At 43.8% G+C, this 144,179-nt stretch overlaps 2 protein-coding genes across 10 annotated transcripts in view; one reads left to right on the forward strand and one right to left on the reverse strand.

Annotated features, from left to right (window-relative positions):
• Positions 1 to 3,906: 3,906 nt before the first annotated feature.
• GOLIM4 (golgi integral membrane protein 4) lies at positions 3,907 to 64,949 on the reverse strand. Of its 2 annotated transcripts, XM_083739473.1 has the most exons (16): positions 63,902 to 64,949; positions 34,384 to 34,458; positions 32,903 to 32,952; positions 31,971 to 32,024; positions 31,003 to 31,153; positions 30,707 to 30,789; positions 29,686 to 29,769; positions 24,202 to 24,369; positions 20,617 to 20,976; positions 17,127 to 17,365; positions 15,173 to 15,249; positions 14,718 to 14,836; positions 12,198 to 12,365; positions 10,472 to 10,540; positions 8,815 to 8,895; positions 3,907 to 7,479 (listed from the first exon to the last, which is right to left on the reverse strand). In XM_083739473.1, the coding sequence occupies exons 1-16, from the start codon at positions 64,086 to 64,088 to the stop codon at positions 7,315 to 7,317; spliced, it is 2,130 nt and encodes a 709-aa protein (XP_083595599.1). In that variant the 5' UTR covers positions 64,089 to 64,949; the 3' UTR covers positions 3,907 to 7,314. The 2 variants fall into 2 exon arrangements, with proteins under 2 accessions (XP_083595599.1, XP_083595600.1); XM_083739474.1 differs by lacking the exon at positions 29,686 to 29,769 and having other exon boundaries at positions 63,902 to 64,925.
• Positions 64,950 to 90,669: 25,720 nt separating this feature from the next.
• LOC310844723 (uncharacterized protein) overlaps positions 90,670 to 144,179 on the forward strand; it is a 226,560-nt gene continuing 173,050 nt past the window's right edge. For all 8 annotated transcript variants that reach the window (XR_014564272.1, XM_083739122.1, XM_083739127.1 and 5 more), the window contains exons 1-4: positions 90,670 to 91,076; positions 105,527 to 105,661; positions 106,644 to 106,756; positions 108,570 to 108,665. Coding sequence is in view for 7 of the 8 variants with exons in the window: in XM_083739122.1 (XP_083595248.1) it covers positions 90,991 to 91,076; positions 105,527 to 105,661; positions 106,644 to 106,756; positions 108,570 to 108,665 (430 nt within the window). In the remaining variant the exon portion in view is untranslated. The remainder of the gene's footprint in view (positions 91,077 to 105,526; positions 105,662 to 106,643; positions 106,757 to 108,569; positions 108,666 to 144,179) is intronic.

The following is a 144,179-nucleotide window of genomic DNA, read 5'->3' on the forward strand; positions in this document are numbered from 1 at the left end:
GAAGCAGACTCACCAGCCCCCCAACCAGAAATGTGCACAGCCTGTTGTGTTTTCGCTATTCTTAATTAATCACCCTAAGGTCCCAGGGCAGGTTAGAACAACTAAAACACAATGTTTAAAACAACTTACAATTCCGGAAATAAGGTGGAGCCTAGAGAGATACACCTCAAGTGTCAAAAGCCAGGGTAAAGGGGTGTCTTCAGAAATCACCTAAAGATAGCGATAGTCACTGGCACCCACAAGGATGGCCTTTCAGTTGTTCCTTGTTCATTGGCCATGTTGGCTGGGTCTGATGGGAGTTGTGAGTCTAACATTTGAAGGACCACTGGTTACTCAACCCTAGGAGACACCACAAGCAATGGAAGTTCATATAGCTCCTCCAGTTCTTGCCTGTCTCCAGCTGAAGTGAGCAGAGCTCACTCACTGCATGAAAGGCAATGTATGAGTTGATTGGGATGGGAAACTTTATCTGGACAATGTGCCCATTCTTTATTTTCCCATCCCAATTTGGGCCCAATGTGACAGGTGGGAGGGCCTGATCACCTGTCAACCACTTGACATACTGCAGGTGAGGCTGCACTTTGAAGCCCTTGCTATATCCTACAGCAGGCACCCCCAAACTCGGGCCCTCCAGATGTTTTGGGACTACAACTCCCATCATCCCTAGCTAACAGGACCAGTGGTCAGGGATGATGGGAGTTGTAGTCCCAAAACATCTGGAGGGCCCGAGTTTGGGGATGCCTGTCCTACAGCTTTAAAGCACAGCACAGGCTCCTTGAAAGCCATGTGCAGGCATCCCTACAGTTCTTTAGACCTCCAAAAACCACAGGTTCATAGGACAGTGTGAGGTTGTTTGCAAAAGGGCTTTCAAATGGCCCTGTCCAGCTTCAGCTGTGCACACCTGTTCCCAAGTGAGCAAGATTCAAACGGTCAGTCACTGATGGTAAAGGTAAAGGGACCCCTGACCATTAGGTCCAGTCATGGCCGACTCTGGGGTTGCGGCGTTTATCTCGCTCTAGTGGCCAAGGGAGCCAGCATACAGCTTCCGGGTCATGTGGCCAACATGACTAAGCTGCTTCTGGCAAAACCAGAGCAGCGCACGGAAATGCCGTTTACCTTCCCGCCAGAGCAGTACCTATTTATCTACTTGCACTTTGACATGCTTTCGAACTGCTAGGTTAGCAGGAGCAGGGACTGAGCAACGGGAGCATACCCCGTCGTGGGGATTTGAACCGCCGACCTGTGCTTGCCAGTTTCCAGCAGGGGAACTAGCATGTCCAGTCAAAGCAGAATCAAACCTGACCTGCCACCCACCAGCTGACATTGGAATGACATCAGCTGATTGGCAGGTGGACATGGATTTTTGAAAATGTCCTTGCAGGCCACATTTGAACCCCCAGGCAGGCCAGGACTGGCCCATGGCTAAGGGGGTCCCCACCCCTGAAGTAGATCAATGCACTTGTTTCCGTTGGACCCTGCATAACAGCTGTTAAGATGCCTTTCTGCTGTGCTTTCCATTCTCAGCAGCTGGAAATATTTATATTTAATACAAAGCAAACTAGTGCCTCTTTTATATTCCAGGATTCAACTAAAGCTCAACGTTGACATTTAAATTCCAATAAAAATGTAAGCATGTGTTTTGGCTTGATGTGGCAGGCACATTCATTTCTTATTTTGTTTATATGTATAAAAAAATGGCTGGTGATGACTGAGAAATTAATGAATAAGTGAAAAATTGAGCCAACCCAAAATATTGAATTTCTTCCAGGAAAACTATCAGAAGTAATATTATTATGTCATGCATATTAAGAGAAATGTTTTCTCTTGCTGCAGTTCAGCAGCTTTGGGTGTATGGGTCTTGACATTCTGTAAGTATTTCAATTGTTAAACTACAAATGCACCTGCTTATAAATAGCAAACAAATGTGCACTTTCAGAATTTGAAAACCCTCATGAAGGTCACTTAAGAAAATCGATAGAGTGCTGTGAAGCAGTATTAAAATTTAAAACATACTGTCTTCTGTTCAAATATGTTATTGGTTATTTTGAGTCAGTATATATGGGGGTAGGAGGTGGGGAGAAGACTTCATAGTCTCTTTGACCGCCTTCACCTCCACACAAGCAAATCCTTTCCTGTCATGGCATTCTGTTCCCATTTGTCTCCCAATTTTAGGACTCCATCCCTCAAACTCTAAATTCCCCATCCCTCTGCAGTACACAGCTCTTCATCTCAGAAGTTCATAGGCTTTCCCTGCTCTGTCTTCCCACCTACATACTTCAGCATCCTTCTCCTCAGCTATCAAGCTTCCTTCAAAAAAGTGCAGGCCAGGGAGCACCAGTAACTTCTATGGCACCCATAAAAGTTCTCAGCAGACATGCCCTCAACAAGCCCACAAAGCCCAGGAACCTGTGCTTCCTGCTCAGTTCCTGTCGGCATTGGCTTGGCCTTGCCTACACTGAACCACCCCTTTAAACTCATTCATTTTTCACTGGGTGCAGCCGAAAGCTTCTCTGCAAGCAAATGTGGTGTTGTGCCAGGCCTTCACAGCAGCCATCTTGTCACTGTCACACATTGCACTATTTCAAGAGCATGAATGTGGCAAGGGTTTTCCCTCACCGTACCTCAACATTTTGGGGGCCCTGCACCCCCTCAGCCACACTCCTATACCTATGTCCTCTTCCCACACAAATTTACTTGCTTTTCCACTAATAGCATCTGCACAGATACTTTTCTTATTATTATTACCAGCACCTTGCTCCTTAGCAATTTAGATATGCCTAAGCCAGGCATGTCCAAAGAAAGTTCAGCCTGGGGGCCAGTCAATTTAATCCGGCCCCTGCAGCAGTTTATTTCCTGGGTTAAAATTCTGCAGAAAGCTCAACAATGTCAATCCTAAAAAAAGCTCAACTTAAAAAATAATCAACCACTTTGGTTGGCCCTCACGCATGTTCACTTCATCAAATCTGGCCCTCTTTAAAAAAGTTTGGACACCCCTAGTGAGCATTCTGGTGACATCATTTGTCTTAGAAAAGCTTGGAAGAACCTAAAGACATGAAGGAAGTCAATGTACTATGATTATAAGGTCAGTAAAACATGGCATATGAGTCAAGACTGATAGGGTTGGGTTTGATTAGCATGAAGTAGAAAAGAAGGAAACCTGTAACAGACTTCAAAATGCAAGGACACTTGTCTATCCTGACTGTAGGATGTCCCATTGGTTTTACCATAAGATGTATTTCTCCTTGAGTGCAAGGATGTCTCCAAGGCCACCACATATCACTCAGGCACAAGCCAGGCAACTCCAGTGCACCCTTGAGCAAAGGGAAGATTCTCCAACTCTGGGCTAGGTTCTCTTCCTTTCTCCTATCTTACTTCAGAGGCCTATTCAGAACTGAGGCAGCAACAGGAACACAAACAACTTTCTCAGAAGCTTCAGTTTTCGGCCTTCAAATGATAGGAGCCTAAACCCACTTGGAGATATCCAACACTCAAGAGAGAAACACATAAACATCACTGGATATGGTCCTTCCATCCCAAGGTAGGAACAGACTGAAGCTTCCTCTGAGGTTCTGTGAAATTTGTTCTAGAAGACTGAGCTGTTTTTTTACCTTCTTTGACAAAGGGCTTGCTATAATTAAAATGCACCAACTGAAGTCGGTTTAATAAAATATAATTTTCTCGACTATCAGCACAACATTATGTTTTTTCTCTTCCCACCAAATAAAATACTTTGCTTTTGTGTCAGAGCAGATGCATTCAAGATGATCCATGTGTGAACATTTCTGACTAAAGACGAAACAGGAAATATTTAATATTTGCAAGCATTCCTTACCTGCAGTTTTATCCATTCATTCTCAGAACAGCTGTGAAACAGCAAAAAGAGCACCAGACTAACATAGTGGTTACTTTTGATTCTAACTTTTATTGATGACCCTAAAATATGCCTCAGAATAATTAAATACTGCCCCATGGCATTAAAAATACACACAAATGTATCAAAATATTTGTATTCCGAAGATTATGTACATATCATACACTTTACAGTCATTTATATAAACAGGAATCTCTTTTCTCCGTGTGATAAATCTTTTTTGTAACATTTAGAAAACCTCAAATCTGCACACACACACAGTCCTATGAAATGTTAAGAGTACCCCTACTCTTAAATATATATATAAAGGAAATAGTTCAAAGCATCTACAAAAGCAAAATTAATAATTAGGTTAGTACAAAAATGAATTATATTACATTCATATAAAAAAGTTAAAATAGTAGCCTAGGGTCATATATATGCAATTTCTTAAAAGATGGGAGGAAGTGTTGGAGCCAGCCCAAGACCTTTTGCTTCCAAAATGTGAAGCATAAGATGGTGCCTCTATCCCAATCCATGTGCAGAAGCTAACCGGCCTGGCCGCAGGACATCATCTTCTGCCACATCTGTGGGTGGCAGGTTAGCTCAGCGGCCAAAGGGCAGGTCATGTGGCACACACAATTCTGTCCTCCAATACCTTATCCCATTCCCTGCTCACTAGTATCCCTAGGAACAGAAGCGCATGAAGGATGGGTGGTGCAGCATATTCATGGATATAAGCTCTGCAACTCAGCTACGATCTTACAAGCCCACGATCACAGAACTTGCCACGTGTCCTCAAACAAAGCAGCAGTCACACATTGTGTCACCTGCAGAAATCACAGCTATGCACTACACCAGCATCGCCGAGGTCCTAATTTCTGGCTAGGCCATTGTGAACTGTTGCCTGTTAACCTGGCCCACGCCCGTGATGCTAAGCGTACAAGATTGCAGGTGGGTAGGCAGAAGGAAACAGGTGAGTCATTCTCTTGGCCCATGTGGTCACCGTTAAAATTGTAGGAGAAATAATAATATTAGTGGGAGAATAAGAAGCAACAGAGTTGGTGGTCCAGTGATTCAGGTATGGTGGGGCTAGTCTGTCACTGCTATCAATTCCCAGTGTCTGACATTTAACAATGAGGACTTGATTTTTAAACCTTTTGAAGCCAACGTACCATCACATTAAAAAATACAAATAAAATACATCATGGGGATATGCAGCATATATGGTCTGATTGCGGTCCCCAGTTTGAACCCTTAGAGGGATTATGCAGGATAGGACTTGTGTGGCTAAAGATGTGTATCCTCCACCATGCCAGGAAAGAACCGCCCATTTTATTTCTGCCAGGTGAAGCCTTTCCGCTTGTCTGGAAAGCAGCACATAATTAGGGAGGTGAGGAATATGGAACTTGTAAGCAGTCCAGTGTACCACATTTTGTACCACACACTTTTCTAACATTAAATAGAGCTACTGATCCAAGTATCAACAGATCAACATACCATCCAATTACTCTTTTTCACATTCTTTTCATTCTTCTGTCAAACATGATAAATTTTATTTGAGGTTAGAGGAAACCATCATCTCCACCCACTTATGATAGGAAAGGTCTGGTTTCAAATCTCATGTTAGCCATATATTCAGTATATGCCTTAATGCTATCCAGTCTTTTACAACGGCTAAGCGACCAGAGGGCAAAAAGAAGAAGAAGAAGAAGAAGAAGAAGAAGAAGAAGAGGAGGAGGAGGAGGAGGAGGAGGAGGAGGAGGAGGAGGAGGAGGAGGAGGAGGAGGAGGAGTTTGGGCTTGATATCCCGCCTTTCACTCCCCTTAAGGAGTCTCAAAGAGGCTAACAATCTCCTTTCCTTTCCTCTCCCACAACAAACACTCTGTGTGGTGAGTGAGGCTGAGAGACTTCAGAGAAGTGTGACTAGCCCAAGGTCTCCCAGCAGCTGCATGTGGAGGAATGGGGAAGCGAATCCGGTTCGCCAGATTACGAGTCCACCGCTCTTAACCACTACACCACACTGGCTCTCTGGCAAGCCACCAGTCTCCAGCCTTCTTATGCATTTATCTGACCTCCTGCCTTCCTTACTGACATCATGACTAAGATTCAACATCATAACTAAGTGGAAGCCCAGAGAAGGGGAGCTTTTATGCACAAGAGGAGAATGGCTTCAATCACCCCCTGGATAACCTCCAGCCAGCTGTCTTCTTTAAACATTAGGATACATCCATTTGGAAATATGGGGACAGTATTGCTGGTTTACCTTAGAAGGGTTGTGGTAAGGATTACTGAGATAATACAGGTATATGTGAAATACTCCTTTAGCCCTTAAGAAAGGCACTTTACAAATAAAAACAAATCCCACACAACTTTTTGAGAGGTGCACAATGCTAAAGAAAAAGAAATTGTAACTGTGACTTCAAAATGTGTGTATCATATGATAAATAAACCAAATGGGGGCAATCTATATCTATCTTCTTTTGATCTAGAAGGGATTTGAGTGGTGGTAGAGTCATACCCCAAATATGTTTACTCAGAAGTAAGTTTCATTGTTTTCCTTGGGGCTTATTGCGAGATTGCAGCCTGGGATAGGGCAATAAGGCTAAGGGCAGATCTATCTCCACCAGCACATGACAACAATGTTGGGGTCAGGTGTACAATGGCCAAGTCTACATGCGCATAATATTTGAAGCGGTAAGAAGAAACCCTTTGATCCATCTATGCTTTATGGCCTGTGGTAACACACTTGTGTGAGTTAGGTACTGCATATATATGGGTAAGACCAAATGTCTGCATTGAGCTAATCCAATCAATTGCACCTCTATAGGAAGCAGAGCAACAAGAGGGTGTGAAACATGAGTCCCATATGAGTGTCACATGCAAAGGGATTCAAACGCTGCCATTTTTGGCACACTCACAACTGCCAAGTGATATTCACTTAGATGCTGCAGATACTGTGCTGGCCAAATTCATTCAGATCAAAATGAATACACAGAGGTGCTCGAATGTGCTGTCCTGTAGAGACCTGGATGTAAAATCCAGCATCTCAGAGAGATATGGGTGCAACCCTGCAGCCGGCTGTTTCTCAAACTCCAAGAGATTAGGCACTAATGTTCGGTCCCCCCTAACCCCCAGAAATACACATGAAAGCTAAAGTCTGGTCATGGTTTGGACAATGCCAAACAGATTTAAGTTGAAACTGATCCTCAAACTTCTAGAAAAGAAACAGTATAAAAATAAAGAGGAAAAATAAGGGGGTTGCCACCTCACCTATTTGTTTTTGTCACTTAAAATCTTGTACAAAAGGAATGCTAACCTAAAATATTGCATTTGTATAAAACCACAAAGACCTCTAAGAGAAAATTTTTAAATTATGTATACATATAAAAAGGCCTTCTCTAGCAACTAAAATTTTTCTTATTTTTTTCCAAGCAGATGCCATTTTGCAGCTCAACCAAGAATCACATTTCCCCTCGTCTATGAGCCTTTGCTGCCACAGCGCCACCTTCCTCTTCTTCCTCTTCCTCCTCTTCCTCCTCGTAGTTCTCATCACGGCCTTCTTTACGATTATTTTCCTCTTGGACTTCTTGCTCTTGTTCTGCACCTTCACTCATTTTTTCTTCAGCCTGGCAGCATGAGAAAATAATAACCCCAGAACAAAGATAACAAAAGAGAAAACTATTCAGCTTTTTGGAAAACACGTATTTGATGATAAAACTCTGCAGCATCTACTAAGGTGAAATATTTCTTAACACACACACACACACACACACACACACACACACCAGTCATAGCACAGAACAAAACAGAATTATTGTGCTACTGCAGGCTGTTGAAATTCTATGATTACTAAAGCCTTGAACCGAACTATCCTCTGCTGGGGGAGATCAAGTTGTGACAAACAGCTGGAACAACATATTGTGCTCTTTTAAGACTCCCTTCAACCCTATTGCTATAAACTCTTCTAAAAAGAATACCAATAATTACACTTGGGGTTTGGGCCAATTAACCTGTCCAACATTGCCAACTGATCACATATTGTTTGACAAAGGTCAAATAGTCCAGGGAAACAAGAATGCCCTGGTGTTCTTTCTATTGCATCACGGAGGCTGTTCAATAGCAACTGCAAGAGCACAAGCTGCTTGCTCCTCAGCCTGGAGTAGTCAGGGTCTAGGGCTGCGTACAAACAACCTACTTGCAGCACAAAACATGTTGCTTTTCCTCAATCCAGAATCAATCGTGCTCACCCTCAAAATGCTGCTAGATTGATTCCAGATCCTGCTGTCCACAAAGTTGGGTGTGATTACTTGATATGCCTTTTGAAAAGCCTCCTCTTCTCTTGACTAGGTAATCCATGCCTTCTCCTCCCTGCACATGCCCCAGGTGAATTGGCGAAGGAAGTGGCGATTGCAATCTTGGCATATGCTTCCCCACACTGACACTGGGCAGGTGAATGCTCCCATTGCTGGGAGTGCCTATATCTGTTTTCAGATGAACACACTGTGGAGTAATGTGGAATTACCGTATTTTTTGCTCTATAAGACTCACTTTTTCCCTCCTAAAAAGTAAGGGGAAATGTGTGTGCGTCATATGGAGCAAATGTAGGCTGCGCAGCTATCCCAGAAGCCAGAACAGCAAGAGGGATTGCTGCTTTCACTGCGCAGCGATCCCTCTTGCTGTTCTGGCTTCCGAGATTCAGAATATTTTTTTTCTTGTTTTCCTCCTCCAAAAACTAGGTGTGTCTTGTGGTCTGGTGCATCTTATAGAGCGAAAAATACGGTAACCTGTGATGAGCTTTCCTTTCTGGAATGAAACCAGTTTGTCCTTTTTCTTATTTTATACATAGCCCAGTAGTGTTATGCAGACATCTCTGACCTGGATATTCAAGGAGCAGGAAACACACAAAGCCTCCCTTAATCACCCATTTTATCAAGCGTCCCCCATCTACGCAGTGTGCCTACATTTTCATCATTTTCGCCGTATGGCTCCTCGCCGTTGTGATCCAGCTCCCTCTTCTTCTCCTCGGTCAGATCTCCCTGGGCCTGAAAAAAGACACAAATGCCCAGTTGGAGGGGAAGGAAGAACCCATTTGAAGCCACCTGAAGTTTTGTGGCCATTCATTCATTGCATTTATATCCTCTTTGTCTCTCTGTCTGTCTGTCTGTCTGTCTGTCTGCCTCTCTCTCTCTCTCTCTCTCTCTCTCTCTCACTCTCAGGAACTCAAGGTATTGAGAACAGGTGGTTTTTATACACAAACAATTCAGTCCAACATGACTACACAACCTCTTTGAATAATTAGTTTAATCCCCACAACAACAACAACCCTGTAAGGTAGGTTAGGCTGCTGAGAGGCAATGACGGGCCCAAGGTCACCCAATGAGTTTCATGGTTGAGTGGGGATTTGAACCCTCTTCTCCCAGGTCCCAGTTCGGCACTCTAACCACTAGGCCACACTGAAGACATACCTTTGCAATGCATAATAGAGGAAGAAAACATTCAATAAATACATATGCATATAGGAGGGCCCAAAGTGCCTTGACCTGCAGAAAAAGGGGGATTTTCTCCTCCTATCTCCTAGAATATGCTTTGGTTCATTTCCCAGCAGCAAGAACTCAATTGTACTCAATATATTCCATTTTCTTTCTCCCTTATCCTACAGGGAAGGGCTGCAGTTGAATGTACAGCAAATCTCTTTCCTTTAAACCGTTTTTAATATGGTGTTTTTTTATTTTAAAAAATGCTGTAACCAGCCTTGGGACCGTATGGTAAAGAACGGATAAGGAACTTAAATAGTAATAATACAGATATATGCTGACAATTAAGAGAGCTGTTGCTTTGGCTCTTGTCGATGTTACCATACTTTTCCATTTTAGCATGCCTCCATGTATAAAATGCCCCCTCAAATTTAAGAAAATGGGGGGAGATGGCACAGAGTTGTTCAGCTTTTGGGGGGGATTACTAAGGGTTGTTGGGCTTTTTTTAGGGGGATTGCCGAAAATCGCCTCCCGTCTGTCCCATCGCCAGCAGAAGCTGCCAATCGCCCAACCAACTGCCAGAGCGTCAGCCAATCAACACCACACATTGACGCAGCAACCAATAACACACACAATAGCCGCTGACAGCCATGGCAACAACCAATCAAACATCCACCCTATGCATTAACCATGTATAAGACGACCCCCACTTTTTAGCATGATTTTTTAAAGAAGGAGGAGAAGAGGAGGAGGAGGAGGAGTTTGGATTTGATATCCCGCTTTATCACTATCCGAGGGAGTCTCAAAGCAGCTAACAATCTCCTTTCCCTTCCTCCCCCACAACGAACACTCTGTGAGGTGAGTGGGGCTGAGAGATATCAAAGAAGTGTGACTAGCCCAAGGCCACCCAGCAGCTGCATGTGGAGGAGCAGAGATGCGAACCCAGTTCACCAGATTACGAATCTACCACTCTTATCCACTACACCACACTGGAAAAAAACATGGATTTATACACGGAAAAGTATGGTACTTATCACCTTTTTAGCACATTCTTCCTCCAAAGCACTTGTGATGCATACATTCTGCTCCCCCGCCAAGCAATAATCCTCACAACCAGAGAAGTGTGTGTCCTCAGGTTCCTTACCTCTTCTTCTCCCTCTTCCTGGTACTGCTCATCCACATTGTCTTCTTGCTGATCAGGGTTACCCACCATCTGCAGACAAACACATTCCATAGCTAATATCTCTAAAAACTATGCACTGACTTACTTATTCCAGGGCATCCAGGAGAGGCATAACTACAAAAAAAGAAGGATGCAACATGGCAACGATTTGATTTCCAATGCTCACCTTTCACAAGGGGGTCTGTGCAGGTATAGCTTTGTTTCGTCTTTTAGCAGCAATTAATGTTCCTCTACCGGAGTTTATAGTTAAGAAACCAACCATAGTCAAAGCTAGCCACAGTTTTATTACAACCAGGGCTTAGTCACCCTGGACTCCTTTTGGGGAGGAAGAGCATGGTATAAATCTAACAAATTAAAATAGATTTGTGCAACATAAACCCGATATTTCTACATTAGCGTGCACTCAAAGGAGCTTATGCATTTTGCAATCAGTGAGCAAAAGTGACCAATAATGGATGCAATAATGGAATACTGAAAGGTATAGTTTTTGTAAGATATGCAGGGATTTATGACGTGTAAAATGAACCATAGAAAGAGAAGATTGATATCTTAAGGATGTAAAATTAGTATTTTAAGTTGTAAAACAACAGAAAACTTAATAAAATTATATATATACAATGCAAAAAAGTGACTACATTAAAAGGGAGCCTGGAAGAGGCAGAAATTACCATTTAAAAGCAGTAGTAAAAAAAGACATGCTTGCAGCATAACCCTATATATGAGACGTAAAATCGGCCGTGTTCAATGGGGCTTATTCTAAACTATGCTTTTAGCATTCTTTTGAAAATGGTCAATGAAAGGTTTAAAGCACATAAAAAAATCCTGGTTACAAGAGAACCCATTGCCACAATAAAGACTGGTGTCAATGCAACACTTCACTGTGGTTAACAGGAAGAGGGGAGCAATTCTGGAGCTTATTCTTGAACATTTAAGCTTAATAGGACACTACCCAGAAACCTGACATATGCTGCCCTGAGTAGGATCATGAAAGGTAAAGGTACCCCTAACCATTAGGTCCAGTCACAGGCGACTCTGAGGTTTGGGCGCTCATCTCGCTCTATAGGCCGAGGGAGCTGGCGTTTGACCGCAGACAGCTTCCGGGTCATGTGGCTAGCATGACTAAGCCGCTTCTGGCGAACCAGAGCAGCGCACGAAAACGCCATTTACCTTCCCGCCAGAGTGGTACCTATTTATCTACTTGCACTTGATGTGCTTTCAAACTGCTAGGTGGGCAGGAGCTGGGATCGAACAACGGGAGCTTACTCCGTCACGGGGATTTGAACTGCCAACCTTCTGATTGGCAATCCCTAGGCTCTGTGGTTTAGACCACAGCAACACCCGCGTCCCAGGTTCATGAAAGAGAGGTGTAAATAAATGAAACAAATCAGCTGCGGCAAAGTTCATTTTAGGAAATTCTCCTTGTTGCAATTTGAAGGAAGGTGTGGCAGAATGCAAATCAGACCAACCCCATGGAAACCTAATGTAATGGGAAACTCACTTTTGTCTAGAAAAAGACCCTCAGTGACCAGCAAACAGGTCTGAATATCCATGCGCTGCAATGCATTGTGTGTGAGGTGAAATGCCTATTTGCAATGGCTATTTCATACATGCAGGACATCCCTTGAAGCTGCAGCCTTTGTTTGAAACAGGGCCTCCACTTGATAGCTATGGCCTTTTGTATACTGACCACTAAATGTTCTTCCATTTCAGGGTTCCCTTGTTTTGGGTTATTTGGCTTCAGTTGCTTATTCTCATCAGGCAGGTTCTCTTCCCTCTCCTGCTCTGCTTCCTCAAACTCATCTTCCCCTTGATTGTTGGGGTCATCAGCTGGGTTGACATCATCCCCGGCTGTCTTCTGCATTTCAAGAGAATTTGAGTAAAGAATAAAGTGCATTTCACGACAACGTCGCCTTAGGTCCATATCCAACACATCACTCAGATCTGCTTTAGATTTTCAAGAGCAAGCAAAGTTACAATCTATGGGTTGTACTCAATGAAGCCCTATTCAGAGTAGACTCACTGAAATTAAGTCATTCCCATTAACGTCAACGGGTCTACTCTGAGTAGCATTGGCACTAGATACTACCTTACATTTCTGATTTTTTATTTTTTATTTATTTGTTGAATTTATATACACGGGAGTCTCAGAGCCATTCACCACAAGGAGACATACACCCAGATGCAAATCTCCAGCGGCTGCAAATTAAAAAGTCTGGTGGGCACCCAGCCAACTCTCAGCTATTGAACTGAGTGTATGGGATGGCAGCTTAGAGACCCAAAGGCCGTAGGATCAGGGCCAGACTTCTTGATCCTTAAAGTAGCCCTGTGATGTAGGTCAAACCAGGAGAGAAAGTGACTTGCCCTAGTAGGTTTAATAAAGACTTGCAAAAAAAGACCAACTAAGTCAGTTCTTGGTATGAGCTTTCGTGTGCATGCACACTTCTTCAGATACACAGTGAAGTGTGCATGCACATGAAAGCTCATACCAAGAACTGACTTAGTTGGTCTTTAAGATGCTACTGGAAGGAATTTTTTTTTTTTTTTTTTTACTATGGCAGACCAACACGGCTACCTATCTGTAACAAAGACTTGCAAGTTAGTACACCCAGGGTAATTCTTTACAGCATCCACTCCCAGTCAAGGGGCACCACTATAAGAGGAGCAAGTAGGCAGGTGCTCACTGTGTTAAAACTGACAGGGCCATAGTGATCTGAGCACATCTCTTCCTACTTCCAAGCTTGATCCATCAAGCCTGTGTAGCATAGCAGCTAAGAAAGCCCAAGAGAGACTCCATCTCCTCAGAGTATTGCGAAAGAATGATGTCAATCAGCATTTGAGGATCTCCTTCTACTGGTCAACAATAGAAAGTGTCCTTTCATACTGCATAACGGTGTGGTACACTGGTTTGACATCAACTGATAGGAAGTGACTACAGAGGGTGGTGAATACAGCACAAGATATTATGGGCTGTCCCGTGAATCCGCTGGATGAAATAGCAGAAGAATGTTGCCTCAGGAGAGTGAGGAAAATTCTTCGGGACTATTCACACCCTGTCTGGCACTTTCTTGATCTCCTGCCCTCAGGCAGAAGATATAGAAGCATCATTAGTCGCACCAACAGGGTAAAGAACAGCTTCTATCCGTTGGCTGTTAGGCTCCTGAATGAAAAGATAACAACAGGGAAACTGACTTTCGGGTTTGGTGGGTGTGCGTCAGTAAACGAGGGGAAATAAAACTAAGAGAGCTGAGTGGGGGGTGCTTGGTCAATCTCACTGTATACAAGTTGTACAAGTGACAATAAAGTATTTCCATATTTCATTTTCAATGTTCAGCTGCAAACCAGGATCCCCTTGGAGACAATCTCACCCCTGCCATGAACTTAAGAAACTGCCTTATAAACAAGCCACCCTCTCTCACCTCAACCTTCGCTATGTGGAGAGAATAATTGCCTGTCTTGCCAAGATCAGCTGGCTTTATTGCTCTGTGTGTATATGTGTGTGTGTGTGTGTGTGTGAGAGAGAGAGAGAGAGAGAGAGAGATGCTTGACTGCAGTCTAAATTGAGCTATTAAATGGCTTTTGTTTTAAATTTGTTGCAAATCACATTGAAGTAGCATTTGCTGAGAAAGGCAAGATATAGAACCTAAGATAAAGGCATATGTGTGTAAAACAAAACATGAAACACTTTGAAGACATGGAAGTGCTATATAAATGCTAGCTGTTATTATTCACCCTCCCTATACCCCTACCTTCCTTGAATTCTGAAGAAACTGATTTACTATTTCAAGATACGGCAAGATTCTTGGCCTACTTTTTTGTTCTCTGATGTTACCACACCTTATTTATTTATTTGGTTTTTTGCTTTTAAGACAGGACCACCAGCCTCAGAGCCTGGCCACCATCGTAGTTTTCCCAAAATGCAATGCTCCAAACATTTTGTGGAACTGTTGTTTTTCTTTAAAAAAAATGGCTGCCACAAAATACCTGGGAAAACCTAAGATGGTGGCCCCAGTCAGTGTCACCGACAATCCCAGGCAGTACCTCTAGGCCAAAAAAGCCTTGCTTCTGCCTCTGTTACAAGAAAAAGCACCTCCAGCATGGTGCTTGACACACAATTACTGATTTAGCTAGATTCATGTCTATTGATGTCTGTTATAGAATTGCCCCACAGTGCAATTTTAAAATATCAATGTATGCTATTCCTACTCACCGGTTCTTCATTCTGCTCGCTCTCTGCTCGGTGGTCCAGTTCATGATCCTGTTGTCCGTTTGCATTATTGTGGTCTTCTTCCTCCGCTTCATCTGGGTGCTGGTTCTGCCGATCGTAATCTGATCAAAGGCAATTCAGATCATTCATTCAGCGCTCCTTCCATTCAAAAATGCCGCGTAAGCGGAACACGGTATTTGTAAGCCACGAAAGGAACAGCTTCCATGTGCAATTCAAGACATATGAAAGTTGGATAATGTGGACAGAGAAAATTTCGGCACAACAAGATAGAGATGAATGAGCCTCTCCCCTTCTCCACTGGCCATGAAATCCAGAAATAAGCCAATCTATGCTTTACCTGCTTTAAATATGGCCAACCCATTGATTGCATTTTCAGCTACACACATCTTATTTCAAAGACAGTGTTAAAGACAAGGGTTGGAGAGAACGTCACTTACTTTCTTCTTCTTCCTGGGCACCTTGTTCTTCTCCTTGCACAATATCTTGATCCAGGTTGTCGTAATGGGATTGGTGGCTGGAGAAACATTATACAAAGGGGTTAATTTGGATTCACAAGGGGATTTTTATTGTTGTTAAAACTGGGGTGGAGAACCTATCGCCCTCCAGAGGCTGCTGGACTACAACTCCCATCAGCCCCTGCCAGCATGGCCAGGGATGATGATGATGATGATGATAATAATAATAATAATAATAATTTATTATTTATACCCCGCCCATCTGGCAGGAATTCCCCAGCCACTCTGGGCGGCTTCCAATAAATCACTAAAATACAATAACCTATTAAACATTAAAAGCTTCCCTAAACAGGGCTGCCTTCAGATGCCTTCTAAAAGTTTGGTAGTTATTTTTCTCTTTGACATCTGGTGGGAGGGTGTTCCACAGGGGGGGTGCCACTACCGAGAAGGCCCTCTGCCTGGTTCCCTGTAACTTGGCTTCTCACAGCGAGGGAACCGCCAGAAGGCCCTCAGAGCTGGACCTCAGTGTCCGGGCAGAACGATGGAGGTAGAGACGCTCCTTCAGGTATACTGATGATGGGCAATGGGGGTCCAGCAACAACTCAGGGGCACACATCCTTGTGAGAAAAGATGGAAGACCAATGCTTGCCATTTGCTCCTTTGTTGGGGTTTGGGCCAGCTAGGCACCTCTTTGTATTACAGAATGTGTTGGTGAGGAAGGTAGCTTTCCCCCATTGTGGGCTGCACCTCCCACTTTACATATTTTGCCACAGCAACACAATGCACCCATGCAGAAGTACAGGGCCATTACTAGCTGCACTGTGAGTGTGAGATGGCAAGAGAGGGTGCTCTTTCATGAGTGGGAAGAATAACCCAACCCAGGACACCAAGTGAGTGCGCCCCCCCCCCCCAGAACACACACACCTGTTCCCAGAATCCTCTGCAAAGTGCAGGGTTTCCATGAGGGGAACTGTGATAATGAATGCAGACTGGAGAGATGCATGTATGCAAAACCTTTTGCTCTGAATGGCTGAAATGTTGTTCACTGTACAAATGCTAATAATAATAATAATAATAATAATAATAATAATAATATAATTTATTTATACCCCACCCATCTGGCTGAGTTTCTCCAGCCACTCTTGGCGGCTCCCAATCGAGTGTTAAAAACAATACAGCATTAAATATTAAAAACGTCCCTAAACAGGGCTGCCTTCAGATGTCTTTTAAAGATAGAATAGCTGCTTATTTCCTTCACATCTGAAGGGAGGGCATTCCACAGGACAAACACCACTACCGAGAAGGCCCTCTGTCTGGTTCCCTGTAACCTCACTTCTTGCAATGAGGGAATTACCAGAAGGCCCTCGGCACTGGATCTCAGTGTCTGGGCTAAACCATGGGGGTGGAGAAGCTCCTTCAGTTATACAGGACCCAGGCTGTTTAGGGCTTTAAAGGTCAGAACCACTATTCCACCTACTAGGCTTTCCCACCACTGGCATGAGGCCCCTGCAAGACTTCCCTAGAGGGAACGTGGCCCTGAGTCAGGAAAAAGAACCACTGATTTAAGGCAATATAATGCAGAAAGGATTCCTGACAGCAGACACTTGAAAAGCCAGTTTGTAGGTGCCCATGGCGAACGCCATTTTCTAAATGCTTGCTGACAGGACATGGCACAGGTCAAGGAATGGCCTGCATCTTTATCCTGCTCCACTGGCAGCAGTGGAGAAGTGGGTCAGCCTGCACCTCCTCATGGGTAGCATATCAGCAGCCTGACCCCCCACAAAGGCCCTGACCTCCCAGCAGGGTTTTGAAGAAAGTACCAGAAGCTTCCAGAAGGTTCTGGCAATTCTAGTCACTGTCAAAATCTGAGGCAACCTGAGCTAACCTCCTTTCTCAGAGGCCTACAGGAGCCAAAAGTGCGTTTTAGAAAGATAACCTTAGGCGGTGTTTAAATTGCTCTTCGCCCTGCTCTGCCTGCCTGCGCAGTGTCAGCTCTCGCTCCTGAAGCTGCTGCTGCCGTAGCAACTGCTCTTGTAGTCTCCCCTGGTGCAGAGACTCCTGGTGTTCTCTGAGGCGATTGGCCTCCTCCGCTCGCTGGACGGCCAGCCGCTGTTGTTCCAGCTGCTCCTCGTAGGCGGATTTGTATCGGGTTATCGTCTTCACCTTCGGTGGTTCCTGGTCCAAGACAAATAGCTTAAAGTAAAGACCTAAGTAAGAAAAGGCTTAAGTAAATAAAGGCAGAACGAACTGCAAGAGCCGTAGCTCAGTGGAAGAGCATAGGCTTTGAGTGCAGAAGGCCCAGGGTTCAATCCCCATCACCTCCATTTAAAAGAAACATGTAGCACAGGGGGCAGAAAAAACTTGTTGCAAGAGCCTGGAAGCCACTGCTAGTCGCTGCTGGGCTATACAGACTGAGGATCTGGTGCCAAATAAGGCCACTTCCCGAATTCTAATATCTTGCTAAGCACACCAGCTCCTGAACTGAAAGAACGTGTTCCACAGTTAGAATCACAAAATTGTAGAGTTGGAAGGGACCCCCCTCATCCAACTCCCTGCAATGCAGGAATCCATGACAGATGGCCATCCTACCTCTGCTTAAAAACCTCCAAGGAAGGATTGCTCATCATTTTCTGGGTCGTCGTGAGGATATAAAAAAAGGGGAAAGGGATTAACGCCTCCCTGAGGGGGAGAAAGGGAGAATGAAATATTGCAAACAGATTAAAACAGTAGCCTTTTGGCCACTGTTTTGGCCAGAACCCTCCTTTATCAATGAGATCAAAGCATTTCAAGCGTTCCACCACCACTTCTTCCCCAAATCCCAGAATCTCTTACTTCCATAGATGATAGGACTTAAAATAATGGAGGGAAATGACCGGTGGATGCCCAGTCAGAAAGAGGGCTTGAAAGAATACCTAACACTCTCTCTCTCTCTCTCTCTCTCTCTCTCACACACACACACACACACACACACGGGAAATTTGGGATGCTTTTAGCCAGGAAACCCTCTAAAGTTGGGCAGGAGCCCCAGGGGAAATACATTTCACGTAACGATTTGAGCATCAGCCAAGACTCTGGGCTGAGGGACACTCGTGAGTTCTAATGAAGCTTGAAATACAGGATGACTTTGTTAGTCAGATAAACACCAACAAGGTCCTGGGCTGAAACCAAAGGAACAAGCAGATTTTTGCACCCCTGAGACATGACCCAGAAGGCAGAGCCATCTCTCCGAGATTCTATTTACAGCTCTACACAAAACATGACCTGTATGCACTGTACCCTTGAGATGCTCAGTTCCTTGAGGCAGGTTGCATGCAGAATTAAAATGGCCTGTCAAAATATTAGGGCACATCTGGATGCAAGGAAGAGCGCTCTGGACTCACAAAGGTAAATGGCAAGAACAGATTCTGCCATCAAACGCAAATATACTGCCTGCAGATTAAATACAACTTGTAAAGGGCTCTTTTATTATATTGCCGCTTTTATTTTTAATGATGTTTCCAGCTGGGCTAAAAGGCTTAACAAATTTAATTGACAGGAAGTTGCCTTATAGAGAGCCAGACCAGCGGTCCACCTAGTTCAGTACTGTCTACATTACTGTCTTCAGCTGGTGGGTTAAGGTCCTGCTAGTGGGTCACAACCTGATCCAAGGTGGGTCACAGCAGGAGCACTGCCACCATGCAAACATATTGTAAAAGGTTGAGATTTGGGTCCCCTAAATGAAAAGGTTGAGAAATGGGTCCCCTAAATGCATGTTTTAAACAGCATCTTAAAAAGCAGAGACATCACCTTGCCAACAAAGGTTTGTATAGTTAAAGCTATGGTTTTCCCAGTGATGTATGGAAGTGAGAGCTGGACCATAAAGAAGGCTGATCGCCGAAGAATTGATGCTTTTGAATTATGGTGCTGGAGGAGACTCTTGAGAGTCCCATGGACTGCAAGAAGATTAAACATATCCATCTTAAGGAAATCAGCCCTGAGTGCTCACTGGAAGGACAGATCGTGAAGTGAGGCTCCAATACTTTGGCCACCTCATGAGAAGAGAAGACTCCCTGGAAAAGACCCAAGGTTGGGAAAGATGGAGGGCATAAGGAGAAGGGGATGACAGAGGACAAGATGGTTGGATAGTGTTCTTGAAGCTACCAGCATGAGTTTGACCAAACTGCGGGAGGTAGTGGAAGACAGGAGTACCTGGCGTGCTCTGGTCCATGGGGTGACGAAGAGTCAGACACAACTAAACGTCTAAACAACAAAATGCATGTTTGGGTTAAAAGTGCGTCCTGGGTCTGAAATGTTTGAAGATACCTGGCAGCAGATCTCCAAGGTTTCTGACAACGGTCACCCCTCTGGTGATGTCAGGAATTGAACCTGAGAGTTTCTGCATGCAAAACATGTTCTCTACCACTGAGCTATGGCCCTCCCTCCCAGTGAGAGAGTCACTGCAGTGCGCCTCACAGTGCATATGTATGTATGTGTATGCATGCATGCACACACTCATATAATACTCATATAATTCCTGGGCCAGGAAGCAACACAATGCTGGAAAGAAAAGAGTGTCCGATCTGCTTCATTGACATAACCAGGCCCAAAGTCCCTTCTGGCTCCTGCCCACGATTCCTGTTGCCTACACCACATATGGCTGCATGATGCAGGCTGCTTGCCCACGAATTAAAGCTGAATAAATGTTCCGGCTTCTGCCAGTAATGCAGCTGGATTTCAAATTGAGCACCAGCTAAGGTGACAGTCTAAACAAGGCAGAGGATGAAGAGAACAAACAGGGTGGGGTGCCTGCTATTTAAGCACACAAAAATGTGTTTCGAAAAAGGAATCTAGAAATTCGCTCTGGCTTCCAGTGTCCTGGGGCGATGAATGTGATTTCTTTTTTGAAAGGTTAATAGAGAGATCATGCAACAAGTTGCTCCCCCCCTTGCTTGCAAATTTTAGAAATGGGAAGACAACTAGTGTTACCAACTGCATCCGTCACACAGCACATCACATTCTGTAAGAATGCACTGCATGCACTGCATTTCAAAGTGGCACGATTCCCTTTCCAAAGTGTGGCAAGCGCTGCACACATCCAATTAATCAACAGGGTGACAGAGACAGCATCACACTGGCAGGCTCCATCCCTTGCCCTTTGCAAATTGCAGCACACCCCTCCGGTCATAGTGCCCCAGCCTCCATTCTGAAAGGGCTTGTTTGTGACTGGCAAAGCAAAACTAGCTAAATTGTTTCAAGCCCTCTCTCCCTGCTGCTTAAATTGCAATTCCAAACTGACTTACTGGGCAATGAGTCCTGATAGATTTAATGGGGCTTATTTCCTAGCTGGTGCGTTGAACAGTGCAACCCCGATGAACACAGAGGGGTGCTATTACTATGCAAAGCATGACAGTGCTCTTATTTATGTGTCTATTTCACCAACAGCTCACCTCTGAATGATGATGTTCGCCCAGGGTGTTGGCTTCTTCCTCATCAGCCTGCCCTTTCTCCTTCCATTCATGCTCCAAGTTGGCTTGGTCAAGATCCTCTGTCAAGCGTTCAGGCTGCCCAGCTTGCTCCATCTCTTCCTCCTCAAGTTCCTTCTTGTGCTCCTCTGCAACCTGTTCCACACGTTGCTCCTCGTCTTCTCCCGCCTCTTGCTTCTGCTGAATATTGAGCTCCCGCGGCGGGTGACCTTCATTGGCTTTTCTTTCAGGATGAAACGGCTCGGCTCTGCCTTCTCTTCCTTCCAAGTGGATTCCTCTGTTGGCTTCTTCTCCCCCCAGTGGCTGATCACCATTTAGCGTAATCTGCAACAGTGCAGAATATTAAACTTCAAATGGCAGTGTTTCAAAGACTCTGCTGCTGATTTATTTTATTTTTTACTATAGAGAGACTACTAGCCCGTCCCTCTAAGTGCTTATGAACCACTCAGGGCAGCTTGCAACAATTAAAAAGAAATGCAACATCATGAAACGCAACTAAAATACATTCAACACACAATGAAGCAAGATATGAAAACGTACAACAAAGGCAAGGAGCACAGAGGAAACATGAGCTTTAAAGTGGATACTTAGCAGTCTATCCACTTTGATATCCCACTACCCGAAGGAGTCTCAAAGCGTCAAACAATCTCCTTTCCCTTCCTCCCCCACAACAAACACTCTGTGAGGTGAGTGAGGCTGAGAGACTTCAGAGAAGTGTGACTGGCCCAAGGTCACCCAGCAGCTGCATGTGGAGGAGCGGGGAAGCGAACCCGGTTCACCAGATTACGAGACTACTGCTCTTAACCACTACACCACACTGGCGTAGAATAAAATCACAGAATCATAGAGTTGGAAGGGACCCTGAGGGTCATCCAGCCCAACCCCCTGCAATGCAGGAATCTCAACTAAAGCATCTTTATTTCTTAAATGTGATAGGCTAAGAATGGGGGATTTGTGGCATGGGCCACGGCTTCTTGCCTGCCTGGTTTGCTTCCCCAAAGCATGTGGCTGATCACTGGTGGTATAAATGCCAGACTGCACAGACCTAAATGTTCAGCAAAGCAGTTCTCCTCTCCTTAGAAGTGTGGGCATATATCCAAGGGAAGAGTTCACGCAACAGGCCTGCCTGTCGGCTGCCAAACACTCAGAGAAGTCAAAGCCTTCCTATCACCCCACCATCGCCCATGAGCACAACGTATTCCAGCGGAGGCAGCTCACACATTCAGTTGTGAATCAGAGCTGAGAGTCTTCAAGGGGATGGGACATCAGTTGGCAGGCACCCAGGTGTGAAATCAGCCCTAAGAAAAAAAGGATCTTATTTTGATTACGGAAATGCTCCAATTAGAGTTCAGCTGCCTGCGCAAATCCTTCACGTTTGAACTGCCTGCGGTTTCTGCTTCATATCAAGTCACCCTGTGATGGCAGCGTTTATGGAACCCGTGCCTCCCAACATGTATCGCCAAGAGCTCGGGTTGATGCTTAGTGTGTCATTTTTATATAAATAGATCAGAGACGGCCCGTCATTGTACTTGACTCTTTCTTTGTTTCATTATTTTTTAATGAGAATAATAACCGGATTTACCCCTTTTACATAAAAAAGTGCCGCATACAAACAAGATGACACCAGGGGGGTTAAGCTGCTTTCTTTTGCTCAAACTATAATGATGTGACATTTGGAAAGAGCAAAGATCTTCCATGCTTTATTAAGCGCAAGGATTCACAAAGGAGCCATTGCTCAACACACGTATGTGGCCATCCATATGCAAAGGCAGCAAAGGACGTAAACATTTGCTTGCAGGCTAATCTTAAGGGAGACAAGCCTTTGCCTACAATGAACACAGCACGGACGTGAATTACCAAGTGAAGCAGAACTGCCACACTACTTCCCTGGCAAGTGGGTCATTGTTGCTTACCAGAAGAAGGGAGAGTTGGTGGGAGGTTAGTGTGGTGCAAGCCCTGCTGCCTTGCCCCTCCCAGTAAGCAAATTTGATGAGGGGGCACTCATCAAATCTGCAGATGACACCAACCTGGGAGGGGGAGCTAATGCCACTGAAAACAGAATCAGGATTCAAGACGACCTTAACAGCTTGGAGAACTGAGCCAAAGCTAACAAAATGCCTTTCAATAGGGACAAATGTAAGGTTCTGCACATAGGAAGAGCCAGCTGCACAAATATAAGGTGGGGGACACCTGGCTTGCCAGTAGTGCATGTGAAAAGAGATCCAGGGGTCTTAACACGAGTCAACAGTTAATGCTGTTCTAGGGTGCATCAACAGAGGTCTAGTGTCCCAGTCAAGGGAAGCCGAAAAGTGCTGGGTGAAGGGGATGTAGCAGCCAAAACCATCTTCGTTTTCCCAGAATGCCACTGGGCCCAGCAGCACTGAACACCGTGAAGACTGCAGCAGCTATAGCTGCAGTGATTCTCTACAGAGCATCAGGACCTGAAAAAATTGTTTTCAAAAAGGGAGGCTGGCGTCAGCCACGGTGGACTCTCCAGAACTTATTTGCTGCAACATGCTGAGCATCAAGGCCAGGCCCGTGAGGGGCTCACAATTTTTATGCTGTTTTTATATTGCTCAGTATCGTTTTCTGTTTTTGAAGTATTCTGTGCAAGTCACCTTGAGTCTTTCGGGGATCCCTTGAAATCAAAAGTTCAGGATACCGAGAAATTAAGCATTCAAATCCCAGAAAGTCAGCTTCTGTGAGTCTGCTATGAACAGTTTAAACATATGAAACTAACAAATCTCCCCTCCTGTTGGATAAATACTATCTATCTAACCAATAAGATGCTTTTGCAACGTTAGACACAAATTTTGCTCAGCAACAGCCAATGGTACCACACAGGCCAAATTAGATCCACCGCCACCATTACTAAAAATGGAAATAGCAAAAAGGGCAATGTGGGAGCTGCTCCAGAGTTCTAGCCAGCCAGCCATGCCTTTTCCCCAATAATCTATTCCAATTCTCTTCTTCATCCCATCTTCCAATTGCTTGACATTCCCATTTTCGTGCAGGAATCTCCGGAAGCCAACAAATGGCCATATCTGCAGCCCATCACTTTGAATAGTCACAGCAAACCATGGTTTCTCAACTAAAGCATCCTTAACTGTGGTTTAGTGTGATGCCTAAATTGAGTTACTGTCTGTCGTTCTCAATTTCTCCCCTCCGGCTTGTAACGTGTAATACTGACCTTCCTTGATAGGTTATTGTAATAATTGCTGAGATAATACAGTGGCACCTCGGGTTACAGACGCTTCAGGTTACAGACTCCACTAACCCAGAAATAGTACCTCGGGTTAAGAACTTTGCTTCAGGATGAGAACAGAAATCCTGCAGCGGCGCAGCAGCAGCAGTGGGAGGCCCCATTAGCTAAAGTGGTATCTCAGGTTAAGAACAGTTTCAAGTTAAGAACGGACCTCCAGAACGAATTAAGTTCTTAACCTGAGGTACCACTGTATATGGAACCCTTTCTGAACACTGAAAAGCATACTATATAAATGTTAATCACCGCCATCAAGGAAGATGACTTGGCGAGTCAGCAAATATTACCTCCTTCTGCTCTTCCGCCATGTCAGGGCCATGTGCTTTGGCATCCCCTAGAGGGGAAGGCGCTGATGTCACCGGCAGGACAGGTTGCTGCTTAAAATTTTCTGGCTGCTGGAAGCTAGGCATCTTTTTGAGCGTCTCCTTCAGCTGTCTGTATTCCTCCACCTGGGACTAGAATTCAAATGCAACCATTAGATATCACTGTCAGATGAACCGCTTCTTATTAAAAACTGTAGGGAAGCTGGAGGGCTCCGAGGCAAGTTGGGTATTTTAACTAAACATGCACATCCGATCAAAAACGCCCATGTGCTAAAGCGAGATCTTTTCTATGTGCCAGAGTGCGCCAATTTAATACATTACAGCAGGCATGCAAAGTCTAGCGTAAAATCCCCACAGCCCAGAAACGGGGATTAGTTTTTCATGCCACGCAGAAGAGGAACAGAACTGTCAGAAGTGAATTATTACATTTCCTTTCAACCCGTTTTTGAGGGGGCTGGGGAGGGAAATCGCAAACGGGGGGAAAGTCCCATGAACTGAAAAGATACAACCGAAAGAGAACGACCGAATGAGTGTGTGTGGTGAACAATCACAAGCATCTCTTCAAACGCTTGCAAGAAAACTGGCTTCCCGTTCTTAATGGAATTGTCCAACATATGATGGAAATGAATTTATTCGGAACAAAGGTGTAGTGTTATTTCATGGGTGGTTCACTAAAACAAAATACACGGTGGACCAACACACTTTCCACATCAAGGCAGCATCACATGGCTGAAAGGCAAGAGATGTGATCCTACCCTTTCCAGCCTAAAAGCGATTTGGGGTGTTCGCTGCTGAAGCTTGCCACACATGGCTGCCCTATTCATAATTTTCTTCCCCATCAAGCAAGGGGAGCGGCACCATGCAGATGGGCCAGCTCTGCCTATGACCTGCCGGTTGAAGCCAATGGCCCATCTAATCCAGCATCCTATTGGCCGCAGAAAGCCAACCAAATGTAGGAACATGAAAACAGAAAACTGGGGCCAGGGGGTTTCAAGTTGGAGGCTGGAGACAGTCAACAATTTCAGAAGAGTTCAGCAGGTTAGTTTCTAGGTGAGAATGCAAGTTCTTTTCTTTGATCTCATGGTTGCCTTTAGAAAAACTTCACAAAAAAAGCCCATGAACCTAGAGGATTTTGGGGTAAGGGGTTAAGCCATAGAGAGCACAGTCTCCATCACACTGCTGGTTTCATCTCCGAAAAAGGACACCATACACATCCAAAGTGTTGTTCATTTTCCGGCGGAGCAACTCCATCCCTGTCAACAATAAGTTTGAAACACACTGGAAGCTCTCCCTCTCCCTCAGTGTGTACATCCAACACACACAACCCACCAAGTGGTGTTTGTAAACTCATCACGGTGCAACTCAAACCAATAACCTGGAGCATCCCCCAAACCCCAGCAGGGTTGCGCCCGCAATGCCAAACAACAAGGCTGAGGGTGCTCTCCAAAAGGTATACGAGTGCCCACTCAAAGGACCTCTTTAATATCTGCTCTGCCTTATGACGAAACAGAATTTCCCCCACTCAACCGGCGCAGAATCAGAAAAACCACCCTTCACCAAGGTCAGATCACTGGACCATCTACCCAGCGCTTTTCCAGGATCTTGGGCAGAGGTCTCTCTCCCACCCTTTGCATCACCTTCTCCTTTTAAAAACTGGAGACAAGTGGGATTGAACCTGGGACTTTGCATGTAAAGTCTGCAGTCTACCACTGAGATCTGGTGCTGCCTTGGAGTAAGTTTGAACGGCAAGAAGCCCCTTAGCAAACAACTGTCTCAAGTTCTTTGAGCTCCTAAAAAAACAGTAAGGTTTTCTTCCCCTGCTTAAGCATCCTGCCAAACCCCCCCCCCCCCACTCCCCGCTTTATCCTATGCAACTCAAAGCTCATCATCCATCCCCTGGGTAACTTTTAAAGTTGTATTGCTTCAATACACTTTGCGTGGGGCTGCCTTTGAAGACAGTCTGGAAACTGCAGCTAGTTTAGAGCCCTGTGCCTAGTTTGCTAAAACGTAGGTGCCAGGCAAAATAGGATGTTCCTTTACTATTAACGCAAGCACTTTTAAAATAAAAAAATTAAAACAGACTGATGTTCTTGTCTATATAATAATTTAATAATAATAATAATATTTTTTTTATTTATACCCCGCCCTCCCCAGCCAAGGCCGGGCTCAGAGCGGCTTACAAGCAATAATAAAAACAAGATGAATGATTACAACTTAAAAACAAAAATAAAATACAACATTAAAATAATGGAACATTAAAATATTAAAATGTAGCCTCATCGCAGGAGGAGAAGGAAAAGAAAGAAGGGGGGAAAAAGAGAGAGGGAGGGAATCAAATTGGCTCCAAGCCAAAGGCCAGGCGAAACAACTCTGTCTTACAGGCCCTGCGGAAAGAAATCAGATCCCGCAGGGCCCTGGTCTCATGAGGCAGAGCGTTCCACCAGGCCGGAGCCAGAGTTGAAAAGGCCCTGGCTCTGGTTGAAGCCAATCTAACTTCCTTAGGGCCTGGGACCACTAGGGTGTTGTTATTTATGGACCTTGAGGCTCTCCGTGGGGCATACCAGGAGAGGCGGTCCCGGAGGTACGAGGGTCCTAGGCCGTGAAGGGCTTTAAAGGTCAAAAGCAGCACCTTAAATCTGACCCTGTACTCCACCGGGAGCCAGTGCAGCTTGAAAAGCACTGGGTGAATATGCTCCCATGGCAGAGACCCCGTGAGGAGCCTCGCTGCAGCATTCTGTACCCGGTGGAGTTTCTGGGACAGCTTCAAGGGCAGCCCCGCATAGAGCGAATTACAGTAGTCAAGCCTGGAGATGACTGTCGCATGGATCACTGTGGCCAGGTCGGGGCGGGAAAGGTAAGGGACCAACTGCTTGATGCGGCGAAGGTGGAGGTGTTGTTAGTACCTGAGTTTATTTTAAACATGCTGTATTGGTTTGTACACTTTGTTTTATTATCATCACCACCATGAAATTGTACTCCCCCCACAGATGCTACTTTTGCTAGCCTCTCTGGGAAACACACCTCGATGCTGAAGGGGGGTATTAAACGATGCAAAGCCCTAGCCAAGCCATTAACATCATCCAGTGGTGAGGGCCAAGTTGCAATCTCTTGACTTCACTTCTCTCGCAGGGCTGCTCAAGGATAAACTGAGATAACCCTGAAGCTCCTTGGAGGGTGAAGGACACACGTCACGAGGAAATTAAAAACAGTATAGCCCAGCACTCGGAATACCATATGGAACCACGACAAATCACCTAGCCAATCACCTCCAGGGTTTTAGGCAGGGGTTCTTCCCAGCCTTACCTGGAGTTCCCAGGGACTGGGACCTTCTGCAAGCCAGGCATGTGTCCCAGCACTCGGCTACAGCCCTTTCCCTTCGCTGTGCCACAGGTCTCCCATAGAAGCTTTGCTAGGTGCTTACAAGACTCTGTCTGCAGGGAAAAGGGCTGTAGCTGAGTGCACTCGAACCCTGGTGAGGGCTCATCATCGAGCCTGCCTAGTGGCAGTGAAGGCAGAGCAGAAAAGAAGGCTTCCTTTGCTGCCTCCATTGCATCCTCATTGTGCCGTCTGGCAGAGCTTCTCCAGGTAGCGTGGGGCCTTTTACAGTCTGGGCCACAGGAGGTGGCAGAACCGACAGTAGCTCGCTGTGATTTGCTTGCAAAGCATTTTGAGGATAAAATCGCTTGCATCTGCTAGGACCTTTAAGGTAAAGGTAAAGGGACCCCTGACCATTAGGTCCAGTCGTGGCTGACTCTGGGGTTGGGGTGCTCATCTTGCTTTATTGGCCGAGGGAGCCGGCATACAGCTTCCGGGTCATGTGGCCAGCATGACTAAGCCGCTTCTGGCAAACCAGATCAGCGCACGGAAACGCCATTGACCTTCCCGCCGGAGAGGTACCTATTTATCTACTTGCACTTTGAAGTGGGCAGGAGCAGGGACCGAGCAACGGGAGCTCACCCCGTGGTGGGGATTCGAACTGCCAATCTTCTGATCGGCAAGCCCCAGGCTCTGTGGTTTAACCCACAGCACCACCCACATCCCACCGGGACCCTTACTCCGGTCCTATAAAGGTAAAGGTAGAAGACCCCTGGACGGTTAAGTCCAGTCAAAAAGGCGACTATGGGGTTGCAGTGCTCATCTCACTTTCAGGTTGAGGGAGTCAGTGTTTGTCCACAGACAGCTTTCCAGGTCATGTGACCAGCAGGACTAAACCACTTCTGGCACAACGGAACACTGTGACGGAAACCAGAGTGCACAGAAACACTGTTACCTCCTTGCTACAGCGGTACCTATTTATCTACTTGCACTGGTGTGCTTTCGTACTGCTAGGTTGGCAGGAGCTGGGGCAGAGCAACGGGAGCTCACCCTGTCATGCGGATTCAAACCGCTGACCTTCTGATCGACAAGCCCAAGAGGCTCAGTGGTATAGACCACAGCTCCACCCGCATCCCACAGAGACTATAATTCCTCTTATAACAGAGGAATGTGATGGAGTGTCCAGAGCGTAGCCTAGTCCTGTTATATTGGATGATTTTGTTGCATGTGTGGGTTATGGGTTATGGGTTTGCTTTGTTCTTAATATGTATTTTGTGCATTCATTTTGTATTTTTATGCCTTGACCCGCCTCAAAACCTTCAGACAAAGGGTGGTATACAAAGTGTATAAAACAATCATCATCATCATCATATCATCTCCTTTGCATGGGGAAGAGCTCAGGTTCAATCCCCAACAAATCTAAGCAGCAGTGCTAACACCACTGTCTCTGAAATCCTGGAGAGCCACTGCGGGTCACTGTAGACACAATACCGAGCCAGAGAGACCGGTGGTCTGACTCTGCTTCCTATGTTGCAAGTCCTTAGCACAAATTTGCATGAGCTAATTTATATGCACAGGTGCTGGCTTAGGTCTCTGAGCAAACTGAGATAGAAGGTGGCTGGGGTCTCGCCAGAACTGTACTCTGCAGAATATTCAGCAGCCCTGCAAACGAAGTCACTTTTTTAAAAGGGGGGTGGGAAGGTGCATATGATCCGGGGGGCAGTGCAAAAGCTCCAGGGGCTCAGGCCCCCCAAGCCACACCCTCACGGCCCCGCTGTATGGAAGTCGTAGCTTGTAGCCTTCTGGACAGGAAAGAAAGATGTGGTTTTTATCCATATATGCATGCATTCACTCGAGCCCATAATGGAGCTGTCAAGAAACAAAAACAATTTACTACACTATAATTTTGGCAGAGCAGAAATCCTTCGAAGCATGCATTTCTTACCCCGAGAGGGCAGCTGGTTGTTAACCGGAGATTCCCCCCACCCCACCAAAGGCGTGCATGCATAAAAGTTGTGGTCAGCAGAAATAAAAAAAGAGGGAAGAAATGTTAGGAAGGTTTTTTAAATAGACGAAAACAAAAACACCATTCATTAAGAGCAGAGTGGATGCAAAGCCATTTTCTTGGCTGACCTGCGCAGCTTCTAGCGCACTCTTGTGTTCTTCCAGCGTCACTACAAGCTGGTCATGTTGAGAGATTAAACTCTTATGCTGCAGCTACACAAAAGAAAACGCCACCATCAAGGTTGATCCCAAATGCACTTCATCAGACACCAAGAAATAATCTTAGGATTGCCAGCAGTTTAACTGATTCAGCACCTCCCTTTCAAACAAGTATTTTGTGTGTGTGTTTACATCTTACCAACACTTCAGTAAAGTTGCCTTTTTGTGCAGAAATAACTATGGGTTTTCCCCCTTTTATAGCCCCTGTGAATGGATTTGGTCTGCTGAATTTGGTTTCATCTAAAGCAGGACACTATGCAAATCTGCCATTATTGTTCCCGAGACAGAGAAAGAGGTGTTTGTTAGCGTTTGGAACCCATTTTGAATCAAGATGGCGGACTGAGTCATTCTGAACTGCCTTGGTTTTAACCAAATATGGCAGGAAACAAGCAAATTCATTACCCATTTATAAACCTCAGGATTATTATTATTTTTTTGTTTCTTAGAATTCCCGAGCAACACTGGGTACTTCTTCCTTGGTCTGCTACCTATTTTGGAAAGTTGTTTGCCGGTTTGCTGTGCATTTCAACACCACTTAAGCTACCACAAACAAACTTTACTTGGTGGTTCCTGAGATCAAGGAGCAAAGTTTTGTGCATGCTTGGATTCAAAATGGACAGTGTTCTGGATCAATTTAGTAGGCTGAATCTCTCAAAACTGCAGTAATTTCAACCACTGGTTTCAAGCTTGCTCTGATTCTTGGGTTTCTTAGAATTCCCAGGCAATGCCGGGTTCGAGGCTGCTAGAAAATAATTAAAAATTAATATCAGCACGTTTGTGCACGCATTTAAGAAAAACATACCCATTGCACCTTTCCTTCCATTAAACAAGAAAAGATCTATTTTCAACCATCATCTTATTTTCCCAGTTGCAAACAATGGGATTTTTCTCTCTCCCTGCTCCTCCTATCTTGGGAGGCCCAAGTTCTTACCTTCACATCTTGTAGCTGAGTATGAATATCTTGGTGGGCTTTCCTCAGCTGCTTGTTCTCTTCTCGCAGATTATACATGGATTCTATTAAAAATTCAGCGCAAACAAGAATTGATCCGACAGATTTATACACAGCAGAGAGAGACAGAGAGCATCCTAATTATTCACGAATTTAAATATTTGCAGTCAAGTCCTAATGGAAGCTGCGTTAATGCCAACACGGGTGACAATTCCAGGGAATGGCCCGGCCCCTCTTCCCCCTCCCCAAAATTTAAATCAAGTAACACAATGCTGTACCTTTCAGCTTGGAGAGCTCCTGCTCCTTCTCTTGCTGTAACTCCATATATTTTTCCTTATGATCATTGACCACTCTGTTGAAGTCATCTCCCTGCCTCCTGTGCTCCTCTTCCAGGTCTGCGTGCTGCTTCCTCAGTTCTTCATGCTGGCTCTGCAAAAAGGAGACATCACAAGACACATCACAAGGAATTATTTATCTGACCAGCTGACAATTTATGTATTTGGATGTTCAGAGCAACCTCATCCTGGGAACCCCATCCCAGGATGAGAGCATGTTTTAACATAGGCCTGTGGAATTTCAATACTGCCATGGAGTCGGTCTGGTTAAGATGAAAAACATGAGTAGCATTAACCTTGGGTTAGTTTTGGTGGGAGTGTTAACAATGCCTTGATTTGGACATAACACTGAACCATGGTTTACCCTTCCCTCTCCACAGGTTCATCCTTTTCAAGCTCCACAGTAAACCATGGTTAGTTTCAAACAGGAAGTGGATCTTTCCAATGTCCTCCTTGCAACCATACCATGAAGGAGAGGGGAAGGAGTAGCGTAATTGGCATAGCACTACATTATTATTTCTGCATTACGTGCAAACCAGGTCAGTGATTCAATCTGAATCTTGCCAATGTTGTAAAGTCCTTTGATGGGTCTGTTACCACATCAGATTGTAGGTGAGGCAGATCGCTGCTTCAGAGTGTTCCCCAAGTCAAACACTTCTCGGTGTTTAGAACAACAGAAGATTAAGGCAGCTGTTGGGGGGCACATGCTCCAAAACAGTTTAAAATTTTGCACACAATCACCGGGAAGCAAACATTCTGCAACCAAGGCCTTCTCATGACACCCAGAAGGTCTATTGGTGTCGGAGACATCCATTTCCCAAAAATGCCAACTAGGACTAGAAGCCAAATGTTGTCATCTTTTTCTAACTCCCCTGTTAAGACAGGATGCTTAAGAAGATGCAAGTATCTACCTTCAACATCTGGTGTTGCACATTCAGTGCTCCATATCTGCTATTGGAATCTTGCTGCAAAACAAAAAGAGTAATATATAGTTAGCTGACATACTCAGCAGCTTCCTGCATAGCTATAGTACCTCTCTGTAAATTATAATACTAGGAAACTCTGAACTTGCCCACGGATCTACTTATAGGGCTGTCCACGTATCAGGCATGCAGGGCACAGGACATCTTCAAGTTGCAGATTTCCCACGAACAACAGGCCAACTTTAACCCCCCAAGATGGAGATGAGGCAGAACACAGAAGAGTAGAGGAAGTTTATAGGTCCTTTTAGTTCACAACGGACTGTACTGACTGATAGTAGTTTCATGCCCAGCCCAACTTAGTGATCCCAGGGGTTGAACCCAAGACTTCCTGCAAGCAAAGCAGAGCCTCTGCCATTGAGCTACAAAGGTGTCAAACTCTGGAGTGGAAGCCGTAGCAAAGCCTCAGCAATTTTATTAGACATCCCGACATCACTCTCCACCTTCAGAACATGCAAGCTGCAATTCCCCTTTGTCTCCATGTCTGTAGGAAGGGAATCAAAAGCTCCCACTGTTTAACTTCAAGCATCCAAAAATCACCCCCTCCAAATTAAATTGGTCGGGGGGGGGGGGGGAATCACTTTTTCTGAACCAAGATACAGACCCAGCAAATCTACCAGGGGAAACCTCAGTAACCATTGGGTAGCCTTATCCTTTGTGAATTTGTTTAATAAGACTCCTTAAGCCTCGTAGGACAAGTCAACCTCCAAGTAATCCTACTTCTTGTGAATTATAATTATGTATGTTTTCCTTTTTCTTCATACCTTGGAACAGGTTAAATGTTAAGAGCATTCAGAACTCTATTATCAGTTCAGCTTATGCAATAAGAAGAAACATCTTGTTCATTACTTCTGCACACTTACCCTTCCTTTATTTAGTGTTTCTTGTGCTTCTAATTTATAAACAAGAAAGTCTAAAAAACAAAAAGGAAGAGAAAATGATGTTAAAAGGCTAAAGTCTATTTATATTTATAAGCTCCATCTATACAGCTATCAGGGCGGGATACGATGTGTTTAAACATTTAAAAGGCATACAATAAATCAACTGCAAAAACAATAAAACACATCCAAGAGACAAAGTCAAAACATCTCTGCATACAGGTGGTATCAGTCTAATCTGCTATATCCTTAATTAGGAAGATGACTTGCTAATTGGAAAGATGGCCTAAACAGGATGAACAACGAAACCATCTTGCTGTTTTGAGGAAGAAACCTTCTGCATCTCTCCCCCAGACAAAAGAAATGCAGAAAATCTCTTCAACAATACAGCAAGGTGAATTCATTGTTCATCTCCCTTTAGGCCATCCCTGATCAAGAAAGACAAATTCAAGAGTCCCTCTGGGTATCTCAGTCCAATGAAGGAGTTGTTCATTAATCATAGCATTGCATTATTTTAGTCAGTATAAGGATGTCCCATTCAGAGTAGCCCCACTAAAATTAGCAGACATTGCTAACCTAGGGCCATTAATGTCAATGGGTCTTCTCGTGAGCTGAATACAGCCTATTGCTATGGACTCTGCTGAGGCTGTTGGTTTACACATTCAGCTACTAGGAGAGTCTTCTTCAGGCATTTGTTGTGCACACGTAAAGAGGCACGTGTCTCCACAATTATGCTGCATGCATAGACACAAGCAGCACATAATCCATGTTAGTGGGAAGGTTTACTTGTCCTTAGGGTTTCCAATATGGAAATAGGAACCCTGATCAACCACAGACCCATTTTGACAAGTGGGCGGGGCCACTCACCTGTCAATCGCCTGACATCATGGGATGCCAAGCCTGAAACCCACCACTGGAATAAGGAAATACCAGGACTGACTTATTAAGCCTCAGAGATGCAGTGGTATCTCAGAAGCGCCAACATGACCCAGAAAGCACAGCCCTAGCCGAATGAGCAATGGTTATAATGGGATGCCAGGAGACACTGTTACCTGAATTATGCCATAATCTGCAAAGAGTGTTTGCCTATTGTTCTGAGTACTGGCCAGGAAATATATCCATAGGTATTAACTGTAGAAATATAAATGTGTTTTTGAGTGCAAGAATCAAAACTTTATTTTGGGGAAACACTCATATAGTCAGATGGAGTTTTGTTGCTGTTGTCCTTATCCACTAGATGGCAGTAAAAACTCATTAAGAAACTCCAGAGATTTGATCGCTCCGGAGCAAAATAGCCATTCTTATTTTCAAAAATGTTTGGCAAAGCATAACCTATTTTAAAAGAGTCTTGAAAACCGCGATGGCCCTGAATGCAACACAGTGTTCCTGTAATAACAATGCAAGTAGGAACAACATTTCTCCTGCTTCCTATCCTTTTTCTTTTTGTGAAAAGTAAAATCTTTTACCTTCTTTTGCTTTCTTATGTTCAAGCCTTTCTTTCTGCAAAGATTTCTCTAATCTTGACCGGTGCTCATATACAACTGAAAAAGGGGGGGGAAATCAATAAACTGGATGTAAATGAGGAGTAGTTCAACAGGTAACAAAATGTGTATGTGTGTATCCATTTTGAAAACATAATAAAAATAAAAAATGGAAATTACAGGTTGCATGCATCCATGTAGCCAAAAGCTTGCCAGTTGGTCTTTAATCGATGGAAGATGCTGTAGTTCCAAGGCAGAGCATCTGCTTAGCAGGTTAAATGTCTCGGGGTTCAATCCAAGGTTCATCTCCAGCTAGGGTTGGGCAAAACCTTTTGTCAGAAATCCTGGAGATCTGCTACCAATCTGCGTTAATAACACTGGGCTAGATGGACTAATGGTGTGACTCAGTGTAAGGCTATATTGGCTTGCCCGTGTATGCATATTTGCGTGCACATACAATATTTCTCCCCCTCTGAAGAATATTAGGGGGTGGGCAGGGGAAGGACTAGACCATGTGAAAAATGAACATAATATTTTAGCTGCAGTTCATTCATTTTCAGCTTTGTATACTTGTTATAAAAAGCGCACCTAGACATTCCATTGTTGCACCCATAACCTAGGTTTAAGGTGCCTTTAGCTCCTAGCTTTCATATCTCAGTTTCTAACACTGTTCAGAAGTTAGTTTCAGGTAGATCTTTCACACCACGTTCCTCACAGATGGAGAGAGTTCAGCTCCAAAGCCTCTTTCATAAATCACCTCCATAAACACATGGAAGCAGGAGTGAGATCATGCTGGTTGTAGCCCTGCTCCAAACATTGCCACCCCTTACTTTGTGTGCCCCATGCTCAGATGTGTGCATGAAGAGCAGGTGAGCTGAAAAGAGGCACCTATGCACACACACCTGTAGGTACGCAATGTATTATTAGTATTTTATTTATTCATGTTCCACTAATTTAAGATGGGTGTATTGTGGTGACTGCATTTTTAATGTGACTTGATAGGTTGGTCCTTTCCCCAGCCTGTCACTTTTCTTTGCTATTATACATCAATAAAAATAAGAAGTTGTTTTTTTAAAAAAATTGGTGGGGCTTACTCCCAGGTAAGCAGGGTTAGGAATGCAAATGTAGTCCACCTTTACAACCTGATAGCATTACAAGAACAAACCATATGTGTTAACCATTTGCATGAACTTCCTTTCTTTAGCTTTCCGGTGCATTTTGAACGCACATAATTGGGTCCCAAGGGTCATCTAGTCCAACCCCCTGTAATGTGGGGAATCTCAGTTAAAGCATCCATGGCAGATGGCCACCCAACCTCTGCTTAAAAGCCTCCAAGGATGGAGAGTCCACAACCTCCCGAGGGAGATTGTTTCACTGTCAGAACAGCTCATACCACCAGAAAGTTTTTTAGTATGTCTATTCGGAATCTGCTTTCCTGCCACTTGAAGCCACTGATTCGAGTCCTACCTCCCAGAGCAGGAAAAAACAAGCTTGTTCCATCCTCCATGTGACAGCCCTTCAAATATATGACAATGGCTATCATATCTCCCCTCAGTCTCCTCTTTTCCAGGCTAAACATACCCAGCTCCTTCAACCGTTCCTCATAAGGCTTGGCTTCTAGACCCTAGAAGGGCCAAAGCTGAGTGGCAGAACATCTGCCTTGCATACAGAAGGTCCCTAGATCATCTCCAGGTAGCACTGAGAAAGACCCAACTGCTGCCAGTCAGTGTAGACAATACCAAGTCTGTCTGTTTGCTTCTTCATTAAATTTCTTTCCCTACTTTCCACCAAGAAGCTCAAGGTCACAGCATGAATGACTTTTCCCCTCCTCATTCTGTCCTCACAGCAAGCCTGGGAGGCTAAGAGACAGTGAATTGACTCATGGTCACCCAAGGAGCTTCATGACACAGATTAGATTTGGACCCTGGTCTCCCAGATCCTAGTCAGACACCTTAACCATTACACCACACTGGAGTTCAATGGACAAATGATATGGTATAAGGCAACTTCCTATTTTCAAAAGACAGGATGAGGCCATTAGGGTGCAAAGACCTTTTTGCAATCCTCACGCAGATTACTGCCTGGTTTCAAAAGACGTAGCTTTTTTAAACTGTCTAAACTGAAAGATGCTGCAATCATTTAAAGATTCCAGATGTGTGTGTTTTAAAAACGCATATAATAGAAGCAGTTTTTCCTCCCCTTCTGCTTATATACATAGTGAAATGCGGGAGGGGAAAAGGATACGAAGGTCTGGCATTATAAACAGGGAAAAACCAGTTGGCAGCAGTCAATGGCGGCCCAAAGGGATGATAAACCTAATCACACATCAACACACAGTCAATACATGCCAAGCGAACTAGCAATAAATCAAGAAAAGTCAGAATTATCTTCAATCTGATTATGCATTCTTTCCACCCTTTAATTGGAGCATGGGCGAGGGGAGAAAAAGAACACAATGGAATTGAAAATTAAAAGCCTTTTTCTTCCCCCACCTCTCTGCCACCCCCCCCCCAGTAGATGTGACTTGATTGCAAATTATCATATTATGTGAATAATTCACTCAGCGATTCTTAAGTAAGGGGGATGGGGGGAGTCACAGAACACCCCAAGATGTCTGATTGCCTCCAAGTTAGACAGGTGTATGAAACCCTGGTGAGCCGCTGCTGCCAGTCCGTGTGGACAATACTGAGGTGGTTGGAACAATGGTCTGATACAGTACCAGGCAGCTTCCTAATACGGTCTTATCTGCTTGATGTAGGGTAATTCTGTGGTATGAGCAGGTGCAATCCTTGACATCTCCAGAGGGACTGCCCTCTGTCTAAAATTCCAAAATTCCCAGTTCATATAGAAGGGGAAGAAATGGAGGCAGTGAGAGATTTTACTTTCTTGGGCTCCATGATCACTGCAGATGGTGACAGCAGCCACGAAATTAAAAGACGCCTGCTTCTTGGGAGAAAAGCAATGACAAACCTAGACAGCATCTTAAAAAGCAGAGACATCACCTTGCCAACAAAGGTCCGTATAGTAAAAGCTATGGTTTTCCCAGTAGTGATGTATGGAAGTGAAAGCTGGACCATAAAGAAGGCTGATCGCAGAAGAATTCATGCTTTTGAATTATGGTGCTGGAGGAGACTCGTGAGAGTCCCATGGACTGCAAGAAGATCAAACCGTTCCATTCTGAAGGAAATCAGCCTTGAGTGCTCACTGGAAGGACAGATCCTGAAGCTGAGGCTCCAATACTTTGGCCACCTCATGAGAAGAGAAGACTCCCTGGAAAAGACCCTGATGTTGGGAAAGATGGAAGGCTCCAGGAGAAGGGGATGACAGAGGACGAGATGGTTGGATAGTGTTCTCGAAGCTACGAACATGAGTTTGACCAAACTGCGGGAGGCAGTGGAAGAGAGGAGTGCCTGGCGTGCTCTGGTCCATGGTCCAACTCATGAAGAGTCGGACACGACTAAATGACTAAACAACAACAAGGTAGATGGACCAATGGTCTGATTCAGTAGAGGCTGTGTTCCTTCAACAGCATATGGCCCAACTATCTGAAAGGCCACCTCGTTTCCTACTGGGGTTAAGGATAGCAAAGAAGGCCCTGTTGAAAGGCACCTAGTATTTTCCTTATATAGCTTCCATCGTATGTTGTAGATGCACCTCTTTACAGTTAAGCCTTTTGACAGTTAAGGGTGGTATCCAATGCAGAAGAACTTCCCCACTCCCCGTGATGGCTGTTCTCTGTCTCCAGTCAAAGGCAGTAATGTTTCTGAGTCCCAGTGGCTGGAGACTATGGCGGGTTTTTTCTTCTTCTCGTGCTCAGGTCCTGCCTGCAAGTTTCCTTGTGTCCTCTGTAAGAACAGAATACTGGACTAGATGGGCCATTGGCTCTTCTTATGTTCTCCCCCTGCAGCTTTCCCCAATCTATTGTAGAGTGCGGAAAACCACAAGATTTAGGAGTTGCTTGGAGAGAGGAGAAAAGGGGTGCTTAGCTGTGAAACTATAAATTCATGCACTAACAGAATGAGTTACTGCTTTGGATACAGCCTGTCAGGGAACTGCCATCAGAACAGAGACAGGAAGCAGAGGGGCAGTTGTGTTACAGGAAGCCTCCGAAAATCTTGCAAAGCAGTTCCTCTTCCGGGGAGGAGGAAAGCTCCACCTCCAGTGGGGAAGAGGTGAAAGGACCAGAGGATGCTGGTGGGCAAAGCTGACCAGGAGGGAAGCATGCCCCTTCTGTCGCCCACCCTGCGCAGAAGTCTAAAGCGCAAAGAGGGAAGGAAAAGGCCGGGTGTAACGAGACTTTTATGTTGGGGGAGGTCCAGGAAACAAGCACTCCCGGATTCTGCTAGCAATTGAGGCAGACATGAACTTTGGGGCTCTGCACTGTAAATAGTTTTGCAGCTAAATAAAACCTGTAAAAGACAGGTCAGAATCCTGCCTGCTTACTCGTGAGCAAACACCTTTGCAATCTGACACAACCCTAAGGCATTTTGTTTCACAGGACCCCCAAATTTTGTCGAATCTATACTGTTCTGGTTTGAGCTGCGATGGCTTTACTGCCTTATTTTTTTTATTACTGCATCTTTCATTGTTGTAACCTGCCCTGTGGTGAAGAACACAGGCGGCGCTGTGGTCTAAACCACTGAGCCTCTTGGGCTTGCCGATTGGAAGGTCGGCACTTCAAATCCCCGCAATGGTGGTGAGCTCCCGTTGCTCAGTCCCAGCTCCTGACAACCTAGCAATTCGAAAGCATGCCAGTGCAAGTAGATAAATAGGTACCGCTGTGGCAGGAAGGTAAACCCTGTTTCTGTGCGCTCTGGTTTCTGTCACAATGTTCCGTTGCACCAGAAGTGGTTTAGTCCTGCTGGCCACATGACCCAGAAAGCTGTCTGTGGACAAACGCCGGCTCTCTCAGCCTGAAAATCAAGATGGACACTTCAACCCATAGTCACCGTCGACTGGACTTAACCATCCAGGGGTCCTTTACCTTTACTTACAAATTACATGGGGATAAAGCGAAGGGTACTAGTCATGACGGGACGTGGGCAGCGCTGTGGTCTAAACCATTGAGCCTAGGGCTTGCCAGTCAGAATGCCGGCAGTTCGAATCCCAGCGACAGGGTGAGCTCCCGTTGCTCGGTCCCTGCTCCTGCCAACCTAGCAGTTCGAAAGCACGTTAAAGTGCAAGTAGATAAATAGGTACCACTCCAGCGGGAAGGTAAACGGTGTTTCCGTGCGCTGCTCTGGTTTGCCAGAAGCGGTTTGGTCATGCTGGCCACATGACCCGGAAGCTGTACGCTGGCACCCTCGGCCAGTAAAGCAAGATGAGCGCCGCAGAGTCATCCGCAACTGGACCTAACGGTCGGGGTACCTTTACCTTTACCTTTACTAGTCATAACAGCTGAATGCTACCTGCAGGATCAGAGGAAGCATGACTCTGAGTACAAGTTCCCTGGGAAACAAAAACAGGAGACAGACATTGTCCTCATGCCCTGCTTGTGGGTTTCCCATAAGCACTTAGCTGACCAATGTGCTGGATTTGACAGGCCTTTGGTCTGATCCAGCAAAGCTCTTATATTGTTCTTATGACCTGATGCAAAGAAAATGAGATGTGGTGTTCTGAACCATATTCCCCAATAATCACCCAGAGTTCGCATCCTCATTCTTCTTTGGTTCTCCCCATTGACTTCAGCAGAATTTAAGCAAGCTTAAATGTGCTGAACAGCAGCCTCCAATTTATTAAATTCCATCTCAGAGGGTGGTTTGTATTCATTTCACTTACACAACAGCCCTATCTTAACGTAGGACAGCTGCTCAGCTTGTCCTAAACCCATCAACCTGTTTCATCCTTACAAACTTAAATCAAAGAAATGCTGCTAAGAATGACCTGAACAGCTGGGTTTCCAAGTCTCTATACTCGGTTCAGCAAGAATCGGCACACTTTGCACAGTGTTAAAATGGTGCTGTTTCTGGAACGAAACAATTCTTCCATTCAGCATTCTACCTCCCAACTGTACTTCCCTCAACGTCCTGTGGAAATGTGCAAACAGACTATGGTGACACTTTTAAATTATTGATTGATTTTAACAGGAATTTTACCCTGAAGATTACAAAAGCAATTATTCCCTATGTGTAAATAATGAAAAGTTATTTTTAAAAAAAAATGAAACTACTATCTTATGTTTTAGCTTGGTTATAATAAGATCACAGAAAATTCCCCAAAGTTTTAATACACTTTTTGGAGATGCCTGGGCCTGGTCCTGCCCTCTGAAACCCAAAGCAGTAACAACTAATAATGATATGTAATAACAAGGCTGTTGTTGTTTAGTCGTTTAGTCGTGTCCGACTCTTCGTGACCCCATAGACCAGAGCACACCAGGCACTCCTGTCTTCAACTGCCTCCTGCAGTTTGGTCAAACTCATGCTGGTAGCTTCAAGAACACTGTCCAACCATCTCTAGCTCTGTCGTCCCCTTCTCCTTGTGCCCTCCATCTTTCCCAGCATGAGGGTCTTTTCCAGGGAGTCTTCTCTTCTCATGAGGTTGCCAAAGTATTGGAGCCTCAGCTTCACAATCTGTCCTTCCAGTGAGCACTCAGGGCTGATTTCCTTAAGAATGGATAGGTTTGATCTTCTTGCAGTCCATGGGACTCTCAAGAGTCTCCTCTTAATAAGGCTAGTTACTCCTAATAAGGCTAGTTACTCTCAATTGCCATAAGACTGCGGAATCAAAGGGAGGCATACTCTCTGACCTCTCCCACCAGCCAGGACATTAAGGGCACTGGGAGGCTGTACCTTGTCTCTTATAAAGAATACCATGCCAATGGGGAGTAAAACCTGGTCCCATCCATTGGCCAGTGCAGAAGAAGCTGCCCCAACGCTTGCTTTCCTCTTCCCTCCCTATTCCTTTTTCCTTTTGTATCGTGGCTATTAGATTGTGGGCCTGCAGGCAGGTACTCTCTTATCTTCTGATACGTATATAATGCTTAGATAATTTTAGGTGCTTTGTAAGTGTTTAACGGTCTGCATAGTGCTTACCAATAATGAAAAATATTAATAATTGGCAAATAATGCTGTGCATATATTGAAACATCTGGTTTAAATAATCTGGTGTAAATACCAGCAAAACATTGACCTTCTGACACCTGTAGTCCAATTCATCACCACAGCCATAGTTTCAGGGTGTTACAAAACTGTGAACTTCTAAACTCAAAAATGAAATCATCTTTTTATTACTCTTATTTTTAAAATTAGAAGAGAAAGAGAGAGGGAACTCTAATTAAACACGGGTGTTATTTTAATTAAGAATGAATTATTCCAAGTTTCAAGTGCATACTGGATTTGCCCCCCGGCTGTTTGTATGTACACTTAAAAAAAAAATAGGCCCACTGTATAAAAGCAGAATCTCTGTCCTCCCAAAATTTTCCACTTGGCATAAGAAGCTTCTGAAAACCAAGAGCTTATTCATCCCTTCTGCATTCTCTCATTTCCTTTCAATAAAGCAAGTACCTCAGTACAGAGGGCACTATTAGGAACTTGAATGTTGCAAATTCATATAATTAATGTCATTGGTATATTGGAAGCCTTAACTGGAGTGGGCGGACATTTATTCTTCCACTTCATTATTATAAAATGACAATCGAAAGGATGAGAAATGTTCAGAAAGGATAGGTCTTCTGAAGGCTAGGAAGGACATTTGCAGGGAGTAGAAACCTCTGATTGCCAGATCCTGGGGAAAAGCGATGGGTAAGAGGCTTTATGGGTAAGAGGCTGACATCTCTTTGCTTTTAAAGTTTATGGTTAAGAGGCTCACATCTGCTAGAGACAAAAAAACCCAATCCACTAGAGCAGGGGTCAGCAACCTTTTTCAGCTGTGAGCCGGTCTACCATCCCTCAGACCATGTGGTGGGCCAGACTATATTTTGGGGGAGGGAAATGAACGAATTCCTACGCCCCACAAATAACCCAGAGATGCATTTTGAATAAAAGAACACATTCTACTCATGTAAAAACACGCTGATTCCCAGACTGTTCACAGGCCGGATTGAGAAGGCAATTGGGCCACATCCGGCCCCCGGGCCTTAGGTTGCCTACCCCTGCACTAGAGACTCTCCAACCTGATGCTCTCATTGTCTTTTGGAATGTTAATGCCCATCATCCCTGGCCAACATCGGAGGGAACCAGTTTGGTTCAGAGGTGAGCCCTGCTGAGTCCAATGGGATTTACCAATTTAAAGTGTGTCTGGGGCTGCAGACCAAGCACTGCTTTCTCCTGCCTTAAACTTAAAACCGCAGCGAGTGCACAGATATGAAAATATATTTTATTCTGGCAAAACCAAGAACCATGGTGCAGATCTATAACAACAAAGGACACAATTTTGCCTTAGCAGTGTTGCTGTTGCTTTTAACATAAATAACTTTAAAGACAACTTTTTGGCTAGGACTCTGTTTCAAAAGTTACTCCGTCCTTGATGCGACAGCGGAATTGGTTTTCTAAGATGTTAGGGAGCTTATCTGATCCTAACGTTTTAGAATACTATAACCAAATATTATGGGATTCTAGTATTTTTCTTGGCTCAGCCCTCATCTCCAACGATTTCTGGCCAGAGAGAAAAAACCCAGGAGGGAGATGTGGTTACCAATATCTCAAAACTGTTAAAGCCACTTCCTCAAAGGAGTTTTGTTACACAAGGATTAAGACAGATACACTCAAGCAACAAATCTTATGTGGAAAAGCAGAACAGTCAAGGCCCTTGAATTTATATACGTTATGAAGACTCACACTTTCAGTGTCACACATTTTTGTTATGCACATTAACCACAACATAAACACACACGCACAAATTTAATGACCTGTGTGTGCTTCCCGCTGTTCAACACATTTAGAGTTATCTAGAAGTGCAAAGTTATCTAGAAGGGACGCGGGTGGCGCTGTGGGTTAAACCACAAAGCCTAGGACTTGCCGATCAGAAGGTCGGCGGTTCGAATCTCCGCGACGGGGTGAGCTCCCGTTGCTCGGCCCTTGCTCCTGCCAACCTAGCAGTTTGAAAGCACATCAAAAGTGCAAGTAGATAAATAGGTACCGCTCTGGCGGGAAGGTAAACGGTGTTTCCGTGTGCTGCTCTGGTTCGCCAGAAGCGGTTTAGTCATGCTGGCCACATGACCCGGAAGCTGTACGCGGCTCCCTCAGCCAGTAAAGAGAGATGAGCACCGCAACCCCAGAGTCGTCCGTGACTGGACCTAACGGTCAGAGGTCCCTTTACCTTTACCTTTAGAAGTGCAAAGCATAGGGTTTCCATGTATTTTGAGGCTCAAGACTTAAAGAGAGTGGGGGCTATGAGATAAATAGAGGTGCCCAGCAGATCAGAGGGTGGGAACCTGGTAGGAGCAGCTGTGCCAACTGCATCAGCCTGGAGTCAGATGAACATGGAAGGGGGCATTCAATAGCAAAACTTTCAAGCCAAGTAAAAAATACTCTTACCCCAGAGATTTAAGACATTCCCTTAGAGATCGAGGTGTATGTGGAGTGTAAAAAAAAAAAAAAAGAGGTGGAGATTTAGATCCGGTCAACAGATCAGATCCTTATTTCCCTACAGGCCAAATTTGACAGGTGGGCAGGGCCACCCACCTAAGAATCACCCAATGTTACAATGACAGCAGGTGGCCCATTTTTGCCCACAAGGTTTAAAATCAAAGGGTACAGATGAAGGCACTGTGCTTTGCAAGCACCGATGATCAGCTGTGTGCGGCTATTTGCAAGCCTCTCCAGTCCCCTGATTGACAGGGCTTGCAAAGGGTTGTGCAGGGGACTTTGCAGGTGCCAACAATCAGATGACATGGGGTGTCTGGAAACTGCAGCCCAGTCATGTGTTTATCTACCACACACCGGGCATCAAACGGGGGAGGCCTGGTGGGTCTGAAGACGCCCATGGGCTGGAGGTTCCCCATCCCCTGGCTTAAAATCCTGAAATGCACAGCAAACCCCAAGATGTGAGCAACTTAAGTATGCACACATTATCTGCTGCAAGAAGGTAGGAAGGGATGGATGGGAGAAAGCCACGTGACATGAGTCCAAGGCACAAAACGGATTCATCAGCTAAGGTACAGTTAAGGATTCCCCACTGGGATGCACCAGTTTCCCATTAATCCAAAGCACTGAATTTAGACAAGACCTCCTGGTCTGTGAATTATTTAACTGTGCATTACTAGAGCATACATTAGCAAGGTGCTTCGCAACATGATTTAAGAAGAGTTCTTTTCCTTCTCACCCAACAAGTCCAAACAAGCGTAGAAGCCATAAAACATCACTTCTCCACTTCCAACAACTCAGTAGGAGTATTTTATTTCCAAAATGAAAAGTGGAAACGTTTATTAGTCAGTTTCCACTTCCCAACCCAGGGAAAACGGCCTCACCAATTCTGAATCTCCATCCATGCATTGTTGTTTATTATTTGTCATTATTGCTAGGGTGGTCCCTAGCAATAGAATTGAAATAACATCACATTCAAGATATCAATTAGCACTTTGGGCATGTTATGTCAGCAAGTAATATCTACTACAGAGCCTTTTGTTTTACAGAGAATCAGAATGACCATCACAGAACAAAGCTGAGGTACTGCAGAGGCTAACAGACAATGCCAGAGATCAGGATCTTGCTTCTGCCACAAACTCGCAAGGGGGCCTTAGGCAAGCCAGTCTCTTTCTCTCTCAGGCTCAGTCAGCCCACCTGTCATATGGGGGACTATAATACACACTAACTTTACAATGTTATTGTAAGGATTACAAGAGGGTAATGTATGTGAAAGCACTCTGAATACTTAAAAGCACTATACAAGTGTCAAATATGATTACTACTTTCAAGCTGCTAATGGAAAGATGGTTCTGAGGAGCTGAACAATCATGCAAAGAATGGAAGATTTGCTGGTTTCAACACCAACTGCATCTACTGCTGCTGCTAAAAGTTCCATGGTGCTATCTATAGAGATGGCATGGTCAATTAACCGGTCTGACTGTGTCTATTTCAGGAAAAGAAATATTTTTGGCTAAGGGAGTTTTATAGATATATGTAGACTGTAGGGACTTACCCTTCACTGTAAAGCTATTTTTTCCATTTAGAGTCCTGACATTTAAGTAAATGACACTGCGATCCCATAGAAGTTGACTCCAAAGTAAGTCCACTTGAGTTCAATGGGATGTTGCTGCAATACTAAGCACATTTAGCAGAGGAGTAGTGGTTAAACAAACTCACCAAGGGAGTAGTGTTTCATACCACTTTAAACAGTTATGGCTTCCCCCAAAGAATCCTGGGAACTGTAGTTTAAGGGAGCTGAAAACTGTTAACAGACCCCTATTCCTCACACATAACTACAATTACCAGAGATTTAACAATCAAACCCTCTTCCCAGGGAATTCTAGGCACTGTGAGGGTCACCTGCTACTACAGCTATGGGTCACCTGCTAACTGCTATTGGCAAACAGCAGCGGGCCCACCCGGATGGAGCATTTGTGGTTGCTGGTGATTTCAATCGAGCCGATTTAAGGACTGTGCTTCCTAAGTTCCACCAGTATGTTGATTGTCCCACTAGGGGGGAAAATACCCTAGACCGAGTATATAGTAACATCATGCATGGATACAAGACCAAGCCCTTGCCCAATTTGGGACAGTCAGACCACATATCCTTACTTATGATACCATCATATAGACCTCTCGTACGCAGAATTAGACCATCAACTAGAGAGATACGAGTGTGGCCAGCAGGTGCATCTGAGCAACTTCAAGATTGCTTTCGGAACACTGAATGGTCACTTTTTGTGGAGAATAATGTGGACACATACGCTTCAATAGTACTGTTCTATGTCAAAAGCTGCATTGATGTCGTTACTACCGCCAAACAAATACGGGTGTTTCCTAACAACAAGCCCTGGCTAAACAGGGATGTGTATCTTCTGTTAAAGGCAAGAAATGCTGCTTTTCACTCTGGCGATGCGCAACAGTATAGAGAAGCTAGAGCCAAACTGAAAAAGGGCATTAGGGATGCCAAAGCTATGTACTGCCGGAGGATCGAAAAGCATTTTGAGAGCTCCGACCCTCGTCGAGTATGGCAAGGCCTGCGACAAATTACAGGGCAAAATATTAAAAACGAACTGGCTAGCAGCAGTGCGCACCTGGCTGATCAGCTGAATCAATTCTTCAGTCGTTTTGAGGTGGGAACTGGAACCACCGTCACTACAGCATTGGCTACCAGCACATCATCAGAAACTATTACTGATAAACAACCATTTTTATTACAGACCTCCGACGTACAACGTGCTTTTCGGAGCATTAATATTAGGAAGGCAGCTGGACCGGATGGAATTATGGGACGAGTTATTAGGGACTGTGCTGCAGAATTAGCTGGTGTATTTACGGACATTTTTAATCTATCCCTGTTGCAGGGTTCTGTCCCTACCTGCCTGAAGACATCGATTATAGTGTCAGTCCCTAAACAGTCAGTGGTGGTATCTCTCAATGACTACAGACCAATAGCCCTAACATCTGTCGTTATGAAATGCTTTGAGAGATTGGTGCTAGATTATATTAAGGCTGGTCTTCCATCCACTCTAGACCCGTTCCAGTTTGCATACAGAAGAAATAGATCTACTGATGATGCTATTTCCATCGCTGTCCATACTGTACTGAGTCATCTAGAACGACAGGGAACCTACGCAAGGCTGTTGTTTGTGGACTACAGTTCTGCCTTTAATACAATTCTACCAGACAGGTTATTCCTTAAAATGACCAATTTGGGTATACATCAGAAGATCTGTTTGTGGGTAAGGAATTTCCTGACCGATAGGCCGCAGACAGTGAGAATGGGACCTTACTATTCTTCTACTCTAGTATTAAGCACAGGAGCCCCTCAGGGGTGTGTGTTAAGCCCCTTTCTCTATTCCCTGTACACATTTGATTGCACCCCACTGTATAAGTCCAACACAATCATCAAATTTGCGGATGATACAACAGTGGTGGGGCTCATTAGTGAGAATGATGAGGCTGCTTATAGGAAAGAAGTACAGGGGTTAATTCAATGGTGTAAAGAAAATAATCTTATGCTTAACACCAAAAAAACCAAAGAACTCATAATTGATTTTAGGAGAAAGAAAAGTGTATTTTTACCATTGCACATAAATGGCGAGGAGGTGGAGAGGGTTGGTAGTTTTAAATACCTGGGCATTTTCATCTCTGAGGACCTCTCATGGACTGCAAATATTAATATGGTTGTGAGGAAGGTGCAGGGGAGGTTGTATTTCCTGAGAATGCTCAGGGGATTGAATCTATCTCAGCACCTACTTCTGTCCTATTATCACAGTACCATTGAGAGTGTCTTAACCTATAGTATATTATCGTGGTATGGGAGCAGCTCTGAAATGGATAAAAAAGCTTTACAGAGAATAATTAAAATTGCCCAGAATGTTATTGGGCTCCAACTACCAACCCTGGATGAGATCTTCACGTCTCGCAGCTTGAAGAAGTCACACAATATCCTGAGAGATCCCACCCATCCTGCTCACAACCTCTTTGAACTGTTGCCTTCGGGCAGAAGATACAGGACAATGAAAACACGAACCACACGCCTTCTGAATAGTTTCTATCCAAGAGCTCTGATTGCACTAAATAATGATCTCAGGGCCAGTTGTAAGAAATAGCAAGCAGTGAGTAGTAAGGAATGAGATAGGTTTTAGGTTATGCTATGCTTCTAACAGGTTATGTTATATTCTGGATTATGTTATGTTCTAATAGATTATGTCTGAATAGGATGAGAGTGTTGGAGATACGTGCGAATGTGTATGTGAATCCGGTCTTGGGTGTTTGATTTTCGTTGTTGTGTATACTGTGTATATACGAACAATGACAATAAATTTATCTATCTATCTATCTATCTATCTATCTATCTATCTATCTATCTATCTAAGAATGGCCTCTTAACAACCCTGAACAGACTACAGTTCCCAGAATGCCTTGGGGAAGCTATGACAGTTTAAAGTGGTATTATACTGCCTTGCTAGTCACTTGGAAATAGGCTGCTTTTTCTATTAAGATAGCCTACCCCTGCCCACACTCGACAAAAGGCCCACTTTAAAACCTTGCATAATAAGGAAGCACTCCATAAAACATTTTTTTCTATCCACAATATCCAGTAATTAAGAAAGGAGGACCAACTAGGCTACCACACAGATAATTTTTCATGGGTATGTCAATAAATTAAGATGCCTAATGCATGTAATTAGTAAAGCTTTGATTACTGTCTGTACAGGGTGCTGGACTACAAGAGCTATTCAATAATTAGTTTGTTAATTGGCTCCATCCAGGGATGAAACTAAGCTGCTGGAAATTAGAAACCAATCCCTTTGGCATTTAATCAGAAATATTAATAAAAGGAAGGGATGCCGGGGATAGAACAAATGCGACAAAAACCCACATTTGTCCTCCTGTACAAATATTTAGAAGTTTCTCCTTGCAAGGAACCTGAAAAACCTGCACAGCGGCTAGAAAAGGTTCATCTGAATCTCTTATTTATTATCTGAAAAGAGGGCATACATTTGCAAGTGACACAAAAAAGCACATGCAAATGTGTGTCGTCTTTTGTGTGGGGGTCAGAGGGCCCAAATCACATAGAGAATATTCTGTTGGCACCCTTGGTTTTTGAAGTTACAAGTACAATAAAACATCCTTTATAACACCCAGGAGGCAACAGAGGAATCTAGCACATCCAGAGTGTTGATTTTAATCAACATAGGGCACAATCCTTAACCCTGGCCACAGTGGCAGCAAAAGGCTTGATGGAACACCACAGCCAGCCTGCTGTTTGGGGAAGCACACTCTGGCATTCTCGCTGGCAGAGCAACAACCTGTGCCAAGGTGGACCGGGTGTTTGTATTGCTCTGTTAGATTGCAATCTTATTGAAGCTTTCTTCTAGGAAAGCTGCCATAGCCAGGCCCATAAGTCCTCATTCCAGCAGCTCTACAAACACTCATTGCCTGTGGTATCTATGGCACCCATAGCTTAGACTTGACACCCTGAAATAAAAGCCATTACTGCATCATTTGATACAGAGGCTAGATTTGCATATTTCAGGACAGGATTTGCCATATGTAGTGCTGTTTTTCTAGAAAAAGAGGTGCTGGAACTCACCACAAATGCCTCCCTTATTCCCGTATAATGGCAATGACACCCTCCTGAGAGGTGCCAGAACTGAGTTCCAGAGAGTTCCAGCTGGAAAAAAAAGCCCTGGTCATATCACACTGGGAACTTTGTAATCAATAGACAAAAGCCACCTGAGTTTATGACACTTCCTTGCCTATTTACCTGAAGGCAATTTTAACCTAAAACAGGTGACTGGGACAAAGGTAGTAATAAGCTTCCCAGACACAAGAGCTAGATAGTCAAGCTCTTGTGGTTCTTTAACGGTCAGATGGAGAAGATTGGCTTGTCAAAGATGTGGCAATACAGAATTATCTGGCCCTTCAAGTATTTTCCTTATCTAATCAGCAGGTAAGCAATGCCAATATGGACAAAGATTTCCATCTTTTCAAAAGGCAACCTGATGGTTTCCTCCGAGATGTGAGCCTGCCCTATTAAAGATAGCCTAGTTGCTGCCTCTATGAGATGTCTTACTGCAACAAGCCATGGGCCTGGTTCGTATGTCGCAGGAAGACAAACACCTTGACCCATGGTTAAGAAGGAGAGAGCATTTAGGCATGATCTCAGGGTCAGATGATGCTTTGGCTTACCTGCTGCACCATGTTGAGCTGAAAGGACTGGGGAGGAGTGTGATGGGCGCATATTTGCGCTAAGTCGCAGTTTGGCTTAGTGGTATGTGCAAATGCAGCCATATATGTACAAATGCAAAAATGTAATTAGAAAGGTGTCCCTACTACCATCAGTGTTCCTTTTCCTGATTAATACCAAACACAGAGGCGGACTTAGGGCAGCATGACCGGTTCTGCCACACTGGGCACCAAGCCTAAGGGGTGTTGCAGGGCATTGCAACTATGACGTAGAGAACTGAGCAGAACAGAAGGTGAGAGGGTGACAAACTTTGGCCTTGCACAGGGCTCCGCTGAAATTTGAAAGAGCAAAGTCCGCCCCTGCCGAACATCAGTGTTGTGAATTAGTACTGGACTGTATTTTGATACCATGGATCACTTATAGTTTAGATGTGCTTTTATGACCGCAAATTTTTCTTGTTAAGCCACTTGTCAGTATTTAAATTGCATAAATAAGTAAAATAAACATGTCTAAGATTGACCGCAATGGTTTTAAGAAGCTGAACAGAAATTGGACGCTGCATCAGGCAGCCCTTTGATCTGAAGCAACAGGGCTTTTCTTCGGTGTTATTTCCATGCAGAAAACGATGCACTGGTGGAATTTTAGATGCTAAAGCTTTTCTACATAACACGGCCATCATCATAATCATCATCAAGCTCCCCAAACATTAGATGTCCTACAATTGCAAAGTTAATAAACCATGCCTCCAGATCAGCGGTGGAGCTAGTCAATCGGATGCCTGGGGCGGCGCATGTGCCCTGTGCCCTGTGCCCAGGGGCAGGGGCAGGGCAAGCCAGGGCAGGATGCTCCGTGGGGCATCCAAGGAGTCTGCCTGCCTCTTCCCACTCAGCTGCCCTACAGCTGAGGGAGAGGCGGTGGGCAGACCGTTCGGGGAACCATGGAGCCTGTGGATGCCCAAGACACCATATCACTCCCAGGAGAGATGCATGGCTCAGGCGCACAGCAGGCCCCACGGTGAGTGTCGCCCGGCATTTTGTCTCCCCCCTGAGTGGTGACACCCAGGGCGACCCGACCGCACCCTCTTCCTCCACCCCTGTTCCAGAGTCAGCATAGCCATTGATTTGGGACGATGGGACTAATTTTTATTACTATTATTATTCATAATAGAATTTATATACCACCTTTCCTTTCATGAAAGAGGCCATTCAAACAATTAAGAGCCAAAAGCAAAATAACAAGAAACCAAATTATTTTTTTTAAAAAATGCAACTACATTAATCCATGATTAAAATATAAAATGACTCAAGCCCATTAACGCAGCATAACCGTTAAGACAACAATCAAAGCAGGAGATTCAAGTCAGAGCAGGGAAATGCTTGTCTAAACAGGTGAGGCTATGAGAACTGTCAGAATGAATCGCAGATTTTGGCAGGGAAAGCATACGGTGCCATCAGCAAAAATGGCCACCTCTGTGATGCCACCAGCTTGATATAATCACCAGGCCACAGCAAAACTAAGGAGAGTCAAATTGTTGGTCATATTGCCCTTACTGAGCACTGGAGGCAGTGAGAGCCCCAAACTTCCTGATCACTGCTCCCAATTGCTTTTTACAGATGTTAAATAGCATTTGGGACAATGCAGCTCAGCATACCTGGATCGCACCAGGCTGGGGAAACCTCCCATAGGCTTACAATCTAAAAGCCAAAGCTTTGGCCCTTCAAACACAGGAAACTGGTAGGCAGAATTGAAAGCCCAGATCTAAGAACAAAGACCAAAGGGAAATTGCAAGATTATTTCAGGCTGGGGGTGAAATGACACGACACTTTTTGATACAGAGGTTTGTCTTTTCATTTGTTCTTCTTTTCAGATGCTCTCTTGCTCCTGCCCCATGACCCGTTCACTCGCTTTTATTTGGACAACGATGTGGTAACTGTCTAGACCTCCCATGCTATCACATTTCCTGAAGCTCCTTTGGGCATGCAGGGTTTTTAATTCTTACTGAAGACCGCGGAGTAATTCCTATTTTAAGCACTTGGGCAGGCTGAGCTAACATTCCTGCTCTTCCAAAATTACATCAGTATCCATTTCACAAAAGAGCAACTGGTTAAAGCCACGCTGGTAAATGGAGAAAGTATAGGTAACTATTTATAGATTTTTGCCCGAATCGTGCAGGCAGCAATACATGCTTAGATGGCATTGTCTTGATCCCAATGAAGACTACATAAACCACACACAGTATATACCATTTCAGGCTGCAATCCTATATCCATTTAGCTGGGAGAAAGGTCCATCATTGCCAATGAGATTTACTTAGGAGTAGACATGTATAAAATGCCATCCCCCCCCCCATGCAACAAATCCATGTTTAAATAAATAGAAATAAATTCTATGGTTTTTTTTCTCATGGCTAACTTTTAATAAGGGCAGGGGTGGGGGGAGGGTGAGAAATTATATTCAGTTTGTATTTAAAATGCAAATTTGAACTTTCCAGAACAAAATGTGTGCAAGACCAGTCACCCTTTGAAATTCACATTTCTCCCAATTTTGCAATGCAGTTTTCCAGCCAAGAATGCATATATTGTGGTAAAGTGCATATATATATATATATGCTTTCGTAGATTTTCACGGGTACAGGAATGCAGGTTTTGGTGTCCTCGGGTGTCTTCCCGTGTAAAAGTTGGGGTGTCTAGGCGAGTGAGACCTCGTCGAAACGTCGCCTAGACACCCCAACTTTTACACGGGAAGACACCCGAGGACACCAAAACATATATATATATGCATATATATATATGCATATAAAATATAAAAATGCTTTATATTAGAAGAAGCTGCTTTGCAAAGGCCAAAACTGCATACACTGGTACCTCGGTTTATGAACTTAATCCATTCCTTGAATTCATTCTTAAACCAAATCCATTCTTAAACCAAGGCATACTTTCCCTAATCAGGCCTCCCGCTACCGGTGCCCTTCCACCGTTCAGCTTCCATTCTTAGACCGAGGTAAAGTTCACAAACCAGAACACTTCCAGTTTTGCGGAGTTCATAAACCAAATAGTTCGTAAACAGGACTGTTCGTAAACCGAGGTGCCATTGTACAAACTTGTATAGATGTGATTCACACACATATATATGTGTGTGTAGATTCACACTAGAAGGTTGGTGAATTTTCATGGCTTTTAAAAAAAAATTGCAAACTAATGTGGAACTGTCCTTAAAACTTAAGCAGCTTGTGCGATTCAACTTTTACCCAAGGGGCATTTGGATTATATGGGTCCAGAACCTTTTATTACATTCTTTAAAAACAAAAAAAACCAATAGCCTATCTCTTTTTTGCATCTATTTGAGTCCTCTGATCAGAATGGTACCAATGCAAATGTTGCCATGCTTCATGAACTTAGTCCTAAATTAGCGCTGGGGGAGGGGGGGGAGAGCCTAACTCACTACAACAGAGTTTTTTCAGTGGTTGATATCCGTCTCCCATGGAGCTTTGACACAGGTAGAGCAGAAGAATAACCCCATGGTATTTGTTCAGCCAGCCAGAACAGACATTTGTGCTTACAGCATTCCTGTTACCATTCTCTACCATGGTCTTCATTATTCCTTCCTTGCCGATGTGATCTTGGGGGACACCGATTACAGATCAGTGGCACAGGGAAAGGAGAAGCACCTAAAGGCTATATATACTTCTGCATGGAAATACAGTGGTACCTTGGTTCTCAAACGCCTTTGTACTCAAACAACTTGGAACCCAAACACTGCAAACCTGGAAGTAAGTGTTCCAGTTTGCGAACTTTTTTCGGAAGCCAAACATGCTCCGTTTTGAGTGTTACACTGAGGTCCGTCTGGTTTTGCTATTTATTTTGCGTTTTTGTTTTTGCGGCTCTTTTTTTGTTGTTTTTGTGACTGTGTGGAACCCAGTTCAGCTACTGACTGTGTGTCTGAAGTACATTATTTATTGCTTTCATTTTATGGATCAATGGTCTCATTAGATAGTAAAATTCATGTTAAATTGCTGTTTTAGGGGTTGTTTTTAAAAGTCTGGAAGTGATTAATTCATTTTGCATTACTTTCTATGGGAAAGAGCGCCTTGGTTTTGGAATGCTTTGTTTTGGAACAGATTACGTTTGAGAACCAAGGTACCACTGTATCACTTTGCAAAAAGCAAAGAACCACTTAATGGAGATCGGTTGGAATGGAAGAGAATGGGAACTGGTTCACACATACTAGTTAATCACTTGATGGTTGCAACATCGAGTGATAATTTATTATTTATATATATTACACAACAACCCTGTGAGGTAAGGTTAGGCTGAGGAACAGTGGCTGGCCCAAGGTCACCGGTGAGCTTCATGGCTGGGGAAGGGGGAGTCTAGAACCCTGGTCTGACTCTAACCACTACACCACAATGTGCACATCAACGCACAGATGAGTGAGCCATCACACACTGAACACGAAAGGCAAACTTTCGCACTGACCCCAGAGAGTGCTTTTCTTCTTTTTTTAAAATATATTTATTAACGTTTCAAAGATTATACAAAAAGAAAAAACAAAATATAACAAAAATACAAAAAATACAAAACTAAAACAATTTAAAAACACATAAAATTCCATTCACTTATTTTCTTTTAACTTACTTCCCAGACCTCCTCATACCTCCCCTTCTTGTATCCCAATTCAAATTATTATTAATTCAGCAAATCCTCACCATTAGTTTTCACTTAATTTTCAACCTTTCTTTCTTCCCCCCCCCAATTTATCTTATTCATTACAGCTGAAAACCACTTATTTTCTAACCAACATCATTCTAGCGTTCACTAATTTTATAGTATTTCCCCAGATAGTCCTTAAATTTCTTCCAGTCTTCTTCCGCCGTGTCTCTTCCCTGGTCTCGGATTCTGCCAGTCATTTCTGCCAATCCCATGTAGTCTATCACCTTCATCTGCCGTTCTTCCAGGGTGGGTAGATCTTGTGTCTTCCAATACTTTGTGATGAGTATTCTTGCTGCTGTTGTTGCGTACATAAAAAATGTTCTATCCTTCTTTGGCACCAATTGGCCGACCATGCCCAGGAGAAAGGCCTCTGGTTTCTTCAGAAAGGTATACTTAAATACCTTTTTCATTTCATTATAGATCATTTCCCAGAAAGCCTTAATCCTTGGGCACGTCCACCAAAGGTGAAAGAATGTACCTTCATTTTCTTTACATTTCCAACATTTATTGTCAGGCAAGTGGTAAATTTTTGCAAGCTTGGCTGGGGTCATGTACCACCTATATATCATTTTCATAATATTCTCCCTTAAGGCATTACATGCCGTAAATTTCATACCGGTGGTCCACAACTGTTCCCAGTCAGCAAACATAATGTTATGACCAATATCTTGTGCCCACTTGATCATTGCTGATTTAACCGTTTCATCTTGCGTATTCCATTTCAACAGCAAGTTATACATCTTTGACAAAATCTTAGTTTTGGGTTCTAACAATTATGTTTCCAATTTTGATTTTTCCACCTGGAAGCCAATTTTTTTGTCCAAATTATAGGCCTCTCTTATTTGATAATAATGCAGCCAGTCTCGCACTTTATCTTTTAATTTCTCAAAACTCTGCAATTTCAATTTATTTCCTTCTTGTTCCAATATTTCCCAATATTTCGGCCATTTGGCCTCTATATTGAGCTTTTTCTGAGCCTTCGCTTCCATTGGTGACAGCCACCTAGGAGTTTTATTTTCCAATAGGTCCTTGTATCTTATCCAGACATTAAACAAAGCTTTTCTGACAATATGGTTTTTAAATGCTTTATATGCTTTAACCTTGTCGTACCACAAATATGCATGCCACCCAAAAACGTTGTTAAAACCTTCTAAATCCAAAATGTCTGTGTTCTCAAGAAGCAGCCAGTCTTTCAACCAGCAGAATGCTGCTGATTCATAATAAAGTTTGAAGTCTGGCAGGGCAAATCCACCCCTTTCCTTTGCATCAGTTAATATCTTAAATTTTATTCTGGGCTTCTTGCCCTGCCAGACAAATCTAGATATATCTTTCTGCCACTTCTTGAAACAGACCATCTTATCCACAATTTGCAATGTTTGAAACAAAAACAACATTCTAGGCAATACATTCATCTTTATAGCTTCAATTCGGCTATAAAGGAAAGCTTCTTTATAGCTGCAATTCGGCTATAAAGGAAAGCTTCAAATTTGACCAGATTTCTAAATCTTTTTTTACTTCTGTGCAACCTTTCTCATAATTATCTTTAAATAGGTTCACATTTTTAGCTGTCATATTAATCCCCAAATATTTCACTTTCCTAACCACAGTCAAACCTGTCTCATTCTGAAACCTCTCTTTTTCAATTGCTGTTAATTTTTTCTCTAAAATCTTAGTTTTTGACTTGTTCAGTTTAAATCCTGCCACCTGACCAAATTCTTGAATTAAGTCTGAAACCCTTTTGGTACTGGATTCTGGCTCTTGTAATGTTAATACTAAATCATCTGCAAATGCTCTCAATTTATACTGTTTAGCTCCGACCTGTATACCTTTAACCAACCGGTCTCTTCTAATCATGTTCAGCAAGACCTCCAGGACTGATATAAAAAGCAATGGGGAAATTGGGCATCCCTGACGTGTCCCTTTTTCTATCTTAAATTCTTCCGTCACATTATTTACAATTAACTTAGCTTTTTGCTCAGAATAAATTGCACCTATACCATTTTCAAAACCTTGGCCTATCCCCATCCCCTGCAGATTCTTTCTCATAAAACTCCAAAAAACTTAATGGAGATCGGTTGGAATGGAAGAGAATGGGAACCAGTTCACACATACTAGTTAATCACTTGATGGTTGCAACATCGAGTGATAATTTATTATTTATATATATTACACAACAACCCTGTGAGGTAAGGTTAGGCTGAGGAACAGTGGCTGGCCCAAGGTCACCGGTGAGCTTCATGGCTGGGGAAGGGGGGGGTCTAGAACCCTGGTCTGACTCTAACCACTACACCACAATGTGCACATCAACGCACAGATGAGTGAGCCATCACACACTGAACACGAAAGGCAAAACTTTCGCACTGACCCGCAGAGAGTGCTTTTCAATGGCATCTGTCCCAACGTTCAGCTGAGGGTCATCAACTAATCTCCAGTGCTGCATTCTCATGTGTGTACCATTCATTAAAAGAGTAATATTTTTTTTTAATGGTTAAATGCAGATGAGAATTGTATCTCCACACTTTACACAAACTGTGTCAGAAAAAGTCCCCCTTTGCTGCGTTTCAGCCATCTCTTCGAGTGAACAAAAGGCTTGACAGAGCATGATGAGAGTTTAATTAATGTGTATTAAATTATCTTGGGAACGCCTTCTCAGATAAATTGCTCTGTGATCCATGATCTGTTACTCTTCTGACTGACTGCTTCTGTGCAACGACCTTTTGTGCATTTGCTTATTTTAATAAGAAAAATACTCACCCGGCATTTGCTCCACATTAAGACAGCAATGTGCCAAAGTTTCCTGTACCGGTACATTTCAGGAGCAAGGCCATGTTATTTTCTAGTTTTGCAAAAGCAAACTGGCCGGGGGGCGGGAGGCAGGCACGCAGGAAAGAAGGGTTGTTGGATTTTAACTTCACAAAGGGACATGATGTTCATTTCCAGAAACAGCTCTTCAAATATGTTTGTCAAACGCACCAAGCTGCCAACTTGGTCCATCTGCCTCACAGTCAGCACTAGGCCAAAATGCTTTGTGTACCTTTTCAGTATACAGAGGTTTGGCGTACACAGGTTTGTCCCAATGACTGCATCTCTGAAACTGAATGGATACAACACCTCAACTTCACTGCAGTTCAAAGCTAGGCATGTCTACTCAAAAGTAAGTCTCACAGAGTTCAGCTGGACTTCCTCCCAGAGAAGCAGCCTTAGTCACCCATGCAATCCAGGTTTTAAGACCCCCATTAGAGTAAATGTTCAGAATTTGATGACTCCCCAGGAACTCTGAAACAGTTGCTTTTGACTGTCGCCTGAATGCAATTCTGAGTCCAAAAAGAGAGAAACTATATCTATATAACAGTTACAATGTAATTGGTCAAACATTCTAGTCCACAGTATTGCATGAATTTTATTATTACAGTCACAGACCAGTTCCAGCTCACTTACAATATCAGGAAAATCATAAAACACAACAGGAATACATTGAATTGCAATTGGGTATAACAGAGACAATACAGATATAGCAGCAGTTAAAAATATATATTAAATCTTGATCACTAAAATAAAACCTAAAATTGTCATTTAAAACCTTAATCCTTCTGGTAGTACAGTTTGTTCCCTAGGTTTTATGGCAGTCGCACAGAATTTGGCCACCCTTAGCGTGATTTCTAGATCCTTGTCCTCTAGAAGGTGTTTTAGACCTTGAAGTTCGGACCCATTTGGAGATTTTGGTATAACAGGAGTGATAAGTACCAAGCTTATATCCCCGTAGAAACGGCAGCATAACAAGACATGAGAGACAGTTTCTACCTCCATCAGGCCGCAGGGGCAGACTCATTCGACATATGGTTTACCCTCGAATCCGCCCTGCAATAAGGCAGATGGCAGTATGTTGAATCTAGCGAGGGTAAATGACCAACACAATATTGAAGCTTGGAAATAGTTTCTGGAAAAGGTGGGCATGCTTCACGTTCCAGCATAAAGAAGACAGTATTTAGCACATGGGATGCGGGTGGCGCTGTGGGTTAAACCACAGAGCCTAGGACTTGCCAATCAGAATGTCGGCAGTTCAAATCCCCGCGACAGGGTGAGCTCCTGTTGCTCGGTCCTTGCTCCTGCCAACCTAGCAGTTTGAAAGCACGTCAAAGTGCAAGTAGATAAATAGGTACCGCGCCGGCGGGAAGGTAAACAGCGTTTCCGTGCGCTGCTCTGGTTTGCCAGAAGCGGCTTAGTCATGCTGGCCACATGACCCGGAAGCTGTACGCCGGCTCCCTCAGCCAATAAAGCGATATGAGCGCCGCAACCCCAGAGTCAGCCACGACTGGACCTAATGGTCAGGGGTCCCTTTACCCTTACCTTTATTTAGCACATAGGGGCTATCTCCAAGGGCCATGGGTGCTTGGGCAACCACAATAATATAATTGTGGGGGCTGGGCACACATAAAGTAAATGAGCACAGGTGGCAGGTGGCAACAGCGCTGCCTTTGAGAGAGACGTTCACCTCCACCCTCCACAGCCAGGCACCCTTTTCAGGCGGGGCAGGTCTCAGACATGGAGGCAAAGTCTCTGAGTCTGAGCCCCTCCCCACGGAAATGGCGCCTCGCTGGCTGCGTACAGAAGGAGGAAGGGGGGCCACCGCTGCCGCCGCAACGTGAACATGCAACATCACAAGCACACACCTGCACGTAGTGAGTGTGATAGAACATTTTCCCAGCCACTCTGGGTGGCTCCCAACAGAATATCAAAAACACAATAAAACATCAAACATTAAAAACTTCCCTAAACATGGCTGCCTTCAGATGTCTTCTAAAAGTAAAATAGTTGCTTATTGCCTTGACATCTGGTGGGAGGGCATTCCACAGGGCAGGCGCCACTACCAAGAAGGCCCTCTGCCTGGTTCCCTGTAACCTCACTTCTTGCAGCGAGGGAACCGCCAGAAGGTTCTCAGTGCTGGACCTCAGTGTCCGGGCAGAACAATGAGGATGGAGACATTCCTTCAGGACATTTTCTACATGTATTCTCTATATTTCAGATACTTCTACTGATATGGTGGTCAGAAATACATTTTTACACCCAAATGTTCTTTTCACAGGTAGTCATTTCTACAATTAAGTAGTCTAGACCTAATGAGAATACTTCATAACTATGAAGAATGCATGCCTCTTGTGTATTACTCTCAAAATCCCAAGAGGGTACAATCTGTTTCTTATTATCTTTAGATAAAACACTGTCTCTACTTTACAAGTGAAAACAAAGGCAGCATTTAAACAACTTAAAAGTTTGATAGGGCTGCAACAGGGGCAGCTATCATTGGCTATTGCTGGTTGACTGAGATTATATATATATATATGAATGAACAAAATGAGTTTTTGGCTCTGTGCTCCATAAAATGCTACAGATGACTATAATTATTACTTATACTGGTCCATCGATTTAATGCTCTGACTTGATTAGCCTTGGCTGAATTACTAGCACTCAAAAATATGTTTCCAATATTCATCTGCAACACAATCATTTTCAGAAGATGTGATTGAGAAAGTTTCCATGTGTTATGTTGTAACCAAATGGATATTCCAATATTAAATAGGACATTTTATTATGAGCTGTATTTCTCTTCCTGGTATTGCTTCATGGAACGTTAATTCTCACAAATACACCACAGGGGAGCATTCTTACATTCCATCATCACGTCAACAGCATATGAATGATGTCGGCCGGTATTTTCCAGTTGTTAGGCTTATACTAATATGGTCTAGAAACTTTTGGGTCAATCCCTGTTTCAAACATTACTTTTTACAGCTAATCATCTAAAAGACACAGCAACGTCGTTGTTGTTGTTTAAAAAACAGCAACAACACATTGATCCCATTTCAATAATTTAAATTTATAACCCCATCCATTCTGAAGATGCAAAGCGGATAATTCCAAGTCATTCACATAGAAAGCAAAGTGGTACTATACTCCTATGCATGTCTACCTATAAGTCTGATTGAATTCAGTAGGAGGCGAAGTGCATTTGATTGCCCCCCATGAAAAGGAATTTAAAAACCAAGGATGTACAACTTGTGGCTTACCAAACCATGCACAGCCCACTAGTTAGGAAAGCTTGTCTACCAACTACTTGATAAATTCTCATGTTTTGTTGCCAGCCCCGTTTTGCAAAAACAGAGCAGGGGAAGATGAAAGGGTGTTTATGAAGCACCACTAGATGTCAAAGTTATTTATTGCCAAGACAGTTCACTGACATATCTCAGGCTTTTGATATCAAGCAGGCGCCTTCCCTGTACTTTTTTGGGCGCCTGTAAAGACATTTTTTGTTTAGACAAGCCTACCCAGACATTTAGAAAGTTGGTGTGAATTTCATTCTGTTTTCGGTCTATTTTTATTTTAACTTTTCAAAAGCCTTAAATTGCTTTTATTAATTTTTCTGATTGATAATTTTATCATTTTGCCTTTTTGTAAACCACTTTGAGGTTTGTTTTTACAATAAAGCAGTGCGTAAATTTTATGAAATAAAAATGAAGAAGCAGGCTCATAGCTCGGATACGAGAGCTTCTCAAGCAAACTGCAAACCTGATTTTTAAAATAATAATAATGCTGTTTTTATTGCCTTTTTCAATAATAATTGAAAGAGCATCTACTTTAAATAATCTGCAGGGCAACAATACAGACAGAACTTTAGCTTGCGTATCGGCTGTCGATTTTCCTCAAGTAAGAACCTGTATGGTCAAACATCACCTTGGCACAGAGACATTTTAGCTCATCAATTTGTTGCTTTCTGGAACTTTTTATTACAACAAAGAGCTGGGATGGACAACTTTCTTCTTCCTGAGAGCTGCTCTAAACTCCAGACAGCAGCTCAGTGGTAGAGAAGGGTAGAAGTCTATTTCATCACAAAATAGACCCCTTCCCAACTGATAAAGCTTTATGATAACATTTGAAGACATCTGGCAAACACAGATTCCCAAGTTATAGAGCACATGGGCTGAGACTAACATTGCATAGAAATATGTGGACGGACATGTTCCACGCATCTTATTTGAGGATTCTGTCACTTTACAGTAGTGTAATCTCCTGTTTTCCTGCCTGTCCTGATTACAGCTTGATAACGTGGAACAGTGGCAAATCGTTTACTAGCTCCTGACGAAACTTTTGATAGGAGTGCCAGATAAATTCTCAGCATCTAACCCTCGGGCTAGCAGTTACCTGTTCTTGTCCAAGAGTACTTTGCTCATTAAGCAAGTAAACTGCCTACAAGTGAATTTAATGTTTATTTTTTAAAAAAATTAGGTGTAAGTTCCTAATGAAAAAATAATAATATAAAAAGGCAATGAATCTTACAGGTGGCTCCACAACAAAGTTCAATGTGAAGACAAATTAGAAAAGTCAACGGAGAAAAGAAGGGGTTGTTAACAATTTTTGGCATTCACCAATCCTCTGGGGGCCACAAGTCTGCAGTGGGTGTGGTCATCACACAATCTGCCTCTCACAAACCCTGCACAGACACCCAGACTGACAGATGCCACCCCCTACTCAGCTGATATGTGCAGAAGTGGGGTTAATGACCCTGCCTCTGCTTATCAAATGTTTGACCTAATGATCAGGATACAGGTCATTTTCTATCCCCATCAGGGCGCTGGACTCTGCCCGTCCCAGTGCCATGTGTACTTGAAGGAAAGGGAAACTTTTGTCCTTAATACCTGCACAGCTGAACCAAATATTTTGCATAAGTACGGGCTGTCTGCCCAGAACTGGCAGCCCTGAAGATGAAAAAGCAGATTCCTCAGGGTGCAAGCTAAGTTCACGATCGAAAGGTTTTTCACGTTTGAGCACAATTCTGGTAATGTGAAAACAGAGGGAGTTGCAGAAATAACGGATCGACGAAAACGATCCAAGAAACTTTCCACAGCCAATTCACAGCACAATCTTATGTTGTGTGGTTCAGTCGTCAGAGTGCTGGATTATAACTGGGGCAACTCAGCCATGAAGCTCACTGAGTGAGCCACTAGTATGGCGGGGTGGGGGTGGGGAATCCATGTATGCTCCCTTGAGCTCCTTGGAGGAAAAGTGAGACATGAGCATAATAAACAACTACTCAGAAGTGACTCCCATTGTGTTTCCATAGGGCTTAGTCCCAATTAAGACTATAGGATTGCAGGTCAAGCCTTTTGTTGTTGCTTCTTTGGGGAAAAGATAACTAATAAGGGGAAGCACAGCAGAGGTTCATAAACTTATGAATGGCACAAAGAGTGAATAGATGGACTTTTTCATTCTTTCCTCCTTTTCTCATACTACTAGATGTCAGCACCACCCACTTCATTGACCAGCAGGAGGTTAATGCCGATGAAGGGAAGGTCTTCACAAAATGCATACAGTGGTACCTCTGGTTACGTACTTAATTCGTTCCAGAGGTCCGTTCTTAACCTGAAACTGTTCTTAACCTGAAGCACCACTTTAGCTAATGGGGCCTACCGCTGTTGCCATGCCGCCACCGCACGATTTCTGTTCTCATCCTGAAGCAATGTTTTTAACCCAAGGTACTATTTCTGGGTTAGCGGAGTCTGTAACCTGAAGCGTATGTAACCAGAGGTACCACTGTAGCTAAATTATGGAATTCTCAATTACAAGATGCGGCAGTGTTTGGCTTTAAATAACTCAATTGAACCTCCATCTTCCGAAGCAGTACACCTGTGAGTAGCAGGTGCTGGTCATAAACAAGAGGATATCTATCACCTTCACTCTCTGCTGGTGACAGATAAGAAATGGATGGACCAGGATTCAACCCAACAAGGCAGTACGGATTCTGCATCATGCCTGAAATTCCACAGAGCGCTGCATGCGCACAACTCCCATGAATTTCAACAGTGCATGCGCACACACAACTGCACGCCAGAGCTACAGCCCAGCGTAACCGGCTGCAGAACTAGGACGGTTCACTTTGCTGGGACACAAAAATAAAAATAGCTTTTGGGAGCGTCCCCCCCCCCAAAGTGGAAGGGGAGGCAGAGCTTTCGGAGGGGGAGCAGCCAAGCAGCTTTTACCTTGTAACTGAGCTGATAGAGACTCCTGGTGCTGCTGGTATTTGAGGGCCACAGCCTCCGCCTTCCTCAGCTGGCTCTGCAGCTCGTAGTAGAGCATCGCCCCGTAGATGAAGCCGAAGACCACGATGAGGAGCAAGAGGGACTGCAGGATCCGCTTCTGCTTTCGGGAACACATCCCGTTGCCCATAGTCCCTTCCTCTGCGGATCAAGCGGCCCGTCCACCTCAAGGCTCCTCTATCCTCAGACAGCAGCCGGAGCACGAAGCAGCATCAGGGGCAACGGCCCAGGCGGCGGAGGGGCCTCGGAGGAGAGCTGGACCCATAGACCCTGGCGCCAACTTTAACCTACCTGAGCCAAGTTTTGCCAGGCACCTGAGGTCACGCAGCAGGCAGGCCGACCTGGAGGGCTGAGACTTCAAGGGATCCCGAGGAGCAGGCAGCCTTTCGGGCCCCTGGGGAGGGTCAAGAGCGGCTCCACTCCCTAGGCCCCCTGCCCTCTCCACGGAGCCAACGCTCCCTTTGCGCGTACGCGGAGGGGGAAGCCTTGGGAGCGCGGATGTCCGGAGGCAGCTCAGAAGAAGCCGGGCATCTCAGGCACCTCTGCCCTTGCGAGCGAAGTTCTTTGAGTCTCTAGGAGGGCGATCCCCAAGGTTATCCTGCAAAGATCTCTCCGGATCTGCTCCCCCCCAGATCGGTTCGTACTTTCTCTAACTGCAGGAACAGTTCGAAGGGACGGGCAGGATCTGATCCCCCAATGTTCCCTTGCTTCTGCCCGTCTTTCCCTCCAAGATCCGTTCCTCCCAAGCGAAGTTTTCCTTTGCAAGATCTCCCCGGGGATCCCTTTCCCTTCGCCCTCCCTCGGGGAGCTAAAGTTACTTTCTTCCGGCGGCTGATGCTCCTCCGCTGATGGGGGCAAGAACTTCCCTTCCCCTGCCTTGCCTTGGCCACCTTCCAGCCCCGCACATACGTGTCACCCTCCACTCCTAGGCTGCTTTCGCCAGCGGGATCCCCGAAGGAAGTCCCGCTCAGGCCGCTGCCTCATTGGGCGCAGCGCTAGCTTCTCCCCGCCCCTCGGGCCGGCAGCGGTGGCGTGCATTGGGCGCAGGCCGCGTCCGTCCGGCCTACCGAGAGCCGCGCTTTCCAGCTCCCGCCCCGCCCCGCCGCTTTTCCCAGCCTGGAGCGCGCGGGAGAATTGAGGAAGTGGGCGGGGTCGCGGGAGCAAGGCGCTCTTCAAACATGAGGTCCTCGCCTGTTAAAGCGGGTCTTTGCCCGCGTGCCGCTTTAGAAAGCAGCGTGTGGGGGGCTTGGACGTCTCCCACTTTAGTAAAACTTCTTTATATTTATATGAGGGTTTAAATCTTTTTTTAATTTTTATTTTCCATAATTTTATTAAGTTTTCTGTTTTACATTTTAGAATATTCATTTCAACAACCTTAAAATATCAATGACTTCGCTTATTCTCTTTCCATGCTTCGTTTTGCATAACATAAAACCCTGCATATTTTATATAAACGAAACCATTGAGTGTTCCATTATTCCATCCATCAAAACTTCTTTACACTATTGAATTTATCTTAATGCTGCCCACGTTTTACATACACAATTCCCCCCCCCCCCATATTCAACAAACATGTCCCAATCTTCTCTAAACATATGTTCTTCATGTTTTCTTCTTCTATATGTTAGGTCTGGAAGCTGCACATATTCCATCAGTTTAAGTTGCCATTCTTTAGTTGGGGCTAAGCTCGTTTTCCATTTTTGGACTAAGAAAACACAGGCTGCAGTAGTGGCATACATAAATAACCTTTTTTGACACCTGGGAATTTCTGACTGAGTTATTCCCAACAAAAAAGGACTCTGGGTTTTTGGGGGGAAAGTATTTTTAAACATTCCCCCCCCCCAATTCATTATGAATTATTTCCCAATACCGCATATGATAGAACGTACCCTCAGTTTTAATCTCTTTTTTAAAGGAGATGTCACCCATTTATTGAACTGATTTCTCATTTGATTAAATTTTCATGAAAACGACAATAGTTGGGTGTTTTCAAAGAAATAAACTAAATATGGGTATGGGAAGGGGTTTGCATCCTCGTGAGAATGGGATCTGCAGGATGCCCTCTTCTGCAGATGTTCCGCTAAATTTCTAAAAATAAAAATGTGTTGATCAGTTGTGTTTAACTGGAGGATACCCTGGAAATCAGCCCTGAGTGCTCACTGGAAGGACAGATCCTGAAGCTGAGGCTCCAATACTTTGGCCACCTCATGAGAAGAGAAGACTCCCTGGAAAAGACCCTGATGTTGGGAAAGATGGAAGGCACAAGGAGAAGGAGACAACAGAGGACGAGATGGTTGGACAGTGTTCTCGAAGCTACTAACATGAGTTTGACCAAACTGCGGGAGGCAGTGAAAGACAGGAGTGCCAGGCGTGCTCTGGTCCATGGGGTCATGAAGAGTCGGACACGACTAAACGACTAAACAACAACAACAAACCCTTGCACTAGTTGATTGCTGGCTGGCACTGAATTTCGTATCACACTTGAGAGTCAATGATTATTTGCTGCCCGAATATTTTTAATCCTTCTGTTTGAAGCAGTACTTGTATGCTTTGCCTCTTTTCATGTAAAACAATCCAATCTTTTTCTACTTCCCCGTGTGAAACAGCCTTTATTGGGCTTAACAGTTAAAGGGATGTCCTTACAGACTCATTGCAAACGGGTCCATTCCTCTCAGTAGTGTACTCTGCTATAACTTCTTGCTGAGGCAGAACAACAACCCTGGAAGCCTGCCTCCCAGAGAGTTGTAAGTAAGCCTGATTCCAGGACTGTCTGCTGTTGAGTCCCACTGCACTGCCCAAATTACAAGTTTACTGTACATACAAGACCAGTTTACCTACAAGATTTGCCTTATCCTACATGTGCCCACTAGACCGCTTCAGTCAGCGGAATTGGCCCTACTACAGATGCCACATAAGACCAGTTCTGCATTTGTAGACGCCTTCTTCTAGACTATTTATTTACTGTTCTTATAGATAGGGTTTTTTTGTCAAAAGGGAGCTCAGAGCAGTTTATATCAAAACAAACATCAATAAGAGTGACAAAAATGGGGAGGGGAAAATTGAAAACCAGCAGCCTTATGCAATGATGTTATTTCCCTAGTTTTGCCTTAAGTAATGTTCCAGGCGGGGACGTGGGTGGCACTGTGGTCTAAACCACAGAGCCTAGCGCTTACCGATCAGAAGGCCGGCGGTTCGAATCCCCACAAGGGGTTGAGCTCCCATTGCTCGGTCCCTGCTCCTGCCAACCTAGTAGTTCAAAAGCACGTTAAAGTGCAAGTAGATAAATAGGTACCACTCCGACGGGAAGGTAAACGGCATTTCCGTGCACTGCTCTGGTTCACCAAAAGCGGCTTAGTCATGCTGGCCACATGACCCGGAAGCTGTACGCCGGCTCCCTTGGCCAGTAAAGCAAGATGAGTTCCGCAACCCCAGAGTCGGTCATGACTGGACCTAAAGGTCAGGGGTACCTTTTCCTTTAATGTTCCTGGCAACCACAATACAGTGGTACCTCGGGTTACATACGCTTCAGGTTACAGACTTTGCTAACCCAGAAATAGTGCTACAGGTTAAGAACATTGCTTCAGGATGAGAATAGAAATCGTGCTCTGGCGGTGCGGCAGCAGCAGGAGGCCCCATTAGCTAAAGTGGTGCTTCAGGTTAAGAACAGTTTCAGGTTAAGTACAGACCTCCGGAACGAATTAAGTACCGTATTTTTTGCTCTATAAGACTCACTTTTTCCCTCCTTAAAAGTAAGGGGAAATGTGCGTGCGTCTTATGGAGCGAATGCAGGCTGCACAGCTATCACAGAAGCCAGAACAGCAAGAGGAATCGCTGCTTTCACTGCGCAGCGATCCCTCTTGCTGTTCTGGCTTCTGAGATTCAGAATTTTTTTTTCTCTTGTTTTCCTCATCCAAAAACTAGGTGCGTCTTGTGGTCTACTGCGTCTTACAAAGCGAAAAATATGGTATTTAACCTGAGGTACCACTGTATGCTTTGCAGAAGCTGAGCTGGTAAATCCAACTGGAATTCCTTGCAAACCCTCAGTTCCTCTGCAGGGCTAATTATCATAATTTCTGTAAATTGCTATGGGCAAAAGAAGCATTGAAAGTTTATTAGAACATACAGCAAAAACAATGCAACCAGTTGATCATAAATGCATTTACTTAGAAGCAGAGTCCATTGGTTTCAGTGTAGTCTCCTTACTAATAATTTGGAGTGGGGTATTACATCATATTTACAACATGATTGTAACTAGTGTGATACAGCTACTGACAAAGTTTGGGAGCTCCCCACTCAGCCATAAAGTTCACTGAACTACTTTGGGCCAATTTCTATGTCTCAGCCTAATCTACCATATAGTGTTGTTGCACTTGGAGGAGGAGAGCTTTGGGGAAGGGCAGGAGAAAAATGCAATAAATGCATAAATAACACAAATCTATGTGATTATCATAGCTTCCCTCAAAAATATATGGAAATTTAAATTGCTCAGACTCCTGCGTCCTAGCCACACACACACACACACACACACACACACACCAAGTTGCCAGTCTTGTTACAACAGCTCCACTGCCTACTGACCTGTTTCTGGGCACAATTTAAAATGTTGGTTAGGACCTACCAAACCCTATACAGCTTGGGTCCAGGCTGTCTCAAGGACCATATCTCCCTGTATAAATAACTACCTGACATTCAGAAGACATCTTAAGGCAGCCCTGTTCAGGGAAGTTTTAATCTGTGATATTTTAGTGTATTTTTGGTTTCTATGGAGCCTGCCTGGTCTTTGAGATCTTTCGGGGAGGCCTTTCTTTCGGTACTGCCACCTTCATGGGCATGTTTGGTGAGGGCATGAGAGAGGGTCTTCTGAGAAATGTAAATGTAAAGGAAAAGATGGTACATTTTATCATATGTGGTGGGAATGCAAAAGGGTTAGAAATTATTGGGAAATGATACATAATGAATTGAAAAAATGTTTTAAAAGACTTGTTAAGAAACCAGAAGCATTCCTCCTAGGAATTCTAGATCAAGATTTAAAAAAAGAACATTGGAAATTATGTATGCAACAACAGCGGCGAGAATTATATTAGCACAAGCTTGGAAGACAGAAGAAATATCAAAGAAAGAACAATGGCAAGGGAAACTTATGGAATATGCAGAACTGGCAAAATTAACAGATAAATTACATGAAAATGATAACAAAGATTTTAAAAGAGAATGGGGACCATTTACAACATATATGAAGAGGCAACATAAAGAATTGGACTCACTGGCAGGGTTTGAATAAACAAACGCGGTTGTATATAACAAAAAGTAAGACTATATGTACAGTGGTACCTCTGGTTACAAACTTCATTCATTCTGGAGGTCTGTTTGTATCCTGAAACCGTTCTTAACCTGAGATACCACTTTAGCTAATGGGGACTCCCGCTCCCTCGCGCCGCCACCGTGCAATTTCTGTTCTCATCCTGAGGTAAAGTTCTTTAACCCGAGGCACTACTTCCGGGTTAGCAGAGTCTGTAACCCAAAGTGTTTGTAACCCAAGATGTTTGTAACCCAAGGTACCACTGTATAGGGAAAATTTTGAGAAACAACACGCAGGGTGAGTAATATGGAAATAAAACAAACTGAGAATATGTGGGAAGTTGAGGGGGGGGGTATGGAAAATTGCTAGAGAAATACTGTTAGAGGAAGTATACATGGAAAAACCAATTAAAATATTTTAAAAAGAGAGAGAGAGGGCCTTCTCGGTGGCTGCTCCCAGGTTGAGGAACTCCCTGCAACTGGATGCTAGGCAGGCCCCCTCTCTCTTTCCTTTCCCTAGCACGCAAATACTTTTCTGTCCTGCTGTGGCAGGGTCTTCTGAGGGTCTGTTTCGAGAAGCCATGTTCTTTAAAAGAATGGTGTGCAAACAATTTTGTGTGTATAGTTTTATAAGGCTGCACTTAGGCTATAATTGCTGCATTTTATGGAAATGCTCTTTAAAAAACCAAGCCTTTTAAATCTGAGCACAGTGTGGAATGAGCAGGAAAAGGTTTTTGCTTCTTCCCTTGTCATAACATGAGAATTTTAAGCTCTCCTGGTGTAATGCAGTAGATTCAGGGCAAACCAAAGCAAGTATTTCTTCATGTATCATTATCTCCTGGACTTCACGCCACTACATGATATGGTGGCAACTGGCCTCACTGGCTTTAAAAGTGGAATACACACATTCAGGGAGGTGAGGCCTATCAACAGCTTTTAGTCACAGCAGCTAAACTGAGCCACATGAGGTTCAATAGATGATACCACGTCCTTGGGAACAGCTTGCTATATATGTGTGCTTGGGGACAAACCTTATGCTGCCTTTATGTTCCATTTATGGATTCCCTGGTACATCTGGCTTGGCCATTTTTGGAAACAGGATACATGAGCCTGTGGTCTGACTCTGGCAGGGATATTATTATTATTATTATTATTATTATTATTATTATTTCATTCAATTTATATCCTGCCCTTCTTCCCGAAGGAGCCCAGAGCATCAAACATATCAATAATAAAACTTTTTTTTAACTTTTAAAAAACAATCTCAAGCATTACCAGCAACTGCGTCTTTCAGTCATCACATGCTTGGCTAAACAGGAATGTTTTCAATGTTTTCTCCTGAAAGTCAGTAATGAGGGAGACAGATGCACTTCACCAAGGCAGGCATTGCGCAAATGGGGAGCCACCACTGAAAAGGCCCTGTCACAGGTCAGCTCCCAGTGGTGGCACCACCAACAAGGCCCCACCTCCTGGTCGAAGGGTCTTAGATGGCTGATATAGGGGAAAGTGCTGTTTTAGGTAGCTGGGACATAAATCCTTGAGGATTTTATATGCTAGACCAACACCATGAATTGGGCCCAGTAGTACACCGGCAGCCCATGCAGTGCTTTCTGGATTGGTGACACTTGACCCCATCGGCCTGATCCACTTACCATCCTAACAGCCACATTCTGCCCTATGCCTTTAGGAGAAGGATATGCAAAAATGCACAGATTACAAAGAAATGCACACATTACAAACTTGATCACCATCAACATTCCTTCTAACAAAGAGCAGGTGGTCGGATTTTAAGTAAGTGCTTCCACCTGTGTCCACACTTGCCTGACATTCTGACTTGGAGTGGGTCCCCAAGGCTAGTCTGTACAGAGATCTAAATGTAAACATGCCTACATTATTGGATTCTATTTGTGCTACTGGCTTGCAGAGAATGCTACAACCAGGAACTTGGCATGCTTGCATGGCCTATTTTCAGGCCTTAAATGTGTGCTCAGGCAAAGGTAAACAAATGGCTCATACTTCCCTGCTCACCTTTGAGAATCCTGACAAAAGCAAATGCTTATTTGCACACAATGAAATATGAAATTTACAAGGGTGGTATTTGCTCTACAGAGCCAAAGTACGTCTTGCGTTAGGAGCAGAATTTTAGTATCATATGTTTTTCGGCCCTTACTTAAAGGCCCAACTTAAAACTTACTTTTAAGGGGGGAGATTACTTTAGATTCATAGGTGTAGCTACATATGTACATCATACATGCATACATAATTTTATCTGTATGCTGCCTTTCCATAGTTGAGACCATGCCCAAGGCAGCTTACAACCTGAAACAAAATATCAAAAAGAGCAACAACCCCAACAAAAAACCCAAAAAAATCACTCCAACCCAAGGGTCTGTTCATCAGCCTCAGCTTTTGTAGTTGGAGTCAGTCAGGGACCCACTCTGTCAGGTCAGGAGGGAAAAAGTCTGCAGAGCAGGTCTTCCAGGATTCACAGCCAAGATGGTCTTTGTCCTCTTCAGCCTCCAGAGTACACTGACTACAAACAGGGGCAAACACTAAGAGTTCATAGAATTGTAGAATTGGAAGGGACTGCAAGGGTCATCTAGTTCAACCTCCTCTTTTGCACAACATGGGGCTCAAACCCACAACCCTGAGATTAAGAGTCTCATGCTCTAACTGCTGAGCTATGCTGACCACCACCATCTTGCCCTGCACATGAGGTTTGAAGAGGGGCAAACCCACAAAAGAGGTCTACTTGGGCTTGGTGGTGAAGGGATGCTGATTGACTGCTGAATACACATAGAAAACCCTGGTGGAACAGTACATGGACTGGAGGGCATGACTGATAGACTGACTGTAACCATGAACATGAGAACGCCACATTGCAACTTTTTGTTGCAGGTCCTGCTTGGCTCATCCTCATCTTCTTAGGAAATTAGGTTTAGTAGTGGTCGCACCTCGACTTCTTTATTAAGCAGCATACTTACTTTCTAAGTAGCAGCCAAACTGAAGCTGATCAGCTGATCAAAAAAGAAATGTGGATGTTGGCTACCTAAACATGGATGTCCCTTACTTCTGAATATCAAGCTTCACTGCAGTTGTAGACACCATATTTGAAGCCTCATTTTTCATAGTGAGCATCGTTTGATAAATGTTGTGTGGCACTAGTTTGGAAACAGCAGAGGGGGGAATGCCAGCTATTGAGTGCCACCTTCTGGATTACCAGTGCACTAACAGGGGGAAACTATTTCCTAAATAAGTATTTGAAAGACTTTAGCCAAATACACACCATACCTTTAAAACAGACTCCCTCTCCCCAAGAATCCTGGGAAATTATTTATTTTTTTAATTACTCTTTATTAGTTTTATATATGACATTCAAACAAGACAACACTCAAAAAACAAACAAAAAACATAACATCAAATACTAAGAAATTACTAAGATACTATGGTATCTGAAGAAGTGTGCATGCACATGAAAGCTCATACCAAGAACTGACTTAGTTGGTCTTTAAGGTGCTACTGGAAGGATTTTTTTTTTTTACTAAGAAATTGTTACATAAAAATAAAATAACTTCCTTCTTTATGTTTTGACTTCCGTCAACCTCAACATGGGTCCTTTGTTTCCTTGGTAGCTGCCTATTATATCTTTAATATCTGTTAAGAGTTTATATTTAATTCGGGGTTTCTTCCCCTGCCAGATAAACCTCGATATATCCCTTTGCCACTCCTTGAAGCATCCTGCTCAGTATTCTGAGAATTATAGTTTGTGCCCCACAGAGCTACAATTCCAGCACCCTTAACAAACAACCCTTCTCAGGATTCTTTGGGGGAAATGAGCTTTAACAGCGTGGCTAGTCTTCCTCAACCTGATGTTCTCCAGATGTTTTGGACTACAATTCCCATCATCCCCAGTCCAAGGAGCTATGCTAGCTGTGGTTGATGGGAATTGCCATTGAAAACATCTGGAGGTCCCAGCTAGAGGGAGGCTGAACTAAGCTAAGGCATATTCTTTGTCATATCCTACCCCCCCAAAAAAAAACCCTGGATCTGGTTTGACAGCCATGCTCTCTTCCCAAAGAATTCTGGGAACTGTAATTCTCTAAGTGAAAACTGCAATTCCTAGGATTATTTGGTGAAAACCTTTGCACTGATACAATCCTGTACACATACAATCCTATAATATTGCTTAAGGTTTGCCTTGGAGCCTTGCCTTGTGACACTGGATAGTCTTCAGAAGCCTGAAGGTGATAGGGGGGGGGGGGCAGGATTCTGTCCCACCATGGACTTTTTTTTTCATATCTAACTTAAAAAAAATAATAATCAAAAAATACAATGAACCCTGGCAGCATCGTGCTGATGACCTAATATACATTTGTGTGATTCAAAAATAAATCAAAGATGGCTCTGACCCTCTCTCTAGCTTGCTCTGTTTTACAGACAAGCATTGATTAAATTCTAACACCTATCAGATCAAGGAATTTCAGGGTCAGCCCACCCATAAGGTAAGGCGAAGCAACCGCCTCAGGCAGCCGAGTCCGAAGGGGCAGCAATTGCAATGACCATGTTTATTCCTCCCTTGTTCCTCATGTAGATCTTCACTCACCCCTTCTTCCCTGGTGGCAGGGACACCATTTGGTGTTTCACCTATGTGACGTTAACATATGAGAGTGCTGGAGGTGAAATAGTTAAACAGGTTACCCAATCAGAACCCAGGGGGGTGGAGTCACAGCCTCAGGTACCAAAATGTATTGGGCTGGCCCTGGTTCCTTAGGTTGCTTCCAGACAACCTGTTTACTGAGCGTTCATCCTAATTTGTTTTCAAAAAATATGTGGGGAGTTAATATGATGTTGGCTGTTTATTAAGTACTCGCTATGATTTGTTTGAAATGAGGTTATATGGCATGCTGTCGAGCAATTATCTCACACTTGCCTTTCAGTGAAAAGTAATAATAATGCATGTGTTCTTTTTAAGCAAGTTTGTTTCACACAAGTCCAAATCCACTTTAATTGTGCACTCTGAATTTACCAGTGTGCCATCGAATCCTACCTGCAAGATAGCAGCAGACTGCTTAAAGAACCTAAAATATCCTTGTTCAATAAATTATTGATTTTTCAGGTCTTACTGTAGATCTATATATTATCCACCAGATGGCACCAGCTCAGTAATTATGAAGGGAATGAATGTCTACTGAATGGTTACTAACACACTGTTCATGTTACTAGCACTATCATGGTGCTGAGAAAGACCTCACAAAGAAGTGTATTGTTTGATTATTTTCCGTATGAGGCTCTGTAAAAAATAAAATAAAATAAAAATCCATTAGTTGTTATAGTTCTACTATTAACTGCTTGTATTGATTAGTGCAGCCTTGGCATTGTTCGTTTTGATTTTTAAAACTCACATACAAGGTTGCATTGTAGCCACACAGATTTGGCCCGTACAGATGACTACATCAATTAGTTGCATTTTATTTTGCTTGGTTTTAAGTTGTCAATACTTCTATTTTACTGAAACGGGGAGAAAGAGACTGGGCTATTTGTTGAATGTGTGCTTACATTGGTATTCACTACTGAGTACATTCTTGCCTGTACAGCCCAGCACTGGGCATTAAAAAACAAACAAACCCAAGTTCTTTCAAATCCGGAGAAAAGTCAGATGATAGCTAAAGTTCTTCACAATTCATCTCCCTTAACTGATGCAATGCCCAGTTGACTTTAAAATTATTTCAGGAAGAGCATCAAAGTTATGCTCAATAACTTTAAAACTTAAATTCTAACACTCTGACCATGATACCACAGTCTTGCTTGCCCAAATGAAGGCTGGAGGGTTGTGTTTGTGTGTAAAACCCTGAATGTTGCATAGCTGGAAAGCAGCCTACTGTACAAAGTTCTCTACAAAGTTAGAAATCGCATCTGTTGTCCCACCCACTTTTCATTTCTGGTATGCTGCTCTAGAAAGGCTGCAGGTCTTGGGCTACAAAGTTCCCCACCCCTGTGTTAAATGGTGTTACAAGTTGCCACTGAGAAAGCATCTTCCTCACTGCATTGTTTGGGTTCAGTATGACTTGGTGCCAAAAGGGACACAGGTGGCTCTGTGGGTTAAACCACAGAGCCTGGGACTTGCTGATCAGAAGGTCGGCAGTTCGAATCCCCGCGACGGGATGAGCTTCCGTTGCTCGGTCCCAGCTCCTGCCAACCTAGCAGTTCGAAAGCACGTCAAAGTGCAAGTAGATAAATAGGTACCGCTCCAGCGGGAAGGTAAATGGCGTTTCTGTGTGCTGCTCTGGTTCACCAGAAATGGCTTAGTCATGCTGGCCACATGACCCGGAAGCTGTACGCTGGCTCCCTCGGCCAATAAAGCGAGATGAGCGCTGCAACCCCAGAGTTGGCCACGACTGGACCTAATGGTCAGGGGTCCCTTTATGACTTGGTGCTATCTAGGGAAATGGATGGGTCTTGTGGTAACATCCCAAGAAGGCTAAAATGCTTCTTAGTTATGGATATTCTCAGAGCGGTATGGCACGGCTAGATTGTGTTTGGTGCCTGCTTCCTTTGATCAAGTCCCTGGTGCCCGGCTGCAGAATGGTGAGGTGGCAAATGGCTCATTAAGAAGTTTGAACTACGGTACATAGGCATATCTCATTCATTGCAAATCTGAATCTAAATTCCCAGAAGTAATGGGCTGGAACATATAACTCATCTCCCTGTATTGCATTAACACACCAGCATTTCAAATCGAGCTGCCACTGGTGTTTGTGTGCTAACTGACAATTAGTAGGTCCACTATAACTAGTAGAGGCAGAACTAACAATTCACCAAAGGTTCCACCCAAGCAGAGGCCTTACAAGCCACAAATGCAAATAATGAAGTTACCTACATGGTTGTTGTTTTGCTAGCAATACAGGCTTCATGCTGTGTGTTAGAGTGAAAAACAACAACTAGGAAGCCCATGGTCTCTGGAGAAAATGCCATTATAATGAAAAGTATATCTGAGGTTTTCAGGGACAGAGTGGAGAGGGAAGGCTTTTAAGATTTGTCAAAAGATCAAACTCCCAGAGTGATGAGGAAGCCCCAGAGCACACTGTCCAGATATAAGATTTCTCAGCTTGTTTGCTCTGAAGTGCTTTGGGTGTTCTACAAACTGGGTGAAGAATGCCCCAAGCTTTCATACTGCATACTGTTACACACCACCCCAATCCCTGAGCGGTGCGAGATTCCAGGTGTTCCGGGTGCTTACCCAGGTTCTGTGATATGAGGCAAGCATGGCGTATTTATGATATATGGTTCATTTACAAGTAAATACAACCTGAACCTACAATGGACGGGTTCACATCATTATCACCCCAAAAGGGTCCTGTTTCTCCCATAGTGTAGCCTTGGATTCAAGCAGAAATCAGACATCATGCTCTCTCCCTGCCTTTTCCAGCCTGCAACCTCCCCCACCCCAACCCAGGTCTCATCACAGCCAACTCTCACCTCTGGCATTGTCTTCTAACTAACTGAGTTGAGGGAGGGGCCCAGACAGGGGCGCCGACTTATAAAAAATATTGGGGGGGGGGCCATACCGGGGTCCTGCCCTGGGAAGTTTTCTAAATTTTAGATTAAAATTAGTGAGTTTTAAAGTTTTTTAAAAGTATTTTAGAGTCATATGATCAACATTAGGACCCCGAAAACTCGACTCTCTATAACTCCACACTCCGGGAAACTCGACAAGCCTGAAACACTTTTTGGCTTTGAAAAAAGAAACAAAACATAAACACGCACGGTATTTTCGTAAAAAGCTAATTTAATTTACAGTAACAATTATGCTTATAGACTATTACAGAGCAGTGAATATATAGCTCTGAAAAGACTGAAATGATATTTAAATAAATCCTAAACTATCATTAAAAGAATAAAACATAAAATATTGCTGTCGCACAGTAATAGCACTTTGATTAATAAGTGAAATAGCTAATTTAAGCTTACTTTGAATAAGGCTGAGGGTTCATTAAGTAAAAATAATATCTCAAAGTTAATGCTTTAATACAGTTAATAAAGTTAATACAGTATGCCTAATACTGTATGTAAATACTGTAATACTGTATGTAAATAACGGGCTTTAATTGGATCTTACACCCTAAAAATATTTAAGTATTTGAAAATAACTAATACAGTACTATAGTAATATAGAAATACAGTACTAAACTAGTACTAATATTTCGAAACTGAAAAATTAACATTCTGTATGTATTTAATTATCTATTTTATAAAGATTTTTAATATCTGACAGTGAGTTTGGAGTAGCCCAATGCAAAAATCCTGAGGATCCATGTGGATCCGTGCTTTGTAACCACGTTTTTGCACCACTGTGACCCTAGGCAACAGTGGGTGCGTGATTTTTTTGGCGCAAGATGTAGCCATGGACATGCTATGTGATCTGATGGTGAATTTGGGGTGACCCAATGCAAAAATCCTGAGGATTCATGTGGATCCGTGCTTTGTAACCACGTTTTTGCACCACTGTGACCCTAGGCAACAGTGGGTGTGTGATTTTTTTGGTGCAAGATGTAGCCATGAACATGCTATGTGATCTGATGGTGAATTTGGGGTGACCCAATGCAAAAATCCTGAGGATCCATGTGGATCCGTGCTTTGTAACCACGTTTTTGCACCATTGTGGCCCCAGGCCACAGTGGGTGCATGATTTTTTTGGTGCAGGCTGTAGCCATGGACATGCTATGTTATCTGATGGTGAATTTGGGGTGACCCAGTGCAAAGATCCTGTGGATCCATGCTTTGTAACCACGTTTTTGCACCATTGCAGCCCCAGGCAACAGTGGGTGCATGATATTTTTGGTACAGACTGTAGCCATGGACATGTAATGTGATCTGATGGTGAATTTGGGGTGACCCAATGCAAAAATCCTGAGGATCCATGTGGATCCGTGCTTTGTCACCACGTTTTAAATGGGGAGGGAAGGAAAAACACAGAAGGGACAAGAAGCACAAGAGGGGTGTGCGGAGAAGCAGCTGGCTAAGAATGCAGGGGAGGAGTTTAACGGGGTGGGGGGAAGGAAAGGAAGGCAAAAGTACCCCCCCCCAAGCCAGCCCTCTCTCTCTCTCCCACCTGTTTTTCGGCTGCCTGCGAGTCCCTAGAGCACGGAGAGGAGGAGGTGGTGGGCTGGAGCCTGCACGCAGTGTGACTAGGAAAGAATTAGAAGGAAGGACTCGATCCTTTCCTTAACCCTCTGCTTGCCAGGAGGGCAGGGGATTCCCTGCTCTTTGTTGAGTTTGAGCAAACGCAGCAACAGAAGCGGGTGGGCAGTAAGACCCTGAGGCAGAATGCAGGAAAGCAGCAGCTTCCGCCTTCCCTCCGCCCGACCACCCGATCTGATTTTTGCCTGATTTTTGCCTATTTTTGCCCCTGCGCTCCGGCGAGTCAGCTCCAGGGACCACACATTCGCTCAATAACACGCACAGACATTTCCCCTTACTTTTTAGGAGAAAAAATCTGCGTGTTATAAAGCAAAATTTACGCTAATAATTTTCTTAAATTATTGGGGGGGCAGAGCCCCCCCCCAAACGAATTTTTGAGGGGGCTCGGGCCCCCTCAGGCCCCATGGAGTCGGCGCCTATGGGCCCAGAGCCCCATCTCTCGCTTTCTTAATGGCTCATCGCCTTTCCTTTCCTTTCTTAATGGCTCATCTCCCAGGCAATTAACTAGCCTGCCTTATTGAGCTTTAAACATTGGCTGGGTCCACGGATTATTATTACTTTTTTAAAAACAAAATTATTAAAGGTTTTCTCAATACAACAAAAAAAGCAAACAAAATAACATATAATTTTTTCAATATCCACATTTTCTTCACTTCTTTGGACTTCCTCACATCTCTCGTTCCTGCGTTCTAAGTTTTTCGAACTTTACCCAGCAATTTATCACCTTGTTTCAATTCTTATATTATAATTTCCAATATTGTGTCCCTAATTTTAGATAGTTTTACCCAAACCTTAAAAGCTTAATTTTAGCATAATATTTATCCAAAATTTGTCTTTTCTTATATTTTCATTTATCTTCATACTCCTTTTAACTATCTTAATGGTGCCATATTATTAATAAACTTACATCTTTCTTAACACTCATACAATTTACAGTATTTTTGTAAATAGTCCTTAAATTTCTTCCAGTCCTCCTCCACAGCCTCTTCTCCCAGGTCTCGGATTCTGCCAGTCATTTCTGCTAATTCCATATAGTCTATCAGTTGCATCTGCCATTCTTCCAGTGTGGGCAAATCTTGGGTTTTCCAGTGCTTGGCTATAAGTATCCTTGCTGCTGTTGTTGCATACATAAAAACTGTCCGATCCTTCTTTAACACCCTCTGGCCGACAATGCCCAAAAGGAAGGCCTCTGGTTTCTTAGGGAAGGTATACTTAAATACTTTTTTCAACTCATTATATATCATTTCCCAGAAAACCTTAACTCTAGGGCAGGTCCACCAGAGGTGAAAGAACGTTCCTTCAGTTTCTTTACATTTCCAACATTTATTATCAGACAAATGGTATATTTTTGCAAGCTTGACTGGGGTCATGTACCACCTATATATCATTTTCATAATATTTTCTTTCAAGGCATTACATGCCGTGAATTTCAACCCGGTGGTCCATAACCTTTCCCAGTCAGCAAACATGATATTGTACCCAATGTCCTATGCCCATTTTATCATAGCCGATTTAACCGTTTCATCTTGTGTATTCCATTTTAGCAGCAAATTATACATTCTTGAAAGTACCTTAGTCTTAGGTTCTAACAATTCCGTTTCCAACTTTGATTTTTCCACCTGGAATCCTATCTTTTTATCCAACTTAAAAACCTCTTTGATCTGAGCATAATGTAACCAATCTCGCACTTTATCTTTTAGTTTCTCCAAACTCTGCAACCTCCAATTATCTCCATCTTTTTCTATTATTTCCCAATATTTCGGCCATTTGGCCTCCATATTGAGTCTTTTCCGGGCCTTAGCCTCCATTGGTGACAACCACCTTGGGGTCTTATTCTCCAATAAGTCTTTATATTTTATCCAGACATTGAACACTGCTTTCCTGACAATATGGTTCTTGAAAGCCTTATGAATTTTAACCTTGTGGGTCCATGGATTAAGTCTCTTACACCCACAAACCCATAACACAGTAGAGTCTGGCACCCACAAACTCATAACAATATCTATAAAAGAAAAGAAGTGAGTGTCACAGTAGATTTTGGGAGAATTACAAACCCTAACAAAAAAAAAAGACCTCTGGGTTTAGGGCCATGGAACAGTGCCTAATCAGCATGCTTTTGAGACAATGACGGATGGATGAATTGGACAAATATCTCTCCTCTCCATGTGCACTCATGGCTGCTACTTTGCCAGGTAAGGGAAGGGGTTTCTTTTTGAGGGAGGCGCTGGCAGCAGGGAGATGGTAGGGCAAGGGTGGCTAGTCGTTTTCAAAGGCCTGGATTGGCTCAGAAAATTTATCTGCCTGGTTTTGTTTCTTTGTTCTGAAGAACATGGACTACATTTGAGCTAATCGAAGGTGAGCTTGCTCATCTCTAAAACCAACAGAAACAAAAAGTAGTAATGCAAATATATGTATAAAAAACTGCCAACCCAAGCAGAAAGGTCTTTAAGCTGTAAGATCAGAAGGGATGGAGTGGCAGGTTCTGCATTAGCACGTGTAATTCTTGAATGGCTGTTTGGGTCCCACAGGGCCCTCAACATAGTAATGATACAGTGGTACCTTGGGTTACAGACGCTTCAGGTTACAGACTCCGCTAACCCAGAAATAGTACCTCGGGTTAAGAACTTTGCTTCAGATTCGAACAGAAATTGCACGGCGGCAGTGGGAGGCCCCATTAGCTAAAGTGGTACCTCAGGTTAAGAACAGTTTCGGGTTAAGAACGGAACTCCAGAACGAATTAAGTTCTTAACCCGAGGTACCACTGTACTATGTAGTGTTGTGGGAAATGTCAAAGGAAGCTAGACCCAGCCATTTAGCACTGACTGGAGAGTTGATGCTATTACTGTCACCCACCGCTGCCACCAAGACCCATCAGTAGAGGATGAAGGACCCAAGGCTGCCTAAAACCTGAAACTAAATGCACAGCCTTTAAATGCTGTTCTGAAGCTCTGGAGAAGGATTAAAGAAGCCCATGCTCCTTATGAATGCCACCTTGGTCTTCTGTCCTCCCAGATCCTGGGGGAACTCTTTGGGAAAAGATGCTTGGGTCCCCCATGCAGAGTGCTTCTCCTACTGAATCCTTGGACAAGCCTGCAGTAGTCTAAAGGTAGCCTGAGGAGCTTCATCCAGGGATGCCTTGTGTGGATTCACCCACCTAAGAACCCCAAGAACCCATCAACAATCCCACCAGGATCACGTAGAGGGCAAACTTGAAGTGACTAGGGATGGGGTGGATTTTGATTCAATTTGAATCAACCTGATTTGCGCCTCCCAAAACAATAAGAAGAGCCATCCTGTGAAATTTGCGCTTCTCCAAATTTTGCAGTGCAGCTCTCCAGCCATGTCATGTCTACAAAAATGCATTTACTAGACTAAGGTGTCCATAAAAATGAAAATACGACTGAAAATAACACACAACAATGCATTACATTAGGAAAAATTGCATTGTAAAAAAAAGGCGTTTGTTACTCAAAATTGCATAAAAGTGTGTGTATTAGGAGAAATTGACCATAAAATGCTGGTGAATTTCCATGTGTGTGTTTTTAAAAAATGCAGCCTGTTATGAATACATGGAGACCTGAGTTTAAGACTGGAAAAATAAGAAACAAGAGAAAAACAGAAACTGATAGATTTGCCCATTCCTAGAATTTACTACATGTCTCTCAGTCTCCCCTGGGACTTTGCTGGGTTGACAACTCCCCTTTGAACTCATTAATCCCCAGTACCAGAATCCCCTAGTTCTTTTCCTGCTCTAGCCCTAAAATTTGTCACAACCTCCACATCAGGTGTTGGTCACAGGCCCCTCCAAACATGAAGGAATTTGAAGATGACCAGCTCACTTTTCTGAAACTGTAGGGGCAGTTTGCAATGGAGGAGGCCCTCTCTGTTTCCTGCATTGTGGCTGAGCCTAAGTCTCTGTCATGGGTTCCCCTGGGCAGTGAACATAATGTATGGCCATAGCGTGTACCTCAGTTTTAATCTGCAGCCTTGATTTCCTCCTCAGGTGCTGCAATATTTGCTTCTGCAAAACAAGTTCATGAGAAATAAACGAATGATCCAACTTTTTATCTCCGCGGACAGTTGACACCATGGCCTTTGATTTATGGAGCTCTGTGTTCCTAATCAAATATTAATAGAGTAATGGTTGCCCTTGAGGCCCACTTATTAAACTGAACCCTGGTCAACAAATTAGAAAGAGTAAGAAAGTCGTAAGCAATCTATTGTAAACTCCTAAACTGCCTGACTCTTCAGTTGCACCAAGATTGCAATGAAGGCAAGAGTACTCCAACGGTAGCAGAGATTTTAAGCTTTGATGTTTGTTTGCTGTTATCAAGTTTAAGGCTGTCCTGCAGCTAAAAGACCACTGGGTGGCTCACAGAATGGAAACAATGCACTTTAAATGCAAACATACCATAAACATGCAATTCAGATAGAACATCAGCTATTTTTTTGTGTTTATAAAGAAACAGATTTTAAAAATCAGAGTGAAGATTTAATTAATTTTTTTAAAAGCAAAAAAGATATTAAAGCATGTCCACAGAATGGAAAATGGCAGGATCACCAATAATGTGCTATTTGCAGAGCTGGCTTCAGGCACCAGGCCCATTGGCAGATCGACTCTGTGTTGCAAAAATGTCTGCAAATGTGTCATGAAGGCTGGCAAAACTGTTAGCACATTTGCAAAGCTAAGCAGGGTCCAGTATGATTTCAAATTGGATGGGGAACCATGGGTTGAGATTCCCGCATTGCAAGGGATTGGACTAGATGACGCTTGTGGTCCTTTGCAACTCTACAATTCTATGATTAACTCCACCATGTGGAGTTTCAGATGACTGCAGTTCCTAGAGACCAGCATTCCTCTCACAGGAAAAATGACCATGGGGAGGAGCACAGAAAGAAGAAACGCCATTGTACACCTGCAACAGCAAAACTGGGTGCCTCTATCTGCCCCATTTGCAACAAAACATGTTTCTCCCATATTTGTTTCTACCGCCACAGCAGGCACTGTAAAACTCCAACCGTTTGACTTCACCCCCAAAGGCACCCGAGACAGACAGATACCAACAACATTGATCGGTAACTTCAAAGTCCCTGGTCTTCTTTTTATTTGTGTTATTAATCATACACCAGACTTAGTCTTCATTATTCTTCAATGGAGGACCATCCTCTGTAGAGCAGGACACAGGACCACCCATGGGGAAAGGGTCTGGTACTTCTCCCACTACTCAACTGTTTCCCAATTCTCTGGGTGGCCTGAAGGAAAGATCCAAGTGGTAATAAGCTTTGCTGTTGTTGTTGTTGTTTCTTATAGCATCACCACCACCAACATATTACAGATGCAGCCACCGAGGAAACCATTTAGCACATTAATAACTAAGGGCACTTCCAGATTCTTGCTCTTTTGGGGTGGGATTCAATTTCATACCAGCAAATTTAGTTTGCACAATTAGTGTCAATTGGGAGATCTTGCTCAACCAACCCACTTCCCCCAACTGATCAGATGTTTTGCAGTAAGTGGTAGGAAAATGTACTGGAAAGTGTGGGATAACAATGGCTCTGGCGCAACATCATCTAACCTCTCTGCAAACAAATCAGAATGAATGCTCATTAAACAGAGCATCTGGAAGCACTCTGAGATGCATATCAGTGGTTTTTCTGCCCATGGCTTATACTCTCAGCTCCTATGCTACGCATCCCTTTATGACATTATGATGCAGCATTTACAATTCAGGGCAAGCGAACAATATTAAGTAAGCAGCAACCAAAGTAAGTAGTGAACAAATGAGCTTGAGATGTGGCAGGGAGGCGATAGATCAGAATAGCATGCTTGGGATCTATCACACAGCGAGGGACTGAAGTTTTGTGGTAATATATGGATTAGCTCAGTCTTCCCAACTGTGGAAAAACAAAAGACAATTGGTGATGTATGGAGAAAACTATGCTAAAAAGAGAATCATCAACAAAGAAGCCTGTCAGCACGAAAAGGCAGCGTACAGCCCGCTGCTGCATCCATAAAGCAATTTGGTTTGTAACTCCAGCGCACACAGAGGGAAAACATACAATAGGCCTGCCCAGAGGTTATCCATTAACTGTGTCATCTCAGCGAAGCTACATTTCACACTGGGAAGAGTGGGAAGGAGGGCAAGGAAATAATGGGGTATTAAGCTTTCTGAAACAGAGAGGAATTTTTTTGTCTGTGTGTCTTTGCATTAAAAGTCTCCTCGGCTGCTCCTATGAAGCTGACCTGTACTGGCCCAGTCTGTATGTAATGCCATACCAAACCATAGCCTCACTCTGGGCGGCAGCAGGACCAGAAACATTTATTATTTTTGCTGCTTCTGGCTAAGCCAGAGGTGGGGAACAGCAGGCCTGGGGCCAAATGTGGCCCCCAGCCCTCTCTTTGGCCCTGGGGTAGGGTTGCCATATTCCGAAGAGCAAAAAAGAAGACACATTTGCCCAGGGGAGGGGGGAGCGCATGTGTGCTTGTGCGTGCATGGGCACAGCACCAGCAGACTGCCTAACCATACAAATAACCTTCTGGATCCCAAAAAGAGGACATGTCCAGGAAAACCTGGACATATGGCAACCCTACCCTTGGGGCTCTTCCCAGGCTACACACCATTCCCCAGGCTCCACGCTGCTAGCATGCTCTTTCCTGGTTTGAATGTGTTCTTGACGTCTTTTTTAGCATTAGGAGGTACAGTGGTACTTCAGGTTACATATGCTTCAGGTTACATACTCCGCTAACCCAGAAATAGTGCTTCAGGTTAAGAACTTTGCTTCAGGTTGAGAACAGAAATCATGCTGCGGCAGCGCGGCAGCAGCAGGAGGCCCCATTAGCTAAAGTGGTGCTTCAGGTTAAGAACAGTTTCAGGTTAAGTACGGACCTCCGGAACGAATTAAGTACTTAACCCGAGGTACCACTGTATGCACAAGGTATAAGTATGTCACCAAATTATACAGGCTGCGAGATAACATGTTATTAAATTCAAAACATGAATCCAAGGCTTATGATGAGAATAGATTCCCTAGGAATATCAATAGGCATGTCATTATCCTAAAGGTAAAGGGACCCCTGACCATTAGGTCCAGTCGTGGCCGACTCTGGGGTTGCGGCACTCATCTCGCTTTATTGGCTGAGGGAGCCGGCATACAGCTTCCGGGTCATGTGGCCAGCATGACTAAGGGCAATATAAAAATTTAATTTAACAACAACAACAACAAAATCCATACTTTCCAGAAGGATGCACAACTTAAATACAGCCATTCTTCAGATTTCCCAATTCTCTGTATTCTGCAGTACAGTTCTCCAGCTAAGTAATGTGTAAAAAAATGCATAAATATCAGGCTAAAGTGTACATATGAATGCATATATGACCAAAAATGGGTGAGAGAAGCAAAACGGCATACAAAAATGGGAATATTAAAAGAAAATTGCATTAAAATGCAGGTGAATTTTCAAAGGGAAATTTAAAAATAAATAAATAAAACACAAAAAAACCTGGCACAAAACTCAATTTAAGATTGGGGGAAAAGATTGGAGAAACTGCTGTTGGCAGATACATTCATCCCTACTGTAAAGGCACCTGCATATAGCCTGTGTCTCAAATCCACGGGTAAACTTACATAGGGCAGGCCTGTTATTGTTGTCTGCGCCTTTTCATAAGATTGCAGCAGTGATTGCATATTGCCACCAACTACTAAAAAAACACAGCACTCTTAGCCGGGAGTGTAAGTCTAACATCCATTTGTTGAAATTGGACATAGCTGGGCTTGGGTCTTATAAAGCCGTAGATAAAAAAATGTCAAGAGCTTGTGTAAAATGGTTGTCATTTCCTACTGCAACAGTGTGCTCATTTTGTGGAGCATGGTCATCCAACTCACCCCATTTCCAATTATTTTATTTGCATTTCCTGGCAACTACCGCAGATGCAAATATCCGCCACCCTTGAGAGCGTAAAATTAAGGCTTATTCATCCATCTTCATTGCCTCTGTTCCCTGGAGATGAGAAAGTTCCAACTCTGCTCTGTGTTATATATGGAAACATCCTCTGTGAAAAGTGGATTGGAGAAGGTGTTCAGAGATACGGCTTTTCGGGGGATAAAGAGAAATGAGCTTGGTTATCAAACAGCAAAAAATATTTATCTTACACTTTTAGTAGTTGTTGCTCATAAGTATGCTGGGAAGTATGCTAGTGGACTATGGAGAGCTTGGGTCCTATTTCTGATATAGCTATTCAAAGGCTCTTTGCATAATATTCTAGACATTTTATGCTTGGAAATAGAGGAGTGCATATAACATACCAAGACTCACTTCCCATAAACACACACACACAGAGAGAGAGAGAGAGAGAGGGAGAGAGAGAGAGAGAGAGAGAGAGAGAGAGAGAGAGAGAGAGATTATTACATTTTGCTTCTGGCAGTGGTGAAAAGTTCCAGGTTTCAGCACTTACCCAGGTTTGGTTTCCTTTGGAGATATAATAGCATTTTGTAATATTTGTGTTCATTTTCAAATATATGTGCTGAGCATAGATGGAAGCACAGCTTAAGTGCTCCATCAGACAATTGAAGCCCTCTGCTTCCACAAAAGGGACCCCTGACCATTAGCTCCAGTCGAGGACGACTCTGGGGTTGCGGCGTTCATCTCACTTTATTGGCCGAGGGAGCCAGTGTACAGCTTCCGGGTCATTTGGCCAGCATAACTAAGCCACTTCTGGCGAACCAGAGCAGCGCACGGAAATGCTGTTTACCTTCCCACCAGAGTGGTACCTATTTATCTGCTTGCACTTTGACGTGCTTTCGAACTGCTGGGTTGGCAGGAGCAGGGACCGAGAAACGGGAGCTCACCCTGTCGCAAGGATTCAAACCACCAACCTTCTGATCGGCAAGCCTAGGCTCTGTGGTTTAACCCACAGCGCCACCGGTGTCCCACTCATGATAGTAGCAGGGCATTTATACATGATCCCTCTTTCAATACTCTTTGTCTCTGAAAAAGGGCAGACATACTGCTTGATTTCCAGTTAGCGCATGCCCTATAACTTTCTGTTGAAATCTTGTAACCTTTTATACCACAAATGTCCTGAGCTGTTTTTTGTCCCTGCTATCATGCAAGAGTCCCCCTCCAGATGGCAATAATGCAGTAACATTGGGGGAGCATCGCAGAACAACTAATAAAGTGAAATGAGATGTGGATGCTCCAGTAGAAATCTACCACTAATTCACTAGTATTGCATCAATGACATGTCACAGAATACTTCCACACACAAAACAACCAATCTGGAGGGGCCCACAGGTAGCCCCATCAGGTATTTTCATTCTTCTGGAGAATCTGTTGCTTGCTAGTGTTTTTGTTTTTTACTGCAATCCTATGCACACATTATACACAATGGGGCTTCCTTCCATATAAATATGCATAGAATCTAGTTGCACATGAACATTTGCAAAATGTGTTCTCGAAGCTACCAGCATGAGTTTGACCAAACTGTGGGAGGCAGTGGAAGACAGGAGTGCCTGGTGTGCTCTGGTCCAGGGGGTCACGAAGAGTCGGACACGACTAAATGACTAAACAACAACAACAAATAGGGGGGAAAATTAAAATATCAATTAAAAAACAAACAAACAACCATTGAGCAATTATTTTATAAATGTTTTCAACTCTATTTTTGAAAGTCACCTTGCTGGGAGGCTAATCAATCTTTGCCAGTAAACTGCTAAGGGAAAATGATCACTGGTGTATTTTTGGCTGTTCCTTTTTCTTTCTCTCACAGGAAGCTTCAAGTTAGTTCCAGGTTCAGATGATATATCAGCTGTAATTAACATCCAGCCTTGAAAATAGAGGTTTATGGCTTTATCCAAAATCCTCCTGCTGTTGTTCTCACATAAGCACCTTGTTGTCCACTATGACAACAGGATACTGGACTAAATGGGTCATTGGCCTCATCCTGCAGGCACTTCTGGTGTTTTCCTTGGCCACCCCTAACCAGAGTTAAAGAAATAAAAGGTGACTAAAAAACCCCTCTGCTTTCCAAAAGGTAATGAGATTAGTTGATTGCAGAAGAGTGAACAAACTACAGTGGTACCTCAGGTTACAGACGCTTCAGGTTACAGACTCTGCTAACCCAGAAATAGTGCTTCAGGTTAAGAACTTTGCTTCAGGATAAGAACAGAAATTGTGCTCTGGTGGCACAGCGGCAGCAGGAGGCCCCATTAGCTAAAGTGGTGCTTCAGGTTAAGAACAGACCTCTGGAATAAATTAAGTACGTAACCAGAGGTACCACTGTATTACAAATCTTATTTTGTCTGGGTGTGCCGTTCAGGCAGCAATCCAAAGCACATTGTGTGCATAGAAGGGCTAGGCTAATATATTTTTGCACCTGAGTCAGACCCTAAAATTGTGCCTACCATGGAAGAAGGGTTGAGGGAAGTCCTACATCAGGGAGAAAAAGTGGGGAGGAAGATCAACATTGGAATCTGCTGCCCCTGTAAATCATGCCATCAAAGATGGTTGCCTCTCCTTGCCTTATGGCTGGACCAGTCCTGGTGGATAGTGTAATTTTGCTACTTGGTCACTAGATGGCACTAGGCTTGGTTATATCTGGCTAGAGTCAGCAGTTTTTGTTTCCTTCGTGTCTAAGAGAAACAATCGACCTTGTCTAGCTTCCTTACTGGTATGTCTTCCATGACACACAAGTTTCATTTGAAAGAATGGATCACTTCCAAGGAGACAGAATCCCTGGGGCTGATTCATGGGTTGAGGAAGTATGCTGATCCCACCTGCTGAAGCCTTAGGGTTACAGAGCTCAGTGGGGTTATTTCCCCACCTGTGCCCATACTAGCAGAATCTCTGTTTGAGCAGGGTATGGCCTTGCCAAGCTGGAAAACAGCTTGATTGGTCTTCATGCATGGACTGCTACTGCTAGAGAACAGGGTCTGGCTGGCTGGCTGAAGTTGCACCCCAAAACAATAGAGAATGTGCAGTTTTCCTGAGACTGATGACATAACCTTTATAAATTCCTCTTCCAAGTCTGTTTATCTGTTTATTTATTGAGAGTCATTCTGGACTCACAGCTGTCCATGGAGGTGCAGGTCAATTCTGTGTCCAGGGCAGCTGTTTATCAGCTCCATCTGGTACGCAGGCTGAGACCCTACCTGCCTGTGGACTGTCTTGCCTGTGGTGCATGCTCTAGTTATCTCCCACTTGGACTACTGCAATGCGCTCTATGTGGGGCTACCTTTGAAGGTGACCCAGAAACTACAACTAATCCAGAAGGGGGCAGCTAGACTGGTGACTGGGAGCGGCCGCCGAGACCACATAACACCTGTCTTGAAAGACCTACACTGGCTCCCTGTACATTTCCAAACACAATTCAAAGTGTTGGTGCTGATCTTTAAAGCCCTAAACGGCCTCGGTCCAGTATACCTGAAGGAGCGTCTCCACCTCCATCATTCTGCCCGGACACTGAGGACCAGCGCTGAGGGCCTTCTGGTGGTTGCCTCACTGCGAGAAGCCAAGTTACGGGAACCATGCAGAGGGCCTTCTCGGTAGTGGCACCCGCCCTGTGGAACGCCCTCCCACGAGATGTCAAAGAGAAAAATAACTACCAAACTATTAGAAGACATCTGAAGGCAGCCCTGTTTAGGGAAGCTTTTAATGTTTAATAGGTTATTGTATTTTAGTGTTTTGTTGGAAGCTGCCCAGAGTGGCTGGGGAAACCCAGCCAGATGGGCGGGGTATAAATAATAAATTATCATCATCATCATCATCATCATCATCATCATCATCTAGGCAGGTTGAAGTTATTCCCCCCCCTCCCCATTTCACAGCCAGAAACAGTAAATATGTGTACAGTACTACAGTTACACAATTCCAGTTGCAGAATCTAGCATTTCTGGACGCAGAATTCGGAAGGAATTTATTGGCGGTGAAGCGACCGAAGCGCCGTATTGATTCTACGCAGCCAGTGCAAAGTTAGACACGACTTGATCGACTGCGAAGAGGAAGCAAATGAGCCTGACTCCCCCACGTGGGGCTGTAAATTCAGATAGTCCATCCCCGTTGACGGGTTTTTCTTTTTTCCCCCTAGGAATCCCAGCAGAGCGCGCCTCCCACCCCCGACCCAAATTGTGGGCGGGGCTAGGAACTTGCAAAGGCGTGATTGGCTCGGCGGAGGCTTTAAATGATTTGGAGGGCTGCAAGCTGCGCCTGGGAGGTGGAGCTTCAGCGGAGCCTGTTGCTTGCGCGGGGCTGGCGAGCAGCGCGGCGAGGAGAGACGCAGAAAGCTGGAGGGAAATTGCCCTCATCGGTTGCTTCCCCCGTACGCCGCCGGTGCAGCAGCGCTTCCCGATTTTTTTTTTTTTAATTATTTTTTGTTAAGCCTCCTTAATCCCTCTTAATCCGAACGCGCAGCGACCGTCCCCTCTGAAGTTCCCCGATGCCAACTTTCCCGCAGCTCGCTGCTCTTCTGCAGCAGCGCCAGCCCGGGACGGGCAGCTGAAGACCTACAGCCGGCGGCTTTCGACCTCGGAGCCCCGCCGAGATGACCCCGAGCGCAGCGTGGCTCGTGTGCATCCTTGGCAGCCTGGTGGTCTCGCCCAGCGCGCCGCTGCAACTTCAGCAGGGCATGTGAGTGGAGCGGACGGGTCTTTTTTTTTTCCTTAGAAGGGGGAGCTGGTTGCTCAGAGTCCTTTTGCATCTTGTTCTGTGCGGGGAGGGAAACGGAGCGGGGGCGGGTCGCTTTGATCCCCGCACAAAGGGTGGAATGTCTTGGAATTCCCGTTTTGTTCCCCCCCCCCCTCTCTAAAGCTGCTATCCTAACCCCATTTACCTGGCCGTATGCTCATCTTAATTCAGCTGCGCTTAGTCCTAAATTTAGGCATTGCTAGGATTGCAGCCTCTTTATTTAATCACAGAATTGTAGAGTTGCAAGGGACCGCAAGGGTCATCTAGTCCAACCCCCTGCATTGCCGGAATCTCAACATAGGACCCTCCCCCCCCCATCCAATTCAAAAGCACACCAGTCCCTGCTTAGCCTTGCAAATGTATTAGCAGTTTTATTGGGAGAGCATCTGTTGTGCATGCAGAAGTTTTCAGGTTCAATCCCCAGTGTCTCCAGGTAGGGCTGCCTGAAACCCGTGAGAGCTGCTGTTCACCCGTGTAGACCATATTGAGCTAGATGGAGGTCTGTCTCAGTACAAGGCAGGAGGTTCCTGTGAATGAGGAAGGCTAATAAAAGGGTGCTGTTGCTAAAGTGAAACCGTCCCTATAGGAATCTGCTTCCTGCCAAGTTTGTCCATCCATTCTATTCCTGATATTGTCACGTCTGATGGGCAATGGCTGTCCAACATCACAGGCAGAGTTCTTGAGCAGAGCCACCCCATACATTCAAAGCCCATCCAGCTACACATTTAAAGCACATGCATTACAAACTGTAGTTTGTTAATGGTGCTGGGAACTGCAGTTTTTCCAGGGGAAGCTACAGTTCCCAGGATTCTTTGGGAGAAGTCATGTACTTCAAATGTGTGTTGGATGCGCTTTAAGTTTATGGTGTGGCAGATGTCGGGAATTGAACCAGGGTCTTCCTGAATGCAAGACAGGAAGGTAAGCATTGAGGGGAGGTGATTTTTCAGGATTTAGTAGACTAACCATGTGCAAGTTTATCTGCGGCATTCTGCTTTAGTAAATTAAGGCATCCTTGCTCTTTGGGAGCAAGGGAAGTTTTACTCCCTTTAGTCAGTAAGCATTTTTCAGACAAAGGACCAGATTCAAGTAAGTTGTTGTGCTAGCAGAAACTAGTGCAATGGGACTTGAGCCCCTTTCCTCCCCCTGCATGATTCCACTGCCTCCCCCTGCTCTCCATTATCTCCAGATCTGCTTGGGAGAGTCAGTAGAAACCCTGGAATAGCAGGTTTGTGTAGAGGGGAGACAGCAGATTGTCCGGCAAGCAGGAATGCTTGCACCGATGGAGCAGTCGCCTTAGCATGACACTGAATTCCTCCCAAAGTACTTAAGGCGGTATCTCACTTCAGTTCTAAATGCCCTCACTTCGTGGACTCTTGTTGGCTTCTGTGGAATTCACAGCTGCTTTGTGCATTGACAAAATGTCTACATGCATTTTGTGTCTGTGCTGACAAGAGTGTGGCCACTTATCCTTTGGTCGTGGCTGAGAAAAGCATACTGTATAAGCATTTCCGTGTGGAGGTGTGGTGGAAAACCCTGATGAGTTGTGGCTTCTAGCTCTTTGCATGTGTAACAGAGATTCACATTGTGCACTCCTTCCATGTGATTTGTTTTTGGTGTTTGCTGTGAGCACGCACCAAAAACAAAGCGAATTCTTTCGTTAGACCTTTTGGAAACAGCCATAGCTCAGTGGTAGAGCATCTGCTTTTCATGCAGAAGTCCCAGGTTCAGTCCTTGGAATCTCCAGGTAAAGCTGGAAATTCCTCCTACCTGAAACCTTGGAGAGCCACTGCTCTACTAAGCTACATGGACCAATACTCCCTCTTTCTAAAAGGCAGATTCCTGCATTGGGTTTCTTGAGTGATGGTGTATGTAGGAAGGAAGCTAGGGGAGGAAGCTTCTATCAAATGTGTTTACAGTTGCAACATTTATGCAATCTGCTTTTGCTTGTTTTTGCTTTCAAGTGATATGTAGCGACTTTAATTTTATTCCAGACAGACCAAGAGTATTCTAAATGCTACATCCTTTGGGCAGGACACATACATGGCATGCCATCATGGCTTAGTTATCCAACAGTATGCCTTTATTGCTATCCTTATAGTCACAGAGTCTAAGGTTCTGTGCTGACACGGCTGTCCAGATCGCCAAACCACGGTTTAGGGTTGCAGGGGTTTGCATCCCTTCACTCCTCCCCGTTTCTGCACGAATTTCTTCCTCCCCATACCTTACTTTAATTGCAGCTTCCCAGTGACATTAATCATTGTTTTGAGGCAAACCCTCTTCAAACCATGGTCAGTGCCGATACCAACAAAACTGCTTGAAGAAAACCATAGAAAGGGAAGAGGTAACTCATCATCAGTGTGCACAAACCCATAGCATGTCCCTGATCTTCTGGCTTTGGAGACAGGACACATTTCATCTTCTGTAATAAAATGATCGAATTGCTCTTAATGATAATTTCAGTATATGCTTCATATATGCAGTGGTGATTTGAATTGGCCGTTGTGACAAGAGGTTAGAATCAGGAGGGCTGTAATTATGCTGCATTAATTAACTGGAGTCAAAGAGTGTGGCATTGTGCCTGCTGTGTGAAGTGCCTTGCCTGTTCTTGTGTGTTACCTAATGCTTGAGTGACACTGTCTGGTCTATACTGCAGCCTACAATCGGGGTCAGCCCCATGGCAAAAAGTTTAATTGGATTTCTTTTCTTGACAGCTGCTTTGTGCAATAGCTGCAGACTTCAGGTCTCCGGAGGTTATTGAACAGAGAAACGATTAGGGAGATGTGTAACTTTGTGGTGAGGGCGGCGGGGGGGGGGGGAGAAGGGAAGAGGGAGCAGGCTGCTGTCTGTACCTCTTGCAACCATCTTTAGGCAGAATTATTCTGGGGAGTAGAAAGGGCAGGTTCACAGTTTCAAACTGCTTTTGTTGATATTAGGAGTCATAGATTGCCACTGCATCTTTAGCACCCCACGATGGTGCTCCTATTTTGGGACTGGGTCATTTTTTAATTTCCTTTTCCCCCTGTGACCAATGTCTACAGCTTTCCATTGGGAAATGTATATTGGCTTTTTGTATTATTATTATTATTATTATTATTATTATTATTATTATTTACATGAGATAGCATAGTCCTCACCTGTGAACCTTATCCATCTTTGAAAGTAAATTTGGGTACAGGTCTTCTATTAATAAGTCAGGACTCATAATTAGGTCACAGACAAACCTAACATGGCTCTCACCAGGGCTATGTCCCATTTTTAATGTTTTTTTTTCTGGTAACTTTCATTTTCTTAAGAGTAGGGAAAGGAGGGACAACAGCAGAGACACATGGAGCGCAAAGGGAGGGAAAGTGTACAGTGGTACCTTGGTTCTCAAACGCCTTTGTACTCAAACAACTTGGAACGCAAACACTGCAAACCTGGAAGTAAGTGTTCTGGTTTGCGAACTTTTTTCAGAAGCCGAATGTGCTCCATTTTGAGTGCCATGCTTCTGTTCTGAGCACCACACTTTCATTTTGAGTGTTACGCTGAGGTCTGCTTTTGCTATTTAGTTTGTGTTTTCATTTTTGCGGCTTTTTTGTTTTGTTTTTGTGACTGTGTGGAACCCAGTTCGGCTACTGATTGATTTGATTGTGTGACTGCAGTACATTGTTTATTGCTTTCATTTTATGGATCAGTGGTCTTGTTTGATAGTAAAATTCATGTTAAATTGCTGTTTTAGGGGTTGTTTTTAAAAGTCTGCAACGGATTAATTTATTTTGCATTACTTTCTATGGGGAAGTGTGCCTTGGTTTTGGAACGCTTTGGTTTTGGAACAGACTTCCGGAACGGATTAAGTTTGAGAACCAAGGGGGAGAGGAGAAAAATGGGCATAGTAAACAATAAACAACTTAAAGTGGTTCCTGTGCATGGTGCTGGGGTCAAAGATGGGTCACAGAGGCGAAAAAGCCAGGGGAGATTGTTTTTGGGCAGGCTTCCTCAACCTCGGCCCTCCAGATGTTTTTGTCCTACAACTCCCATGATCCCTAGCTAGCAGCACCAGTGGTCAGGGATTCTGGGAATTGTAGTCTCAAAACATCTGGAGGACCGAGGTTGAGGAAGCCTGTTTTAGGGTATTTATGTGAGGCGCTTTAGAAAGATTGATGGCCCATGTGGTTACTGTTGCTACCAGTTTCGTATTCTGATTATTGAGTGATAATTGCCGTTAGCATGCACTTGCACACTGAACTTCAGGGTTGTTTTCTTCTGAGATAACTAAAATCTTTTTGGAGAGTACCACTCCTGAGTGAGAACATATGAAATTAGTGTGGTAACATATCTTTTAGTTTTCACCTTTCTCCTAATATTAAAGGCCGGGGCTATCACTTCCTAGTGTGAGGGCAGGGAAACCTCTGGCCTGGGGGCAAATGCAGCCCTCAAGCCTCTCTCTGTGTTGCCCATGGGACTCTCCACAGCCACAGCCCCTCAGCGTGCCTGCTTTGTACCAGCACTGAGTGGTTTTGCCTGGCTGCAGTGGGTCCTTGAACTCAGATAGGGTCTCATTTTTTGCCTGGGGAAGGGCAGAGAGGTTGTATTTGGCCTGAGGAGACACCAGCCTTTTGTTTGAAGGTCAAAATCTCCATTTGTTGCTCTTCCCACTTTTGCCTCTGGACCCACCTACCACTGGAATGCGGCCCCTGGATGTTTGCCCAAAAGGGTGAGAGGCCCTCAGGCTGTAAAATGGTTTCCCACCCCTCTCCTAGTCATGTCCTCTGGGAGGCAAACCTGGATGCGATGTTTTTCTACGATAAAGATGCTGAGAGGTGACGGCTTTGTATTTTAACGATTTTAAAGATTTTATGACACAATCTGAGGTAAATAGTGGGAGTTGCTTCCCGCGTTACTTGCTACATTAACCTTATTGCAACTATCTAAAGAGGTGGCGTGCTTTGGAGCAAAAGTGGCCTGGAATATTAAGACGGTCACACATTTATCAGGGTTGCTATTATGAAGGGCTAGGGCTAGGGTGCTTTGTAAGTCTCAGTAAAAGAAAAAGGGTAAAGGGACCCCTGACCGTTGGATCCAGTCGCGGACGACTCTGGGGTTGCGGCGCTCATCTCGCTTTATAGGCCGAGGGAGCTGGCGTACAGCTTCTGGGTCATGTGGCCAGCATGACCAAGCCGCTTCTGGAGAACCAGAGCAGCGCACGGAAACTCTGTTTACCTTCCCTCCAGAGTGGTACCTATTTATCTACTTGCACTTTCTGGCATGCTTTCGAACTGCTAGGTTGGCAGAAGCAGGGACCAAGCAACGGGAGCTCACCCTGTCGTGGGGATTCGAACTGCCAGCCTTCTGATCGGCAAGCCCTAGGTTCTGTGGTTTAGACCACAGTGCCACCCGCATCCTGTTGTTTTATATGCACACAGCCAAAGTCTCAGTAAGAAGGTGCAAATGGGAGCTTCAGTTCACCAACTGGAAGGCTGCAGGATAGCCACACCTGGCTTAAATGCTCCCCACTTCCCATTGCTACATTAAGTTTAGAAAAAGTGCATGTTGATTGCATTCACACAATTAATGTCAGGATTAATTTATTGCCATGCAAACAGTAATAGGCAACAGCCTAACTTCTAAGACACATGGAGGGGGCAACAATGTGTTAAAAAAATTATCTGTATACGGTTGTCCCGAACACCTTGCAAGTCAAACATTTTGGCTCCCAAACATAGCAAACCCGGCAGTGAGTGTTCTGGTTTGCGAATGTTTTTTGGAACTCGAATGTCCAACGTGGCTTCCGATTGGCTGCAGAAGCTTCTGGAACGAATTCCATTTGACTTCCAAGGTACGACTATGTATATATATATATAGAGAGAGAGAGAGAGAGAGCGCTCCAGACGAAGAAAATATTTCTACCAAGGAAAAGGGATTGAAGAATCCCTGATGAACTTTGGAGGAACTCCAGGGTTTCCTGGAACACATTAGATAGATGATCCCGTCAACTGACGTCAGCGAGTGCATTCATTTGAGTTAGTCCAAGGCTCTCACAAATGCTGCATGTAAGATACTGGTTTTCGTATTTTCAAATAAAAAGAGTGCATCAGCTCTGTTCAGTAGTCTAATCTTCTCTCTGCTTCCTATATAGGCTTTGCTTAAGTATGGTAACCTTAGAGTGATTTATTTATTTTTCTGGTAGACTTCACTGTTCTGAAATCTAATTGCATCCCCTGTTCATTGTTTATATGCACACAGCCAAATTTATCTTGCATTAATGCATAGAGCCATTGAAGGTAGGTGGTGGCATATATAACATTGAACTATGTGCTGGTTAAATACATTGATTGATCAGTGTTCAAGTGAAGATGCCTGGGCGCCAGGATGACGCCAATTTCTTCACCATTTCGAGGTGCATGACTGGGGATCCTTGGATCGCGACTGTTTTCACAGAATAGCACCACATCCTATGGATTTCTATCCATTATATTTTGTCTGCACAATCAGAATGAATTTTCAGGAACCAAAAAGTTGTATAAAAATATGACTTTTGAGCCACCTGGCCCCAAAATGGCAACTAGATATTCCGCTTTCATAACTGTAACTCTGGTTTGAGGAGCCATTTGGCACCTAGATTATATCTCTGAATTTCGAACGCTATTGATGTAGTTTACATAGTATAGTTTCATGGCCAAAGAATATTTTGAGTGGAATCGGATAGCTGTGAATACCTAAGAGCTGTCCCGAGTCAGACAAAAGCCTATGTAGTCCTGCATCGTGTTACCCGCAGTGACCAACCAAATGCCTATTGGCAGCCTACAGGCAGGGCATGAGTCCTATAGTCCTTGGCTCCTTTGGCAGTATATAAATTCAACTTAATTAAAAAATTCAGTTCAACAGTAACCCTTTGCTGCTGTTCCTCAGTGATTGGTAGAGAGGTATGGTGCCTCCAATGCTGGAGGTACTAGATTGCCATTATGCTCACTCTACGTGGGGCTGCCCTTGAGACTGACCCAGAAACTCCAGCGGGTGCAGAATGCTGCAGCAAGACTCCTTACGGGGTCCTTGCTGCGGGATCACATTCACCCCATGCTATACCAGCTGCGCTGGCTCCTGGTGGAGTACAGGGTCAGGTTCAAGGTGCTGGTTTTAACCTTTAAAACCCTATATGGCCTAGGACCTACGGGACCGCCTCTCCTGGTATGTCCCATGGAGGACCTTACTCTCTTCAAATAAAAACATCTTGGAGATCCCGGGCCACAGGGAGGTTAGGCTGGCCTCAACCAGAGACAGGGCTTTTTCAGCTGTGGCCCCGATCTGGTGGAACACTGTCACAAGAGACTGGGGCCCTGCAACACTTGACATCTGTTCCACCAGGCCTTTGGCCAAGGCACAGTCTGACCCCCTCCTTCGGTAATCCTCACAGAACTCTAGCCCAATGGTTGCCATTAATTTGATTTTGAATTGATTTTAGAATGCATTTCAATTAATTGATTTTATGTAAACTGTGTTACTTTTATTGTTGTTAGATGCTCTGAGCCCTGCTTTGGCTGGGGAGGGCAGTATATAAATAAAATTTTATTATTATGCCTAGCAGCCATCTGTCTTATGTCAGGCCTGTTTCTAGGCCTTTGTTACCATGTGTAAGGAAGTACAGCAGTCAGTAAACCAGAAAGGGGAAATCTTTGGTCCTCCCAGATGGAGGACCAGCTGATGGCCAGCATTGATGAGAGTTGGAATTCAATAATCGTAGAATTGGGAGGGATCACAATGGTCATATAGTCCAAGCCTCTGCAATGCAGGAATCTTTTCCCAACATGGGGCTCAAACCACAACCCTGAGATTAAGAGTCTCATGCTGTGCCGACTGAGCTATTGAGAGTCACAGGGTTTCCCCTGCAGTAAATCCACATCTGTCTTCTGCTTCTCCACATTTCTGAGCATCTATAGGCGAGTATGGTAACATTTGGTTTGCCATATATATGGAGACTGACAATTGTGGTTTTATAGAAGTGGCAATTATGCAGCAAGCTTTTAAATGCATGCTTCTAAAACATTTTCACCAGCGAGGTCGAAATTAATCTCCTTGGTATGTATAGACAAACTTAAAGCCTGCTACATCTTCATTTATTTCTTTTACTGGAGATTATAGCATGTGTTAATATATATACATAGTCATTGTTAGGGGTTTTTGTGTTTTGTTTGCTCTTGCCAGAGATAAGTCTCCGCAATCAATTGCGGGAAAATTGTACAGATGAGAACAGATCGGCCTGAAAGAACAATTGAGATTCCAGAAGCTTTCTGATTCCTAGGGACAGTTTGAGATTTAAGAAGCTGGTGAAAATGATGCTTCGATCGGGGAAGAGAACCTTTGGGCACAGATGAATATGCTTTCCCAGGATGCACCCCAGCCTAGGTTAACTCACTGTGTCCTTCTACCAAGCACCAAGGATGATTTTACTGCACCTTTAGCGTTGGCCTGTTGTAAAATGATCATATGTACCCATCCAAGAAAGAGGAAAAGATAGATGACAACATGATGTACAGTACAGAGCATATTAGCACATGTTGATGCACAGTGGCGGTCAACATCTAAAATTCGGTTGCATCAGACTTCGCTTCCACTTGCACAAGGAGCTTTCTGCAGTCTCCTCCCCACTCTGGCCCCTGATACTGGCTTGGGGTGTTTGTGTCAGGAGAACCCCATAGAATAGCACGCAAGGGGAAGAGAGATGGGGTCATTTCATCCAGGAAGCTGAAATCCTTGTACAAATGGAACGACTGGAAGAACGCAACACTGAATTCAGAGTGCCCTGAATTATTGCAAAACGTCAGAAATCTAGCTTGTAGGAATTGCAGATTACAGTGGTACCTCGGGTTACATACGCTTTAGGTTACAGACTCCGCTAACAAAAATCGTGGGCTGGCGGTGCGGCATCAGCAGGAGGCCCCATTAGCTAAAGTGGTGCTTCAGGTTAAGAACAGTTTCAGGTTAAGAACGGACCTCCGGAACGAATTAAGTACTTAACCCGAGGTACCACTGTATTAACCTTGATTTGTGAAATTGTGCTCCCAAATTTTAGATCCATTTGCACATGTGCTTATGTCACATGATGGCTTGTCAGTGAATGTGTGAATGTCATCCACTGAAATGGAGGTTACTTAACCCTGTTGGGGAAAGGTCGTAGATCAGGGGTAGAGCAGAGGCTTTGCATTCAGAAGGTCCCCGGTTCAATCCTCAGCTCCTCCATGTAAGCCAGGAGTGTGTCCTGTCTGAAATACTGGACAGCTGCTGCCAGTCAGCATAGAGCTAAATGTACCAATGGCACACCAAAAGATGCCCCATGTTATAGGCTGGTTATCTGCCAGTATGATCCTCAAACAACGTACAGTAACAACCGAAGCATTGGGAAAGTGTTCTGCCAGTGACCTTTGGCTGTTTCACACATGGAAGTCGTCACAAATTGAGAACCAAAAGACAGCCATGCCTCGAAATCCACACTGATTTATTTATTTTGATGCAGTTCTCCAACCAATGCATATATTAGGGACAAGTGTGCATAAGTATGATTATATTAGTGAGTACAACATACCAAACTGTATTGGGGAAATCTTTTGCAAAAATGTACATCAAAACCGTATACAAAAAAAAATGTGTTTGTTAGGAGAAATTCACTCTAAAATGCTGGTGAATTTTTGTGAGGATTTTGCAGTGTTCCTGTTTGCAGCTTGCTGCAGAAATGTGGAGAACTGAATTTAAGCTTTAAAAATGAGGCAATGAGAGAACTGAAATTGACACATCCTTCTAAGCTCCTGGCGCTGTTGTTGTTTTATATTACATTTATATCCTGCCCTTCCTCTCAAAGGAGCCTAATAGTTAAACAATTGGGAGTCAGAAACCCTTTCTGATCTACTGCAAATCACCCTGAGATCTACCATTAGATCCTGCCCTACCATTTCCTCCCCTTCTCTGTCCTTAACGGCTGGGAATCTCTATTCCCCTGCTTTTGGCGGGGGCAGGGATGTCATGTTAGAGCTGGGGGGAGAAGCAGAGGAACCAGTTCATTGTAAGAACTGAAGGAGAGAGGGGGAGAGAGAGAGCTATTAAAGGTAAAGGTAAAGGTACCCCTGCCCGTACGGGCCAGTCTTGACAGACTCTGGGGTTGTGCGCCCATCTCACTTAAGAGGCCAGGGGCCAGCGCTGTCCGGAGACACTTCCGGGTCACGTGGCCAGCGTGACAAAGCTGCATCTGGCGAGCCAGAGCCGCACACGGAAACGCCGTTTACCTTCCCGCTGGTACGCGGTCCCTATTTATCTACTTGCACCCGGAGGTGCTTTCGAACTGCTAGGTTGGCAGGCGCTGGGACCGAGCAGCGGGAGCGCACCCCGCCGCAGGGATTCGAACCGCCGACCTTTCGATCGGCAAGTCCTAGGCGCTGAGGCTTTTAACCCACAGCGCCACCTGCGTCCCCGAGAGAGCTATTAGCTGGCTGTAAAAAAATAAATATATATTTTGGGTTGCGGAGACTCTGTGAACTTTGTACAATAATGATGCGTTTTCTGCCAGCTTTGAAGAATGAGCTTACTTCCACTCACACAGTGCTTGCTTATTTTGTAACAGATATATTACAAAGACATCTTAAATATTCAGACCTGTGCTTCCTCATCCAAGAAAATAAAACCCTATAGCGTTGCCCCTGGAACGTCTCACTGCTTGCGGGTGGTGGGGTTGCTGTAATGTGGCAAATCAAGTGTATCTTGACTTCACAGGGATCAATAGTGTTCAGACAGCAGACGCTTCAGTTGACCTGATACAAGCTGGGACACCTTCCATTTAGTGGGGGCGTGAAAAGACTCTTCTGCTGAATTTAGACGCTTACTATAGTGTGTTTAGCACCTACTGAGCAGCTGCCCACTAAACAGTTTGATCATTTTTCAGTTAATGCAAATTCATAGCACAACCTAAACTTCTCATCCTATACTGGTTATATTTGAGCAGGCATGTCACCCGAGGGCATTCATCTTCCTGCTTTTTAAATCCACTCGATTCATGTTTCTGGATTCTGGTTGGGGGAAATGGTGACTAGATGGCATATTGATGATTAGCCTCCAGTTTCCAGACTCCCTTCCTTTTTAGGGAACATGTTTCTGGATAGCTGTCCTAGTCTAGTGGTTAAAGGACTGAGTTTCTGGTTGACTGCTTCTTTGCCATCCTTATTAGGAGAACTTAGACAAGCCCCACCACATCAGCCCTGTCCTGTCCCCACCTGCCACCTGTAATACAAGGATAATCAAGTTTGTAATTTTGGTTAGGAAGGGCTACAGTGCTGCTTTTATGGGAAGTGCAAACTTCCTAAAGCACTATATATAGCGTATTTTTTGCACCATAACACTCACTTTTTTCCTCCTAAAACGTAAGGGGAAATGTCTGTGCGTGTTATGGAGGAAATGCCTACGGGTGGCATGCCTACAGATTTTCCTCCTCTAAAAACTACGTGCGTGTTATGGTCGAGTGCGTGTTATAGAGCGAAAAATACGGTAAGTGCCTAGTACTTAGCAAATAGACCCTTCTTCTGAGAAGCCCTTTCATGGCTGGCATTGCAGAGGATTGGGTTCATTGTTGCCTGCATTGGAGCCCAGAATACATCAAACCATACTCTGTGTTTGCACTTTGCAGGAAACCATTGGGCAAAACTGTATCTTAGAAATAATTTCTCTCTCTCAATAACACAGCACACTTCCTTCTGCACAGCAGCCAAATCAGGCTCATTTGCCAGGTGGGAAACAGTGGGATTATATAAACTCAGAAGCTTCTACGCTGATCAAAAACCCCTTACAGCTCCAGAAATAAATTTTAAGTTGGGAGATAAACCATGTGGTTGGCTAGAGATACACCAGATTATGCGTTTTCTAAACCAACCAAATATAAGGACTCCAGCATTATGCAGCTGAATTAGTTTTGAGCAACTACTCAACCAACCCACTGGGAAAGGGAAACATCCCCCAACTAGATAAAATCCTCACACAATTAGATAAAATTAAGACTGAAAAGGGGGAAAGGTTTTGGAGACTAGAGGAACAACTGTGGGAACAAATTTGGAATCAGCTATCATTTGGATCCCTCCAAGAAACTCAAGAAAATGTTTTAAAGATAGCACAACGCAGGTACATGTGCCCAGCCAGGATATATAGAATTAATCATAATTTGTTGGTGGGAACTCATTTTACTTGGCTCTCTATGTGTGGTGGTTTTGCCCAAAACTTACTCCCTTTTGGGAAAAGGTTTTGCAAACAATTATTCAAAGGATGGCACTATTGCTCCAACCAGGCCCAAAATTAGCCCTATTGCCTCATTTTACTTAAGAACATCACCAATAAAGAGCCCAACCTCCATTAACTGCAGCTAGGTTAATTATTGCAAAACATGGGAAAACTTTAAACACAAATCTTTTTGAAGCCTGGATTTCACAAGTATGCGACATCGTGCTTATGGACAAATTAATCATTACAAAAGGAATATTGATTGGAGTGGGGGGAGACTCACACCTTCTATAGGACATGATGTCCTTTTATTGACTTTGGTAAGACAATCGAACATGGTTTTCACCCTCCATTGACTCATGGAACCTTATGGAGAGACGCTTTTGGAGAGATTGCCTTTCCTGGAACGTCTAAAACTACAACTGTCAGATGCTATTTTTCTTTTCTGTACAACTACTAAGCTATGTTTTCCTTGTATGGACATGTTACATTACTTGAAATTAAAAATCAATGAAGGAAGAAATGATTTTTCTCCTTTTGCTTGTCAGGCTTTCAAGGAATCATAGAACCGTACATTTGGAAGGGACACCAAGGGCAATCTAGTCCCCATGCAATCCAGATGCATTCAAGACAGGTGGTCATCCAAACTTTGCTTAAATACATACCAGGTTTCTTCAGAATACAGCTTGGAAATTACTGCTCTGCAGTATATAGTCTAAAGCAGGGATGGGGAACCAGGAGTCCCCAAGATGATGCTGGAATCTCTCATTAACCCCAGTCAGCATGAGCAATGGCAGGAATGATGGAAACATTAATCCAACATCTGATTCCCCACCCCTGATCTAAGTTTGAAGCAGGCCCCATTGGAAGGGGCAACAGTTGTCCCAGTGGGAGCCCTTAAGTTCTTATTGACTGTGTTTGGGAGCCCATGAGAACATACCTCTCACATACAGTTTTTGCAGTGCAATGGGTTCTGTTCCTCATTTTGTTGACACAAACGTTAATGGAGCCCATTGGGACCTTTGGCATCTCCAGAGTGGGGAGATGCAGAAGCTCTATTCTGGACACTATAGAAATATGTGGAAGAGCTGAGGCGTTTGAACTTCCAACTCCCCTTGGATTCAATTTGCAGTTGAAGCTGCAAGAATAACAGAGAACTCCAAAGTGTTGATGATGTGTGCGTGGGGGGGGGGAGTGCCTTCTCTCCAGCGAGACCGTTCAGCTTTCCTCCCTACTACCACTGTGGAAGGGGCATAGCACAAGAACAGAGCACATACTTTGCATGCAGAGAATCCCAGGTTCAGTTCCTGGTACTTAGCCTTTTGTGTGTGTGTTATTTTATTTAAAAGTATTTTGAAACAGCTTGAAAATCTCTGTGGTAAGTGTTCAGAGTGGTTCATATGCCTGGTCTACATCCCTGTAAAATAAGAACATTATTATTCCCCATACTGCAGATGGAGAAACTTAAGGCTGATAAAGGGTGGGTTGCCTAAGGCCACCTAATGAGATCATCAGTGTGGTGACATTTGAACAGAGGACTTCTAGTGATAAGGGACTTCCGAGAGATACGTTTGAGCAGGAGCCACTCTGCAGTGTGTTGGGGAAAATGAACTCAATAGACAAGGGATGGGAACCTGTGGCTCTCCAGATTATTATTATTTTATTACTTTTATATTACCCTTTATCCATAGACCTCGGGGGGGGGGGTGTCACAAGATAAAATTACAATTAAAAAAACACAAAATACATAATAAAAATAAGAACAAAAACAAACCAATAATTCCCCTCCCACAACACATTTAAAAGATGTTGCTGGGCAATGGCTCCCATAATCCTTGAGCATTGTCAGTGCTGCTTGGGGATGCTGAGAATTGAGGTCCAACAGTATTTGGGGGACTATAGGTTTTCCATCTCAGGTCTGTACAACCATCTGCTAATTATTCATAGCTGAGCAATTAAGCAGTTGAAGATCAAGTTCTGTGTGAATCAGCCGGTGAAGAGGCTTGGTCTAAAATTACGTGCTGTTTACAACATAAAGTAGATAGGAAGGTGTTGGTGACTCATATCTGGGTAATCAAAATAAGAATTGGGAGCGTTTGACAGAGTTATCTGGTGTTGTGTGTCCACAGTGCATGCTCTTGATTTATTTTCTTTTCCCAAAATTGCAGGCCAAATGTCTGTTCCGAGCAAGAGTTGGCCATGGTGGGGCATCGCCAGCCATGTGTTCAAGCCTTTACCCGTTTGGTGAAGATGTGGAAGCAGGACTGTGCAGGACAGAGATGGTGCATGGCCTATGAGAGAAGGTAACACATGGTCCTGTGTTTTTAAAGCATGGTTTGATCAGTGAAGCAATTTTCACATCGTAAGCAAGCAGGCATACCCAGGATCACCTATCACACATTAGTTAAGTGTTAAGAGATGCTGACTGCACACCTTTGCTTTACTGTATTAGGAAAACATTCTTTAAGAAACAGAAAAAAGTTCCTGGAAGCTTTAAAGAGGGTTCCAGAATTTTTCGTCAGTGTGTAAGAGTGGCACTCTAGGCTTGATTGGTGTCAATTGGAGGTGCAAATAAAGGGAGGTTGTTGCAGGCTGCAATTTCCACATGAGGAAAGCATACACACACACACACACACACACACACACACACTCACACTCACACACACAGCACGCACGCTGATAACAAGTTTGGAAGTAAGACAATGTGTGCTGCTGATATTGTGAGTTTTGCTGTGTCAGGATTAATTACTGGGTTGAGATTATGCCATGCTGGAGAGAGAGAAGGAATGTAAATAGCTTGTATATAATAGTAACAGAAATGCTTGTGCAACCAGTCAAGCTATAAAGAAGCTCTTGATTGTGAATTTGAGGATGACTTCTGTTCTTGTCCTCTGCCTCCGGGGAAAAGTCTGCTCCAAACAGTAAGAAGTGGTTTTACCGAGGTGCCACCACACAAGCAGAAAAGCGCAGCAGAAGTGTGTGGGTGGTAACCTCTAATATACTCACTAAATATTTTTTTGCCCCTTTCTGTTTCTGCAATATGTGGGTCCCATGGCAGATGCGTGGAGGATAAATCAGGTGAGTTCAATGTCAACAGCATTCCCCCAAGAAAGGAAGTTTGAAAACCACTGCTATGCAATAACTGATAATGTGTCTCAAAATAGAGATGCTATTTTCTTCCTTGCGTGCTGGATGTAGACCTTAGCTGTTGCCTGAACAAAGTAGGGCAATGTTTTGTCTTAACGCTATCTTACACTGTGCTTTTACTATGATTATTTTTTAAAGGACAAGCTATTATACCATTTATAAGCAAGTGTACAGCATGGAACATCACACTGTCTTTAAGTGCTGCCCTGGTTGGAGCCAGAAGAAAGATGATGAAGCTGGGTGCCTTCACTGTAAGTTGTGATTGTAGAATACCTTGAGCTGCTTAACTCATTATTCTTTAAAGATGCTTCTTGATTTATTTAATTTATTTATTTTTTTAAAAACCAGGAACACAAGAAGCTCCTTTATACTTGATGGGGTTACACTTCCTCTGAAGAAGTGGCTATGCAGCTTGGGGGTACTACTGGATCCTTGGCTCTTGCTTGAGACTCAAGTGGCCTTCCATCAGCTTCAGCTGATGGCCCAGTTATGCCCCTATCTGAACAGGGATAACCTAACATCTGTTGCCCATGCTCTGGTAACCTCTAGGTTCTGCAACACGTTATACGTGGGGCTGCCTCTGAAGAAGGTTTGGAAACTTCAGCGAGTGCAAAATTTGGTGGCCAGGCTGCTCACTGGGGCCCAAGACAGTTGGAGCATATAACACCAATTCTGGCCTGTCTCTGCACTGGCTGTCAGTTAGTTTCCGGGCCCAATTCAAAGTGTTGGTTTTGACCTATAAAGCCTTAAATGGCTCAGGACCTCCATACCTCAAGGACCACCTCTCCCCATATGAATTGACCTGAACCCTGCAGTCATAGTCTGAGGTCCTTCTCTGTGTGCCTCTTCCATGAGAGGTCCAGAGACGATTCATTTCTGCGGTGGCTCCTTGCTTACGGAATGCTCTCCCCAGAGAGACTCACCTGGCACCTCTGTTTGCATATCTTTTGGCACCAGGCAAAAACATGCCTCTTCTTTCAGGCCTTTGGATAATTAGCCAGTTTATGGCCTTTTAAACTTTGTATGTGTGGGGTTTTTGTTCTTTGTTTTTGTGTTTTTATACTGTAAACTGCCCTGTGATTCTAGGATGAAGGGGGGCGTAGAAATTTAATAAACAAAATAACTGAATAAATACTGAGTCTGACCATTGATCCATCTCGTTTGCTCCATGCAGCTTGGTAATGTCTTTACTGCTTAGCAGCAGGACTCCAGGGTTTTAGAGGGGACATTCGCAGCCCTGAAGATTGGCACCTTTATGCAAAGCATAAAGTACTGAGCCTTTGCATTTAATTAAAACAACAACAGTGTAGGACAGTCCCAAGCATGAAATCTGCAACTGTGTTTGGATGCAGGTGTATGGTGCACGCACATGTTAAGAAAACGTAGCTGCCAGTTGCTGAACATGCATTTATATCCCCCCCCCATAATATTGGTTTATTGGTTTTCATTTGCACACTCCACATACACATATTGTATTACATTTCACATTTACACCTGCTCCCCAGAGCCGACTTCCCTCCTTCCCTCTTCTGGCCTTTTATATCACATCTAACTTTTTTGCATTGTCTTCATCCATCATCCATCATCTTCTTTCATATTTGTCCATAGTGTCTATAGTCAAATAAATTCTCTTGTATATACAATTCTTATTGTCTGTCTATATTCATTTACAACTACCATTGGTTACATTAATCACATTGTACATTTTACTTTTTGTTATTTTCTTTATCCAGAAATTTTCTCTGTATTTCACATTATGAGGTTTATTTCAGTTCTACTGGTTTCACTATTTCACCTTATCCTTCCTATGTATGACATAATTTTTTCCCATTCTTTTTGAAATGTTTCATCACCCTGTTGTCTGAACATGCATTTATAGTTTGTTGCCTTGTTATGTGCGCAAAAGCCCTCAGGGTTATTTTATTAATAATGCTTCCCTTCCCTTCCTGGAGGGAGGACTTGGGCACATTCGCTTTCAAGCAACATTTGTAGTATTCGCTGTATGAGAAGTTCATGGATTCTGCATATAACTGTTGCTGCCTTGTCTCTCCCCTTTTCCTCCAGCATTGTGCTCTGTGGGCACTTGCTTCAATGGAGGGAAATGCTCTGGTGGGATGTGCCAGTGTCCAGCAGGATTTCAGGGATCCCGCTGCCAGTATGGTGAGTCAGAAGTTCCATATTTTTCTGGGGAAGTTCTAGCCATGTGCTGACCAAAGCTTTGTTACATTCGGTTTCCTTAATGTGGCATGGCAATTAAAGCCCACTGCGGAAGGATACGACCCTATGGCCTTAGTACATTTTGAGTAGCGTCTTATGGCATTAAGCTGCAAGTTGGAAAGTCAGAGAATTCTGCCAGAAACGGAAGCAGATTGTGTTTTTTGTCTCACGTCTGGAACGACCCAGCAAATACAACCAGATTTGCTCACCACATAGCCCACAACTGATACGTAATTATTATTATTATTATTTACCGGTAAATCATTTTTCAATGTTTTGATATTTCCTTTCCATGGAAGTAGATGGTGCGCAGATAACTGCATTGCTAGTGAAGGTAAATTTGTAACTTAGGCAAATAAGCACTTAGTTTATGTTAAATAGTGGACAAAGAGAGAAATGTAGCATTTCATGAAAACTGAGCTGAAGGCAGGCCAGAATGGAAATCGCTTTCACATTGCATTCCTGACTGCAAGCTGAGATTGCTTATGATAAGCAACCTGTAAGTTGCCTGATATTGGCGAAGGTCTCTGTATCTTTAACAGGTGGATTCAAGCATTCAGATTAGTGGTTGTGTGCATAGCTGCCTCTTGAAGGTAACAATTCACGCAGTTGGTATTCCTTTTAAAAACAAATTATTTATAGTTTTCATTGTATGAAAAGCAAAAAACTCTTAAAAATCAAGTTATTTCATATATCATATATTGACTCCCTTCCCTCTCCTTCTGTGGTTCCTTATGTTTATAACATTTTTACTTCATTTCCAAACCACCCGGTTGGTAATCCCAGGCAATCTCTGCTGGGGTGTGATCATTTGATTCTGCAAAAGCCGTTTTGTGTGTTTTGTGTACCACACTTGGCTCTGTCTTGTTGGATTATAGATTACGAATATTGGGAGAAAGAAGGGAAGGGATGTGTCTAGTACAGGGGGCTGGGAATCTCGTGTCCTCCAGATGCTGGACCCCAACTCTCATCATCCTTACCCATTGGCCATGCTGGCTTGAGCTAATGGGGTTTGGAGCCCAACAAACTCTGGTGGGGAGGTCATTGGCTGTCTGAACTCGTCTGAAGTCTTGAACAGGAATCAAAACTTGAATACAGGAGCTGTGATGAGAGTGGGTTGAGGTCATGTGTATGTTGCTGTGGGCACACAAAACATGAGTGCTCATTCCAAGTAACTTTTCCACTAGTGCAGCTTAATGACATTGATGCACTTTCGGCATTGGTATGACTTTCATGTGACCCAGAAGCTAAACCATATCAGGTATAACAAGGAATAACTCTACCACTGCAACCAGAGTCTTTATAGATGCAATGCTTTGCGCAATGGAGAATGCAGATCATTGTGTTGTGGGCCCACCAATGGAATTGTGTTTCCGTTGACATCTGCACAGTGTCCATTTCAGCAGAAGCTCCAGAACTCCCTTTAGCTCTGATGGGGGGGAATGTTGGAAGAATCTGAGCCGATGTTTCGAATCTCTAGTTGTTAATGCAGCGATTACCTTAATGTCTAAAACATAAAGGCATTCCCTTGAGCACGCAAGGCATATGGCATTCTAAGGTGGGAGAAACTGTGGAGCTGCAGCGATAAGGTTGGATTCTGGAATCAAAACGAGGATTTTTGCAGTGGTTATTTCCCGGGGAGTTGACTAGAGTGCTGACACGAAACCATTAAAAACAGTGCTGCTTAGTCTGCCATTTCTGGTTCTTTACAGCTTGAAGTTTTATCTCGGTGGTCTGTGCACATTCAACTGATTCCTGAGGGTCTGATTGGAATTCTGGCAGTCATCACTTCTAGCATGGGCTATGAGCTATTGAGAGGCTGCCAGTTCTGGATCTGTAAATGACACTATAGGCAAAATTCACTTTGAAATATTTGTAAAAGCAATTCATGAGTCCTGGAAATGAAGGCGAAGACTTCTGCTGGAAGTACACGGCTCAGAGGTTGCTACTAAGGTTGCAGACCATGGCAAAGAACACATATCTTTTTAAATTTTTTAAAAAGTCACATTTTGATTGGCCTGATCATGTAGATTTTGGAATTGTGCTTATGAGGCAACTGCCTTTGCTTTTTTATATCAGAAAATTTCAGGGATGGGATCCTGGAATATCCACAGTGGGTGCAAGGCCCCTCTTGTCCTCCACTGAAGATTACACATCTGTAGCTATTGGAACTTTTCGTCTCTGACATTGTCTTACTTTTGAGGACACATAGAAAGAAGGAATTGGTTAAACCTGGTTCTTTACTCCAAAGTATGTTGGAATGTATAGTTCTAAAATTTCCTATAATCTGAGTTCCCCCTTGATTGCTGGGCATTCAAGCCGGCTAATGAGGGGAAAAGGTGGTGAGTAGTTTTGTTTTTGGTTTTTTAAGTGAAGCCATTATTAATGCATTACATCGAACAGGGGCATAGAAAGCTTTTAACAGTTCACTGACATGACCGAGGACAGCCCAGGGATATCATAACAATCTGTAATAGGGAGCGATTCCCTTGCAATTTGCAAGGTAGTCTACTGACTCCCTTAGAGATGTTACAGCTTATTTTGTAAGTCTGCAATACGAGGTTATCTTGATTTTGAGGCGAAGGTTCGCAGAACAGTAAGAAGAAATGCAATTTCTCTGCATCTATGTATTCCATCAGTTTTTCTGCATAGAATAAGATATTTCAAAACAAAATATAAAAAATATAAAAATACTAGATTGAGCTGTGTAAAGTTCACATTAAAAAAAAAGGGTCGTCGCCCCCCCCCCCCCCAGTATTTGTCAGTTGTCTTGAAACAGACTTTTATGTGCATTGGTCTTATTTATTTATTTTTAAATAGCCACCCAGCTCAAACATGTAAGGAAGACATTCTCATAAAGATTATTCATGTTTTTAATCAGGCAGCACTGAGCAAGCTGTGTTCTTTGAGGGTCAGAACTCTTCTCTTGAGACGTCTTGTGTCAAGGCTGGGATTTGAAATTACTGTTTATCCATTTTGGCTGAGGTGGTAAAGTCGAGGGAAGGAGGATTAAGTAAAGCTTGCTTCCCCTCATCCAATGTTTTATTTATTTACTATTACGTTTATAACCCATCTTCCCTCCAAGGAGTTCAAGGTGGTGTACATGGTCTCCACCCTCCTCGCTTTTTATCCTCAAAGCAAATCATTTGAGGCAGGTTAGACTGAGAGACTGTGATTGGCCAAATGGTACTTGATGTATAGGCAACCTTCCCTCCTTAACGCACATTCAATATTTGTGCGGCTGCGCATACACACTGTACCAAACCAGGAAGTAACCCAAAAAGTCACAGAAAGGGGCAGAATGGGGTGGGGAGGTGAGGAGTGTTTGCAGGCTTTTTCAATGGTGTTTCAAATATATGCGAATTTCACTTAAACACTCGGTATCTTGGAACGTGACTGCCACGTAAATGGGTTGCCTGTACTTCCTGGCTGAGAAGAAATTTGAACCTTGGCCTCCTAGGCCCTATTCCATAGCCACTACATCTCACTGGCCCAATACATTTTTTTTGTCCCACCAGCTCACACCTACAAGGGTCAGTACTGAGCCCAGGATTAATACTGCCCTCAGCTACTGAAGATGGCTACTAGTCTTGATGGCTTTATGTCACCTCAAGCCATGGACAGTATGCTTCTAAATACCAGCTGTTACAGATCACAAGTGTTATTGTGGCTGTTGTGCTGGTGCCCTGTTTCTGGGCTTCCCAAAAGCCTCTGGCTGGTCGCTATGGAAACCGAATGCTTTACGAGGTAGGCCTTTGGTCTGATGTGGCAAGGCACTCTTTATATTCTTACAGGGATGTTCTCTAGTGGCCACAACGTGCATTCACAGCCTGGAAAGGGTGAAGCATCATGGGTTGCAAGTTTCTATAATCCAGTAGCACCCTTTGCCAACCGGGTGCCCTCCAGCTGTTTTGGACTACAACGCCCATAAGCCCCAGCTAGCATCAGGAATGGCTGATGAACATTGTCATCCTAAACATCTGGAAGTTGTCAGGTTAGCGAAGGGTGTCTTATGGTGCACCTCCCCCCCCCCCCCCCGGTAGGCACAGTGGACATCCACTTTAGGAATGAGAGGATAAATGTTCCAGAGAATACACTTACCTCAAAATAACCATGATACCAAGTGATAGTACAGAACTGCAGGTAAGATGACCATAAAAGTTAATTAGTGTCTTATGGCATCTCTTGAAGGCCAACTTATTTATTGTGCGGTAAGCTCTTGTAGTCCAGAGCCAATTTCATTGTCGTCTTCATGTATCTGATGCCAGCAAGCTCTTTTTTGAGAAAGCATAAGCTACATAAGCATTTAAGGTGCAACAAAATCCTCCTTATTGCAGTAGACTTTCATAGCTCCTCTTCTAGAAAATGCAAGCCTTTGTGAAGAATTCTGTATGCATCTGGAGACTTAAAAATGTTAAGACTCACTGCTTATTTGCTTAGGTCAGAGGTTTTCAACCTTTTTGAGTACACGGCTCCCTTGACTAACTACGTTCTTTCTGCAGCACCTCTGTGGGGCTCAGGAGCCCAGTTAGGTCACCGCTTCCCTGCAAAGCTGGCAGCCTCTTGCCCTTTTTCGAACACCCTCCCTTGTGGAGTGTGCCCTCAGCCTCATCTTCTCTCCCCTCTCTTTGGGAGTCCTCTGCAGCTGCCGCCCCTGGTCTCTGAGCTGCCTCCCCATGCCCCAAAGAGAGGTGCCTCCTCACACTGCCCCACAAGGGCCTGAGAGTTGTCTGTCCATTCCCAACAGTAAGGGCTGACAGACTGGTTGGCTGGCTGGGCTCCTTCGCCTGTTTGCTTACTTCAAGGCCACCTCCGCTCCTGGCAACTAGTACCCCCTGGCCAGCCCCACCTGTGGCGCTTGTAGCCAGGGCTGCTGCAACAAACAGCCACACAAGCCTTTGGGTGGCAGAAACATGAGAGGGCATCAGAGGAGGAAGGGAAAGAACACTGGACAGAGGCCGGTGTTGCCTGCGGCACCCCTGACCATCATTCAAGGCACCCCAGGGTGCCATGGCACACTGGTTGAAAATCACTGGCGTAGGTGCTTAAGCCTATTATTGCAGTAAACTCTTCTCCTTGCCCCATGGCTTCTGCTTGCAGTATCAGGGGTCAGGTCCAAAAATGGGGCAGAGTGGGATTGATCAAGGATGTGTTGGCCTGTTTGCTGAAGAGGGGAATGCCCGCTTGCGGTACCAAGCAGGAGTGAACCCACCCCTCCACCCTAGAGTTCTTCCCTGATTAGCAGGGGCTGCTGGCACTTTGGATATGATGGTGACTCTGCTCATATGAGCAAGTCTGGGCCCCACTAGTATTATTCTGCCTACTTCCGAATGACATTATGCATAGGAGGCTTCAGTTTTCTATCAAAGCACAAAAGCTACTGCTCAAGGTCTGAGTTCTTAAATGGCCTGTTCCTGAAATTCAGCTAATAAGCATTCGTGGCAACTGCAGCAATAATTGGCTCATAATCAAAATCCACAGCAGGAGGCTTGAATATCCCTCACTGTCTTTCCTTTTTGGTAAAATTTCAGCTCATCTAAATTCTCTTGCAATGGGTGTCTGTACATTTTTTTAAATGGACAAACGGAGTAGGAGCCATATTTTCATGTAACCCTAGTAAAAGCGGTTGCTGTTCATTTGCACAACAAAGATCATACCGTCTTCATGTCCCCTCTTTTCCTCCTAGTAACCTCAATATAGGTTTCACTTATCACACAAGGGGTTGACCTCTTTTCTGTTCAAAAGAGGCCTCTTACGAAGCTGGTGATTACTGGGAAGCAAAACAACTATATCTCATGTTCAAGAAGGGTTAGAGTGGTGGCAGGAACAGGGCAAGAAGGTAAACATTGCTGAAGTTGGTCCTGCTGCTCTGGTCCCTGTGCATTTGACCCCCATCCCCTCACCATTGCTCCATGAGTACTTCCTACACCAAACTCTCCTTCCACATCCCCAGCTTGCCCCAATGTGTCCCACTCCCAGCTACAATCCCTTGCCATGATCCTCTTCCTCTTCCTCCTCACTGTCATCCTGCCAGTTCATGACACCATGACACTTTCTCAAAATTCCAAATATGCCTGTTGTTGTTGTTGTTTAGTCGTTTAGTCGTGTCCGACTCTTCGTGACCCCATGGACCAGAGCATGCCAGGCACTCCTGTCTTCCACTGCCTCCCAGAGTTTGGTCAGACTCATGTTTGTAGCTTTGAGAACACTGTCCAACCATCTCGTCCTCTGTCGTCCCCTTCTTCTTGTGCCCTCAATCTTTCCCAACATCAGGGTCTTTTCCAGGGAGTCTTCTCTTCTCATGAGGTGGCCAAAGTACTGGAGCCTCAGCTTCACGATCTGTCCTTCCAGTGAGCACTCAAGTCTGATTTCCTTCAGAATGGAACGGTTTGATCTTCTTGCAGTCCATGGGACTCTCAAGAGTCTCCTCCAGCACCATAATTCAAAAGCATCAATTCTTCGGCGATCAGCCTTCTTTATGGTCCAGCTCTCTTCATGGATCACTGCCTTGCCGTGGCGAAGGGGCTTGAATAACTCAGAGAAGCTATGAGCTATGCCGTGCAGGGCCACCCAAGATGGACAGGTCATAGTGGAGAGTTTTGACCAAACGTGATGCACCTGGAGCAGGAACCGGCAAGCCACTCAGGTATCCCTGCCAAGAAAACTCCATGGACAAAGACAACAGGCATATAAATATGCCTACTGGCCCCCAAAAGTTGGTGAAACCATCCCCCCCTTCCAGCATTCAGCCTAGACTACTGAGAGATCATTATTGGAATTAAATGAGTTGTCTCCCTCCCTTGCTTTTTGCATTTGAGCTCTACCACCAAGGATTAAGCCCTTTGTTTGTCAGGCCCCTCAACTTACTTTCCCTCCTGGCCTTACCAAATGTATTGACCAGCAGAAATCCAATTAACATGTGGTGCCAATTCCTGCACCTCCATTGCTGTAAGAAGTTGTACCTGTTGCATTTCTCCGTTTTGTGCAGAGCACTCCAACAGAAAATGGTTTAGTTAATGGCAGATCATTTTCTCTTGAGAGATTACTGTGTTCTTCCTCAATGAGGCACTGATGCTTTTAGCAGCCCCATGACAAGCAGAAATTCGAAGGTGCCATGTTTCACAGCATGTAGATGCAAGAATGCGAATAGCTGCGTTGACTGGATTTCTGTGTCTGTTAAAGACCCAGAGCTTCTAGTGTTGGTGGAAATTCTGTTTTAAGGTAAAGGTTTGGAAGCAAACAACTGCAGCTGTGAGTTTCCAGCTGTCAAGGTCAGGACGGGAAGACTAGGCAGAATTAGAGGCAGGGAAACTGCAAGAGGGATTGGATCAAGAAATATTGGGATAGACATGTACAACAAGGCAGGCAAGCTGATGAGACTGGGAAGGAATCCAAAGCAAATGGTGAGTCCATGTTTGTACTCTAGCACAGCAGATTACCTATGTACTGTCTTCTTACACAATAACCCACATGCACACACTGAGTTCTCTTGGTCTAAAGCAACCTTCATTAACCGCATGCCCTCTGGATATTTTGGACCACAACTTCCACCTGGAGGGCACCAGGTTGGGGAAGGCTGTTCTAGGAAAAAGATACTGCATTTGAAGATCTGCAAGATTCATAATGTAGGCCTAATTCTGTTAATGCAGAGTGGGCTCTATAAAGGACTGCTGCCACTGCTGCTGCTGGGCAGAAAGGGCTTCATTTTGTTTTTGTTTTTTGTTTAAATTGCTGTTATTTTTTACCTATGTCATTTTAAACTGTAATATTAAAGCCGTATTCTTAGATTTTGATTTATGTGGAAATTGTTTTCCACTTGGTTGTGTATTTTTTTGATGTGGTTTATTTATTGTTTATGACTTTTGTAATTATGTAAATCCTGTTATGCTATAAGCTGCCTTGAGCATTGTTTTTTAACTATGGAATGGTGGCATACAAATAAAAAATGATGATGATGATGATGCAAACCTCTCCAGTTACCGGCACTTGGTTCAGCAGAAAATGCAGCAGATGGAAACAGTACCAAAACCCCACAAAAGTCTTGCTGTTCTGAACAAAAATCACCAGCTATTCTGCTACCACTTATTTTCCTACTTTGTAGAACAGCAATGTGATGGAAACCAAGTCGCAGCTAAATAAATGGCACTTAAGACTCTCTCTTCCAAGAAGTGTAGTGATTGCCAGTCCTACCTTTAAAGCAGCAGATTTATCAGATCAGTTTCAGAAGTGGGCTTGCTTGTTAACATCTGAAAATTTCTGAGTGGGGTTACAAAAGTTAAAACAGCAAGATGAAACAATAACATAAGCTTACAGGTATTACTGAAAGATTTAAAGAGCTGTGTGGGACTTCAACATTGCTGGACCTTGGTCCTCCAGCAAAGGTGCCATGACAATGTCTGTAGTGTGTTTCCCATTGCAGGGGGGGGGGGGAGAAGGCTGGCCTGAATGTTAGTTCACCCTTATTTTAAATGCTGGGTCAAATGAAAATGTTCTTGCCTGGTGCCAAATGACAGCAGTGTTGGCACCAGGCAAACCTCTCTAGCAAGGGCATCCCACTATTGGAGTGCTAAAAAACCCCACACCATTTCTCTTGCTTAAAAACCTACTTTACCTCTTGAGCGGTGGTAGGGAAAGTAGGGCACTGCCAATTGATCTAATAACAGTTGTGCAGGTTGTTAAGGCAGGAAATGTTCCCTCAAGTGGCTCTCAAGCCTTTTTGTTTTTTCCTGGCTTAGGATGTTAAGATTCCTGTGCGCGATATTTTGCTCTAGAGTATTGCTAGCTGTAGGCCTGCCAGGTGTATATTTTGAAGCCTCTGCGATTCCTCCTTCTTTGCTCCACAGCAATTGGGTTAGAAGAGTGAATGTGGCTATTTGGAGATGTCGTTGCTACATATTCTAGTGTTGCTTCTTTGCTGTTTTAAAAGCGGGCGGGTTCTCTGAAAAAGTACCATGTTTCATCTGATTGTATTTTAGTTCACTTGGTTACAAGTCCCACTGCATTTTAGAAATATAAGGAGCTGCATGAGGCCATCTAGATCAATATTCTATACATTGAGCAGCACCAGCTCTTCAGGGTTTTAGATAGAGATCCATCACATCCCTACCTTGGGATACTGGAGCTGGAACCTAGGGCATACCACATGCAAAACAGATGTTCAGGCAGTGAGCTATGGCCCTCCCCCAGGGAGGGACTGCAGCTTTAATATCTCTCTCTCTCTTCCTCCCCTATCCTACTCTTGCTGTTATTCTATTTGACCTTGGTAGGAACTAGGGGCTTTATGTTATCCTTAAAAATACCACTTCCCCATCCCCTGTAATTATCCTGGCTGAAAAGGATTTGTATTCAGGTTCAAGTCTACCTACTGCCCATTTCACAACTTGAGGGTCTGATTTTGCAACCCTGGCCTGCAAATATATGATGAAACAATAGGATGTATGAGTTGCTGTTAGTAGCAGCTGCATTAGCTGAACATTTTGACTCCAGCTTTATTAAATGCACACGAATGAAATTGTTCAGGGTTGCTATGAATGCCTTGTGTATGTGTGCGTTTAGGAATTATGGGCATAATATGTATGTTCTTATGGCCTGATGTAAAATTTGCAGCAGAAGGACAGTTAAAGGAGCTGTCCTCTTCCACACATGCAGTATATACCCTCTGTGGATTTTAAGTGCTCCCTTGCATCCGCTATAAGAGACGGAGAAAGAAAGAAAACTCTCGACATTTTCCAATGAGAACTGTAAAGTGCAGATTGAAAAATCATTGCCTCGTTCCAGCCCAGATGTGACAAGATATTAATCCACACATCTTGACAAACTGCCCTTGAGTACCTGAACTTTAGAGCTATTAGCAGTGAGCGACAGATAGATAGGCATGAAAACAGCAAAGCGCCGAATGGATGTGACAACAGCAAATGCACTCAAGAATAACCAGCTTGAGAACAAATGCATCCTTAATACCTGCAGTGAAAGAGGCTGTTTACTTTTCTGACTGGGAGAGAAGTGGGGGCTAAGCAGGAATAAATGTGTTCTTCCTCAGCTGCTGGTGCTCACAGTGAGTTGGTAAATGAAGAAGAGCAGAAAAATAAGATGAATTTTGTTGTTACAATAGGTCTGTTGTGGCCAGCATTGGGATTGGGGGGTTGGGTGTAGAGGAAGACCTGTGCATGTCTTCTGCAGTAACTCTATTACAGAGATGGGAAACTAATTGTTGTGGGCTTCCAGCTGCCATCACCCCCTGGCCACATGGCCAATGGTCAGGTATCAATATCAGAATCAGCAAAGGCATATTGATGATGTAAGATCACATTGAAATAACATTGCCAGAGGTATACAAAGTAACCTGTGGCCCTCCTAGTGTTGATATACTTCAATGCCTATCATCCCTAGAGCCAGTGTGGTGTAGTGGTTAAGAGCAGTAGTCTCATAATCTGGGGAACCGGGTTCGCGTCTCCGCTCCTCCACATGCAGCTGCTGGGTGACCTTGGGCCAGTCACACTTCTCTGAAGTCTCTCAGCCCCACTCACCTCACAGAGTGTTTGTTGTGGGGGAGGAAGGGAAAGGAGAATGTTAGCCGCTTTGAGACTCATTAAAGGGAGTGAAAGGCGGGATATCAAATCCAAACTCCTACTCCTCCTCCTCCTCCTCCTCCTCCTCCTCCTCTTCTTCTTCTTCTTCTTCTTCTTCTTCTTCTTCTTCTTCCCTAACCACTGAATATCCTGGCTAGGGGTTACGGTTCCCTACCAGTGTCCTACAGCCTGCACTGCGCCCATCTCACCATGGCTAGGTTGGACACCGTGGAGGGTATCCATAGACTCATTCATTTCTCCCCTCCATTTCACCTCCTCCTTCCACGAATCTCTCCTCTTGTTTATCTAACAAGCTAATAATGCTTGTGTTCGTCCTTTCCCTTGTTCTGTTTGTCTGAGAAGCTCTAGTTTTGGAGCATCTGTGGATGTTACAGAGAAACATGGGGAGATGTTTGTGCTTCCACCTACAGTCATGGAGGGTATGGGAACACTTGCTCTTGAGTGGAAGATAGTAGCGAAGACTGAAGTGGAACTTCAGTAGCAATGTGATATTTGGCTCCCTTATTGGAAGCCACCATGGCCATGGTCAGGGATGATAGTCTCTGTAGTCCATCAACTTCTAAGGGGCCAAAGGATCCCCATCCAAACCTGCAGCAAAGGGGTATGCCTGTATGTACGCTTCCCTAAAACAGAAATTTGCACAGAAGTCCCATCCCTAGTCATTCCACCTGTATGCAGAACCAAGTGCTCAGTAGCAACAGCCATTCTTATAACTGGGTTTATCACTTGTGTGCACAAGGCAGGAGGAATTAACCAGAATCTGCACCCTTTCTCCTCCTCCTCCCCCCCACTACAAACTTACCAATCAGTTTCCCGAGGCTTTGTGATTAATCATTGTGATTCCTATGCATAAGTAATGTTTTCTAAGTCACTCAAACACCTTTGCGGCTCTGCCTTATAGTTCCTCTAAGAGGGGCAGGAAAGTTAATTACGCTGTCTGTCGAAAAGCCAGGAAAGAGACCCACTGTCAGGCACTCGGTCTTCCTGCTCCCATCAATGAGTGAGCTCGCAGTAGGGGCAGCTGGATCTAATTAGGAGCCAGCAACCCTGTGGTTTCAGCAACAGCTGCTGGAGAATGGATAATGTTGGTAGCCTCCAAAGCAGCTTGCATTAGAGATCCTTTTTTCCCCTTAGAAAAACTCCAACCTTGTCATTTGGGGAGATGGCTCACTGAACAAGTATTAACAGTAGCAAAAATTTCCTAGGAGATGTGGCACATATTAGACTTTTGTTTCTGCTGCTGCTACTATTGCTGTTACAATGACTTCCAGCCCAATCATGACAGAGGTGCTAAACCTTTTAGGTTGGTCATGGCCAACATGGAGTCCTCAAAATGTTTTAGACTACATCCTCCACAATTCCTGGCCGCTGCCTGTGCTGGCTGGAGCTCCCGGGAGGTTGTAGTCAACAAAATTTGGAGTGCACCATGTTGGTTACCCATGTAGGCCCATAGGCCTTGAAGAAAAGAAGCAATAACCATGCCAAATAAGGTTTTTAAATGATTGGGAAACACTGGTGGTGCTTCCTGCAGATTCACTAACATTGCGCCATTGAGTCTCGCATCTGCACTATATGTTAAAGTAATATAAGCTCCCTTGGAAGAGGAATTCATTGTTAAACCACTCTGGAAACTGTAGTTCCTTGAGGGGAATAGGGGTCTCCTAGCAGCTGTCAACACCCTTAACAAGTAACCCAACAGTTAAGCCCCTGTGTTGCAAACAATTATCAGTAATATCCAAGGCTACACGATGATCAAGTACAACAATATGATGTCAATATAAACTCTTTATATAATCTATACAGAACATTGAACAGTATGAAATATATGAAATATGCACTCTCTGCAAAACCAAATAAACATAAATCTTACAAATCTCTGAAAATCACAAAATATGTACTCTTGATGGATTCTCTTGAAAACATAGAACCAAATAAACATAAGTCTTATAAGTCTCTGAAAGTCTTCATCGACTATGCAAGTCTCTGAAAGAAGCAATGGGTCAGATTCTTATCTGGTGAAAACAAGCCATAAATCTTTGTTTTACGACGTTAAATGCTGCCGAAATGGTCCGCAAACAGACGTAGTGAACAGTGATTCCGGATATACCCACTGTTTCGTGAAATTCTTCTTCAGCACAGCAGAAGGATACAGAAATGCTTCATAAACCCGTCTATATGGTTATCCTTATGAATGGAATTGTATAGCACAATTGCTATGGAGCAGTGGTCATAAACTACTACTAACACCCTTAACAAGATTACAGTTCCCTGGATTGTTTGGAGGATGTGTTGAGTGTTTAACTTGGTATGATGCTGCTTTAAATCTATAGTTCAGATGCTGCAGGAAATTGAAAGTCTGCAAAGCAGATGTATAGTGGACACACAACAGGTTATTGCAGCTTACAAGGACTTCCTGGGATATATCTCAATGTACTGAGTGCAGGATTGGACCTCCAAACGGTGTTGTACTGTAGTTCTAATAATCCCTAACCCTTGGCCATGCAGGTTAGGGCTGGTGGGATTTGGAGTCCTACAATGCCTGGAGGGCCACAGGTCGGTGATCTAAGGACTTGTATCTGCCATTTGCACCGTGTTTTACTGAGAAATCCACAGTACAAATGGAAGCCTTGGAATTATCCCAGTGCAGCCACGGCAAATACAATAGCTTCCTAAAGTGCATAGTGTCCCTCACAATCTTTAGCTCCCCTAAAATGCACCATGATAACTAAGCAGAGTTGAAGATGCCAAATTCTGCCCTCTCCTGCTCCACAGCCACCTTGGAGAAAAGTGGCTGCTCTTTTCTTTCCACAGTTCTGAAACATTTTGATAGTGTTTTTCGGTCTTGATGTACTGGAATAATGGGGATGGTATTGGTGTTCGCCTTTTATAGAGAACTTATTTCTAACAGTTTCCCTTTTTGTAAATCTAATTGCTTTAGGTTCACCAGGAATTCACAGGCAATTGCTTTCTTGCTGTTGCCAATATTGCAAGCACTTTATATTCAGGGTTGCTGACCTGAATCTGTTTTCTCACACAGTAATTTTGTAGCCTTGCGGAGCTTAGAAAAGCTGACAGAGATGGGAGAGGCAATATCCATCAGTTAGATTGCCGACATTTTGCTTTGCATCCTTCACATTTGGGGAGGGGGAGGGTCAGGAGGGGGAAATCCTATTGATATAAAAGCTGAGGTTAAAATAATTCCGTGTATTCTGGTGATGAAGGACCCTCAAAACTTTATTCAGTGCAGTCCTACCATAAAATGGATGGACAGCCGCATAGGGATTCTGGGGGCCAATGCTGTCAGGGGAGTATTTGGTCCTTTACAATAGGAGCAAAACAGCCTGCCCCAGTCTAATTTCAAATACAGAACCGTCTTATTTTATTTATCAATTAATGCAGAGTGAAAAGGTGCGATTTTGTTGTAGTTGTTAATTAATGCAGAGGAAAAGTGTTTGTGCTTGTGTGTCTATTCCACACCTTTACATTGCTAACATACATATGTGGGGGATTCTTCAAAGACGTATTTCCCACATTACTGAGAGGCCAAATGTAAGTATGAGATGTGTGAGCACTAAGAGTTTTATATGATACTAAGTTTTGGAACCCTTTAAACACTATAAAACGTTCCTGTTCAATTCGGATGACCCTCCCCATGGCATCCCAGCGCACGCCACACAAATTTATTGATCTTATTGGGGCAAAGGCTAGTGTCGCATGCCTCAATACCTGCCTTAACTATTGGCTTTGCCTAAACTCAAATCCCCCGTCTAATATCCCAAGTGCTGCAAGATTGTCACAAGAGTGCCTCGACTCAAATTGTCTATCAAAAACTTCACTTTTGTGGTTTATCATCACAACATCTACTCACTTTGGGTTTTAGTAAAGCAAACAGTCTAAGTTGTCAGCCCCTAAATGATATCGAGCGTCAGAACAACTTGGCCACAATAAGAAAATTCTACCCCTGCTATGACTATTTACCTTCCCAGTTCGACTCTCTGGCACCCTATCTGCATAACCTAGCAATTCTAAAATATGTGGAGATGACAGTACTGAATTGGTGGTGCATGCCCTTCTGTCTTGCACTCTTTATAAAGACTTGAGGAATGAGATTCTCGCCCCTCTTTTATTGTCCATTCCGGGTCGCCCAACCACTGCCACAGTGTCCTTTCACTTGACAGATCAAGATGAGCAGATGACAGCAAAGGTTGCAAGGTTTTTAGCTGGGACAATCAGAATAAGATCCACTATTTGACTATTGGTTCCAAATCCTAAAATGTTTTTCTATAATTGACTTTTTATTTCTATTCTTTGTATATTGTATTGTTATTTTATTGCTATAGCCAATGGCTGACACAAATAAAAGATTCATTCATTCATATCTGCCTCCCCCTTTTAAATTGACAGCCCAGGGTGTCAAATAATGCAAAGAAGGTAGAAAAGTGGAACGGAGCAGTTGCACAGTGTGGGATTTGCAGTTTTCTCTAAGGAATTTTGCAGCCAAGGGGGAAGGGTGTGTGGAATGGTGGTGGTTTGTCGGTCAATGGTTGAAAAAAGATGCTTAGATGACCAGGATTGCTGGAACAGAGGGGAAACTGTTTAAGCATGTGGGAGGGTAAAGCAGTACAATGTGGGAGAGTTCAGTTCAGGTGTAATCAACATGGTTCCCTCCAGATATTGTTGGACTACAGTGCCTGTCATTTCCCGCTAACAAGGACAGTAATCAGGGATGATGGGAGCAATATATGGATTGTATTACATTAGCTACATCTGGCTTGGATCTCATCCACTTGATACATCTAAAGCACATGGATCTCCCCCATCCCAAAATCAGGGAGTGATGTACCCCAGCATTCCTCTTGGTCTTATTTCCATTTAAATGGGGCTCGCATGGTAGGAGTGTTTGGTAGGCTATTGCTCACAATGGCAACAACTCTCCTCCCGCTTTCCCCCCATCCATTCCCAAGACAAAATCCAGGTGAGTCAATTCACTGGTTTCTTAGTTGCAGGAGTTCATCAGTCATGAATCCTTCCAGTCGTCATCGTTCCCCCCCCCCCCATTTATCTGCTTGTCAGGAGATATGATAATGTCAAGAGGCTGCCAGGGGAATGATTGACTGCCATGGTGAATGGCTTGCCACCTTAAACTAGCCGAAATGTAATGAGGGCTGATAATGAGAATGAGATGCTGAGGCTCCACCTACCAGTTTTGGGTTGATCACACTCTGCAGCATTTTCCATTTTCACACTTAAATATATTGATTGTTGGCAACAAATGTAAAGGAGGGTGGATTTGAAGGTTTGTTCATCACATGATTATTCACCCCTCCCCCTTTTTAACTTAGCCCTATTGCTCCTTGCTTGGGTATAAGGCCATCTGCTATTTTCTAATCCCACCTTAGCCTAAAAATTTAGGAGAGGGTGACTGCAGAGCTGGGGAGAGCTATTTTCAATCTCATTAACACCATGCACACCACATATTTCCCCCTAGATATCACATGTCTGCCCACACTTGGGTTGTATCCATACCATATATTTAAAGCCCTCTTGTTCCCCTTTGAGAGTCATGGCTTCCCGACAAAGAATCCTGGGAGCTGCAGTTTATTAAGGGAGCTGAGAGTTGTTAGGAGACCCGGGACTTCCGGAGGCGGCGCGAACGGTAATGGCTGCCCTTTCCTAACCGGGAGAGGGAAGCTCCGCTGGAAAAGGGTCGTCCGCTACGGCGAAGCGGAGACCCATTCTGGAAAACCGCAGGCAGCGGAAGCCTGCGGTCTCGGGACCCGGCGGGCGCCAGGAGCTATCCCCGAAACGTTGAGGGAACCCCGTAAGGGGCTCCGGATCGCAGAGGGGGCAGCAGCGCTGTGGGTCTATGCGCATTCAGCGGAGCGAAGCCGCGCTGCCGTTGCCGGTGAGCGCCGACCTTTCTTCCTGCAACACAAGATTCTAAAACGCAACAACCCGTGAGTAATTGAGGACTTTATTAAATTTCGGGACTAAAAATATTGAAAATAAGCTGAAAGCGGAGAGACGAGGAAAAGGAAGTCCGTCTTCCGCAGCCATTGACTTTTAAAGCAAAGAGCAGGAGGAGTGGAGGCATAGAGAGAACTTTTGACAGCTCAGATTGAGCACCCGCAGAAATTACTTTTAATCCCTTTAAAGACTGTAAGCAATTGATTTTTGGACTTCTATCAGGACTTATATACTCTCTTCTTTGTGGATTACAATTTTATTTAAGAAGCCCAGGTGTCAGAACTGCCTGAGCAGTAGAACTGTCAGACTGCAAATTTGGATACATTCTATTTAAACTTTGAGACAGTCTGAGGGAGTTCAGAATGGTTACGTTCTTGCATTATGGAACTCCAGTAAGCACAACTTGAAATATTGTGGCAAACCTAAAACCAACTCTGCTAAAACTACTTTTGTGAAGATCCCTAAGTATTGGTTCAGATTTCGTATGTGGAATGGACTCTTCTTCCTAGGACATTTTATGCTCCCCCTAGAGGATTGAGGATTTATAACAAAAACATTGTTTTACTTTCTATTTCCCGGCCCTCTGTTTGATTGCTACCATCTGGGCCGTAGCTTTCCCATGGGAACAACTCAGCTTGACCTTGACTGCTAGATAACTTTGGAATGAGTGGCGCAAAAAGAAAGGGATTAAGAACCAGACAAACAACTCTGACAACCTTAACTGCAGCCTCACAAGCACGCAGATCATCTGTGCCTACTTTGCCCTCGGAGGAAAAAGCTACCTCCCTGTCACAGGCAGGGGAGGAAGAAACTGAGGATTTACAACTAGAAGAGATGGCCTCAGGAGGATCTGGTTCTGTATTAGAGAAAATTCTTGAGAAATTGGAGTCTTTGGACAGGAAAGTTGACCAACAAACTGCGAAAATTGACCTTAATACAGAAACTTTAAACAAATTATCTGGGCAAGTTGCACAGAATGCACAAGCAATCGGACAACTGAAGGAGGCTGCAGGTGAAAATCAGAAACTGGCCGAAGAGACCAGCCAAAGAGTGGGAGAGTTGGAAAAAGAAGTAAGGCCGCTCAGTAAGCAGGTTGGGGAACATCAGACCTACCTCTCCATGTTGGAACTTCGGAACAGGGAGACTAATTTAAGGATAAGATCGATACCAGAAGTGGAAGAAGGTAATCTAGCTGAGTTTTTGACCAAAGAATTCTCCAAGTTCTGGGGTCTAGAGGAGGAAGACTTTAAAATTGTGTCAGCCTTCAGACTTGGAAGACTCACAAAGAGAGAAAAGCCCAGAGACTGTTTGATTACGTTGAGATCAAAGGAGGAAAGGGACAAGATTTTGGGCCTGCACTACGGAAGTTCCCTGAACATTTCGGACAAAAGAATTGAGATTTTTAAGGACATTCCTAAACAGCTGTTGGACCTTAGATCTGAATATTTGGACTTAGTAAAACTGCTGAGAAGCAACTCAATCATCTTTAGGTGGGACTTTCCCCAAGGATTATCTTTTACCTTTAGAGGGAAGAAGATTAAAATTAGATCTTTGGAAGATAGGGATAAGTTTTTGACTGCCTACGGAGAGGACCTTCATAAAGGACTTGAACTACCCTCAGGGCCTGAACCACCACAGGTACCTGTACCTCAGAACCCTGAAGACTCACAGAACAAAATACCATCCCAAGGAAACTAAACAGATCCATCCAGGATGTCTCTGCAACTTCTAAGCTGGAATATAAATGGCTGCAACAGCCCGGAAAAAAGGAAGAAAATCTTTCACATATTAAAAAAGGAGCAACTAGACATTACTTGTTTACAAGAAACACATGTGACTAGGCTCCACAGAAAAATATTGGTAAATAAAAGGTTAGGCCAAGAATTTATATCTTCGGACTCAGTTAAGAAGAGAGGAGTGGTGATATATGCAAAGGAGAGCCTCTCACCAAAATTTCTATTTAAAGATGAACATGGAAGAATTTTGGCAATTGAAATACAGCACCAAGGAGAGAAAATTTTGATATTAGGAATTTACGCTCCAAATGAAGGGAAATCAGAATTCTACAAGAAGTTGCATGAGATTATGCTGGATTATCTGGACTATGATAACATCATCATGATGGGAGATATGAATGGGATCGTTTCAACGAACATGGATAGGTCACAAAGCCAAAAGGTTACTAAAGATGGCAGACTACCAAAGACCTTTTTTGAAATGACAGACAACATGGACTGGATTGATATATGGAGGACAAAGAACCCCTTGGGGAAAGAAGGAACATTTTTCTCCGAAGCCCAACTGACTTGGACAAGAATTGACCAAATATGGATTTCTAGAGGTCTGGCTCCTAAGGTGAAGAAAGTGGAAATCTGCCCAAAGACCTGCTCCGATCATAACGCGTTGAAAATGGACATGACATTATTACCAACCGGCTCCTTTAGATGGAAGATGAATGACAACTTGTTTAGAGATCAGGAGATTATTAAGAAGGCCAAAAAAACAATAAAGGACTATTTTGAGATAAATTTGAACACTGCTGTGGAAAAAAGAACAATCTGGGACGCAAGCAAAGCTGTGATGAGAGGGTTCTTGATACAACAGAACGCCATAAAGAAAAGACTACAAAATGAGAAAAAGGATAAGATTTTGGGGAAAATTAAAGAGTTAGAGAAGAAACTAAGAGTAAACCCGAAGTCACAGCCGATCTTGAGAGAAATTAAACTTCATCAGGCACAATATTCCAAACTGATAAATCAGGAAATAGAATGGAAGATTAAATCAATGAAACAAAAAACATTTGAATCGGCTAATAAATGTGGGAAACTGCTGGCTTGGCAGTTGAAGAAGAGACAAAAGCTGAACATAGTAACAAATTTGGAAATAGAAGGAAGATATATTCAGAACCCGGTGGAAATTAGAAAATGTTTCCAGAAATATTTTAAGAAATTATACACTCAAGGGCCACAAAATGAGGAAGAGATTGCAAAATTTTTGGAGAAAAATGGACTTAAAAAACTATCACAAGAAAATAGATCACTCCTGAATAGTAAAATAACACGATTAGAGATAGAACATGCCATTCAGAATATGAAGTTGGGCAAGTCTCCAGGGCCAGATGGCTTGACCTCCAAGTACTATAAGATATTAAGTGACTATTTGATTCAACCACTGATGGAGGTCAGCAATGAAATTATGGAGGGAAAGAAGGCGCCTGAATCGTGGAAGGAAGCTTTCATCACATTGATACCAAAATCAGAAACTGAAAAGACACAACTTAAGAACTACCGTCCCATTTCCCTTTTAAATGTGGATTACAAAATATTTGCTGACGTTTTGGCAGGAAGACTCAAAAGAGTTTTAAATGAGACAATCCATAAAGACCAGGCAGGCTTTCTCCCAGGAAGACATTTGTTTGCTAATACAAGGAACATTATTGACATTTTGGAACTTTTGCAAACAAATATTAACACTAAAGCAGTTCTAATTTTTATAGACGCGGAGAAGGCCTTCGATAACATTTCTTGGAAATTTATGAAGGGGAATTTAAAAGAAATGGGAGTGGGGCGGGGTTTTGAAAATGGGATTGACGCGATTTACTCAGAACAAAAGGCAAAACTGATAGTCAACAATGTGGTTACAGAAGAGTTTAAGATTGAAAAAGGGACACGACAAGGCTGCCCGATTTCCCCCTTGCTGTTTATTTCTGTCCTGGAGGTGCTCTTGAACTTGATTAGAGGGGACCGGTTGGTGCAAGGGATTCAGATCGGAGCGAAACAATATAAACTTAAAGCTTTTGCAGATGACCTTGTTTTGACATTGCAAGAGCCAGAATCTAGCACAAAAAGAGTGTTACAATTGATTCAGGACTTTGGTCGGGTAGCGGGCTTTAAACTAAACAAACAGAAAACTAAGGTGTTGGGAAAAAACTTGACAGATGCAGAGTCAGAACGGTTTCAGAGAGAAACAGAACTAACGGTGGTTAAAAAAGTAAAGTACCTAGGGGTAAACATAACAGCAAAAAATCTGAGTCTATTTAAGGACAATTATGAAAAATGTTGGTCTGAAATTAAGAGAGACTTGGACAGTTGGTCAAAATTGAAGCTTTCTTTGTTAGGCCGAATTGCTGCTATTAAGATGAATGTATTGCCTAAGATGTTGTTTTTGTTTCAAACATTGCAAATTGTGGATAAGACGGAGTGCTTCAGGAAGTGGCAGAGAGATATTTCTAAATTTGTCTGGCAGGGCAAAAAGCCCAGAATTAAGTTTAAGATATTAACTGATGCGAAAGAAAGAGGGGGCTTTGCCCTGCCAGACTTAAGGTTGTACTATGAAGCCGCAGCTTTCTGCTGGCTAAAAGACTGGCTACTTCTAGAGGACACTGATGTGTTAGATTTAGAAGGTTTTAACAATGCATTTGGTTGGCATGCATACTTATGGTATGACAAAGTTAAGATCAATAAGGCCTTTAAGAACCATATTGTCAGGAAAGCAGTGTTTAATGTCTGGACAAAATACAAAGACCTATTGGAAAATAAAACTCCAAGATGGTTATCACCTCTGGAGGCTAAGGCCCGAAAAAGACCCAATATGGAGGCCAAATGGCCGAAATATTGGGAAATAATAGAGAAAGAGGGCAATAATTGGAAATTGCAGAGTTTGGAAAAAATGAAAGACAAAGTGCGAGACTGGTTACATTACGCTCAGATTCAAGAAATTTTTAAAAAGGATAAAAAGTTAGGATTCCAGGTGGAGAAATCGAAGTTGGAAACAGAATTGTTAGAACCTAAGACTAAAGTACTCTCAAGAATGTATAACTTGCTGTTGAAATGGAATACACAAGATGAAATGGTTAAGTCGGCCATGATAAAGTGGGCACAGGATATTGGGCATAATATTATGTTTGAGGATTGGGAAAGGTTGTGGACCACGGGGATGAACTTCACGGCATGTAATGCTCTGAAGGAAAATGTAATGAAAATGATATATAGGTGGTACATGACCCCAGTTAAACTTGCCAAAATATGCCATGTGCCAGACAATAAATGTTGGAAATGTAAGGAAAATGAAGGAACATTCTTTCACCTCTGGTGGACTTGTCCCAGGGTGAAGGTCTTCTGGGAAATGATATATAATGAGCTGAAAAAGGTATTTAAGTATACCTTCCTTAAGAAACCAGAGGCCTTCCTCCTGGGCATTGTCGGCCAGATGGTGCCAAAGAAGGACCGAACATTCTTTTTGTACGCAACAGCAGCAGCAAGGATACTTATCGCCAAGAAGTGGAAAACTCAAGATCTACCCACTCTGGAAGAATGGCAGATGCAGCTGATGGACTATATGCAACTGGCTGAGATGACTGGCAGAATTCGAGACCTGGGAGAAGAGAGGGTTGAAGAAGATTGGAGGAAATTTAAGACTTATTTACAAAAATATTGTGATTTGGTGGAAAGTTAAGTAGGATGTTTGATCATAAATAATTGGCCACCACAAAATCGGATCGGAATGGGATGTAAAGTGAGATTAAGAGAAATTAATTTACAGAGGACTATATTTAAATAAGTGGTTATAAAATTTGCAAATTAGATGATAAATTGCATGGAAAAAATCTATGATGATGAAAATGGCAGCGGGAGATGTGAGGAAGTCCAAAGAAGTTATGAAACTCTGTTGAGATAAAAGAAAGGTTGTTTATTGTCTTTGTACTTTATTTTGTAAAAACCCCTAATAAAAATTTTATTAAAAAAAAGAGAGTTGTTAGGAGACCCTTAACCAACTACAGTTCCCAGAATTATTTGGGGGAAAGGAAGCTATGACTCTTAGAGCTGAATAATGGTGCTGGGGGGGGGGGGGTATGACCTTATCAGATGCAGTTTCTGAAATGTGGAATAGATTATCTGCCTTGTGTTCTCCTGACATGTTCAAATATGTCATGTTATTGTTAACCAAGTAGGGAACCAGTGGCTCTCCAGATGTTGCTAGAGAACAGTGCCCAGCATCTCTGACTAAGATCTTGGCTGGCTGGCTGGGGCTAATGCCCCAGATTCCAACATCCGAAGGGCAAACGGCAGAGATCCCACCCACTTTGAGTGACCACTACTTTGGATTATACTCAAAGGACTATTGTATAGTAAAATAGTTACCAGAACTTTGACAAACAAGGAATTGTGGTTTCATCATGCTCAATAGTGCAGTAACTAAGGTTGGAGGCAACCCAAAGGAACATCAAAGGTGAATTGCAGCATGAAACTGCTGGTTTGCAACTTATAAAAATTATATTTCTATCTGAATAGTGAAAATGGTTTCCTGGTATAATACAGGTGTTGATTTAATCAGCAATGCTAAGATGATTGTGTTATCACGAGTGAAAGGGCACTGTGCAAACCTTTGAGCTCAAACTGAATTGCCATGCATTGTATCTTTTCACAATCTGTTGCTGTTTACCTCCAACCTTAACATTCCCCCCTCCCCTTTCAACCCATGTATGTATATATATACATACATATATACCTAAAACAGGTGAGGATTGCATTCCTTGCATCTGATAAAGTTGGCTCTGCTTCATGAAGCTTAGGCCATAGGATGATGTTAGGGTTTTTAAGGTGCCACAGTACCTGTGTGTGTTTGCTGTGACAGTCAAACCCAACCAGTCCTCTGGAAATGGTTGCAAAAACAGATCTTAAGTGCTTAAAAAAATAACTAGCAATAATGACGCATTACTAACCATGTCATTTAACTAAAATGTGAAGGGCTTGTGTGATTTGCACTATTTCTGTTTTCATTATGAGCTTTTCAGGAATTATCCCCTCAGGTTTTAGGATTTGGGTGTTTGACGCACAGAGGATAAAGTTTCTTGTTTCAAAGTTGCTGCTACACCATTCTTCAAATGGGAAAATGGATGAGTGCTCATGGAACTCTGCCATTTGGAAGTATCTGGTCTCTTTAGAGTTTTGCTTAGTTTGTGAGATGTGAAGAGTTTACGAGCCCTGAAGTAAGAGTATGTACATACTGAGAATCCATAGAGGCGAGAGAGAGAGAGAGAGAGAGAGAGAGAGCGAGACAAGTTAACGGAAGTGCAAATTAATTGACATTTTAACACCATTTTCCTTTGTGTGTCGTTTGTTATCTGATTTTCAGCAGGCAAATATAAAGTTAAGTGGCTGGTTTATCATCATTCTTGGATGTGTGTGCATTTGTGTTAATCCAATAAAGTTCCAATTCTGCAATAATTTTTGTGTGTTGTCATTGTTAGTCTGTCGCAGCAAACACACACAGGCACACAAAAAGCATCTTGTGACACCCCGAGAACCAAACAGCTTTATAAGCTATCAAATGCTTATGCTACACAGTTGGTGCTGGGTGGATCAGTCTATTTCGGTCTGTGACACTTTCAAATGTGTTTTCTCATAAATCCATTCTGTCTCATTTTCACATTAATCCCCTAATATAAAAAACCTGTGCAAAACCTGCGTTTAAATAGTATTTAAGGATGCCGTTTTGAACATGTTTTCTCTTAAAATATGCTTTTCTATTCTGTGTCAGAAAGTGCTTTTTAAAAGAGATTTTGATGTATTGTTTGAGCTCTGAGCTGCATTCCAAACACTTGGAGAAGTGCAAAATCTGAGAGCAGTGTTTCATTCCTTGCATTAGTCTGGGATTTGTGGATCCAGGTCAGCTCATGTCGGAATTCACAAAGATCAAATTCTTCAAGCATCCTTAGCTAAAATAAACTGGTTTGCTTTAAAGGAACTACAATGCTCCTTTTTATGTTTGGGCAAAATGTTAACAATTAGCTTTGGCAGAAGCGGACAAAGATGGAGCTGTCGTCATCATGAACAAAACTGACTACATTCAGGAGGCTCACAGACAACTTTCCAATACCGCCTTTTACATAAAATTGGACTCAGACCCCACACAAGAATACAAAAAAGAACTGAACAAGATTGTTAAGGAGCTAACCCCACACATCCAAGAACAGATCCTCACTAACACACCAACAGAACCTTGACCAGGAACTTTCTATCTTCTACCTAAAATACACAAACCAGGAAATCCAGGACGCCCCATCATTTCAGGTATTGGCACTATTACAGTGGGTGTCTCCGGTTATATGGACTCTGTTCTGAAACCATATGCCATCAGTGCTCCCAGCTATGTACGTGACACCACAGATTTTCTGAGGAAAATACAATCTTTAAATAATCTTCCCAACAATACTATACTAGCTACTATGGATGTGGAATCTCTGTATACCAACATCCCACACAACGATGGTTTACAAGCTATAAGGAACACCATTTCAGATAAAACCACAGCGGACTTTGCCACCAAACTCTGCCAATTTGTCCTTACCCACAACAACTTCAAATTCGGTGATGACCTGTTCCTTCAGATCAGCGGCACAGCAATGGGCACCCGCATGGCCCCACAATATGCCAACATCTTCATGGCAGATTTAGAACAACACTTCCTAAACTCCTACCCACTCAAACCTCTCTTGTACCTGCGATACATTGACAATATTTTTATCATCTGGACACATGGTCAACAGACCCTGGACACCTTCCACCAGAAATTCAATGATTTTCACCCCACAATCAACCTAACAATGAATCAATCTATGCAAGAAATACATTTTTTGGACACTACTATAAAAATACAGGATGGGCGCATAGACACCACCTTATACCGTAAACCAACTGACCGACAAACATATCTACATGCCTCTAGCTACCATCCCAAACATACCAAACAGTCCATTGTATATAGCCAGGCACTACGTTACAGCTGCATCTGTTCCAATTCTACAGACAGAGACTCTCACCTAAGAGATCTACAGCAAACCTTTTTAGAATTAAAATACCCAGCAGATGAAGTTAGACAACAGATCAACAGAGCCAGACTGATACCCAGAGATAACTTGCTGCAAGACAGACCCAAAAAAGAAAATAACAGAACACCTCTAATCATCACATACAGCTCCCAAGTTAAAACAGTACAACGCATCATCAGAGATCTACAACCTCTCCTAGACAATGACAGTTCTCTTTCTCAAGCTCTGGGAGGAAGACCTTTCATTGCCTACAGACAGCCACCCAATCTTAAACAACTCCTAACCCACAATAATACTACAACCAGACCTAACACGGACACTGGCACCAGAGCCTGCAATAAACCCAGATGCCAACTTTGCTGCCACATACACCTGGATAACACCATTACTGGCCCCAACAACATCACACATACCATCTCGGGACTATTTAATTGCTCATCGTCTAACATTGTGTATGCCATCAAATGCCAACAGTGTCCTTCAGCTCTCTATATTGGACAAACAGGCCAGACCTTACGCCAAAGAATAAACGGACATAAATCGGACATCAGGAATCACAAGACAGAGAAACCAGTAGGAGAACACTTCAATCTCCCAGGACATTCTATACAAGATCTCAAAGTAGCTGTTTTACTACAAAGGAATTTCAGAAATAGACTGGAAAGAGAAGCTGCTGAATTGCAACTTATCACCAAACTTAAAACCATGGAGACACCTGGTCTGAACAAAGACATTGGATTCTTATTTCATTATACATGACAAAGCCATTTTTCACCTTCTCACCCCTTGCTTTTTCCTGTAAGACCTATTGCAGTCGTTAAGAGTCGTCAACAGGCTCACCACAGCTATCTGCCAATCACCCATTCCCACCACCCTTCTGAGTAATACCCCTCCCCACCTTCTCACTATATAGAAGGGTCTGGAAACTTCTGTTTCAGTGTATCTGAAGAAGTGTGCATGCACACGAAAGCTCATACCAAGAAATAACTTAGTTGGTCTTTAAGGTGCTACTGGAAGGAAATTTGTTTTGTTTTAGCTTTGGCAGAGTTTCTGTTCAGCAAATTGCTGAGCTCCTTCCCATTCTTCTGCTCAGGCTGAGAATGGGGGGGGGTACATAAAGAGAGCACAGCATACTGAATGATAGAATTAACATTATCTTCTGGCATTCACCTTCTTAATGCTGTGTTTCATAGACCAGAGCAGCAGCTTAAAAAACAAGCCCTCCCACCTTCTGTCATGTACTGGGTGAATGCAGAGGAATGGTAGTAAGTGCCAGCTGGGGAACCCCAAAGGGTTCTTCCCCAAAGGGAAGAAAATTCAGGGGATTGGTGGTGGGATGGCGATGAGTGGCTGGAGGGAGAAGGGGGAGCAGACTGGGAGGAGCTGTCGGAAGCCAAAGAGGGAACAGGGCTTAGTGAGCAGGAAGAGGCTGTGGCAGAGAGCAGTCTAGAAGCAGAGGCAGAAGAGGAGAGAGGCCAAGGACAGAAATGTGTCAGACTGGTGAAGAAGCCAAGTAGAGGTGGTAAGAGGGAGGAGCAAAGGCAGACACAGTCTCAGATTGCTTGGGAAGGACCTGGTGGTGGAAGAGGCAACTGTGGGGCCCTCAGTCCCTACAACTGCCTCGTAGGGGCAAGATCTACCAGGATTTGTTGCTGAATTCACTAGGCCTGACCTCCTGAGTCAACCTTGTTTCCTGGAATGAAGAATGAGTTGGGGACTATTCCTTCATGTGATGACAGACTGGCAGATTGAGCAGATGAAACCAATAGTGTGTCCAGCAGTCAAGAAGGCGGTTTCTTGAGACAGATGGATGCCATCAACAGTTTCATTTATATGCTGACCTCCCTTCACAAAGGAACCCAGGAACTTAAAAAAAAATAATGCCACCATTATAGCAATGGTGTCGTTTCCGCACAGGTGACCCACACGTTGCGTTTCAGAGGAAATTCTGATAGTGAAAGGTGAAATGTTCAGCCTTGCAACAATCTCTTGCAGCCCCCATGGCTGTAAAACAAAAACAAAAGCACACCTGTGACTGTTTATAGCAGGATGCGACTGTGTCACTGAAAGCAGGCAGTGACTAAGAATGAAAACAGTTTAATCTGTGAGCATCTATCGTCTGCTTTTCTGGTGGCTGAGGCTAGTAGAAGTCAGAGGTGATGTTGTGTGAACATAGCTTGTTGCCTCCTTTGCAATTTCCCCTCCTATCCACCCCTGACCTTAGTGACGGGTGAGCAGCAAACGACTGCTTCCCTCTTTTTCTGCGACTGATCCACTCACACTCCTGATGGATGCTTGTCATCACCTGCATTTTGCAAACTTTTGTACATGATCATGATGACAATAAGCAAATGTCTGCAAGGCCTTGAACATTGCTCACTGGCAACTGTTGAACTGAGTCACGCCTGCAGGTTTTCCTTATTAGCTGATGCCCTGCTAGTCTGCACGCTCCCTTAGGATTAATTTGCAAAACCCTGGTCAGATGCTAATGCATCACTGTTGTCTCACTTTGCGCTCCCTTTAAACTGCCGTTATCGAAATACCAACAGGAAAATGTCTACATATGTAACACTCAGTTCCCACTTATCAGCAGAAGAAAATATTTTCTCTGACATAGCTGTCTTATTGGCACACGTCTGGTCATCTATCATAGAGCAAACTTGCACTGTCCAGTTATTCAGTGCAAACATTTCTAGCTACCATATGTCGGGGCTACTGTGTTTTCTTTGATTATTTCACCAGACAAAAGTATGGCACAACAACTGACAAGATGTTGCACAGGATAAAGAAAATGGGTAAAGCTTTTGTTTTTCCTCTCCCTCTTTCATGATAATATATGGAAAGTAGAGCCATCCAATTAAATTTTATTCAGTAGGTTTAGGATGGACAGCATGCTTATTATTTGTACATCACATAATTAATTTATGGAATGTATGGAATTAGGCTCTAAGACATGGATCATCTTAAGGCTGCATTTATTCCATTTTTCCAGTGTTTACTTACCTGATGATTCCCACGTTTTATGTGATGTAAAAGCCACTTCTGTAAAACTAGCAGAAGTTTGGCTCTCATTTCCATGTTATTTGCTGCCAGCAATAAACAGTTTGCAACACCGTTAACCCAGAAAATTGCAAGAGTTCTGCTACGTAATTTTAGGTGGCATTCCAATAGTACAGTCCCCCCCCGCATTTAAACTTTAGCATTAGAAGCTTTAGCACAGTGTGGTGGTGTTTCAGACAAAGGCAACATTAAATGGCGTGTAAAAGGAACATTGAAATCTGCAATAGTTTCCCTGATTTTAATGCTAGTGCTTCTAATGCAATAATCCCCACATTTGAATGCACCCTTAGATCCCGGGGGGGTGCGACTGTCGGTGGCTCTTAGCTGTGGTCGCAATATGAAACCTCCTGCTGCATGCCAAAGGTGGACAGACTTTTTCAGGTTGAGGGCTGCACTCCCTTCTGGTTTCCCCTTCTGAGGGCCACTTGTCAGGGAGGGTGAAAACAGAGGCAGATTTTGCAGAACAATGAGCACAACTATTACCTTTGTAGATTAGTGTCTGCGTACACTCACACAATCTGTGTTGTCTGTAGACGCAAGATAATGACATACAAGAGTCATTATCAGAGTTCAAGGACACGTTCCAGCTGGGGAGAGAGGGAATACTCAAGAAATGTGGGAAGCAAAGCTGGAGAAGGATGTGGTTGGGGGAGACAGAGTGGGCAGTATCCCAGCTAGCTTGTTCCAAAAACAACTGGAGGGCATAATAGCCATTCCAGGACCACATTTCCAATGCAGTACTGTGGCGTTGCGCCTTGTGAAATGGAGTTTGGCTTATTTGAGACCCTGAGTGAAAACAAAGCAGAACGAGGACCTCACTACATTGCACAACTCTGCATCTCATTCTTTGGTCTGGCGCCAGCGACAGGGAAGATACTTGCTAAGGTTTTCTTGAGAGTGAGGGTTTTCTCTTTAATTGGCAGCGATGCCACTGACATGCTGCTGAAACGCGGATGACAAGTCATCCATCCAAAAGACTGAAATGGCATGCTAAGTTCTACCCATCTGTCATGAGGTAGTATCCTTTGCCTGTGTCAGTCTGGATGGAACGTAATGACTGCAGAAGTCTTGCAATGGCTGGGTGCTGCATAACACACAGGGTCTTACTATTCCTAACAGTTCTGAAGCTCAAATGGTAATTAACGGCGTTGGAAGTTTCCATACATCACCCTCTCCTCTTCTTGATGGATGGCTCGTTTTGTCTTTAATTTCCAAAAGGCAAAGTGTGAACCTTTTAGATTGCTACATTAAAAAGAAAGAAAGCCCAAGGCACCCCCCCCCCCAATCCTGGTTGTCTGTGTGTGTGTACCTGCAGAGATCAGGTTACAGAATAGCTCCCTATACAATTTGTGGAGGACAGGTCTACCAATGACTGCTAGTCCACATTTACCTCCAGCATCAGATCCAGTGTTTCTCTGCCCTGACTGACTCCAGCTACAAAAGCTGAGCCTGCCAAACAGACTCCAGCAATAGACCACCCTGTTTATTGTTTTATTGTAAACGGACTCCTGGGCTGCGGTGTTTTGTTGCTGTGTGTGTGAGTGTGCGCACGTGTTGCTATTGCTTCTGGTAGTTTTTGTATCTTTAGATTTTTTTTTGATGTTTTATTTATTGTTTATGACTAAGTTTGTTACGTTGCAGTTATGTAATTTTTTCATGTTGTAAGATGCCTTGAGCATGTTTTGAACTGAGGAAAGGCAGCATACAAATAAAATTATGCATGCATATATCCTTGTAGACCTCTCGTTGGCCACTGTGAGATCAGAGTGCTAGTCTAGATAGGGTCTAATTCAACAGGGCTCCTCCTATTTTTTTAATGTCCTTACAAGCTGAGCAGAATCTCCTGCACAATTCCCCAGCTAAATTCCATGGAGTCATTTATCTCAAGCAAAGGTTTGCCACCCTTTAAAATGATCCAGCCGCTCCCAGAAGAAAAGAAGAAGAAGAAGAAGAGTTTGGATTTGATATCCCGCTTTATCACTACCCGAAGGAGTCTCAAAGCGGCTAACATTCTCCTTTCCCTTCCTCCCCCACAACAAACACTCTGTGAGGTGAGTGGGGCTGAGAGACTTCAGAGAAGTGTGACTGGCCCAAGGTCACCCAGCAGCTGCATGTGGCGGAGCGGGGAAGCGAACCCGGTTCACCAGATTACAAGTCCACTGCTCTTAACCACTCAATCTCTTAACTACTACAACCACTACCTGGCTCTCCCAGGCTCTGTACAAGCTCCTGCTTCAACTCAGAGTAGCCTACATCCCAGGTGCATGAAAACCACAGATTTGTAGAGTTGGAAGGGACCACAGGGGATCATCTAGTCCAACTCCCTGCAATGCAGGAATCTGTGGGACTTGAACCCATGACCCTAAGAGTCTCATGCACCACCGAGTGAGCTATCATGCCTGGATTGTCTTGTATGTGATGTTGGACCATTGGGGATGATGGCAGTTGGACTCCAATAGCATATGAGAATCCAGCGTTCAGGAATACTGGTCTGGATAACACCAGAAACTATGGTTTGTTGTTCAATCAAAGAAAAGGCATCAGTTTAGCTCTTTGGAAGCAGGGAAAGGGTATCCCCAAGCAAGTTTGGTCTCTTAAGAACATTAGCAGAGCCTGTTGGATCAGGGCAATGGTCCATGAGAGCCAGTGTGGTGTAGTGGTTAAGAGCAGTAGATTCATAATCTGGGGAACTGGGTTCACGTCCCCGTTCCTCCACATGCAGCAGCTGGGTGACCTTGGGCTAGTCACACTTCTCTGAAGTCTCCCAGCCCCACTCACCTCACAGAGTGTTTGTTGTGGGGGAGGAAGGGAAAGGAGATTGTGAGCCGCTTTGAGACTCCTTAGGGTAGTGATAAAGCGGGATATCAAATCCAAACTCTTCTTCTTCTTCTTGCATGCAGTCCAGCTTTCTGTTCTCACAGTAGGCAATCAGATGCCTGTGGTAAGTCTGAAAGTTGGACTTAGCTACAACAGCGCTACCCTCACCTGTGATTTCCAGCAACTGGTAGTCAGAGACGCGCTGTGTCTGGAAACTGTGTGCAATGGGGCACTTCCCTTTAGCAATGCTACTATATTGGAAGCTTCTTCCTCACTGTGCAGGGCTTGCCTTTAAGTGGTCTGGATAACATCGAGTAGTGCATCCCAGTTGACTTTTTGAACCCTTTGAGGCTTTCCCACCTCCGATTTGATACAGATTTTAATATCTGATAAGAGCACAAATACTGCCAGCACTGCTCAGTAAATAAATAGTTACCGGAGGGGGAAGGGAGTGCTGCTTTTCATACAGAAATTTTGGTCCAATGGGGATAAAAGTAGTAGTCTTCTTGGAACCGAGTTGAAAATGCACACATGGATTTCATCCATTGCTTGTTCCCCTCAAGGCCTCTCTGGATTATATCTGCTTTATTAAATTGTAACTATTAAACAAAACAGAAGGCTGCTCTCTAGAGTCTTGGATCTTTTCATTAGAAAAGCAGGGAAGTCTATTAATGAGAGGCAAGGGCTTGGCAAGAACTTTCCTTCTGTTAGATGGCTTAGATATTTGATCTTGTAAGTCGCTTCCTGTACTGATTTCAGGATTTTGAACTTTAAAGAGACGAAAACGAGATTTTTCAGAAGGGGATTCAGTTCTCAGTGCTCATACATTTTGCTAGTAACTTCGTTCTTTCAAAGGTAGATTGATTTATAGAGACATGTATTTCAAGCTAGGTAACATTCACACCACAGTTGTTTTATTCATATTCTCTCAAGGCTGTAGAAGTGGGTCTTCATGGTGATTCCCCAGAACTAAAGATGAGCAGATCACTCTATTTTCAGTTTGTGTCAGTTTCGTATGGGTTCATTAATAAGTCTGTTGTATCACTTTCTGCATCAATCAGCAATTTTTTTTTAATCTGCACAAAAAAAATCACATGTAAATATGTCACACATATTTTATCTCATTGCGCACATTTCTAAACACATTTTATCTTAAAATGCATGTTTTAATGCAGTTTGGTGCTTTTTTTTAGTTGAGAACTGTATCACAAAATTCAGAGATGTGTGAAATCCAATGGATAATTATGTTTCTATCTGTATATTAGTCTGAATTTGCATTGGAATTGCAAAAAAATAAATAAATTCAACACTCCCTCTATAGAGTTCCCTTCTCCTCCAAGTCTGGCTAAGTTCTGAGGTTACAGCAGGTACCCCCAAACTTGGCCTTCCAGCTGCTTTGGGACTACAATTCCCATAATCCCTGACCTCTGGTCCTGTTAGCTAGGGGTGATGGGAGTTGTAGTCCCAAAACATCTGAAGGGCTGAGTTTGGGGATGCCTGGGTTACAGAAACACTGTGATGGGTACTTCCTGTGCTACTACACCACTGCAGTGCGAGAAGGCCTGTAGCTTGGTGGTAGCACTTCTGCTTTGCCTGCAAAAGGTCACAGTTTCAAGTCCAGCCATCTCCAGGTTCCTGTCTAACTTGACAGTGGCCCCTGAAAAGCCACTGTAGGTGAGCATAGACCTTCCTTTCCTTCCAATACAGGAATGGAGGATCCATATGAAGGTGGGAGGATTGCATGAAAGGATTGGAGAGAGGAAGGAAGAGGTGCTCTTCCAATATGATCTTTTCCAGAGCACCTGCATTTCTGCATTACTGGAGCAGCATGTGGAATAGTCATGGAGAGGATCTGCCACAGGCATCCCCAACCTTCAGCCCTCCAGGTGTTTTGGACTACAATTTCCATCATCCCTGACCACTGGTCTTGTTAGTTAGGGATCATGGGAGTTGTAGGCCAAAACATCTGGAGGGACATAGGTTGGGGATGCCAGATCTACCATATTCCTTCAATAATGTTAGATATGGTGCTAAATTGTACAAGGTTGAGAACTTTCCCAGAGGTAATGAAATATACGTGATTCATGGAGGTGTTTGGTGAGTAAGGATAAGCAGCTGGCTATTTTAAAATATATTTTTTTCCTGCAGTGTGTAGTCTTGTGGAAATGTTCTTGGGCAGGGGTGCAGAAGTGTTGTTGTTTTTCAGCCAGAAGGTCGTATTCCTGTCTGTGGAACTTTCCATGGACCACATACCACTGATGGGTGCAGCCCGAGGCAAAAGCCACAAATGTAAACTTTACCTTTGTACACACTCACACAAACCTTCTCTATCACCTATCCAGGCAACCAAGAAGCATTGTAGGAGCTGAAGGACTAAATGAGGATGTGGAGCAGGGTCAGTGAGGGGGGTGGCCTGCGGAGAGAGCCCTGGGGGCCAGAGTAAGGTTTGGAGTAAGTATTTGGCTCCCAGCTCTGAAGTTCCTCACCCCTGTTCTAGGTTTGCGGGAACATTTATCTGAAGCGAAATCCACCATGGCTGCCTATGCCCTGTGTAAGCTACATGCCCCAAAATAGATTCTAGAAACTTCTGCAAACTAAAGGGGTTGGATAGCAGTCAAGTGAATATGTTTCCAGAAGAAAGAGAGAGAGACAGGCATTGTAGAATTGTAGAATTGGAAGGGACTCTCAGGATCATCCAGGGACGTGGGTGGCACTGTGGGTTAAACCACAGAGCCTAGGACTTGCTGATCAGAAGGTCGGCGGTTCGAATCCCCATGACGGGGTGAGTTCCCGTTGCTCGGTCCCAGCTCCTGCCAACCTCGCAGTTCGAAAGCACGTCAAAGTGCAAGTAGATAAATAGGTACCGCTCCAGCAGGAAGGTAAATGGCGTTTCCATCTGCTGCTCTGGTTCGCCAGAAGCGGCTTAGTCATGCTGGCCACATAACCCGGAAGCTGTACGCCGGCTCCCTCGGCCAATAAAGCGAGATGAGCGCCGCAACCCCAGAGTCGGTTACGACTGGACCTAATGGTCAGGGGTCCCTTTACCTTTACCTCAGGATCATCCAGCCCAACTCCCTGCAATGCAGAAATCTCAGCTAAAGCATCCATGACAGATAGCTGCCCAACCTCTGCTGAAAAACCTTCCTCAAGTGAAGGTGCAGTTAGATGTGCAATTGGGAAAAAGGTGGCTAGACTAGAAACAATTTTTAATTAAGTGGTTGGTATGCATTTAAATGACAGACGATGTCGAGGACAGCATGTAAACAAATTATACAAGGGTAGTGTACACTCAGTTTCCATATTACAAACAAACTGTCCAAACTCTATGAAAACACCTTCTCTTGGGCTGGGTCTGACCTCCTCTTCTTTGGGCAGGTGACATTACCAAACTAAGGCACATTTCATAAATGAATTATTGCTGTGTGGTAGATAAGAATTGCTGACTTCTGTGGATAAATCCCCACTGCTGCTGGGTGTAAACAAGGAGCGGAGCACGTTTTGTGTTCATCTGGCCTTTTAAATAATTTTTTAGTGCGGGGTGTCTTGACAGGGAATTTGTGCGGTTGATTTTAAAAAAAAACAACAACAAACCGGCGAAGCCTTTTGGTGTAAAGGTTACAGAGATGGAATGCATTTAAAACAGTATTCGGGCCCAGAGGAAATTGGTTGTTTTGGGCATGAAGCCACAAACATAGTGTGAATTTGATGTCTCTGGAAGATATTAAGAGTGGGAAGAGGTTACTGCAGTTAAAGTATCAGAAAACTGATATGGTCTCTTATTGAAGATGGCCGTTACTGATGGTGCTTACAGTCTCTTGTTTTTGCAACAGCTCCCAGGATTTCAGACAGGGGACATTCTTACTTGGAGATTTCAGGGATCTTTTGCATACAAAGCTGTTCCAGTGAGCTATTGTGGCCCTTCCTTGCAGAATCTTGAATTATAAAGGGCCAGTTTGGCTACATGCTGAACAATCCTGGGAACTGTGATAATTTCAAGCAAAAATGTTAACAGATTATTTTCAGCATATTGTAGGTGGCGGGAAAGTAAACGGCGTTTCTGTGCACTCTGGCTTCCGTCACGGTGTCCCATTGTGCCAGAAGCAGTTTAGTCATGCTGGCCTCTTGACCTGGAAAAACTGTCTCGGCTCCTTTGGCTTGAAAGCGGAGATGAGTGCCACACCCCATAGTTGAATT

This window comes from Podarcis gaigeae, assembly GCF_964106915.1.
Source record: "Podarcis gaigeae genome assembly, chromosome: 5".
Classification (NCBI taxonomy): Eukaryota; Metazoa; Chordata; class Lepidosauria; order Squamata; family Lacertidae; genus Podarcis; species Podarcis gaigeae.

Bases quoted from the DNA above. Each gene is read 5' to 3' on its own strand.
- GOLIM4 (XM_083739473.1), bottom strand. From the start codon at position 64,088: ATGGGCAACGGGATGTGTTCCCGAAAGCAGAAGCGGATCCTGCAGTCC. The intron at 32,953-34,383 runs GTAAAAGATTTT...TTTGTTTTTTAG, and splicing joins ACATAAGAAAGCAAAAGAAG to ACTTTCTTGTTTATAAATTA. The intron at 10,541-12,197 runs GTCAGTATACAA...GTTTGTCTGCAG, and splicing joins AAATGGAAGAACATTTAGTG to ATGGTGGGTAACCCTGATCA.